This window comes from Dipodomys merriami, unplaced genomic scaffold, assembly GCF_024711535.1.
Source record: "Dipodomys merriami isolate MVZ:Mamm:240054 unplaced genomic scaffold, mDipMer1.0.p SCAF_4, whole genome shotgun sequence".
NCBI lineage: Eukaryota > Metazoa > Chordata > Mammalia > Rodentia > Heteromyidae > Dipodomys > Dipodomys merriami.
The window spans coordinates 60,516,314-60,659,972 of record NW_027205603.1 but is presented as its reverse complement, the minus strand read 5'-3'; the positions used below and the strand labels follow the sequence as shown (position 1 = coordinate 60,659,972).

The 143,659-nt window shown below is 41.0% G+C and overlaps 4 protein-coding genes, 1 long non-coding RNA gene and 1 other non-coding gene across 14 annotated transcripts in view; 3 read left to right on the top strand and 3 right to left on the bottom strand.

Moving 5' to 3' along the window:
• LOC138806290 (uncharacterized) overlaps positions 1–21,104 on the bottom strand; it is a 36,586-nt gene extending 15,482 nt beyond the window's left edge. Inside the window, exon 1 of the long non-coding RNA XR_011365768.1 lies at positions 20,989–21,104. This is a non-coding gene — a long non-coding RNA (uncharacterized lncRNA). The remainder of the gene's footprint in view (positions 1–20,988) is intronic.
• A 7,269-nt stretch (positions 21,105–28,373) lies between these two features.
• Tp53inp1 (tumor protein p53 inducible nuclear protein 1) lies at positions 28,374–47,603 on the top strand. 4 transcript variants are annotated; one of them, XM_069991096.1, is made up of 6 exons: positions 28,374–28,618; positions 29,410–29,577; positions 36,393–36,643; positions 37,459–37,819; positions 40,574–40,611; positions 42,825–42,912. In XM_069991096.1, exons 3-5 carry the CDS (start codon positions 36,532–36,534, stop codon positions 40,593–40,595), a joined length of 495 nt encoding a protein of 164 aa, XP_069847197.1. In that variant the 5' UTR covers positions 28,374–28,618; positions 29,410–29,577; positions 36,393–36,531; the 3' UTR covers positions 40,596–40,611; positions 42,825–42,912. The 4 variants fall into 4 exon arrangements, with proteins under 4 accessions (XP_069847197.1, XP_069847196.1, XP_069847194.1 ...); XM_069991095.1 differs by lacking the exon at positions 40,574–40,611 and having other exon boundaries at positions 36,463–36,643; positions 42,825–47,603; XM_069991093.1 differs by lacking the exon at positions 40,574–40,611 and having other exon boundaries at positions 42,825–47,603.
• Positions 47,604–60,923: 13,320 nt separating this feature from the next.
• On the top strand, positions 60,924–74,455 carry Ccne2 (cyclin E2). Of its 3 annotated transcripts, none has more exons than XM_069991091.1 (12): positions 60,924–61,004; positions 61,948–61,987; positions 62,090–62,183; positions 62,272–62,328; positions 63,447–63,598; positions 66,266–66,401; positions 68,268–68,414; positions 69,887–69,982; positions 70,588–70,722; positions 72,053–72,164; positions 72,596–72,753; positions 73,139–74,455. In XM_069991091.1, the coding sequence occupies exons 2-12, from the start codon at positions 61,974–61,976 to the stop codon at positions 73,250–73,252; spliced, it is 1,215 nt and encodes a 404-aa protein (XP_069847192.1). In that variant the 5' UTR covers positions 60,924–61,004; positions 61,948–61,973; the 3' UTR covers positions 73,253–74,455. The 3 variants fall into 3 exon arrangements, with proteins under 3 accessions (XP_069847192.1, XP_069847191.1, XP_069847193.1); XM_069991090.1 differs by having other exon boundaries at positions 62,087–62,183; XM_069991092.1 differs by lacking the exon at positions 62,272–62,328 and having other exon boundaries at positions 62,087–62,183.
• Positions 74,456–74,471: 16 nt separating this feature from the next.
• Positions 74,472–135,479, bottom strand: Ints8 (integrator complex subunit 8). Of its 3 annotated transcripts, none has more exons than XM_069991087.1 (27): positions 135,204–135,479; positions 133,704–133,878; positions 131,232–131,372; positions 130,870–130,941; positions 129,881–129,932; positions 126,073–126,255; positions 120,830–120,937; positions 117,587–117,742; positions 114,537–114,637; positions 114,036–114,177; positions 110,401–110,471; positions 109,546–109,721; positions 108,218–108,351; positions 104,330–104,440; positions 102,677–102,878; positions 99,055–99,176; positions 93,033–93,217; positions 92,623–92,656; positions 89,872–89,928; positions 89,712–89,773; positions 85,892–86,010; positions 82,829–82,932; positions 79,714–79,764; positions 78,103–78,176; positions 77,963–78,027; positions 77,804–77,847; positions 74,472–74,661 (listed from the first exon to the last, which is right to left on the bottom strand). In XM_069991087.1, exons 1-27 carry the CDS (start codon positions 135,331–135,333, stop codon positions 74,545–74,547), a joined length of 2,988 nt encoding a protein of 995 aa, XP_069847188.1. In that variant the 5' UTR covers positions 135,334–135,479; the 3' UTR covers positions 74,472–74,544. The 3 variants fall into 3 exon arrangements, with proteins under 3 accessions (XP_069847188.1, XP_069847189.1, XP_069847190.1); XM_069991088.1 differs by lacking the exon at positions 135,204–135,479 and adding an exon at positions 135,004–135,024; XM_069991089.1 differs by lacking the exon at positions 135,204–135,479 and adding an exon at positions 134,433–134,446.
• LOC138806428 (U6 spliceosomal RNA) lies at positions 89,180–89,284 on the top strand. The gene has a single exon (XR_011365872.1). It is a non-coding gene; the product is annotated as a U6 spliceosomal RNA (small nuclear RNA).
• Positions 135,480–141,262: 5,783 nt separating the features above from the next.
• Dpy19l4 (dpy-19 like 4) overlaps positions 141,263–143,659 on the bottom strand; it is a 62,460-nt gene continuing 60,063 nt past the window's right edge. For both annotated transcript variants that reach the window (XM_069991085.1, XM_069991086.1), the window contains one exon: positions 141,263–143,659. This exon is cut by the window's right edge and continues 2,344 nt beyond it. The gene's annotated coding sequence lies outside the window, so the exon portion shown is untranslated.

Here is a 143,659-nt window from a genome sequence, read left to right as displayed (position 1 = left end):
CTTCATAAAGCTTTGAAAAAAAATTTAAGATTGAAAATAAAGGGAAAAACGAAGGAAGGGAAAGAGAAAGAAAGAAGGACAGATGTGGGGGCAGGGAGGGGGAGGAAATGTGTGCATACACGTGAAAGGCAACATGGCCACTTTTAATTAAGTATGGGCTTTCCTCAAGGAAGTAAGGGGATGGAAAATCACAGGATAAATGAAAGTGTCCCATGTTATGACAGTCATGTGGGACCAAGTGCAGCTAGATCACATGGATAGCCCAGGGGTGGGCAGAGGCATAGTTCAGATGACGAGAGGAATTCAGCCAGCCTCTGAAAAAGGCTGACATCATTAAAGCCAGTCAGAAATCTCTAAAGGAGGATCTTGCACCGACAAAATAGAGTTCCCAAAACAATGAAGACTTAGAAAGTAGTGACTTCAGGGATTGGGGATTTAGCTCATTGGAAAAGCACTGCGTGGTAAGTACAAGGACCTGAATTCAGTCCTCAGCTCTGACAAAAGAAAAAGCAAGTAGTGATTTCAGAGTCTCGGAGAGGACAGGGCAATTCTCTGTCTCAGTTGAGTGCTGGAATCACCTAGGAACTTAAGTAAGAAATGTTCAGCGTTAGCCGGGTGCTGGTGGCTCACGCCTGTAATCCTAGCTACTCAGGAGGCTGAGATCTGAGGATCGCGGTTCAAAGCCAGCCCGGGCAGGAGAGACCGTGAGACTCCTATCTCCAATAAACCACCAGAAAACCAGAAGTGGCGCTGTAGCTCAAGTGGTAGAGCGTTCGCCTTGAGCTGAAGAGCTGAGGGACAGCGCCCAGGCCCAGAGTTCAAGCCCCATGACCGACAAAAAAAAAAAAAAAAAAGAAATGTTCAGTGTTCTCCACGTCACTGCAGACTTCACTGATGGAGTACACTGAGGCTCTTCACCTACCACCCAGTTCTCCACATGACAAGTGGATGTCTGCAGTGCAATTACAACCTGACAACCTGGGGTCAAGCAAAGACCACTCAGTGAAGGGTCCAGGGTCACACAAGTGCCCACTTCAGATCCTAGTCATAGGGAGCGAGTCCTCAAGTTATATACACTTCTTTGCTGCTTGGCCACAAACTCAGGTTCCTATGATCTGCCTCCTCAGATTCAGCAATCTGCTACAAAGACCCCAAAATTCAGGGATACATGTTTATGCTATGAAACGGAATACAGATGAAAAGGCATAGAGCACAAGGTCCAAGGAGGTCCTGAGGGCAGCTGTTTCTGTCCCCACCGAGTTGGGGTGTGCCACCATGCTGGCACACAGATGTGTTTACCAACCCAACAGCTCCCAGAACTCTTTTATAGAGGCTTTTTATAAAGGCTTCATCACATACATATGGTAGATTATTAACTCCAGCTCCTTTCTCCTTCATGGAAGATGGAGGGCCTGAGAGTTCCAAACTTCTAGGAGTCCCCCAAGAGTTACTTAATTGGAGTGAAAGAAGCTCCTATCACCTAGTAAATTCCAAGGGATTAGAAGCTCTGTGACAGCAACTCAAAGACCAAATAAAATTTACAAATATAGAAGTCCTCTCACTTCTATTACTTAGGAGATTATAAGCAGTATAGGAGTTCTTAAGGAGCTGGGAAGGAAAACCAAATATATATTTTCTTATTATGTTAAAATAGGACAGGTCTTTTAAGAGTGTCTTGCTTACTACCCAGACAAGACTGAAGTGCTCCCCAGAGTTTATAATTAAGTCAGAAATTCTTGGAATGATGCCCAAGAAAGAATAGTAAGTATTATTTATTCATTACTGTAGTTAAAAAAAAGAACATAACATAAACTTGACTATCTTAACTGTTTTTTAAACTGTACAGCTTAGTAATGTGACACATATTACACTGTTGTGAAGGAAGTCTGTAGAAATTCTCCACTTCAAATCTGAAACTATAGTGTGTGTGTGTGTGTGTATGCAAGTATGTATGTATGAGATTGAGCCCAGGACCACACAGCTACCCTTGCTTTTTTTTTTTTTTTTTAGTTTGTCCCTGCACTTGCCTTTTCATTCAAGGATAGTGCTTACCACTTTGAGCCACAGTGCCACTTCTGGTTTTCTAGTGGTTCACTGGAGATAAGAGTCTCACAGAGGGGCTGGGAAGGTAGCTCAGTGGTAGAGTGCTTGCCTTGCATGCATGAGGCCCTGGGTTCGATTCCTTAGCACCACATAAGCAAAAAAAGCCAGAAGTGGCACTGTGGCTAATGTGGTAGAGCACTAGCCTTAAGCTGAAGAGCTGAGGGACAGTGCCCAGGCCCAGAGTTCAGGCCCCATGACTGGCCAAAAAAAAAAAAAAAAGAGTCTCACAGACTTTCCTGCTCCGGCTGGTATCAAACTGCAATCCTCAGATTTCAGCCTCCTGAGTAGCTAGGATTATAGGTGTGAGCCACCGGTGCCTGACTACTCTTTTTATTTTATTTTGAAATAGAGTCTAAATTGCTGAGGCTGGTCTTGAACTTGCAACCCATGCATCAGCCTCTCCAGTAGTTGGGTTACAAGTTATGCTACTATCAGGGCTTCTCTGTCCTTTAAAAATAACTTCTCTTTTCCTTCCTCCCTAGTTCCTCTCCATTTTCCAGACATCCGTATTTAAAACTCCCCAGGTAATTCTAATGTCTATGTAGCCAAGGTTGATTTCTGATGCTCAGAGAACTAAAATAGGGTCTCACATTCAGGAAATGACAACAGAGAGCTAAAAAGACAACAGCATAAACTAGGTACAGTGGCTTATGATTAAAATTCTAGCTATTCAGGAGGTAAAGATCAGAAGTATCAGGATTTAAGGTCAGCCTGTGCAAAACTTTCAGATCCAATCTCAACCAATTAAAAAAACAAACAAACAAAAACTGGCTGTGTACCCGTCATCCCAGCTATGTGGAAAGCATAAATAAGAGGACAGAGTATAGGCCAGCTGGGACATAAACAGAAGACCGTATTCAGAAAATAACAAAGTAATTCAGGCTGGGGACGTGAGGGTATGTGGTAGAGCACCTGACTAGAGTACAAGGCCCTGAATTCAATCCCCAATAACATAAACAAACAAACAGAATATGAACAGAAGAAAGAATCAGCTAATATACTCAAAGTAAAATATATGTCAATGTTGACCAAAACAATCAATAATGGTTTGAATATCAGACTGGACATGAAGTCAGTCTCTTGACACTGTTTTGGTTTTTGTTTTTGGGTCCAGTCGTGGGGCCTGAACTCTGGGCCTGGGCACTGTCCCTCAGCTCTTCAGCTCAAGGCTAGCGCTCTACCACTTGAGCCACAGCACCACTTCCGGCTTTTGTCTTTTGGCTTATGTGGTGCTGAGGAATCGAACCCAGGGCCTCAGGCATGCAAGACAAGCGCTCTACCACTGAGCCACCTTCCCAGCCCAGTCTCTTGATACTGTCCTCCCAGCATGCATTCTCTGCCTCCTACCTTCTCTTCACCTAATTCTAATTCTAGTTCCAGTGATATAGCTAAAATATTATCACAAAAATAGTGTAGCAAATGATAACCAAGTAGTTCGTGAGATGCTAGTAATTACAGGTCCCTATGTCTGCACAATGCTCTCTCTGATGGCAGGATTCAAATTCAAGGCTTGGGAGGTGTGAGGGAATATTCCGTGAGAGCACCTGTGGAAAAGGCCTTTAATGAAAGACTAATTCAGCAGACATCTCCCCATCTCTTCATCTTCCTGCACACTCTTTCCTGACAAGATACAAACCTGGTTTAAAAAAAAAAAAAGTTCAATCAGGATAGCTCTAAAAGGAAAGACAGGGGCTGGGAAGGTGGCTCAGTGGTAGAGCACTTGCCTTGCATGCATGAGGCCCTGGGTTCAATTCCTCAGCACCACATAAGCAAAAAGAAAAAAGCCGGAAGTGGTGCTGTGGCTCAAGTGGTAGAGCACTAGCCTTGAGCTCAAGAGCTGAGGGACAGTGCCCAGGCCCAGAGTTTAGACCCCACGACCAGAACCTCCAAGTAAAAGGAAAGACAGACTCCAGAAAGCCAGCTGCTGGGTATGAATGAAAGGGGATACTCCATCCATCCCAGCCACACAACTCCCTGTCTCTACTTGGCTCAGAAGTTACAGGAAAGAAAAACATGCTCTACCCTAGGGACCACACAGCATTTGGATAAGGCAGGATGAACAAACATGTGACTCAATGTGAGCTGCCTCACCTAGTCCAAAATCACAGATGCATCTGTGGTCTGGGGCACCTTGCTGCTGGACCACGACAGGCATGGGAAGATAGGTATTATCTTCCCCAGCACCCACATGGTCATTCCCTTGAGGAGATGCCACTCACTGGGGCCTTGTGCAGATCCCCCACCCTCTAGACTAGAGGCTCCAGCTCCCTTTCCTTCTCTGGGAGACTCTCTACTTCTGCCTCTCTTGTATCTGTAGGCCTCACCCATCTCTACCTTTCCTGGGACACCTCAGTGGGCTGAGGCTTTCAGAAAACACTGGAAGAGCCACTGGTTCTCGGCATCTTCTATTCCCATGAGCTTCTTGCCTCAGAAGCATCTCTCAGTCCCTCAGGCCACAGGCACAAGGAAGCACAGCCACTTTCACCCAAAGAAAGACACCAAGAAGGAGAACACTGCATCTTATTATCACAGACAATTTACATGGTGGGTTTTGTTGTTTTATTAACAAACAGTAGCAAGAAAAGCCAGGCGCTGGTGGCTCACGCCTGTAATCCTAGCTACTCAGGAGGCTGAGATCTGAGGATCACGGTTCAAAGCCAGCCCGGGCAGGAGAGACTGTGAAACTCCTATCTCCAATAAACCACCAGAAAACCGGAAGTGGCGCTGTAGCTAAGTGGCAGAGCGCTCACCTTGAGCTAAAGAGCTGAGGGACAGCACCCAGGCCCAGAGTTCAAGCCCCACGACCGACAAAAAAAAAAAAAAAAAAAAAAAACAGTAGCAAGAAAAACTTAGCCTTTAGTTTTACTTTATTAATAAACTCATTTAATAAGTCCTTCATAGCAGGAATTATGGGCCAAGTACTGTTCAGAGCTGTTTATAATTATTAAATCCGGTAGCTTTCCTAATAGCCTAGTAGCCAGTCATATCACCCCCATTTTATAGATGAAGAAAAAAACAACTGAGAAACTGAGTTTCCCATTCAAGGTCACAGGCAAGGCCAGAATGTAAGCCCAGATAGTTGGTTTTAGATATTGCAGTCCTAATTATCTGGTAGTTATTGAGGATTCCTGTTTAGAACTATACTTTCAAATTGCACTTAGTTTTACAATTAGAAACTCACTTTCCTTTATGTTAATCTCTTGGATATATTTCAAGGATCCCATGTACGTATGTATGTTTGTATGTATGTATGTATTCTTTGTGTTCTAAATCTGTCTTGCTAATCCTCTTAAAGAGGAACCTTTTAACCTTTCAGGAAGCAATTTTCTAGGTTTCTCACTGACATGATCCAAAACTGTTATTTTTCTTACTCAGAATTTGTGAGAGCTGAGATTTGACAAGTAGAGGAAGCAAAGTAGATATGACACTGCCCCAAAATAGTGCAGCTGTTGACTTATTATGCAGCCATACCATTCTTAGTTTATGAGTCAGATTTTTGTGTGTATTTGCCAGTACCAGGACTTGACCTCAGAGACTCACATTCTTACTCAGTTTTTTCGCTCATGGCTGGCACTCTGCCACTTGAGCTACACCTCAAGTCCAGCAGTTTTGTTTTTTTTTTTTTTGCTGATTAACACATCCAGTCTAGCAATTTTTTTTGCTGGTTAATTGGAGATAGAGTCTCAAGGATTTTACTGCGTGGATTCCTTTTGAACGGCAAGTCGGCCTGGTCTCAGCTTCCTAAGTAGATAGGATGACAGGTGTAAGCCATGACACCCAGCATGAGTCAGAATTTTCAGTGTAAGTCAGAATTTTTTTAAAACTCCAGGCCTGCACCATATAACAACAGAGATGTTTTATGTGTTGTGTTGTTAGGGACCTTGTCATTGTGCAAACATTACAGGGTGCAGTTCTATAAGCCTAGGTTGTAGAACATGCTGTTCAAAGCTTCTGCTGGCATAAAATGGGTAAGTAGGCATACATTGTAAAATAATGATAAATAGTATAGTAAATTTATAAATCAGTAGCATAGTTGCTTATTGTTATTATTTATTATGTAATATGCATAATTGTATCTTATGCTTTTATACAAGTGGCAGAATAGCATGCTTTTGTTTGTTTTTTGAGACAGTCTTGCTCTGTAGCCCAGGCTGGCTTCACACAAATAATACTCCTCCCTGAGCCTGCCAAAAACTGGGATTACAGGTGTGTAGCAGCTTAGCACAGCATTGTCATTCACACTAGCATCCAGGAAACACCTGATGAAGCACTGCACTACATCATCACTAGACAGTATGTTTTCAGCTCCATTATAGTCCTATGAGACCATCATATTATCTGTAGTCCATCCCTGACCAAAAAGTCCTTATGTAGCATGTGGTTGTGTAGGTAAAACACACGCAAAAGACACTGGAAATATGAAATGTGTTTTTCTGTCATTGATATCCACAAGAAGGCTAAAACCAGGGATTCCCACCAGCCTGACACTGAAACAGCCACAGCACCTCAAAGAGGTGTGAGCAGGAGTCCTCAAGATAGAAGGAGCACAGTGTCCCATAGCAGTCTCTAGTGGTTCTAAACAAAGGCCAAGCAGAGGCATAGCTGTACCAAATCCCATCTATCAGGAAGTCAACGAATAAACATTGTTTAGGAATATCAACTTCATTCTACAGTTCCATTAGACACACCTTGATTTTTGGTCCCTAAATAAAGGACAGTCTTACTCCTGAATAGGGATATCCATAAACTAAGAACTCAGCTGATGGGTACATCCATCCCATTATCCCCTGTCAGCCTTCTGACCCTGGGTTGCAGATCTTGGCAGGGATATTGATGACCCAGCTGTGGGGTCTGATGTTCACCTTGCAGCTGGGCTCATTTTTACTGTGGTATTTTTATATTCCAGTTATCTACGTCTTTTGAGAATTCACTGTTTACTCCCACAGACCAGTTTTTCAATTTTAATTAGAAACAAACTCCTAAAGGGCACAACTTTCTAAGCTGTCTTTGTAAACAAACTCCTAAAACATAAAACTTTCTGAGTGTCTTTGTCCTCCCAAAATTTAGTACAGAACTCAATAAAGGAGTGATATAAGAAAACATGGTAGGGGCTGGGAAGTTGGCTCAGTGGTAGAGTACTTGCCTTGCATGCATGAAGCCCTGGGTTCGATTCCTCAGCATCACATAAGCAGAAAAAAAAAGCCGGAAGTGGCGCTGTGGCTCAAGTGGTAGAGTGCTAGCCTTGAGCTCAAGAGCTGAGGGACAGCGCCCAGGCCCAGAGTTCAGGCCCCACGACCGGACCAAAAAAAAAAGAAAACATGGTAGTCTGACCTCCTGTTTGATTCTGAAGGGTCATCTGGGCAAGTTTCTTTTCTATAAATAATCTTCCTTTAAAAGTGAGAATATACAATATAATATTTAGCTTAGAATTGTGTTCATTTTCAATTGACATGATACAGACATTTTCTTGAACTACCAAAACTTCTTCAAGAATTTATTTTTATAGGCATATATGGTTTAATATCATATTATATGAATCTGCCATAATTGTCTAACATAGTCTCTTGATGTTAAGCATTGAAACTATTTTCTATTATTATCTATTACAAATAAAGCAGTGGCCAGTTCTTTCATTTTGAATAAGTTTCCTAGTTTCTCTGAACTGAAATTACTGGATTAAACAGAATGGGTTAATCAGCTTTTTGCTGACTGAATAGTCAAAAACACATCATCTTGTGGTTTTAATCTGTATTTCTTTCCTTGCTAATGGGGCCAGATCTCTGGGTAATGGTAATATCAATGCCAAACATTTTTCTTTATCTTTGTTTACTAGTTATAGTTCCTTCCTTGTGAACTGTCTGTCCATGTCCTTTGTCCATTTCCTACTAGGGTTTTAGATATTTTTCTTATCAATGTGCATGTTCTTTTCACTGTAAAAATTCTGAACCCCAGCATATTTACTGAAAACAATTTTCCCCTTTCTATGGTCAGGGTTGAAATGTTACAGTGTTTGTTTACTGGTATAGGAATTTTCTATTTTTCATAATTTAATATTTTTTCTTATTAGTGCTTGTAATATTTCTTTTTTTTTGTTGTCAGTTATGGGGCTTGAACTCTGGGCCTGGGCCCTATCCCTCAGCTCTTCAGCTCAAGTCTAGTGCTCTACCATTTGAGCCACAGTGCCACTTCCGGTTTTCTAAGTGGTTTTTTTGGAGATAAGAGTCTTATGGACTTTTCCTGCTCAGGCTGGCTTTGAACCGTGATCCTCAGATCTCAGCCTGAGTAGCCACGATTACAGGCGTGAGCCACCAGCGGCTGGCTGAATGCTTGCAATATTTCTAACTTTGAAATTATTATTTTTCCTTGTTAGTGATAGAGGAATGAGCCAAATACCTCATGTTTGTTAGGCACTAACTACAAAATTTTTGAGAGGTGCAGTGCCAAGTTTCTTTTGTTCACTCCACTTCCTCCAAAATCTACCATTCATCCAGGTGTTGAATTCATCCAGGTTTTGCATGCTGCTTACTCTCTCTAGTAATCATGTCTTTCTACCATCTATCAGGTCCAGTGGTCCCACCTGACCCTCAGAGGCATCTGAACAGTTGAGAGCATTTCTGCTCTCCAAGTTGGACCATGAACATTTTTCTCCTGGCAGTTGTTCATCATTTCTCATCTATGTGCCTTCATCCCCTCCCCATTGCTATTCTTATCCATTTTTTAAATTTAGTGAGTTTGTTATTCTATTATTATACATATAGATAATGTGCTTTAAGCATATTCATCCCTCCCCTTCACACTTTCATTTTCCCTCTAACCTGGAATGTTCTTCTACCTGACCCTCCATGGCTTCCTGCCTCCACTGCCTCAGATGCCCCACCAATGCCTTTACATGATAAAAGCCTTGCCTCACTGTTTTTCTCTTCTTCATCATGTTTACTACCTCCTCATATGTAGGTTTACTGCCTGTCTCCATTGATTAAAATATTTCCTGATTCAATTTTAGTGGGTAATATTTCCATAAATTTGTCCAATTACTCTAGATTTTCCAATTTATTAAATTATAGGATTTTAAAGTAATTCGTAATGATCTTCTCAATTTCACTGGTATCTTTTGAAATATCCCTGCTTTTAATTTCTAATTTTATGTATTATTGTTGTTAATCTTTTTTATTTTGGCTAGCATGCCTAAGGGTTTGTCAATTTCTTATCTTTTAAAATCAACTCTTTGATCCTTTATATTGTTTCTCTAGTCTTCATTTCGTTAATTCCTATTCTTCTCTTTATTATTTCAATTAATATTTGATTTGATTTTTTTCTTGTTTTTTTTTTTAAACCTTGAGATGCATTATTAGGTTATTTGAGATCTCTGAATATTTATTTTATTGTTTGTTTGTTTATTTATTTATTTATTTATTTATTTATTGTCAGTTGTGGGGCTTTCACTCTGGGCCTGGGTGCTCTCCCTCAGCTCTTCAGCTCAAGGCTAGCGCTCTACCACTTGAGCCACAGCACCACTTCCAGCCTTTTCTACTTATGTGGCACCGAGGAATCGAACCCAGGGCCTCATGCATGCTAGGCAAGCACTCTACCACTGAGCTGCCTTCCCAGCCTGAGATGTTTGCATATTTAATGTAGGCACTCAAAAGTATAAACTTTCGGGACTGGGAAGGTGGCTCAGTGCCTTGCATGCCTAAGGCCCTGGGTTCGATTCCTCAGCACCACATAAGCCAAAAGAAAAAAGCCGGAAGTGGCGCTGTGGCTCAAGTTGTAGAGTGCTAGCCTTGAGCTGAAGAGCTGAGGGACAGCGCCCAGGCCCAGAGTTCAGGCCCCACGACCGGACCCCCAAAAAAAAAAAAGTGTAAACTTTCTTAGAACTACCCTCAGTGTATCCCAAAGACTCTGTCAAGTGTGTTTACATTTGCATTCAATTCTAAATTTCCTGAATTCAAATTTTAAAATATCTTCCCTCGGGGCTGGGAAGGTAGCTCAGTGGTAGAGCGCTTGCTGTACATGCATGAGGCCCTGGGTTTGATTCCTCAGCACATAAGCAAAAAGAAAAAAGCCAGAAGTGGCGCTGTGGCTCAAGTGGTACAGCGCTAGCCTTGAGCTTAAGAGCTAAGGGACAGTGCCCAGGCCCAGAGTTCAGGCCCCATGACGAACCCAAAAATAAAATAAAATAAAATAATATATCTTCCCTCATTTCTTTCATGACTCACTGATCATTCAAAGTGCATTGTTGAAATGCATAAGTCACAACAAAAGATTACACAAATTACTAAACAATCAAGACAACAAACCAAATCCAAAAGCAACAACAATTCAGAAAAGGACCCTACTGAGAGTGAAGAAGAGATGGAGAACAAAAGAACCATTAAAGAAATGATGACAGAATTGGCCAATGAAAAAAAGGGGAGATGCAAAAACAATTTCAAGAGTACAAAGAAGAAATGACAAAGACGATCCAGGACTCCCCAAAAGATATGGAGATAAAAATCGAAATGCTATATAACTCATTAAAAAAACAAAAATAACCAAGAGAACTGATCTCAGGAGCATAAAATGTTCAATTTCCACATCGCAAACCATAATGGAATGCCTAGGTAACAGAATAAGTGAAATGGAAAATAGAGTATCAAGAGTTGAGGATAAAACATAAAAAGAAGGCTGGGAAGGTGACTCAGTGGTAGAGCACTTGCCTTACATGCATGAGGTCCTGGGTTCGATTCCTCAGTACCACCCAAGCAGAAAAAGTCGAAAGTGGCAGTGTGGCTCAAGTAGTAGAGCACTAGCCTTGAGCTGAAGAGCTGAGGGACAGCGTCTAGGACCAGAGTTCAAGCCCCACAACTGACAAAAAAGATAAATAAAAAGAAAAAAAATCACTAGAAGACTAATTTAGTAAGCACAGAAGAAGAAAGAAGTAAAATACAGAAAATGGCAGAAAACATAACACATCTCTATATAGTAACTCTAAACATTAACAGACTCAATTCCCCAATCAAAAGAAAAAACAGCAGATTGGATCAACAAACAAGGTCCATCCATTGTTGTCTCCAAGAAACAACATCTCACAATCAAAGATAAAAACAAACTCTGAGTGAAGGGATGGAAAAAGATCTTCCATGCAAATACAACCTGCAAGAAGGCAGGAACAGCCATATTTATATCTGACAAAATAGAATTTTCATTAAAATCAATATGAAGAGACAGGAAGGTCATTACATAGTAATAAAAGGAATGATTCACGAAGAGGAAATCACAGTGGTCAATATCTATGTACCAAATAACAGAGCACCTAAATACCTTAAACAAATACTTCTGGACTTACAGAACAGGATAGGCCCAAAAACAATAATGGGAAATTTTAATACCCTGCTCTCACCAAAGGACAGATCAACCAAACAGAAGATAAGCAAAGAAGTCTCTGAACTAAATGACACCATAACCCAAATGGACTTAACAGGCATCTACAGAGTATTCCACCTAACAACGACCCAATTCACATTCTTCTCAGCAGCCCATGGAACATTCTCCAAAATAGATCATATGATAGTACACACAAAGAACCTAAGCAAATACAAGAGGATTGGCATAATTCCTTGCATCCTATCTGATCACAGTGAAATCAAACTAGTTCTCAACAACAAAACACACAGCAGAAATCACTGAAACACATGAAAGCTGAAAAACACACTACTGAGTAATAGAGGAAGAAATTAGAAAGTTGTAATTCAATGAAAATGGAAATAGTTCACAATTCAACCTCTGGCATACAGCAAAAGCAGTATCATTCAAAGTGCACCAAAGGGAAAGTTTATAGCTCTAAGTTCGCCAAATAGAAAACAGAAACAGATCAAATCCTCATGATAAAATTAAATCTGCTAGAAAAAAAGAACAAATCAAATCTAAAACTACTAGATGAAGACAGCAAAGATTATGACAGAAATCAATGAAATAAGAAACTTAAAAACTATACATAAAATCAATGAAACAAAAAACTGGGCCTTTTTGAAAAAATTAAAAAAATTGACAGACCACTGGTGAGATTAATGAAGAGAGTTAATTCAAACCGATAAGATCAGAGATACCACAGGAAACATTACAACAAACACCTAAGAAATCCAAATGATTATAAAGGACTACTTTCGGCTGGGAAGGTGGCTCAGTGGTGGAGTGCTTGCCTTGCATGCATAAGGCTCTGGGTTTGATTCCTCCAGCACCACATAAGCAGAAAAAAGACAGAAGTGGTGCTGTAGCTCAAGTGGTAGAGCACTAGTCTTGAGCTGAAGAGCTGAGGGACAGCGCCCAGGCCCAGAGTTCAGGTCCCACAACTGGCAATAAATAAATAAATAAATAAAAATAAAAAATAAATAAATAAAGGACTACTTTAAAAACTAATACTCTCTAAAGAAGGAAAAATCTATCAGAAATGGATGAATTTTTAGAAATATACAAACTGGCTAGCCTAAACCAAGGAGATATAAATTAGATAAACAAGCCAATAACACACAACAATAGATGAAGTAATTAGAAATCTTCCAACAAGGAAAAACCCAGGCCCAGATGGATTCACTGCTGAAATCTATAAGACTTTTTTTTTTGTCAGTAGTGGGGCTTGAACTCTGGGCCTAGGCGCTATCCCTCAGCTCTTCAGCTCAAGGCAAGCACTCTACCACTTGAGCTACAGCGCCACTTCTGGTTTTCTGGTGGTTTATTGGAGATAGGAGTCTCATGGTCTTTCCTGCCTGGGCTGGCTTTGAACCGCGATGCTCAGATCTCAGCCTTCTGAGTAGCTAGGATTGCAGGCATGAGCCACCAGCACCTGGCTTATAAGACTTTTAAAGATGAACTAATACCAACACTTCTCAAGCTTTTCTATGAAATAGAAACAGAGGGAGCAATTCCAAATTCAGTTAATAAAGCCAATATCATACTTATCCCAAAACCAGATAAGGATCCAACAAAAAAAGAGAACTAGACCAATTTCTTTAATGAACACAAATGCAAAGCTCCTAAATAAAATATCAGACAACAGAATCCAGAAACAAATTTTAAAAAATCATACATTATTACCAACTAGGCTTCATCCAACAGATGTAAGGCTAGTTGAACATACGCAAATTAACAAATGTAATTCACGTCAACAGAGTCAAGGACAAGAACCACATAATCATCTTAATAGATGCAGAAAAAGCTTTCAACAAAATACAACATCCCTTCATGTTTAAAGCTTTGGAGAAATTAGGAATAGAAGGAACAGTCCTTAAAACAATAAAGTCTATATATCACAGACCAACAGTTAATATAATACTAAATGAAGAAAAACTAAAACCATTTCCCCAAAAATCAGGAACAAGGCAAGGATTCTACTCTCTCCACTTCTCTTAAATATAGTTTAGGAATTTTTAGCCAGAGCAATAAGGTAAGAAAAGGACATTTAAAGAAGTCACGTAGGTAAAAAGAAATTAAACTATCTCTATTTGCAGATGACATGATCCAAAAAATTCCACCCCAACACCTAAACTCAACTACTTTGGCAAAGGAGCAGGACACAAAATTAACCCACAAACATCAGTAGCCTTCCTGTACGCCAACAATGTATAAGCAGAAAGGGAAATCATGAAAACAACTCTATTTGTAATAGCCTCAAAAAAAAAATCTTGGAATTAACCTAACCAAAGATCTTTATGGCAAAAGCTATAAAAATCTAAAGAAAAAAATCAAAGAGGACACCAGGAAATGGAAAGACCTTCCATGTTCAGGGATATGTAGAATCAATATTGTGAAAACAGCCATACTGCCAAAAATGATATACAAATTCAATGCAATCCCCATTAAAACCCCAAAGACATTATTTACTGAGATAAAAAAAAAATCCAAAAATTCATATGAAACAACAAAAGACCTAGAATAACCAAAACAATTCTAGGCCAAAAAAAAAAAAAATCAATGCAAGCAGTATCATAAACTCTACTACAGAGCCATAATAATAAAAACAGCTTGGTATTGGCACAAAAATAGACCTGAAGTTCAATGGAACAGATTAGAAGTCCTAGAAATAAAAACACATACTTAAAGTCATCTGATATTTGACAAAGGAGCAAAAGACTTACAGTGGAAAAAACACAGCCTCTTCAACAATTGGGGTTGGGAAAACTTGGCAGCCACATGCAGGAAACTAAAAGTGGATCCCTGTTTGTCACATGCACTAACATCATTTCAAAGTGGATCAAAGATCTCAACATCAGATCCAAAACTCTGAAACTACTACAAGAGTAGGAGAGACATTAAAAGTCATAGGTACAGGAAAGAACTTCCTGAATAGAGTCCTGGAGCACAACAGATAGAAGAGACTCAACAAGTGGAACTACATTAAAATAAAAAGTTTCTGCACAGCTAAAGACAGACAAACAGTTGAGAAAAAATGTTTACCAGCAATACATCAGATAAAGGCCTAAACTCCAATATATACAAGGAGGTCAAGAAACTAGCCCCTTCCAAACTTCATACACCAATTACTAAATGAGCAAGGGGAGTAAGAAGAGATTTCTCAGAAGAGGTAAGAATGGCAAAGAAAAAAAAAAAAAAAAAAGAATGGCAAAGAAACACATGAGGAAATGCTCATCATCCCTGGCCATAAAGGAAATACAAATCAAAACAACCCTGAGATACCATCTTATCCCAGTTATTTATTTTTTTTGGTCGGTCATGGGGCTTGAACTCTGGGTTTGGGTGCTGTCCCTGTGCTCTTCAGCTCAAGGCGAGCGCTCCACCGCTTGAGCCACAGCGCCACTTCCCTTACCTCAGTTAGATTGGCCAACATTTTGAATTCTAACAACAAATGCTGGTGGGGATGTGGGGGAAAAGGAACCATACTCCAGTGCTGGTGGGAATGTAAACTAGTACAACCCCTATGGAAAGCAGTCTGGAGGTTTCTCAAAAAACTAAACAGACATACCCTATGACACAGCCATACCATTCCTTGGCATTTACCCTGAGCATCATGACATAGGATATAACAAGGACAACTGCACATCTATGTTAACTGCTGCAGTATTCACAATAGATATGGAAACAACCCAGATGCCCCACAATAGAAGAGTGGACCAAAGAAATGTGGTATCTATATACACATATTACACAACAATTAGAAAGAATAAAATAATTCCATTTGCACAGAAGTGGATGGAACTAGAACGTTTTAAGTGAGGTAAGCTAGGATCAGAGAGACAAATGCAGAAATTAGATCCAAAACACACTGGGATATGGCAAATTACACAGGATTCTAGATATTCACACACAGTAAGACCAAAAGAGGATAGTCCTAGGAGAGAATCACAAAGGTGCAATATCTAAGTGCTTCTTCATTATGTATATAAAATAATACACATACGGAAACAAACTCCAAAGATATGGAAACAAAGGACTTTTTCTTGATTTTTTTTTCCTGAGGACTCTGTGTTTTTTCTTGTTTTGTTTTGTTTTTGTCTGTTGTGGGGCTTGAACTCTGGGCCTGGGCACTGTCCCTGAGCTCTTTAGCTCAAGGCAAGTGTCCTACCACTTCAGCCACAGCACCACTTCCAGTTTTCTGGTGGTTAATTGGAGATAAGAGTCTCACAGACTTTCCTGCCTAGGCTGGCTTTGAACCTCAATCCTCAGATCTCAGGCTCTTAAGCAGCTAGGATTACAGGGGTGAGCCACCAACTTGACTCTGTATTCTTTACCTTATAGTGTATTCACATGCACATCTGTGGGAGAGTGAGGGGAGACCACAGAATCTGAGGAAAAAAAGGGTGAAAAAGTGCTGCAGTAGAACACCCACTGGACATTGATGAAAGTGAACTATGCATCTGGTGGGTGGAGACGGAGGGAGGAAATGGGAGAGAATGAGGGAACAGATGACACTATATAAAAGGAAATGTACTTATTACCTGATATATGTATATATAATTAACCCCACTGTATATCACCTCTAAAATAATAAAGTAATTTTTATTTTTTATTTTATTATATTTTTGGTTGGTCGTGGGGCCTGAACTCTGGGCCTGGGCGCTGTCCCAGAAATTATTGCCAGAAGAAATAATTTCACTTTTTCTCTTTTTAAAGACTTACTTTATGGACTAAAGTGTGATCTATTTTGGGAGAAAATTCCATGGGCTATTGAGAAGAATGTGTATTCTAACAGAATTGGCTGGAATATTCTGTAGATGTCTGATAAGAGTTATCAAATGTACTTAAGCTTTTTATTTGATTTTCTTAACGTGTTCTGAGGCTTGAACTCAGAGCCTCTCGATCTCATTCAGCTTGCTTGCTCATGGTTGGTGCTTTACCATTTGAGCCACACCATCATCAACCTGGTATTTTTCCTAGTTAATTGGAGATAGAGATTTAGGGACTTTTCTGCCCATGCTTACTTTGAACCATAATCTTCAGCTCTCAGCCTATTGAGCAGCTAGGATACAGATATGAGCCACTCTTACCCAGCTCTTACTTGATTTTTTAATTGGATGATGTACATATTGGTAAAATCACCCATTATTATATGAACCTATCTGTATCTTTATGTCCAGGAAGGACTACAGGTGAATTTCTCATAAGCCTAACAGAAAAGGGGCCAAGAGTAGAAATGAAATTGAATTGTAAGTCAATGGAACCCTTCCTCCATATAATTAATGTATGTTGGGAAAGATTGAATTTGAAGTGCTGTGGTCTGAATGTGTCCCCCAAGTTCAGTGTTAGAAACTTAATTTCTTATGTAACAAAGTTAGGCAGACATTTCAGGAGGTAAGCAGGTCAGGAGGGCTTGGCCCTCATGAATGAATTCATATGTTATCAAAGAAGGTTAGTTACCTTGAAGTGAGTTCCTGGTACAAGAAAGTGATCATCCCTCTTCATCTTTCACGTAAAAGTGCTCTCTTGCCCTTTCACCTTCCATCATGAGATGACACAGCAAGAAGGTCCTGACCAGATGTGGGCCCTTAAATTCCAGAATCGCAAGCCAGGTAAATTTCTGTTTAATGTAAGTGATCCAGTCTCAGCTATTCTGTTGTAAAAGCACAAACTGAGAGTGGAGTGTTAAATTAACTGTTGAACGTATGCACTGAGTCTTTATCTGTTTGAGAAGCAAGTGTCTATTGGTTGAGCTATTTCTCTGCCCACCAGAAATCCGTGTTGTAAACCCTTCAGGGCATTTTGATGTGGCTACAGATAAAAAATAAGTCATAATAATAGATGGTATTATGGTTGGAAGATATGTACACTATATATTACTCACTTTTTAGCATACATTCTTTTACCCTTTTTATAGATCAGAAAAAGTCAAGCACAGGCCCCATCAATCAAAAGTTATGTGACACAAGTAAGTCAAGAGATCTTTTCTGATCTATAAAATGAGAATAATAATAGCACTGTAGCCATAATTTTATTCTCTTAATTGTTTGGGAACCAATTTAAATGATGTGCATAAAACATACTGAAAAATGTAAATCAATAAATAAAAATCCTGATTTCGAGATTATAAAAGTGCTTACTGAATGAATTAAAACTTGGTGGTACTATGAAGAGAAAGGATTTGAGTAAGATAGAGACAAAAACTTGAGAGAATATGGTAGTACATTTTATGTGTCAGTGGAGAACCCTTACTAATACAAACAGGAAGTTTCTAATTGGGAAATAAGTGGTTTATATTGTTATTTTTTTCATCGTATTATAGGTCAAAATTTTAGAAAAAGGTTATTCTTTCAGCTCAGTTGCTAGTGTTTGAGAGAGTGACTGTAAGTAGTCAATATAAAGCCAAACATCCATATGCTGGCATCTTAAGTTTTGGTCTTTCATAAGACATTTTCTGGGGGCAATAATTATTGAGGAATTTCACAATGGTCTTGTCACTGGCTATGTAGCAGATGTGCTGAGCAGATTACAAATCCCTGGGAAAAGCAAAGCTACCCGTAAAAGGTATGAAAGAGACCGAAAAGTATGACAGCCAAAGATAAAAATAGAAATTGAAACCACAGACATTCAAAATACATTGCTACCCAAAATAAATGTTTGCAGCAGCACCAGGGGTGGCTGCTACAGGTGGTTTACAGGAGAGGAAGAAGGACAGACATAGGTAGTTTCAAACAAACACTTCAGAGGACAATGAAATGGAGCCTTTAATAGATTGCTAAGAAGATATGAAACAAATGCAAAGGATTTAGTGTTCTGCCATTTGGATTAAAAACACTGAGATACCATTGTCTGAGCATGAAGTAAGTCAGCATCCCTCACTGTGTTAAAACCACAGTTCCTTGTTTATTCATTCCACAACAGCTTCCCATGTAACAGACATAGAAAGGTTTTCACTACGTGAACTTACATAAGTCATTGGTAGCCAGGTAGGTACTCAGTCATATCTACATTTTCCTTCAGATACTCTGTACAGGTCTGGAAATTGCCATGATGAAACAGCAAAGCAGAGGTTGGGAGTTTGACCTATCCACTCAGGTGAACCATGGTGTCCAGGAGGAAGTGTTGACAGAGCTGTCACCTGGTAACACTGAGGCTGTACAGGAGCTAAGAGACTTTGTTTGTCTATGTGCCAGTTAAATATGCCTGGACAAAATGTGAAGCCAATGTTTATTATTGATTTATTTGTTTAACATCTGGGCTGTAACACACAAGTGCTGAGATAAGAGAGTATGTGGAAGCAAAAATCACATAGCCACATGGCACTGGCTATTGACAGAGGCTCAATCTGCATAAGGAAAGCTGATAATATAACCCTCTGAAACCTGCCATGTTCACTGCCAAGTTGGCCAAGTTCAGTTTAAATAAATAGGCCAATACCAGGTCATGGATTCAAAATATTCAACCTGGTTCTGGACTTTCCTCCTCTTACCCTTCCATGAACCCACTGACCTACTTCACCCCATCTCACAAGCCCTGAATATCTAGTGTATAGGTAGCCAGGACAGCTGTTATTTGATATGTGAATGGGTTTCCTCCTCTGTGTCTCAGGGGATTGTCCTGATTATTGCCCCTCCCAAAGATAGGATTAAAATGTACTTTGGTTGGAACTCAGGAGTCTTGGAATAAAATTTTCTGGGGTCAAGCTCAGGCCCCATCACTCAAAAGGTTATGTGACACGAGTAAGTCATTTAACACCTCTTGAGCCCATCCCTTCTCAGGTAGGCTCTGCTACTGCAATTACTCCAGGCTCTCCTGCAGCCAGTTTTAGCTTCTCTACACCATTCTCAGCAACAATACCAGCAGATGTTATTTCTCCCATCATAGAAACCCAAGATGAGATCAAAATTTCCCTGACTCCCCACTTCCATCTAGTTTTACCTGGGTCTTGTGTTCTCTTTTACAGGCAAATTTCTTTTAATAAGGAGCTAAATTGTGCACTTCCCTTCAAATTCACATTTTGGAGGCCCATCCCCTAGTGCTTCCAAATGTGACTATATCTGGAAATCAAGTCTTCAACAGGCGATTAAATTAAAATCCAGCCATTAGGCTGATGTGACTTATGCTCAGATAAGAAAAGGAGCTGAAGACACAGACAATCCAGACTGAGCATGCAAGCATCCAGGAAGAAGGCAGTCATTGGTCATCTCAGGGAAAACCAATCTTGCCAATTCCTTGATCTCAGACTTCCAGCCTCCAAACCTGTGAGAAAATAATTTCTGTTTTGAAGCCACCTAGTCTGTGGCACTTTGTTATGACAACCCCAGCAAACAAATGCAATTAGATTTTTCTATTCCCCTTTCCTCATCTCCCATCTCTACCTCTGGTGATTTTTCTTTCTCTTTTAAAACCCACTCCAGGACCCCAGCAGTCTTCAGAGCCACTGTATCACCACAGACCACCACTTCATGAGACCTAGTCTCCTTGGCTCTCAAGTATATTGAGCTTCTTGGCAGTTTGTTCCACTTTCTTATGAAGAAATATTCATAGTTTACTAGGCCATGACACTCTCCATCTTTCAGACACCCTGGGCTGCTGCTTCGCAGGCTTCTTAGGTGGATGCTGCTTCCTGTCATTTCTTCTAAACATCAGCACCCCTGCCTCTGGGTCCTCTTCTTTGCTCATAAACTCCTACTATTCAGCTCTATTGCTTTGGATACTAGTTAATAAAAACTCATAAATCACACATTTACCTCAACCTTCTCATCTCTCCTTTGAGCCCCAGATCCAAATATTCAGTTGGCCTGGACATTCCACTTGGATATCTAAAGAGCATTTCAAGCTCCACATGTCTTCTTCCCGATCCTCTTCCTGTTTCTCCCCATTCCCTTTAATAATCTCAGCATTCACCAGTAAGGTCAGAATCCCAACCATCCTCTTTGGTTCTCCTCCTCCTGCCCCTTCCTCCCTTTCTCTCTCTCTCCTTTCAGAAGCCTTTATCCTCATAGAACTTTCTGTCACTACTAGTAGTCACTGCTTAGAGCTTCTCAGAGCTCACTTGCTATTTACAAGAGCTCTTTTGTGACCCCCTTCTCACTTAGCACTTGCCCAAAGGTCAGAGAACTCCACACAAGTTACACTTAAAACATTTTAATAAGCTCTGACTACAGTACCAAGCCCTACAGCAAATGCTTAATTGAACTACCCAAAATAAATTTTTATCCATATTTTATCAAGCAAAAAACAGGCTAAGAGGGGCTGGGAAGGTGGCTCAGTGTTAGAGCACTTGCCTTGCATGCTCGAGGCCCTGGGTTCGATTCCTCAGCACCACATACGAAAAAAGCCGGAAGTGGCGCTGTGGCTCAAGTGGTAGAGCGCTAGCCTTGAGCTGAAGAGCTGAGGGACAGTGCCCAGGCCCAGAGTTCAGGCCCCATGGCCGGACCCCCCCCCCAAAAAAAAAACAACAACAGGCTAAGAGACATCAAAGGTCAAATAGCTTACATTAAGGCCTGATTCCAGAAGTAAGGTTCTTAACTTTCAGCTGCTTTGCATTTTAAATTCTCTTCTAACTTTGGGCAATATGGCTTCCAAGAGTTGACATTCCAGGAGTGATTGGTTTCCACTGCACCTGTTTGGGCAGGTAAAGTAACAAAAGTGTATATCAGTGTTAAGGAGGGGCTTATTTTCCAAACTATGGTTTTAAATATTCAAATAACAAAAATGCACATTAGACAGGAACAAATCCAAGCAGGGGTCTAGACCACATCTGTGGTCCTGCTAACAGACTCATGAAAAAGGCTATTTTATTGGTCACTCTTGGTATTTTAGGCACATACTCGCAGAAACTACTGAGCTTTAATCTTTAAACTTTTTCTTCTTTAGTTTTAAAAATCCTATTTCCAAGCCAGGTGCCGGTGGCTCACGCCTGTAATCCTAGTTACTCCGGAGGCTGAGATCTGAGGATCTCAGTTCAAAGCCAGCCTGGGCAGGAAAGTCGTGAGACTCTGATCTCCAATAAACTGGAATTAGCACTGTGGCTCAAGTGGTAGAGCGCTAGCCTTGAGCTGAAGAGCTGAGGGACAGTGCCCAGGCCCAGAATTCAAGCCCCATGACCGACCGAAAAAAAAAAAATTCCTATTTCCACATAGTGGTTAGAAAATCCTTAAAAGCAAAAAGGATCTGTATGTGTTTAGGAAACACATTTTTTTGAACATTGGTGGGTTCCAGGCACTTTTCTTGATTTTATCATATCTATGAGCTGATTTTATTTTCCTCTTTTCATTGGTGAGATCATTGAGGCATGTGGAGGGAAATAACTGCTCCTATTTCAGAGCAGGAACTCCAGACTTCTGTTCCTGCCTTTCTTACTGGAAGCAAAGGGTCTCTGACTTCCCAACATGCAACAGAATTAAATATCTGCGATGCATTTTGTGAGCCTTGTTCTCAGGGCTCTGGAATTTAGCTCTATATTACAATGATAAACACAAAGAACTAGTTCTCTAGAACTTATATGTCTTTTTGGGTAGTGTTACTAAAGCCCAAAAGACTGCAAAGGAATTTGAAGTTCTGTGATATGTCTTCTTCAGTCTGCAAACCAATGGGTCTGGTCAGGGAACTATCAAATACTAGATCCTGCCAAATACTCAGTTACTCTGTTCAGCAGAGAACCTTGCACTTTTTGAAAGCACTAAGGACCCTTCTGACTTCTGCCTCTCACCACTATTCTTGCCTTTCCTGCTGTCTGAATCACTCTGCTTCTTGTCTTTCAGTTCTTGTTCAGAGACCTAGTTTACCATCCTACCATGCCTACCACATCACAGCACCCACCATATTATGTATTTAATTATTTAATGTATCACCTCTACTAGATGGAAGGTTCTTTTTTTTTCCCTTTTCTTTTCGGTTGGTGGTGGGACTTTAACTCTGGGCCTGGGTGCTGTCCCTCAGCTCTTCAGCTCAAGGTGAGCGCTTTACCACAGCATCACTTCTGGTTTTCTGGTCATTTATTGCAAATAAGAGTCTCACAGACTTTCCTGCCCAGACTGGCTTTGAACCTCAATCCTCAAATCTCGACCTCCTGAGTAGCTAGGATTACAGGCGTGAGCCACCAGCACCCAGATGATGGAAGATTCTTGAGGGTTATGACTTAGCCATTTTTTGCTCATTGCTATATCTCTGATGCCTAGTTCATTAAATAATTGTTGGATAAATGCACACATGTACATAGGCACTTTGTATCCTGAACAAATGAGCAGATGACACTCAGCCTTTATGGAACTGTAACATTCATCTGAGCTACAAAGGACCAAAGGAATACAGCAGAAGCAACCCCAAAGGAAGAGAAACCAAAAATACTGCCTCTGATTTTGGAAATGATTAGGACTGGCAATGCCAAAGCCATGAAAAACCTGAACATTCAAGAGCATAAATTAATCTTGCAAAATGTAATGTCTTTAAGAGTTAACTCAAGAAAAAAATCCAATAAAAAAGCTTTCCTTAAGCAGGCAGTTTATTGAGGCTATTTGTAGCTTAGATGAGTAACAGTCATATTGTCTGCATCATCCTTTGGAGAAGGGCAGAAAATCACATTCTGTTCATGCTAATCCTCTGCTCACAGCAGGACAATCTGTGGTCATAGTCCCCACATTGGGTGCTTCTGGCCTGAACAGATTGTGGAGTAGTGACTTAGAAGCAGCAGTGAGAGTGAAGAGATAGCTTGGTGGCAGGAGTTATAAAAGATCTTCATTCCATACTTTCACAAACTCCTGACAACCACAAACCAGGGGAGTCTGTTCCCCATGATCAGTCCCTTCCATCTTCATGGCTCATTGGGGTAGGAAGCATGTGCAGAGGAACATGCTACAGCATAGATTTCACCATGCCCATTTAGATCATTTAGGGATGACTTCAATTTCAGCTCTTCTGTAAGGATAAACTTTAATATGATTGTTAATATTTGGCTTATCTGTGCATGTGCCTAAAAACTAAAAGTTGGGACTTTTCCATAAACTGTAGAAAGTACCATAAGACCTGCAGGGCTATCATTAGCCAATCACAACTCAGGATGGGCTCCATTGCTCTTGAAAGCTTTTCTCCCTAACACCAGCTGCTGATTGTGGTGTGGACATCTCCTAGGTCCTTTCTAGTGATTCAGGCAGCACACAGATCCTTTTTATTTTAAAGAGCTGCCATTCTTCTCCTCCCTCTTTCTTTTTTCCCTTCTTTCCCTTTCTTCATTACTTCTCTACCTCACTCCTTTCCTTTCTTACTTGACATGGTCTCAGTATGTAGACCAAGCTGGCCTCAAACTTATCTTCCTGTCTCAGTGTCCTGAATGTACTGGTTTTATTATCTTGTGAAACAGGGTTAAAAACAAACAAAAAAAAAACAAATGAGGCTCAAGGTTCAGTATGTTTGAGGCCCTGGGTTCAATCTTTAGCACACACCCCACACCCTCCCCCACAACAACAACAACAACAACAAACCACAAAACCCTGAAAACTTTGATACAGAAGTCACAAAGGTTACTTGGTCTTAAAAATCTATTATCTTTTGGCCCTAGAATAATTTCTAACTTTTCCCTGAGGTGGTAATTGGAGCCCAATAGAATTTGGCTTTTAGTTTTTATTTTAGAAAGTAGAACTTCTTGAATCTCATGCCTCCTTCTGTTCTAGACTTTTCTTCTGGTCCAGCATGTAGAGTATATTTCACCAGAATTCCACATGATCTTAAATGCTATCTAAAACCATTTTTCTGTCTCAGATTCTAGTAACAACCTAGTTCATGGTCAAAGCCAAACATACCTGGTTTCTTGATTTATAAACTGAAAATTGTTTAGGTAAAATGCAAGTACCCAGAGGAAAAAATGGAAAAAGACAAGGAAGCACCTCAGCTTCCCAACTTCCATAGAATTCACAGAAACTTGATATACCACAAGCATTTTCAGCATGTCACAAAAAGCAGAATCTCATAAGGTGGATGTTTCAGCAAGTATTTACTTTAGTAAAACAGGATAAAGTGGGGAGAAATAGGAAAAGGAAGTAGAAACATCTGCTTCACATGCATAGGAAATGAAGAAGACTCTAAATAGGGGGATTCCTGTTGAATTCCTCTCTAGACACCTGACCATATTACCTAGCAACCCTTAATCATTTTGCTTTGTCAAGAGCACAGACAGTGGGTTGGTAGATATATTTCCCCAAATACGGTAGATGGTTCTTATCATTACTTCCAGCTTTGGGCAATACACAGGGCAATAGATATAACTTTAGGGTATCCATTTGCCATATTTGTCCTCTTATTTTCTGTCTTTCCACTTATTGTACCCTTTTAACAACTAAATGGAGACGAGAAAGCTTGTTACTCAAATTTTTCAGCTTTTACTTCCTGGTTCTGTTTTAATTACTGGCTCTAGCCCTTTTGATATTATTAAAGCCTATTTTTCATTTCTCTGGTGCCTCAAGTGGACTTCGCTCAGCTTTTTCTCAGGCATGTCAAATTGTTACATTGCCTTGGGAGGTTGTCTCTATGGGGTTCATCAGCCTCTATAGACTGACAGGGTGATGGCCATAGTCTGCTTTGGTGAGCAGGAGGCAGGAGTATTAGCTGCATTGTATCTGGATTTGACTAAATATGGTCCTACCCTGTAATCCTTCAAACAAAATGTGAGGTTGAATCCCCTTTGTTCGGGTAGATAAGGGAATATATTGAGCTTCATGGAAAACAGATACTGGAACTGTGACAGATGGGGAAAAGGGTCAGCCCCACAGCAGGGGGTCAGCCTGGAACTGGGTACTATAGCAACACTCTGGGAATTATCCTATGAATTAAAGGATGGTCAGATTCATAGATCTGCCCAGCCAGGAAACTGGCTAGGTCTTTGTCAGGCAAGCGACAATAGGCTGGTTTGCACTAGTATGATTTGAAAAGTTTGGTTGTTCTTAAGACACAGCTCACTGCTGTGTATGTGGCATTTTTCCTGAGTCTCACTGCATGTATGGATGTAAACCAGTGGCTTATGTAGAAGCCAAACTGTGGGAGAAATCCATCCCAGGTGTGGGCATTAAGCAGGGAACTTTTGTTTTTGTCTGTAGAGAATTTTAAATCAATAATAAAACTGACTAAAAGTTTTCTTTATTATTACCATGTCTCAACAGTTCCAAACAATGTCAGTGATAAAATACTCCTTCCTCATAGCAGCTGACTTCTAGACTTTCCACTACCCCCTCCCCCAATCTCTTGGTACATGATGAAGATAAACAAGTACCAGGTGGTTAAGATTATACATCAGCAAGAATAAACAGAAAGAAAATGACTCCTGAGATAAGATGTATTTTGTGACAATGAGGATAGAACCCAGGTCTTCAAACATCTACCCCTGAGCTATTCCTCCAGCCTGATACTTTTTTTGTGCCATTCTGGGGCTTGAATTCAGGTCCTGGGAAGTGTCCCAGTGCTTTTTTAGCCAATGCTAGCAGGCTTTTTGATGGTAAATTGGAGGTAAGAATCTCAGGGATTTATCTGCTTGGGCTGGCTTGGAACAGAGAACCTTAGATCTCAGCCTCCTTAATAGCTAGGACTACAGGTGTGAGCCACTATCCCCTCACCCCCAAGCTACCAATTTTGTCTTTTTTTTGTATTTTTTGTCAGTCCTGGGGCTTGAACTCAGGGCTTAGGCACTGTCCCTGAGCTTCTTTTGCTCAAGGCTAGTGCTCTACCACTTGAGGTACACTGCCATTCTGGCTTTTTCTGAGTGATGTGTTAGAGATAAATCTCACAGACTTTCCTACCCAGGCTGGCTTTGAACTACAATCTTCAGATCTCAGCTTCCTGAGTAGCTAGGATTACAGGAGCAAGCCACCAACTCCTGGCTAAGCTATATATATTTGTTTTTCATAAAAACTCTTTGGAATTTAGAGATAGTTATCTAATGGGCCTTTCTATTTTTTAGCTCTGTGTTTTAGATATCTACTGCTGTTCTAAAAATTACTCCAAGGGCTGGGGATAAGCATTTGCCTAGCAGAAACAAGGCTCTGGGTGCAATCTCCAACACCACATAATAAGAAAATCCTTCAACACATAGTGCCTTGAAGCAATAATCATGTTTGTTCATGAGTCTGCCATTTTGGCAAGGCTCAGTGGGAATGGCTCATCCCTGATTACTTCACAAGGCTGGAACTGTGTGTTTGTGAGTGTGTGTGTGTGTGTGTGTGTGTGTGTGTGTGTGTGTGTGTGTGTGTGTGTGTGTGTATGCACACAGAAGAGAGAGAGAGAGTTGGGGCTTGAATTCAGGACTTGGGTACTGTCCCTGAGCGTTTTTGCTCCAGGGTATCACTTTATCACCTGAGCCACATCTCCACAGCCAGCTTTTTAGTGATAAATTGGAGATATAACTCTCATGGACTTTCCTGCCCCAGTTGGCTTTGAACCACAATCTATCTCTTGGATTTCACATACAGCCTTTTACTGTAAAAAATCTTATCAAGCTGGAACAAGGTAGGTCTTCTTGCTTTAAAAAAAACTACATCTTTATCATTGTTATTAAACTTAGTATATGAATGGGAAGATGGGTTTGTACCTGAGAGAAAATATTAGGGTAGACCTGTTCTACCAAAACTTAAAATCCAGATCAGGTTCAATTCTGTGGTACTAACCCACAAATTATAGCCTTGTAACTTGTAATGTCCAATGACCACGATATATTGATTATTATTCCTCAAAGTTAAATGTCCTCAACTTTAATTCACACTCTTTCAAACCAGTATTGTTGAAAATGGACTGACCACAGGATTGAGGGTCCTTGTGAGTTTCCAGTTACAATCTAATGTAACACCATCCTCTTCAGGAGTCGGTATATGCTTCACCTAGGCCAGAGGAGTACATCTCAATCCAAACAGGATTCATAGAACTGATGATCAACATGATTCCTCCATCTTTGCTAATTAACCCACCTATATGTGTATAGTGCTTTGGCTTGGAAATGGATTCCAAACCAGTTTCATTTTCTTCTCACTATAAATAGGTGTATGAGTACAGGCAGGCCCCTGTGAATGTCCACATTTTGCAGGCATGTAAACAAGAGTTCATAACTTTCTTGGATTATATGAGAGCTTTAGATGCAGAGTCTGGGGAAGACGCAGTGCTTAACTCTTACTTTCTTTCCGGCTGGAGCAAAGGACCTTCAAAGCTCCTGACCTCTACCTTCAGGCTAGGATAGACAGTCTCTTGGGCCTGGCTTCTGCCCGGCTCAGTCAGGATGTGAGGGGCAAGTTCAGTCAGCTCCCAGCGCCAGTTACCACAGGGGGCCAGGTTCCTTGTGTTACAAAGTTGAGTAGGGATACAGGCTCCCCTTTACCTAAGTACTTGACTTCTTCCCACGAAGAGTCAGAAGTGACCTTGGCCTCAACAGCACACCAACTGTTTACATAGGCCAAAATGGGGTAACTGGAGATTTTGCTTCCATCATCCTACAGTATCTCCATCATAAGAAAAACAAAATGTGTTCTTTGTGTCCCAAACTCCTCGTCCACCACACCTCTAAGGTCCAGTTGTCTCCTCCTCCCCGCTTCTCCCACTTCTGGCAGTCTCGAGGCCCCATTTCTCTCCCACGTCGCCCGAGCGCCCAGACCCTAGCGGACGCCCGGGCCTCTCCCGGCCCTCTCCCGGCCCTCCCGCCCGCGCGCCCCGTCTGCGCTGGCTCGGGACTCCCGTCTTTGTTGCCCGGGCTTGTCTCTGACTCAAGAGCGTCGCCGGGCCGGGAGCCAGGTCACGTGCGTTAGTGACATCCTCTCGCAGGGCGGCCCCGGGGCATCCGCGCCACCGATTGGTGGGGCCGCCCTGGCGCGGCCCCGGGGCGGGGCGGGGTGGCTGGAGGGCGGGCCGGACGACGGGCGGAGCGGCCCATCAGCTGTTCTCAGCGCCACACAACAACAAAAGGACCAGGACGGGCCGGTGGCGGCGACCGGGGACAGCGAACCGAGGGCTGGAGCCGGTCCTGCGCCCCCTGTCCCGGGACCCGAAGCGAGGCGCAGCCCGGCCTGCCGCAGCTACCTCAGGGGCCCCGCGCCGCGCCGGTCCCCGCCGCGCCGGCGACCGCTTCCTGGACGCTCGTCCCCGCCGAGGCTCGGCCCACGTAAGTGCGAGCGGGCGGGCGGCCGCCGCGCTGCGGTCCGTCCCGAGGCTGGAATCGAACCGCGTGACTGCACACCTCCCGTGCCCTCCCCTCGCCCCCGCGGCCCGGCGGCGCAGCGAGGCTGGGGCGCGGAGCGGGCCGAACCCCGTGCGGGGCGGCGGTTGGGTGTTGGGGTTCCACCTCCTGCCCGGAGCAAGGCCTGTTTTCTTGGCCACGGCGGAACGTCCCCCCTTCCCTTCCTCCTCCTCACTCCTTCCCGTCCGCACTTGGCGGTTGGATGGGGCTGTCTGTCCGGGACCTGGCGGCGGAGCGTCCGTTTCGGTAGTTGCGCCTCTCCATCCACCCCGCCACCGACAGGGACGGACGCTCAGGGCGCCGCGCTGGGACCCGTGGCCCGAGGCGCCGGCCCCCCGCCACCTGCCCTTCTGTTTACCTAGCCCTCGTAGGCCCGCGGGTGCAGACCGACCCCTGCCTAAGTGCCGCCTGCCGGCGGCCTGGCCCGTGACCCCACCTGACCTCACACCGCCCTGGGCTTGCGCTGTGGAAAGAGGGCTTCGCTTTTTACCCTCCGAATTGGTCTAATCGGGCGCTTAGAGAGCGCTTCGTATGAGCCAAACGCTTTGAGACCTGTTGGTCTTCACGACACCAACGAAGCAGGCCTATCTTATTTATAGAAAATGGAGGCATAGAGATTCATTCAAGTCCACAAAGCCAATTGAAAAATGGTGTTTACTGTTTCAAAACTGCAGGTGAATTTTACTTGCAATTCTTGGCTTTTGTTGTATTTTCAGAGTACAGTCTCCCAATTCCAGTTGAGTGTCTATTTGCAACTCTTAAGGACTTGAGCATCTTCCCTCCCTTAAATAGCCCTTCCTGAAGTAAAGTAGCTTTGAGAAAAGGGAAGTGTGACGTTTTCATTGAAGAGACAAGTACCCAAAGATCCTGAATTCGAGTGCATGGTAATTATTTAAATAAATACGATTTAAAGTTAGATGTCGGAAAACCAGTGGGAAGTTTTGTGAGTTTAAATCTCAGCCTCTATAATTCTGGCAGCCTAATATTCAAAGGTTCCAGCCTGGAACCAGGAGCTACTAATTTCTGCACCCAAGGTCTCTTTTGTTTGTCTCATCCTATCATTTTTTCTTCTCTGCTCTGCTTTCTCATATATTTCTCTGGGAAATGCCCTGCTTTCCAATTTCAAGTTTAACAAGGATGAATTACTATTTACTGCTGTCTTTGTCTACTGTCTTCAGCCTTCAGGGCAGGCAGTGGTGGATCCAGACCCTAGTCTGTAAACTAGTTGAATAGACCTCGTAGAGGTGGAACAAGCAGAGACAAGCTTCTTGGCTTGGTTTTCCAGCTATTCCAAATTTATTTTAAATTACTTGAATCATCTTTTCGAAGTAGGGGGAGAGGATGACTACAAAAATAATTTGGAGCTCTTTTTCAGTGAAGATGTCTTGTTGAGCCACCTGATGTTCTAAAACTGTCTAGGAGCACAGCTGCACTCATCTAAGTGTGGTTTTGGTTGTAATTTTAAAATGTTGCTTTTTGGAGCCGCCTACTGGCAGCCAAAACTAACTGAAAGCTCCATTCTCTGAAGTTCACAAAACCAAAGTTGAGGCTGGCCTTGAGAGATCACATGTTAAGAAAGCAAAGAACTGGAATCTGAACTCTAGTACTTGTTCCACTTGTGACTTGGTCTGGCACTTTTTTTTGGGGGGGGGGCGTAGTCCTGGGGCTTAAACTCAGGACTTGCGCACTGTCCCTGAGCTTCTTTGGCTCAAGGCTAGAGCTCCACCAACTTGAACCACAGAGCCACTTCTAGCCTTTCTGTTTATGTGGTACTCAGGAATAGAACCCAGGGCTTCATGCATGCTAGGCAAGTACTCTACCACTAAGCCACATTCCCAGCCCTGCTCTGGCACTTTTAAAGCCAAGTTAATTTCTAAGCCTCAGTTTCCTCATCACAGGACAAATAAGTACCTCAATTCCCTGTCACATAAACATTCAGCAAATTGTAGCTCTAATTATTATATAGAAATAGACAGTTATAGATAAAAGTAGCTGAATGACGTGCTCAATTTCATAACTAGTTTGGAATGAACTTGGAGTTAATATTTGCTGAAAGCCTGTTATGTACTAGGCAATATTCCAAGTGGTACACATTGGCACTAAGCACAAGGTATTATGACTGACATTCCCTTGTTAAGAATGAGAAAACTGGAACACTGTGAAGTTACTAAATATCCTGGATCCTCCCAACTTTGCAGCAGCTGAGCTAACATTTCTAACAGAGCAGGCTACCTCCAGAGCCAGGCTTTAGGTATCATACCAGGCTGCCAGGTTATCTATCTCAAAAATAAGAAAATAAGACACACTGACAACTCCAAAGTCCTCAACTAGGCTACTCATTAAGTATGAAACTGGACTACTTTCTCTGCGCACAAAAGATGTCTACTCATAAATAATATGAAAAACAATCATAAATACACAAAATTATCCATCTACTAGGCTATGATTATGATAGAAACCAGTATACTAACCAGTATACTAACAGTGACTACCACAAGGCAATGGAATTACGACACAATTTGAGTCTCACCCTTGAAGGGGAAAGCTAAAGGAAGAGCTTGAGTTCCCTGAGTTTAAGCCCCAGTACAGGTACCAAAAAAAAGTGTTGAGGTTGCCATATTTTTAAGACAAGCAAGGACTGGGATAAAGCTGCCTTTAACCCTTACTTGGATCCAGGTACTGTTTTGTTGTTTTTTTTCTCTACCTGGATCCTGCTGGCCTGAAGCTGGTTCCAGCTTCCAGGTTACTGGAAAAACAGCAGCAATGCTGCCTCTCTAGCCTTCCTTGTCTATCTCTGCTAAATTTCAGGGCTATATCTGTACATTTGTCTTCTGAGGACTCACACTTTCTCTGGAACCTTCATTTGAGTTTCATCATTGTTTTATCATTTATTCATTGTAAATTGAATTCATTTATTCATTGTAAATTGTGTGGGAAGGACAGAATTCAGAGGCTCTGCTTTGCCTAAACAAAGCAGTAGCCCTAGTCCACCCCAGGGTTAAAAGGAGCAGTTACTACAGGGACAGCCTGTGGGTCATCAGTGGAATAGGTCATTAAAATTTTAGAAATTTTTCTAGTACAGCACTGTCCAATTAGTTTATATAGTGAACTGTGTGGGTATGTTTAAAAAAAAGATGAAGTTTATGTTTTTTGTAATCTGGTATGCCCAAAACTTATTAACATGTAATTGCTATAAAAATTATGAGATTTTTACTTTTTTCACTACTGAGTCTTTCATATACACGTGTATATATTTTCCACACATAATAACAGTTTGGATCCAAAAGTCTCATCAGAAATTATCAATTTGTATTTAGATGCTGTGAAGTTAGCAGCTGAAAAAGGAGTCACAAACTGTAATTTTTCTAGACATGGTTGAAAGATTTTGACAACTTAAATGGATGAAAATTAAGATTTCAGTGTTTTGATCACAGTAATCACATTTCATATGTTCTTTCACCTAATGTGCCTAGTGGCTGCTCCACTGAACAGTTGTAGTACACAGGAGAGGGGTGTGTTCAGAAACAACTTCTTGTCCTTAGTGACACCTCCAAAAAGCAGGCTAGGAACCAACCCCACTTCTTCATTGTGCTAGAAGAGCTGGAATTGTGGCTCAAGTAGTATAGTGCCTGCCTATTAAGTGCAGGGTCCTGAATTCAAGCCCCCAGTACTTCCCTCTCTGCCCCCCCCAAAAAAATTCATTGTGCTAGAGTGGGGATTTCCGTGAGGCAGTTCTACATGTCTGCTGATTTTTCTAACAGACTGAGGTACAAAAGGGCTAAATGGTATAATTGTATGAAAACCAAGTACATTCTCCTGCTGGTACTCCCTCCTCCAGGATTCCATTCTGTGTCCTTCCCTAGGGCCCAACAGGTGTATCATGTATGAAAACCAGCAGTAACTTAGGTGAGATGAAGAATGAGATCTTTCCCCTCCTCCCTTTACTGGGGCAGCTTTTGTACAATGCCCACCTGATACACCAGAAACTTGGAGGCAGCCTCTGACTTCAAGAAACTGAAAGAGGGCTGGGAAGGTGGCTCAGTGGTAGAGCGCTTGCCTTGCATGCTTAAGGCCCTGGGTTCCATTCCTCAGCACCACATAAGCAAAAAGAAAAAAGCCGGAAGTGGCGCTGTGGCTCAAGTGGTAGAGTGCTAGCCTTGAGCTGAAGAGCTGAGGGACAGCACCCAGGCTCAGAGTTCAGGCCCACGACTGGACACCCTCCCCCCAAAAAAGAAAGAAACTGAAAGAATATTCTTGTGCTGTCCCTTACTTCTTTTAGAGAAGCCTGTCTGGTGTCAGAGCTGTAGCCCCAAGGTACAGTCTGCATTTGAGAACTCAGCAGCTGTCACTGATTTGCCGTGGGTCAGGTGCCCTCACACAGCATCACAGGTGGACAAGGTGCATGGGCAGGATGAGCAAGGGGTCCCCCCCACAGGGTGTTATCTCCTCTTTACCACTCTTAAATCTTCCACTGTCCCTAGCTGCTTAGATCTTGAGGGCTAGATTCCAGTCCTGTTTTCTAGATTGGGGCTTTTTCTCTCAATCCAGTGGATACAGAATCACATTCAGGGCTGCCATCTACCCTGCAATTTAAGAGAAATGGGAAAATATTTTGTCTTTTTCCATCCTGGCTTATATCTCAAAAGCTTTCATTTACACCAGACTTTGTGACAAAGCCTAGAGAAATGATGGCAGAATATGTCAGGTAAGCCACACATCACTTTTAACTTTTTTTTTTTTGAACTCTGGGCTGGGGCTGGGGTGCTGTCCCTCAGCTTTTCAGCTCACGGCTAGTGCTCCGCCACTTGAGTCATAATGCCACTTCTGGTTTTCTGAGTGGTTTACTGGAAGTATTAGTCTCACGGACTTCCCTGCCTGGGCTGGCTTTGAACTGCAATCCTCAGATCTCAGCCTCCTGAGGAGCTAGGATTACAGGCACAAGCCACTGGTGCAGGGCTACTTCTAACATTTTTCAGTATGAAAAAGAGCTGAATTTGAGTTCTTTACTAACAGAGTAAGGCACAGGTCTGTAGTAGGGCTCCAACCTTCATGATTTGACCATGTTACTATTATGAGTGTTCAGAAAGACTTGTTATGCAAGTGATACTTCCTGTTTACCCACTTTTAATAATTAATGACTAAAGATGATGAATTAGGACCATAGTGTCCTAATGTCATTTGAAATGTTTAACTTCTAGTAATGTGCCAAACAATTGTGGCAGTCCAGTTTACACACAAGGCATTATTTGGACATCTCAAACCACTTTTACAGCTGAAGATTATTATTTTGGAAGTGAACTGTCAAGGGAGGCACAAATGGAGAGACAGAGTGAACAAATGCAACAGTGGTACTCATTGTACACTATTTTGAAAATGAACTATACAAGTTGTGGGTGGAGATGGGAGGGAAAAACTGGGAGAGTGTGAGGGAAGGGGTGATATTGTCCAAAAAGAAATGTACTCATTACCTGACTTAGGTAACTGTAACCCCTCTATACAATCACCCTTATAATAACAATAAAAAGATGAATTGTCAAAAGCCTGAAGTTAGGGATTCAAGGCTGATGCTTCTATCACCCTCATGTGGTAACTCCCAAGTCTGTGCCCCCAAGGGCACACTCTTGAACTCCAAATACTTTGTCTCCCACTAGACATCTCCAGCCACAGATTTCCTAAGTTCATCATGCCAGCAATATCCAACCTATACTTCTGCAGAATTCCTAGTCCCCTAAATGGTCCTATCATTACCAGACCAGACCAGAAACTTACCCTAGACCACCTTTTAACCTTTAAAAAAAAATAGTCTTGCTTTGTATACCAAGCTGGTCTTTAATCACAATTCTCTTACCTCAGCTTTCCAAGTGTTGGAATTCCATGTGCCACCATGTCTGGCTTTCTCACTTTAAGTTCTGCCTTACAAGGTCCTACAGGATCGGTCCCTGCTTGGCACTAGTCTGTTCTTGTGCCTCACTGTCTGTATCTTGAGCCACATCCTCAATCTTCTGCAGGTTTCCGTAGCATAGTGTTCCATCTCCCCTTCCCCCATTCCTGATCTTTTCAGCCATTCGAGGTATACCCAGGAAGTTCTGAGTACTGCTCATTACCCTTTCTACCCTGTGTTCACTGCCCCCCAAGTAGTTTCACTTTAGAGGGATTTGTTCACTGCTTTGTCTACTGTGCTCAGCACTCCAACTGATTTCATAATCAGCGCTCAGTATTTGTAGAATGACAGTTGACCTGGACTAGGAACTCTGTGTCAATTATCTTGTGAAGCATGCAATGCTTGTTATCTCATTTACCAAGACTAGAATCAGGGATACTTGTAAGAGATGGTTTCAAGAAAGTCCCAGGAGACAACAGGCTACAGCACTTGGTGGCAGTCTGAATGAGAGGCTAAGCAAGGAGCATGGGACTAATAGGAGTGGCAAAACAGTCAGTGTAACTGCTAGGTGTTCACCTTTAACTTTGGGTTTCTGCTGCTAAATGAGAAGAGGCTAGAGGGCATTGTATATTAGTACTTTCATGGGTAAAAATTCAAAGTTCTTGGTAGGTGTTCAGTTTGAGATGCTGTCAGGTAGCCAGGCAGAAACGGATAAATCTGGCACTGTGGTAAGATCCAACAAGCAGGAGTTCCTCATTTAGAACTCACCAGAATTCCTTGAGGTAGGGACCTTTACCAGTATAAGCCAAGGTATTTCCTAAATCTTAAGTCTGTGAAGAACCAGGATTTGAACACCAGAAAACATACTGATTCCACTACTCACTACACTCTTCTGGTTGCTACCTTGGCTCAGTTTTCTAAAGGGAGATTTCTCCACATCAGTGCTAAGAATTGTTTTGAAGACCAAAGTATGCTGTGCTTATACATTTCAAATGAAATTAGTCATATACATAAGCCACAAAACAAACTAGGTTCAGTGGTTTATAACCATAATCCTAGACACTTGGGAAATATCCCAAACAAAAAGTGAGACATCATCTCAAAACCTGGGTACAGTAGTATATACCTGCCTTCCCAGCTACTCAGGAGAAGCATAAGCTAGACAATCTTGATTCAGGCCAACCTGGGGGAAAAGTGAGACCCTGGTAGAAAAATAATAAAAAACCAAATGCATGGCTCAGAGCACTTGTCTTTCAAGTGAAGAACCCCAAGTTCAAATCCTTGTTGCTCCTCTCCCCACAAAAAAAGAAGGAAAATCAAACCAGAGAAGATGGTGGTGCTAGGCACTACTACTAGGATTATGTGAAGACTTCTGGGCAGATGAACATCCTATAGCAAGACACTTAAAGTGTAGCTTTGTGACTCTACAGAAAAAGGGTACTGTAGTTTGAAATACAGCATTCAAATTAATCTCTTATAAAAGTACAGATGTAAAAAAAAACTCTTATTTACTAACACCATCATATTTGAAGTTTTATATGTATCCCAGGGTGGCCTCAAACTCACAATCCCGCTGCTTGAGCATCCTGAGATTACAGGTATACTACCACATCAAGCAAGCTTTAGGATAATTACAGGTTACATTTGAGTACTTAGTTCATGATAGTTTGTAAATAAAAGATGTTGCATGTCTTGTTGACTCCTGTAGTTAGAAAAGAAATGGAGAATGTAGATTAGAACATGTGCTTTCTGTGTGTGTGTGATATGTATGTGTAAGTACAAACCAGGTTGAAATGTTTCTTTTCTGTTTTATTTTAGGGATGACTGTTCTTGCATCTCACAGTGAATAACTACCCTGTGCACTTTAATCTCCTGTCCATGCCATCAGGTCAACTGACAGGATTTTGAAATCTCAGCTATAAAGATATCCAGCCAAAGTCTCAGTCTTGCCTTAACAATGTTCCAGAGACTGAACAAAATGTTTGTGGGTGATGTCAATACTTCTTCCAACCAAGAACCAGAATTCAGTGAGAAAGAAGATGATGAGTGGATTCTTGTTGACTTCATAGGTAAGGTATTCTAAATAGTTGATCTTCATGATAAAGATGGATACTCTTGTTCGTCATTTTTTTCTTTTCTTTTTTTTGGTCGGTCCTGGGGCCTGAACTTAGCCTGAGCACTGTCCCTCAGCTCTTCAGCTCAAGACTAGTGCCCTACCACTTGAGCCACAGTGCTACTTCCAACCTTTTTCTGCTTATGTGGTGCTGAGGAATCGAACCCAGGGCCTCATGCTTGCAAGGCAAGCACTCTACCACTGAGCCACATTCCCAGCCCCCTGTCATTTTTTCCTAAGTAAAGCAATAACTAAATATTTTAAAGTCTTAAAAATAATCAGAATTTATCATAAAAAGCACACTCAGGAAACATTTACCATCAGTCAGTGAAACTGATTGATGTCAGACTTCCCAGTTTTATCACTTGTACAACCTGATCCAATCAGAGGCACTTTAGTAGGAAACCCTTACACTAGGTCAAGCAGTATCCCTCATTGCTCATTTCATGTTTATTTAGGAGTGTAGAAATCCTAAAGCTATTCTTTCAAAGCCAACGGGATCTACTAGACATATGCATGTATGTGCGCACACATGCACTCACATGCCCTCCCCAAACACGGTGTTACTAAATTATATCATCACTGAGTGAATATACATGGTTTTATTTTTTAGCTAAATTGAGGAATGTGGTCAATGTCTAATAATATTGTCTCTCCTTTTCTGTGCTGTGAATTTGATGGGTGATTCTACCATGACCATCAATATGATTATCATCTTCCCATGGAACATTCAACAACATACATGGATGTGATATGGATGGCAATCTGTAGACACTTGCACTGACTTCTCAGCAGAGGATGAGGAGGAAGAAGACATAAGTGAAGCATCCCCTACAGAAGATCATTCTTCAGTCTTCTCCTGTTTACCTGCATCTCTGGAGTGCTTGGCTGATACGAGTGATTCCTGCTTCCTCCAGTTTGAGTCCTGTCCAATGGAAGAGAGCTGGTTTATCACCCCTCCCCCATGTTTTACTGCAGGTGGATTAACCACTATCAAGGTGGAAACGAGTCCTATGGAAAACCTTCTCATTGAACATCCCAGCATGTCTGTCTATGCTGTGCATAACTCCTGCCCTGGTCTCAGTGAGGCCAGCTGTGGGACTGATGAATTTCAGAACACAAGTAGTCCCAGGTATGTGAACAGTATTTTACTCTCTCCATAGACAATATTTAGTTAAGCATGTTTGTTTATTTCTACTACAGTTCACAACTAAAGTTTTTGAAGATGGAAAAGTAATTTTGTTAGAGATTTACAAAAGCATGTACATAGGTGATCAATAGTATAAAAAATCTGTCCAGGAGTGGGGGTAGTGGCCTATGTGTGTAATCACAGCAGCTAGGAAGCTAACTAGTTTCAACAGCAAATGGGTAGAGGACCTGGTAAATTCAGGAGAAGTTACTAGTCAGTGACTGATGTGTTCCAGTCAAACTTACATTCTGTGACCTTTAACAAGAGAATGTATCCAGGAAAAACATATGAGATTTCACCTGTCTACTAAAATTAAGTCTCAAAATCATCTTAATTAGCTTAGAAACCAGCTAGTCCACCATGCACTTAAGAGAAATGCTCTCAGTGATGTTAAAACACTACATGAGTATTGGCACTGACTCATTCCCTCTTTTAGGTCAAGGGCCTGAATGGATTGGATCCTTTGGAGCAGTTCAAATATTCCTACTGTCATTCAAAGGGTTCTTTTTAGATTGTGCAGGATCTGACTCCACTAAGTAGACCATGCACAGCTTCTATTTCCTATTTGCCAAATATACACAAAGGCCAGGCAGCTCTTTCACTCAACCAGTTTGCCATACACTCAAGTTTGAATATTGTAAGTGATCTTTTACAAAGCTAAGCATATTTTACTAAAATATGCTCATATATAGTTATCTGATACTATATATACACTGGATAAGATATGTGATAGAGAATGGCACTTTATTCAACTCCAAAATTTTGCCAAGAGCTCAAGTAGAATATTATATTTCGGAGGTGGCATTGATTTATTTTATATTTACTTTAAATAATCTTAAATCTTCCCTCCTGAATCTGAGGAATCCACTCAAGAATTTAGCATGATCAATGGTCACTTTAAGCTTAAAGGTATTTGCATATTTACAGTGTTTACATGTATAGGTGTAACTAGCTGCATTGCAAAATAATGTATTAGCATAGAAACACTTCACATACATTGCAGAAAGTGTAAATATGTAAACTTTAAAACTTTGAGATGACCTAGAGATCCTAATTATCTTCCAGATTATTTTTGTTTTCTGTATGTACACACACACACACACACACACACACACTCTAACACACTTTTGATGCAAATGGAATCATGCTGTAGGTGCTGTTTTATAACTTGCTTGCTTGGGCAGTGATCACCCACCGTTTGTTTTTTTTTTGGGTCCAGTCGCGGGGCCTGAACTCTGGGCCTGGGTGCTGTCCCTCAGCGCTTCAGCTCAAGGCGAGCGCTCTACCACTTGAACCACAGCGCCACTTCCAGCTTTTTGCTTATGTGGTGCTGAGGAATTGAACCCAGGGCCTCAGGCATGCAAGGCAAGGGCTCTACCACTGAGCCACCTTCCCAGCCCCTCACCCACCGTTTTGCTTCAACAAATATTTACTACCCAAATCATACTCAGTCCTAAGACAGTCTAGAATATTTAATCAAGCCAGCACATCCAATCTAGGACTGTGAACTTCATTTAGCTGTATTTTTTTGATGCAGTGAAAAACTATCTTGGCTGGTTGAAGATCAGGACTGTGATCAGAAGGATTGAAGTTTTACCCAAGCAAAAAGGTGGAAAGATCCTATTTCCAATAAAAAGCTGCACACGGTAGTGTGCACCTGTCATCCTAGATATGTGGAAAGTGTAAATAGGATTATGATCTGAGCTGGCCTGGACTAAAAATGATACCTTATTAGAAAAATAAAAGCAAAAAGGGCTGGAGATGTGCCTCAAGTGATAAAGCACCTACTTAGCAAGGGCCAAGCCCTGAATTCAAACTCCAGTGTGGGGATAAAGGAAGTCATATTTTGTATCCAGTTTGTTTTGCATTCATTTATTGTAAATATCACCTATATGAGAGTTAAACAATAGGTATTTTTCCATATGTAAATCATTAAAATAATACATGTAACTTTTTGAATTATTTCAGTACATAGGATAATACTAATTATTGTAGATTTATAATAGTAATCAAAGAGTTTTTTTTCAACATCTTTATTTTTGGGTTTGAAAACTCTTCTTACAAGAAAGATCCACTAGAGCTGAGTATGATGGCACTCAACTATAACCCGAGTACTGGTAAAGCTGAGACAGAAAGGTTGAAAGTTTTGAGGCCAGCATAAGCAGTATCAAGAGACTCTATCTCAAAGTAAATGGCAACTTAGCTATAACCTGTCTTAGTAAAAACAAGAAAGTGCTGAGAATATAGCTCAGTAATAGAGCCCTTGCTTAACATACATGAGACTCTGGGTTTAATCTCTAATAACATACACACATACACACACGAATCAGGTGTTACCAAATTAGGAGGCTAGTTACATAGTAAACATCTGTTTTCTGAACAAGCAATAAAACATGTCTTTCAACAGTTATATTGCTTCCATTCTATCTAACCTCAGGTATATTATAATAAGCCCTATAAAAGTAAGATGCTTCATAATTGGAATGGGCTTCATATGGCATTTATTGCATTTTAGCATTTATAAATATTTATAAATATTTGTGAGTTTATGAGCTGTCATCATCTTAAGTAACATGTGTCATTAATGACCCATAGCAAATCAGTTTTAATGAAGTTGACCCACATCCTAACAGTAAAATTAAAATAGCTTTTTAAATCTTACTAGTAATTTAATAGTTCACCGTTTAACATTTGTAGGGCCAGAAAAACCTGCTTATAAGACTCACGGGCACAGAGTAAGTATATCCACTTTGAGACTGTGTGATCTATGTTATTAGTCTGTAAAGGGAGGCTAGGAACTCAGATGGCAGGCTTTAAAAACATCTTCATACTAACTCCTTTCTATTTCTTCCTTCCTTCCTTTCTTTTTGTTGGTCGTGGGGCTTGAACTCTGGGCCTGGGCACTCAGATCAAGGCAAGTGAGTGCTCTACCACTTGAGCTACAGTGCCACTTCTGTGTTTTCTGGTGGTTAACTGAAGAGTCTGATGGACATTCCTGCCCAGTCTGGCTTTGAACCGTGATCCTCAGAGCTCAGCCTCCTGAATAGCTAGGATCGAAGGAGTGAGCCACCAGCACTCAGCTCTATTTCTTTCTTTGCTCTTTTTGTTGTTATTTTTGGAGATGGTGGAGACTGAACCAAGGGATTTGGGCATGCTAGGCATATGCTCACGGAACTGTACTCCCAGATCTCCATTAATTTCAAATAGATAGATGGATAGGATAGATTGTAAAGAATGATATAGTAGTATTTTCAAATGATTTCAGACAGAATATGAAAATACATAAACTGGGCACTGGTGGCTCACACCTATAATCATAGCTATTCTGGAGGCTGAGATCTGAGGATCAAGGTTCAAAGCCAGCCCAGGCAGCAAATTCTGTGACACTTGTGTCTTCAATTAAGCACCAGAAAAACAGAAATGGAGCTGTGGTTCAAGTGGTAGAACACTAGCCTTGAGCTAAAAAGTTTACACACATTGCCCAGGCCATCCCTGAGTTCTAGCCCTAGGACACACACACACACACACACACACACACACGCACACGCACACACGCACACACACACGCACACACACGCACGAGTTCTAGCCCTAGGACCAACACACACACACACACACACGAGTTCTAGCCCTAGGACCAACACACACACACACACACACACATTAACTGCCAGTCTAGTGTACGTAACACCTAAGTCTTAAAACTTGGGCTGTCAATGTAGATCAATGGTAGAACACCTGTCCAGCACTGAAACAAAAATCTTAGTGCTCTTTATGTTATGTGTTGATAGCTTAGATCAACCCTACTAGTTATTTAATATAGAGAACAAACAGTAATCTTGCATCTGTAGCCATGTTTTAAGATTACATGTTCCTTAAGGGTAAATTTTTTTGTACAATTGTGCAAATTGTACAAGTGCCATTCCAAAATGTGCTTTGTTGTGATATAAGTAAAAACATAAGAGTTGTCTTCTAAAATAAGCAGAGAATTTTCCTTATGTAGTATTTCTATGAAATGCAGATTTAAAACATGTTTCCTTGCCGGGCGCTGGTGGCTCACGCCTGTAATCCTAGCTACTCAGGAGGCTGAGATCTGAGGATCACGGTTCAAAGCCAGCCCGGGCAGGAGAGACCGTGAGACTCCTATCTCCAATAAACCACCAGAAAACCGGAAGTGGCGCTGTAGCTCAAGTGGTAGAGTGCTCGCCTTGAGCTGAAGAGCTGAGGGACAGCGCCCAGGCCCAGAGTTCAAGCCCCACGACCGACAAAAAAAAAAAAAAAAAAAAAAAAAAACATGTTTCCTAGAACATTTTACTTTTGGAATTCATCTGTGAAGATGTTATTGGTGCAATGCTTTGTGATCAGTAAAATTTGAAATGAAAATATTTTCCTTTTAAGATGATGAGAACGAAAATAGGTATTGCAAAACAGTTGGCAAAATACTGATATCCAATTGATGTTAGTTCCCTCCCAGAAAAGCTTTCTTAAATTCACTCTTAGGTTTAAAGCATATTATATATTAGCATATAGTCTACTTAGCCATATGTGGACTATATGACGTTTCTACTAAAAGTTGGCTTCTCAGCTGGGTGTGGTGGCGCATACCTGTAATGCCAGCACTCAGGCTAGAAAGAGGATCACCAGTTTGAGGCCAGTATGAGCTACACAGCATGACATGTTCTCTCTCTCTCTCTCTCTCTCTCTCTCTCTCTCTCTCCCTCTCTTTCCCCTCTCCCCCCCCCCCCAATCTCTCTGTCACACACACACACATACACACAAGACTGGTTTTTCCTCCGCACTGTCACAAAATATAGATTTGTCTGTCAGTCATGAGATACTAAGCTCCCATCCAACAATAAACAAATGAGCATTGCAAATGAATTGCTAAGTAACATCTAAGTTTCATAATATACTTTGTTCTTTAACACTTTGTTCTTTTCTGTTTCAGAGTAGAAACCCAAAGTGAAATGGGGCAGCACCTTCACTGCTATGTTACAGCTCTTGCTGCTCATGCAACTTTTCTAGAACAACCCAAGAGCTTTCGCCCTTCCCAGTGGATAAAAGAACATAGTGAAAGACAGTCTCTAAACAGAAATAGCCTTCGTCGCCAAAATCTTACCAGGGATTGCTACTCTCGGCAAGTCAAGCACAATGGCTGGGTGGTTCATCAGCCCTGCCCACGTCAGTACAATTACTAAGAATTTCAAGTTTTGCTAGTTGGTTTCATTTCGTTTGTGCATATATTTGTGACTGTATGTGTATGTACAATGAAAATGCTGTCTTTTAACAGCCAGTTGATGACCAATCACATAGTTTGTCAGTGTGTTATACGCTATCTTAAAAATCAGATTTCTACGCTGTGTATCACATAATGCCTTGCTCCTAACATTTACTTCTTTGTAGATTTTTTGCAGAATATTTTTGGAAACATATCAGTACAGTTGCAGTGTTTGGGGATGTCTTTAACTCTATTAAGGTGTATATGAGTTAGTCAGAATATTCAAGACATATCTTCCCCAAGTACAAGACTAGGCATCTTTCAGTTTCACTTTATTTTGTATTACTTAATCAATCTTTTGAGTAAGCAAAAATTTATTCTCAGGGTCAGCCATACACTTTATTGACCAGTACTTGATAATCTTTTCTGTATATAACGAGTACATTTTTACACACTAACATGAGCATTAACAGGTGATAGTTGCCATTGGATATAATGGAATTATGGCTGGACTTGCCTTTGAAAGAAAACTTGATATATTTTTGTATGTATAATTTTTTTCCAGATTAGTCTTAACAGTTCATTGTGTAATTCAGGTACATTTTATAGTGAATAGTGCATTCAGTAAATCTGATGTGACTCTGTGATGTGGTACTACAGGTGTATGGTTAAAAGCACTTGTCTCATGCCAAGGAAAGAAATTAGACCTGTGAAATTACATTGGGAAAAAAATCTATGTAAGTAACTCATTAGTCCAGTATTTTCTGGATTCTTTCCTGCCAGCTCCACTTACTCCCCATTTCATATCACCTGTAAATTCAGAAGTATTTATCCAGGCACTTTGGAGTGTCTTTATATTTGTCCACCCAGGAGAAAAGAGATAAAAACAGTGAAAAATACTCTGTCTTGCCAAGGGGATAAGTAAGGGTGGGAGGGGGGATTTCTGGTTATATCTATTCATTGTACCTAAGTGAAGTAACAGATTGGTTTTCTTGAGTTTTCATTTGTTTTAACTTCAGGCAAAATCTGAAGTAACATATTGATTTCCTTGAGTTTTCATTTTGTTTTAATTTCAGGCAAAATCTTTTAACCACTTTGGCCCCTGTTTCCTCCAGAACAGGGGTGTAATTACATTCACCTCCCTCCCATTTGTGAGGATTGTATACTGATTGGAAATGGCTAACCAGAACTGAACCTTGCATCATCTTCCAAAGGCCTTTCTACTGAATCTAGTTGGGGGGTGGGAGTGGGAGGAGGGGGTGGGGCAGCTTTTGTGCCCCAATTGTTCTTCAGTGTTGGTGCTAATGAGGCCAGGGTGCAGGGTTCAACTCTCATGTAGGCCAGTTAATTAGACACAGAGGGAAATCTATGCTCTTACCTCTCTAGCCACTCACTTCACTTTTTGGCAGTTGTGATGGGTTTGCTGAGCCATCCCTACTCAATATTCTTGGAACCTAACCACATTTACAGTTCAAAGTACATTCTACTGACAGAACAGTAGCAATGCCTGCATAATCATACACTTTATGTCCTCATGTCCTCTATATTCCAAACTCAATGAGCACATGTCTATGAAAAAATGTTTTCAAGAAAAAAGTAGCAGGTAGTTGTGTGAAGTATTATATTTTTCAGTACCTGCAGCAGCTTGATACAGGGAGCCCTGGCAGATTTTCAGGAATGAGCTGTGCTCTTTTCTGACTAGACTAGGGCATTTATAGAGTTGGAAGAGGTCAAGTGTGTAGTTAGATGGTGGTTGTTCTTCCACTGGCTATAATGAAGTGCCAGGATGTCCCTTTAGAACAAGTATCTAGATCCCTTTTCTTTCCTTATCCTCTGCTTCCATATAGACTTTCCCTTTTATTTATTTGTTTTCCTATTAGGGGCCAACTCTAAAGTTTTGTCAAAGTTATTGTTATTTGTGTTTACCAGAGTTGGGAGATAAGGTAGTTTTCATGAAGGTGTGTATGTTTTATACCATGCCTGTTCTAGGGCCATATGTTGGTAACTTGACAATAGACCAGTGAAATGTGGTTTAGATTAAGCCTCTGAGTACAGGGGGCCTCTTTCTTACATTACTTGCAAGTTGCTGGTAACCTTATAAGTTAGAGGTTCAGCCATGAGAATAGATTTGTATATAAAAGTTAAAATGTTTTTTCTTTATGGGTTTTTTAACTACTATTTTTCAGGTTTCTTGGTAGCTTAAACACATTTACATCTCTATCAGTTATTGACTTTTTTTTTTGCATTACCTAAGCCTAGTTTTTTTTTATGCTTTGTTTCTAGAAAACAAAAAAATTCAATCATAGGGATTTTTTTTTTAAGGAATGAGATTACCATACCACCTGTGTTGACACACTGTGGTTTCTGTGTCATTACTAACTAAAGTTTCTGTTTAAAACTGGCACATATAAGAATTGAAGAAAATGGTTACATAATTCAGTTGAAGTTTTTGATCATTAGATATTTGTTAGGAATCTACTGTAAGACCAATAATAACTAAAAAAATGCTGATCTGTTACCTGTTTCCTGGAAGATGGCCAAAATGCATTTTGTGAGTTGACTATTTTTATTATTTTAAGTATCAGTGGTTTACAATGTGCTTTGCAGTGCATATTACATAAAAATTCAACCAGTAAGAAATAAGCTCCCTTTGAAATTTAGTAGCACTCTTTTTTCCTAAAATGACATGGACTGTTACTTAGAAAAAGTCTAGAAAATATAGTGTGCATAAGCAGCACTTCATAAATGAGCTCCTAAGCTTTTGCAGTTCACCACATTGCTCAGAGTTTTAGATTTTTGTTAACAAACATTTTATAATGTATGACCCATGCTTATTACTTTTTCTTCCTCAGCTCATTGATCTTGTTCTGCACTGCAATCTGAAATTTAGCCATCCGTTATTTATCATTTGTAGCAATGCATTTGTATGGCTGGAGGAGGGGGTTACAAAAGACCCAGAATAATTTCATTTTTGACTTTCCATGCAGGGAACTTTTTCTAAAACATAAATTTCCTGTGTATTTTTCCAGTTCCCATACAAACTGTTCCTGTTTACACACCCTTTCTGTTTTCAATTCTTTATTGCTAGCCAGAAGATAGTTTACTTAAAACTTGAGAGGGCCGTTCAGCAACGCCTATTGATTTTGCTTCTGAACTCTGTACAGTACACTGGTTTGTAATCTTTGTGTTAAAATATGAATTTCTTTACTATTTTTCTTCCTTAAGTAAATATATTGCCTTTATATACTCTTAAGAAAAAAAAGGGCACGGAAGGGTATGTATCTTCATTATCCTCTTTTTCTTTGAGTTGGAAACAATACAGAAAAATGAAGGACTCCAACTAGAAGACAAGACATTTAAATTTAATACATTAGTAGGAAAAGGTTCCAACCATTAGTTTTGCTTTTGAATTAGTTAAAAGACTGCTCCTTTTACTGGGAGATACTAGTATATGTTCATAATACTCCCTGGAAGTGAGCTTTTCTCTTCTAAGATCTATAAACATGTCTCACTCTTAAAGTTGGACTTATAGATGGTTTCACTGACATCAGCCATGCAATGTATTATAAATAACATCCCTACCTACTTTTTTTAATGCTTACGTGTTTATATAAATGCTTTACTTAGAGAAGTCTATATAATAAAATGGTTTTGGCCTTGCCATGTACCGATTTCACTTGAAATTTGCCACCAGTTTACTGGTTTAGGTGGAGGAAGGCACCAGAAAGCATACAGATAAGAGTATCTTCTTTTTGCAACAGTATGCTTCATGTGGGAGAAGTTACTATTCTGAAGAAGGCAGCTTAAGTGGATAATGTTCTGTGTATCATTGAGAATTTTCTTTGTGACATTTAAAAATGTTTATAGTTGTCACCCAGTTTTGCTTGTGTTTGCCTGAAGTTTTAGTATTTGTTTTGTAGGTGGACTTGTGTAAAAACCAAACCAGTATTTGGGATGGTTAGATGTTTGTATTTTCAGGCCTCGGTGTGTCAGTGGTTTTGTTTCCTTTCTGGTTGTGTTTTCTTCCAGAGGTTTTAACTTCAATCAATAATTGTGTTAAGAAGTGGCTTTATTTTTTCCTTAAGTAAAATTGTGAACATATTTCCTTTTCAAGGGCAAGGTATATGTTATGGTAACAGAAGAGTATTGTAGATGTACTATGTGCCTTCTTAATGTGTTTCTGGACACAATTTTTCATCAACTTGAAAACTCAAAAGGGACATTTGGTTAGGTTATATACTGTACATCAATCTATGCATAAATGGCAGCTTGTTTTCTTGAGCCACTGTCTATAATTTTTTTCTGTTTTTAGAAAAAATTTTATACTTATTGGTTTAGGTAAGTTTTATACAGAGTGAACAATACAGCACTTTGCCAAAAATAAGTGTAGCATTGCTTAAACATTGTGTATCAACACCAGTTCTTTGTTATGGGGTCAGTGGTACATTTGCACTGCCTGGAGTTACAAGTTTTTAATCCTGTCAGTAAATAAAATGTCCTTTAACTTCACATATGTCCGATTCTTTTGTCTTTATAATCATTATTCTTGAAAATGGGTATAATTTATTTTAAAATATTTGCTGTTGGCTGGAATGTGACTTAGTGGTAGAGTGCTTACCTAGCATGCATGAAGCCCTGGGTTTGATTCCTCAGTACCATAAACAGAAAAAGCCAAAAGCAGTGGTGTGGCTCAAGTGGTAGAGTGCTAGTTTTCAGCAAAAGAAGCTCAAGGACAGTGCTCAGGCCCTCAATTCAAGCCCCAGGACTGGCAGGCAGGCACACACACACACTCGCTCACTCACTGTTTAGTTTTGCTAATGTGAAAGATATACTTAATAATGTACTTTAAATACTTCATTTTAAAAAGCCTGTAAAACAAGGCATGGCAGTCTACCTGTGGCCCCCAGTATTTGGGAACCTGAGTAAGGAAGATCTCCAGTTCAAGATCAGTCTGGTCTGGAGATACCTATCTCAACTACTGTTGAGAAAAAAAATAAAAAAATAAAAAAATAAAAAATAAAAATAAAAATAAAAAAAACTGTGTGAAATTAGTAAGGGTCTGGGGTTTGCCATTCTGTCTCATATAAAATGAGTAACCATTTGAAAAAAAGGAACTTAAGGGCATTTCCCTGATCAGTATCATTACCCCATCCAATCTTTTTTTTGGTGGGGGGGATGGTATACTAGAGTTTAAATTTAGGACCTCACACTTGCTAGGCAGGTGCTCTGTTACTTTAGCCAAGCTATTTTAAATGAATACAGAATTTAACAGTTTCTAAGTCTTTTTAAAGGTAGTTTGGTGAGTTCTCAATGAATTTCCTGCCATATAAATAAAGACACAATCTTTTTTTTGTCGGTTATGGGGTTTGAACTCAGGACCTGGGCACTGTCCCTGAGCTTCTTTTGCTCAAGACTAGCACTCTACCACTTGAGCCACAGCGCTACCTCCAGCTTTTTCTGTGTATGTGGTATTGAGGAATCAAACCTAGGGCTTCATGCATGCTAGGCAAGTACTCTACCACTAAGCCACATTCCTAGCCCTAAAGACACAATCTTATAACAACACTTTAGGACAATAGGCCTTCCTCAATGCCAATAATGCCTGCTATTGTGGAGATATGGTTTGAACTGGCCAATGTAGGATATTTGAACAGGAAACCTCCAGAGTAACTCTGTGGCCTATCAAACAGATTTTTTGGGGGCAGTCCTGGGGCTTGAACTCAGGGCCTGGGCACTGTCCTTGAGTTGTTGTCTACTATATGAGCCACAGCCCCATTTTACAGCTTTTTACTGCTTAATGGAGGTAAGAATCTCACAACTTTCCTGCCTGGGCTGGCAGGAAACCTCAATCCTCAAATCTCAGCCTTCTGCATAACTAGAATTACCAGGTGAGAGTTGCCAATACCCAGTACAGGGCAGATTTTTGCTATCTCTTGAGTCTGTAACCAGAAATAAAAAACACTGAGTCAGGTATAAGGAGGAGTCTTTCTTTCTTTCTTTTTTTTGGGGGGTCCAGTCGTGGGGCCTGAACTCTGGGCCTGGGTGCTGTCCCTCAGCTCTTCAGCTCAAGGCTAGCGCTCTACCACTTGAGCCCCAGCGCCACTTCCGGCTTTTTTTTTTTTTTTACTTATGTGGTGCTGAGGAATCGAACCCAGGGACTAGAGCATGTAAGGCAAGAGCTCTACCACTGATCCACCTTCTCAGCCCAAGGAGGAGTCTTTCTAATCTGCCTGCTCTGCTCACTTCCAACTTCAACTGATCTGAAGATAGGACTTGTTTCCACATTTGAACTGCCTAAGAACTGTTGGATAACACACCTGATGAGATCAAGACCTTAGGTATAGTAGATCTACAAGCCCAAGTGCCACTAGTTTTGGCAGTCCCTGAGAGCAACTCTGAACAATTCCCCTTGTCTACTCTCTTAAGACGCTTCATCCAGTATTATCAAACTTTGTTCATTGGGGGAGAGGGGGAGGCACCCAAGAGAAGAGGGAATGGGAGAGAATGATGTAAAGGATGCCTCTGATCAAGAATCACTGGAGACAAATGGACATAATTAAGTGGCAAACCTCCTCACATTTATATTTTTATATAGCTACAGATATATAACGTATCATATAACCATTTGAAGCACACATTAATATTGAGAGATGGGTATCTATTCAAATCATATGGGAGGGTCTTAAAATGCCAACTCTAATTCAGTGGGCCTGGAGATCTGCAGAACTAATAAACTCCCATGCTGCTACAGACCACACTTTCATGCAGCACACCCTAGTATGGTTGTTCTCAAAACTTGAATGTGTATCATAGCTACCTAGAAGGCTTGGACCATCACTTGGCAGTTCCTAGTTCCGTATGTCCAGGATGACACTGAGAATGTTTACTTCTAACTCGTTCCCAAGTGATGCTGCTACTACTAGTCAAGGGAACATACTGAGATCATCATCCTTAACTCACTCTGGCCTCACCTCTGCTTTGTATCTCACAAAGACAACTGAGGCTCACATTTAAGAAACCTACATTGTGGGTACCTGTGGCACTGGCGCTTTCCTTCATGCAGCAATTATCAAATTATTATCAAAGGACATAATTTACATTTGAAATTAAGAAAAATATCAAGTGAAGAAGAGATACACTGTTTTGTGGCCATTCTGTCATAGTAGCATCCCAGCTTCTAGGGATTTATCCTCATGATTTATGTTAGTTTCAGGTGGTCATAAACTATTCCTAGTTTCATTGTAAGCACGTGATTCAGACCTGACCAATCAGATTATGTGTTCCTCTTAGCCACAAGGCTAAGATAGGACTGTGTTCCAATCAAAGCTAATAACACGCATTGAGGTTCTCTAGAGCTGCTGGAAGAAAGGCTGAGACTCATTTCCACTTGATGTCAGTAAGGAACACATGAACACAGTACTACAGCAACCATTCCACAAACAGGGAGGTTGTCAGAAATAGAGCCAATGCACAAGAAAGAAAGGAGGGAGAAGAAGTAAGACTTGCTCTAGTGACAAAATTTAATACCTTGACCAAGCTCTACCTAATGGGGGGGGGGGATTTTTTCTTTTTCTTTTTGCCTAAGCTTATTTGGGTTGGAGTTTCTATGACTTAAGATGAGGCTGTTCACATATCCCCTTGGTTTTCCATAGAGTAATGAAAGTTTTTCTTCTAGCCTTGCTAACAAGGATCAAGCTAGGTGGTTTCAAAACAGAGAATGCAAGTGAGTGGTTTAAGTGTGACCATTAGACTAACGTATGACAGAGACTCGGCAATGGCAGCTTTCATTTCCACAGCAGCTCCCCCCAACTCAGTAGAATCCCAATGTGGGCTACTAAGGAATAGTCTCAAGGGTTAATCAGTATGAACAAGGCTTTATGAGTAAGTAGTAGGCGTCTCTCTAGGGATGAGTGGGAGCAAGCACACTAGGCTCTGGAGAGGCACCCTAGAGCATCTTAAAACTTGAGAACTGGTGTTTAGCAGCAGCAGTAGGTTGTAGTAACAGTGATGACGGCCACCATGGACTAAAATACCAGTCTTTCTCTTGTTTTCTTACACATACACTGAAATTCTTGTATGATTCTGGGGGAGGAATACACACTTCAGTAATTGCTGCAATAATACAGTTAGCAGTACTTGGGTTTGAACTCAATGACTTAAGCTTGCTAGACAAGTGCTCTGCCACTTGAGCCACACCCTCAGCCCAGTTAATACTTACAAGAGGCTTCAACCCAGTGTGGTGGTGAATCCACACACACTAAAGGAGGATCCTAAGTTCAAGGCCAGCCTGGCTACATAATAATACCAGTTATCAGAAAACAAAATCAATAAATAAAAATAAAAAGGCTTCCGAGAACTTCTTGGTTCTGTTTACCTCTAGCATCATGTGAGGACTCAGCAAGAGGCATCATCTTGAAAGCACAGAGCAAGACTTCACAGGTACCAAAACTATGGGTACCTTGATCTTGAATTGTGCATCCTCCAGAGCTGTGAGAAATGCTATCATTTATAAATTACCCAGGTTAAGTGTTTTGATATAGCAGTAGAAATAATTAGGTACCTGGTTAGGATCTTATAATGATCCAAGACTATATCTTGGATTTATCCAGGCCATTTTACACACACACACACACACACACCAGGCCATTTTACACACACACACACACACACACACACACACACACACACACACACACACACACACACACACACACACACACACACACACACACACACAGTTTTATCCCTACATAGCAAACCCTACAGTAGCCCATTCTAAAGTCACCATTTGGAGATCACAGCCTCTAAGAAAAATATTTTGGACACATATTGCCAGAGTAAACAGTACAAGAATTATATGTTACAAGCCAGGCACTGATGGCTCACATCTGTAATCCTAGTTGCTCAGGAGGCTGAGATCTGAGGATCATGGTTCAAAGCCAGCCCAGGCAGGAAAGTCTGTGAGACTTATCTCCAGTAAACCACCAGAAAACCAGAAGTGGCACTGTGGCTCAAGTGGTAGAGTACTAGCCTTGAAGAGCTCAGGGACAGCGCCCAGGCCCAGAGTTCAAGCCCCACTATGTGAGGGGGGCGGGGGAAGACATACAGATCTTTCCTGCATCTCTTCTATTTTAATTTAGAAACTTTGTTGCAACTGTTTTAGTTCTTATATAGACATCCTAATTTTTCACTATGAAGTTTTAGCTGCTGTTGCCATCTTAGTTGGTTTACAATCCTAACGTATATAATGTATTAACTCAAATAATCTGAAACACCTGGAATCCCGAAACTCTAGGTGGACACTGAGAATAACAGGGCTCACCTGAATGTGACAGTACAGTGCTGAAGCAGAATGCTGCCTGTGGGAAACAGGACAATACTGCTAGGTGCCACCAGGGGGTTCCAGTGAGGCCTGAGAAGAGGAAATTCCACTCCGTGAGGCTTACAGGAACCCAATGCTCCTATTGTGTTTCTTTTTTTTTTTTTTTTTTTGGTCCATCATGGGGCCTAAATTCTGGGCCTGGGCACTGTCCTTCAGCTCTTCAACTCAAGGCTAGCACTCTACCACTTGAGCCACAGAGCCAGCTTTTTCTGTTTATGTGGTGCTGAGGAATCAAACCCAGGGCCTCATGCATGCTAGGCAAGTACTCTACCACTGAGCCACCTTCCCAGCCCCACACTGTGTTTCTTTAACTGGAAAAACTTCAAAATGGTTTTAAACATAATAATCATCATGATAATAGTGACAGTGAAGAGGAAACTAAAAATACAGCTTAGGGAAAAAATCAATAGTATTGTGAAAATGTGTGCACAGTTGATGGCTTGCCTCAAGATATGCATATCTACCAGTGAAGACGTTTATTGTTTTATAATTAGAGGGCCTGCTTAGATGGAAACCCAAGCTAATGAACCATATGACATGGGGAAAAGTGCATTAAAAGGGTACCTGTTCTTGCTGGCATCAAGCACTGGGTCCCTGCTGGGGACAGGAGCTAATGCTCCTCTACTCTAGGAACAGAGGAACTAGGGGTAATCCCTGCTTACGGTTTGTGGATATAGCAACATAGCTGGCTTCCACTCTGTATATTTAAAGGTTTACAAAATGTCTTCCTTAGACCACTAGGGCTTGGAATGTAGCTTAGTGGTAGAATACTTGCCTGGCATGCATGAAGCCCTGGGTTTGATTCCTCAGTACCACATAAACAGGAAAAGCCAGAAGTAGGACTGGCTAAATAAATAAATAAATAATAACCTGTTGGGGCCATCGTACCATTGATTAGAATTCTCATTTTTATCTCTGAAAGGATTCAAGAGAAAACAGGAATTACCTCCTGACATAGACAGAGTTGTTGTTGGTTTTGTTTTTGTCTCTCCTGAAAGACAGTTGAATAGGTCAAAGCCAAATACACACTATCATTAACACGTTTTGCATGTGTTAATGTTCTGCTCCAAAGTGCAGGTGTACCAAAAAAGGCAAGCAACATTCATAAAAGATCCAGTTAAGCATGTGCTATATGATTTCCTTCCTTTAGTAAACACTGGAGATCGATATTCCTTTTACAGATGAGGATTAAGCATTTGCCAAGCTTCTCACAAGTATTTTGTAATAGAGAGTAGACTATAAATCATTTGTCTATGTTGGTCTTTCAAGATTTTCACTTTATTCTTAAAAATCACAATATATGCTGTGTAACAAGTCAAACACAGATGTGCTAGTGCTTCCTCCCCATCAAAACTCTACCCTGTTACTCCTTACAGCAGAGATGGTATCCTGCCACTTCTTTCTCAAGTAATAATACACAAATAAAGCCTTCTTCTTTTCTTCCCAAAGTCATTCCATTAATATTACTTTGAAGCTTTATCATCTATGACTGAATTACAGGCAGCTTTTCAAATCTATTAGATAATCCTCTTTTTGTAACTGAAACGTTCTTTGTTGCAGATGATCCATAATTTATTTATCATTTTGTTGAAATTCAACTTGTCTTTTTTTTTTTTTTTGCCAGTCCTGGGGCTTGAACTCAGGGCCTGGACTCTATCCCTATGCCTCTCTGTGCTCTGGGCTAGCACTCTACCAGTTGAGCCACAGTGCTACCTCTGGCTTTTCCTGAGTTTAGTGGAGATAAGAGTCTCATAGACTTCCCTGCCTGGGCTGGCTTTGAACAGCAATACTTAGATACTTAAATCTCAGCTCCTGAATAGCTAGTATGACAGGCATGAGCCACCAGCATCTTGCTTTTTTTTTTTGGTATTACAAATAAAACAGTTGTAAACTCTTACACACATATCCTTCTAATCTGGATTTCCATAAAGTGATTACCATATAAGTGAACAAATAATGCTGAATGTAACTTTTATTTTCCACAGACAGCAGGCTACATTTCCAGAGGTATAGAATTTATTCATAGATGTGATATATGAGGATTCATTTTTCTAACCCTCTTTCCTCCTGGCACAAAATAATCATCTCTTGTTAGTGGATTAGAATGATGTGGTATTGTATTTCTAATCTTTTTTTTTGGGGGGGGGGCCTGAACTCTGGGCCTGGGCGCTGTCCCTCAGCTCTTCAGCTCAAAGCTAACGCTCTACCACTTGAGCCACAGCACCACTTCCGGCTTTTTTCTTTTTGCTTATGTGGTGCTGAGGAATCGAACCCAAAGCCTCATGCATGCAAGGCAAACGCTCTACCACTGAGCCACCTTCCCAGCCCTGTATTTCTAATCTTTAAGTTTATGCTCCTTCTAATTCCCATGTTTTCAATTAAATAGTGACATGAATAGCCAACACAACAGTGACAGTATCTCTCTTCTCTACAGGCCTGGTAAAGTCAGTGATACAGAAGGCAAGATTTGCCTGAAATTCCATGAAATGCAAACTCTCAGTTAGTAGTATGAAGTCTATAGCAGGAAGCATTAAAGGAAGAAAGAAAAACTAAACCTGGTGGTTTCCAACAGTTCAAGAGCAGGACCACCTGGATCACCTCCAGGTTAAAAAAAAAAAGAGCAGGACCAAATTAAAAGAGAGAATATAAATGGAAATCTAATTTTATTTGTTACTATTTTATTAACATTGCATTATTAAGACCTACTCTTACAGGGGAGGAAGAAGGGAATCCTGACTGGTTCCTCCTCCTCCACCATCCACACAGACACACACAGACACACACAGACACACAGACACACACAGACACACACACAGACACACACAGACACACACACACACACACACACACACACACACACACATCCTGGCTAATAATTCTGCATGTTGAGTGAAACAAGGAAGTAAGAGTCACATATTGCGAGATTTCATATTATATGTGTCATGATCCATGAGCCTCAAGTAAACCATGGGGAACAGCAGAAATATACAGAAACCTAAGTGATGGCAGATCCCAGCAGTCCCCAGTGGAATTCCTATCCTAAAAAGAGAAGACTAAGCCTAGATAGGCATTGCTGGGAGCAGGACTAAGAAGAAAGGAGAACACTGAGAAAGGAAGAAACCAATCAAATGAGTGCCTAGAGGCTCATAGGGTAGCTAAGAGTAGCTCTATTTCCAACGAAGAGGAGCCCATGGCAGGATGAAACAGGATGCCTGGAGGTCAGTGGCTAGTGAAGGAGGTGGAAAGGCCTAGGCCAAATGTGGAGCCCAGGTAAGAATCCTAGTCTGAGATCTGCCTACAGAGATGCCATAGGAAAGTTCCCCCACAACAGAGAGGCCCTTAAACTGAGGATGGGGGACAATTATCTCCCCTCTCTCATCATAGGACTCTCTTACTGCCAGTTTTGAAAAATTCAATTCATCCAAAAATAAATGATGAAGATCAACAACGGAAGGGCAGCATAAGTGTGGAGGGGAGGGGAGCTTGGAAAACATTTCATCATGCATGTTCCAAGACAGCAGCTGCCAGAGCCTGGAAGCCCCTGGGCTCCAGGAAGAGGTGCAGGGCGTGAAGCCCACAGTGACTTCAGTGACTGGAGGGAAAGGAGACGAGGCCGGGGAGAAAATAAAGTGCGAACATGAGCAGGGAGCAGTGGGAGAAGGCCCTTGCCCGGGCGCAGGCGTGGGTGAGGGCGTGGGTGCAGGCTCTCTGGCAACCATGAAAGACAATGGCGGCACTGAGTAGGAGAAACCTGGGCAGCCGGAGTGGGAGGAGCCTGAAGAGGAGTTGTCCCAGGATGAGGCCCAGGGCTCTCAGCCTCCAGACACGGATCACATCACCCTATGCCGCACTGTCAGTAAGTTGCGACTGCACGAGGTAGAGCGCATTTTCCAACGCACTCAATATCCTGAAATGTTAGCTAGGGAGGATCTGTCAATACCCCCCAAGTGCCACTGACGCTGAGTGCCAGAAACCTGAAAACCAGTGATCTTCCTGGGCAGCCATCCTAAAACCTGCTTCAGGACTTCAACACTCTCTTCATATGTAGGCTTATTTGTTTTTTGTCTTTTTCATATTTGAGGAATATGTTTTGAGTGATGGTCTTTTTGCTGTGAGAAATAGTAAACCCCCAGCCTGCAGAAGTTTCTGTTACCAACAAGAACAGGACTTAATAATGAAAAAATAAAATTAAACGACCAAATAGCCTCCATTTTCTTCTATAAAATGAAAAAAAATAAAAAAATAAAAAAACAAAAATAAATGATGAAATATTGTAACTCAATATTCAGCCAAAAGTGGCATAATAAAAATGTCTATAAAAGTCCAGAAAGGAAAAAAACAGAAGACTGGAGTAGAAAATCATCCCCTAGAGAAGTGGCGCTGTAGCTCAAGTGGTAGAGCGCTCGCCTTGAGCTGAAGAGCTGAGGGACAGCGCCCAGGCCCAGAGTTCAAGCCCCACGACTGACAAAAAAAAAAAAAAAAAGAAAAGAAAATCATCCCCTAGAAAGAAATTTTAGCACAAAGACAATTTTAAGCCAGTAATTAACCATAAATCTTAGAAAAAATACTAACAAGGCAACAGCAGCTGTGCAGGAAGGTAACAAGGCAGAAATAAAAGAGCTGGCAGGAAGGGATGGTCACACAGTAGAAAATGACAGCAAGAAGCCCCAATCGGGGGACTGGAGATTTAGAAAAGAATTTTTTTAATACAAAATATTTACAGAATGAAATCAAATTACAGGGCTGGGAAGGTAGCTCAGTGGTAAAGCGCTTGCCTTAGCATGCCTGAGGTCCTGGGTTCGATTCCTCAGCACCACATAAGCAAAAAGAAAAAAGCCGGAAGTGGTGCTGTGGCTCAAGTGGTAGAGCACTAGCCTTGAGCTGAAGGACCAGGCCCAGAGTTCAGGCCCCACGACTGGACCCAAAAAAAAAAAAAAAAGAATGAAATCAAATTACAAAAGAGTCATGGGAGAAGAGATACCATTGTAGAGGCTGCTTTGAAGGAACAGAAATTATGAAAAGTGAAAAAGGCAATACAGAAATTTAAAAAAAATCTTTGCGAGGAAGTGATAGCCAAAGCGGGCAAATGAAGTTACACCAGTACGATGTTAGACTCAGTGAGGAAAAATAAAACAATGGAACAAAAAAATCATGGCTCAATTTCAAGAAAAGTTTGAAAGTAGGACTGGAGGGAGCACTTAGTCCAGAAGACAGCCCTAGATTCAGGAAGTTACAGGGAAGGAAGACATGGAGATGAGATACTAAGGACTGCTGAGCTGGGAGCAGGTCACAGGTACCTTAGTCTCAGGACCCTGCTAACCCCAAAGGAGCTGCTTCTGAAATGTGGCACCATGACGGAGATAGGACACTATAATTCTAGCTACTCAGGAGGCTGAGACCTGAGGAATGTTGGAAGCAGAATGCTATCCTTGGGCAAAAGAGCTCAGGGACAGTGCCTAGGCCCCAAGTTCAAGCCTCATAGCAGAGTAGGGGGGAGGAGAGAGAGAGAGATAGAGACAGAGACAGAGAGGCCATATTGAGAGATGATGCTTCAAGAGGTTACTCAACACAGGAGGACTGCATGAGCAAACTTCTGGAAGATAGAAATTTCTGAGTTCAGTCTTCTGTGTTATTCAGGATCTTCAAAATTACTTCTCAGGGTATAAAAGATCCAAAAGAACTAGTGCTTTCTGAGCACTACTGTGTGACAGGCACAAGAAAGAGAAAGTCTCTATGTACATGATCAAATTTCTCCTTTAAAACAACCCTTGGGAAAACCAATGCTCAGAGGAATCCAGTAATCTGAATTGGACTAGAACTAGTCCAATGGAAGTCATTACATTTAGTAGACCACACACTTGTCCACTTATCAGGTACTTCTGATTCCACATTCACTTGGTTCTTTTCCACACAGAGCTGTTTTGAGATTGTTCTAATCTCTCTTTTAATACAGTGGGCTCTGCTCACATTAATAATCAAGGTTATGGTAAAACAAATTTCAAGTAACAGGTGCCTTATTTACAATTAGTTTATAGTCTTTTACCACACAATACTCAAATGTAAATGAGACTCTAGTTTTTAGTGTGTGCATATATATGAATGACCTGGGGCTTGAACTCAGGATCTGAGCATTTTTCCCCACCCTTAAAGCTAGAACTCTACCACTTGAGCCACAGCTCCATTTCAGGTAATTTTTTTTTCTGTCGGTCGTGGGGCTTGAACTCTGGGCTTGGGTGCTGTCCCTGACCTCTTCATTCAGCTCAAGGCTAGCACTCTATCACTTGAGCCACAGCACCACTTCCAGTTTTCTGTAAGTTAATTAGAGATGAAGAGTCTCATGGAAGTTCCTGCCTGGGCTGGCTTTGAACTGTGATCCTCAGATTTCAGCCTCCTGAGTAGCTAGGATTACAGGCACGAGCCACCTTCTCCCAGCTCCGCAGCTCCCTTTCTGAAGTTAATTGTGGATAATAGTTTCACAGACTTTCTGCCCCAGCTGGCTTTGAACAAAAGTCATCAGATCTCAGCCTCCTGAGTAGTTACGGGTTACAGGCCTGACCCACCGGTGCCCTTCAGTTTGGTTTTCAGTATATTTTAAAGATCAAGACAACACAACACACTTACCCCTTAAAGCACCCCCTCTTCCCCATCAAAGATAGATCTCTAATCTTTACATGGTGACAGCCTTCTGAGTGGCTGCAAAAGAGGCGCACTCCTACCTTACACGGAGCCATAATGAGGATAAATGTATGAAGATCCTGGGGCTGATAAGATATGTTTTCTTCGGATTACATGTCATCCTAAGCAAAGCTCTTACGAATAAATTAGGAAACAAATTCTTTGGCTGGTGTCATTAGACTGTCATAAGGATGGAAACAGCAAGTGTGAAAATGGACTTTGCTCGAAAATCAGAAAAGCACTGGTTCTTTCTAGGTTCTGGGTCCTTCAGGAGCGACACAGCACAAATGGCCTGGGAGTGAAGCCGGGTGGGTCTGGCGAGCCATCCGGGATGCAACTCGCCCAGGCCGGCGCAAGCGGCTCGAGTCCCGGCCCTTCCTGACGGGCTCCCCGGGGTCTGCTGAGAGTCGCAGCTCGGCCCGCCCCCGGCCAGGCCATCCCAGGAAGCCAGGTCCGGGCTCCTCCGCCCCCGCCCCCCGCCCCGGGGGTGGGAGCTTTGTTCTGGGAGCTAACTCCCGCCACAAAACCAGTCTGCGGAGTATCCCCCGCAAGCCCCACTTGAGATGCGCGATGGCGCCCGTGGGCGCTGACGTTCGGGGAGTCAGCTAGGAGATCCCTAAACTTAAAACACCCGATACGGGCTGGCCGCTCGCCGTGAACGCTCGGAGGCGGGCGGCTCCCTCCCGCGCAGGCGGGTCGGGCGGGCTCCGCAGGGCGCGCCGGCGGCTCGCGCGGGCTCCGCAGGGCGCGCAGGCGGCGGGGCGGAGCCCCGCGAGCTCGGAATCCGCACGTGGCGGCGACAGCTTCCCCCGAGCAGCCGGGCCCTCCAAGGGCCCCGCTGCACGCGTGGGGATGGCGAATGCTGAGGAGTTTCACCCTCAGGACCCGTGCGTCGGCGGCTGCAGAGGGTCAAGGAAGGGTGCGGCGAGGCGCGAAGGTTTCCCGCGCGGGGCCTGCGGGGTGGAGGCTAGGGGGCAGGAGGAGGGAGGCGGGCCGGAGGAGTGACCCATCCGCCGAGAGGATGACGCGGCCAGCGAAGAAGCACCGGACAGAAGGACTAGGATGGGATGTTACCTGGAATGGCGGGCTGAGGAAGGCGTCCCGAGCGAGGTCCCCCGCGGGACGACGGAACCGGCTCCGACCAGTCTCCGGCGCCGGCGGTTCCGAGCGGCCGTGCGCCCGGAACGCACGAGGTCCGCTGAGAGCCCAGGCTGTGTTTACATTCCGCGCCTACTCCACGTTGTGCAGCCGTCCTCGCCTGCCATTGGTCGGCTTGTCAGCCGAAACCTCGCTCCGCCCCCAGGGGGCGGGGCCGTGTGGTCCCCGCGTCTCTGGGGAAAGACTAGGGTTCCCCAAGGCCTTGGCGGGACAGCAGAGCGCACCCCGGGGTGGCCACTTCCAGGCCACTCTTTGCCCGTCTGAGTCACTCCCGAGAGCCTGGCGCCGGGCTAAACCTCAATCTTGACACCCTCTCCGAGACTGGTGGGTTACAGTGGGAGGAGACAGGAGCGAACTGGCGGGAGATGCGGGAGCCCAGCGGCGGGGAGCCGGCCCCTGAGGTGGAGCCTCCCCGCGACCGCGCGAGCGCGCAGGCGGGCCGGCGGGCGGAGCGGAGCGCCGAGGCGGCCTGAGCGCGCGGGCTCTGCAGCGCCGCGAGGCGCGCCGGCGCACACTGAGGGCAGGGCGCGGCGCGCGGGCGGGTAGGACGGGCGCGCGGGCGGGGGAGGGGAGCGCGCTGTCGGAGGTGTCAGTCTGTGGCGCATGCGTGCGGGGCGGTCCTGGCCCGGCCTATATATTGGGTTGGCGCCGGCGCCAGCTGAGCTGAGCTGTACTGTACTGTAGCGGGTCTGGTGGTGAGTGGGAGCTGGGTTTTGGGGCGGGGGGGCAATGCGAGAGGAAAGGGAGCCCCACTGGGCCATTCCATCCACCCCATGGGCGGGAGTCTTGGGAGACAGAGGGGGGAAAAAAGGAGAAGGGAATGTGGAGAACTAGGTGATCGGGAGTAATGGGTCCCCGAGTTCCTTCCCGGGCAGGGAACCGGGAGGCGACGTGGGGGGAAATAGGGGGGCTCTCCCCAAGTGAGAAGCCACAGAAAAGCCCCTCATCCGGGGGCTTCTCCTACTCGCACTTGGGGAGCTCTGTCGTGGGGGAAAGGATGGAGTCTCTCTCCCTTTGCCGGGAGAAAAGTCCTCAGCAGCCCAGCGCCCTTTCTTGGACTCTTCTTCTTCCCTCGCCCCCAGCCCCGTCTGGAGTTGGGGGTCCCGCGCCCTGCAGCGGATGGCGGGCGGCGGCGCCCGGGGTGGCCGGGAAGGAGGGAAAGGAGCCTGGAGGACGTGACACCCGCCTGTTCCTCCGCCCCCTGCCTCCCCGCCACCGCCGCTCTCCAAATTGGCGCGGAACCGGCTTCTCTCAGCCTTTCGCCTCCGCCACCCCCCTCAGCCGCTCGTTCAGGACCCGGGGTGGGAACGTGGGGGCGCTGCCCTCGTCCCCCTCCGAGTCTGCCAGGGAGGAGAGGTGGAAGACCAGAAAAACTCGTTTAGAGGAAACCTGCTTCTCTCGGTGGGTTCAGGGTACTTTGTACATTTCTGGAGAGCCTCGCTTCCCAGGTGTCCATTTATTTGAGGAACTGCAGGCATATGAGCAAATTAATTACCATGAGATAACAGAGTGCAGAAGACATCCCAGGCCACCTTCTGAGGGGCTTTGGCTGTAACCTCTCTGAATCAGCTCTCATCTGCACTCGGAGAATATGGCTAACAAAATACTTAACTGGTCTTTTTCTTCTTTCCCATTCAGAGGCTTCAAACACCTGAAAGAAGAGAATGTCAAGACGCAGGTAACATTATTTGTCTTGTCTTGAAAAGATGTTTCAAAATTAAGTGCTGCTTTTGAAACCTGTGACTAACTAAACTTCCTTCTTAAAAATTCACCACAGTAGCCGTTTACAAGCTAAGCAGCAAGCCCAGCCCAGACAGTCTGACTCCCCCCAAGAAGCCCAGATCTTCCAGGTCAAGAAGAGAAAAACAGCACAGGTGATTTAAAAAGAAATAGGGAGGGAAGGAGAGGAGGGGGTTCCTTATTGGGACCTTAGTTTACCAAGTGGTCTTTTCTATTTTCCAGGATGTCAAAAAGAGAAAAGAGGAGCAGGTCACCAAGAAACATCAGTATGAGATTAGGGTAATGCAGATCAGGGCTGGGTGGGTTTGGGGAGAAACAATGAAGGAGAAGGTGAATAAGAGTTAGAATTGTGTCTAATGATCTGCAGTACATTGGTTACCCTGACATTCATACTTTCATTGCCCCAGAGGTCAGAAGGAAGGAGGATTTCTTTTGTTTTTTTAAAAGTGCATGAATCCTACTACAGCTGTAGGGTAAGTTTGCTACAGCAGCTAGTTCCTTTTGATAAATCCCTGCCTCTTAGAGCAGTCTGGTGTACCAGGGCCCGCCTAATCTCTCCAATATACTGCTCTTTGTTCCCTTTCAGACTATAGTAGTGGGTCCTAATAGCTGCTTTGGCATAAATAGGATGTGTGATCACTGACAGTTTGGCATCAAGCCCTTTGCTACCTTTTCTTCCTATGTGTTGTTCAGAAACCAACATTATTAAAGTAAGGGTCCTATAAGCATTGATTCCATTTTTAAAATTTGCCCTCAAACATTGGAAAAGCCTAACTTAAGAACGTCTTTCAAAAATGACCTTGTTAATATTTCTTAATACAGAGAATTGCAATTTCTTTTTCCTTTAAAGTGATTAGTATTTTATATTACAAGTTGGCATTTTATATTACAAGTGCATTTTTGTTATTCTCCTTTAATTCTTGATATCGCATATTACCAAAATTGTATTTTGTTGTCTGAACATGTATGAAGATCAGTAATGAACTATATGAGCCTAGTGCCAATGGCTCACGCCTGTAATCCTAGCTACTCAGAAGGCTGAGATCTGAGGATTGCTGTTCAAAGCCAGCCTAAGCAGGAAAGTCTATGGAGACTCTTATTTCTAGCTAACCACAAAAACTTTCAAATGGAGCTGTGGTTCAAGTGGAAAATCACCAGACTTGAGTAAAAAAAGCTAAGGGACAACATTCAGGCTCTTGAGTTCAAGTCCGAGTAACAGCACACACAAATACAAAAGCTGTATGGCTCTTAAAATGAAATGTGAATGTAAAATTAGCTAGATTGTAAGCTTCTAAGAGGTTGTTTGGAAATATTAGCTTTCATTTATGAAAAACCCAGACAAAAGGTAAAGTTTCTTATTGTACCAATATATGTCTTTTTTTTTTTTTCAATATCAGAATTGTTGGCCACCTGTATTATCTGGCGGAATCAGTCCTTGTATTATCATTGAAACACCTCATAAAGAAATAGAAACAAGTGACTTCTCCAGATTCACAAACTACAGATTTAAAAATCTTTTTATTAATCCTTCACCTTTGCCAGAATTAAGGTAAGAAAAATTTCAGCAATTAATTGGTTTAATGATGAAAATGTTGGACAACACAAAATAGTACCATGTGTTATCTTTTACCTTAGTAATAAAAATAGAGAAATTTGCAAAAACTTGCTTCCTTTATCAAATCATTTTGAGAGTAGAGCTATTTGCAAGTAATATGGTTACCTAAAACCTTGATTCTATATTTTCATTTGCTTACTGAGTACTATAGATTTAGTAAAACTCACTTCTTCAATAGCATTTAAATAATTTTTCTACAAAGACAACATGACAGTATTTTCTACTGATCTATCAGCTCTATTCCTTACCAAGTTTACTACAACATATTTTTTTTCTAGTCTATGAATATGATGGCCAGTGTTACAAGACAGGTAGTGTAGTAAATTGCCTTCGAGTTATATAAGTAGTGGAATCATCTATTTAAGTGCTTAAGCTGTACTCCCCTAAATTCTTTTTTTGCCAGTCCTGGGGTTTGAACTACGGGTCTGGGCACTGTCCCTGAACCTCTCTCTGGTCAACACTAGTGCTTTTATCACTTGAGATACAGCACCACTTCTGGCTTTTTCTGAATAGCTTATTGAAGAGTCTCATGGATTTTCTTGCCCGAGCTGGCTTTGATCCACAATCCTCAGATCTCAGCATCCTGAGTAGCTAGGATTACAGACATGAGCCACTGGCACCTAGGTCTCCCTTAATTCTTTTTTTGTTGTTGGTGGTCTTGGGGCTTGAACTCTGGGCCTGGGTGCTGTCCCTCAGCTCTTCGGCTCAAGGCAAGCACTCTACCACTGGAGCCACAGTATCACTTCTGGTTTTCTGGTGGTTTATTGGAGATGAGTCTCACGGACCTTCCTGTCTGGGCTGGCTTTGAACCATGATCCTCAGATCTCAGCCTCCTGAGTAGCTAGGATTACAGGCATGAACCACCAGCACCTGACTCTCCTAAATTCTTTTCCACTTTACTTATATTGATTCTGCTGTTGATGATCTGTTCATACTTGTCTTTATTGAGATCATATGCTTTAAATATTAAAGTTTAATGTTGTCAATGACAAAACTTTTGTACAAATTATAAAAGAGAAGCCAGGAGCCAGTGGCTCTGATTGTAATCCTAGCTTCTCAGGCTGAGATCCAGAGGATGCAGGTTCAAAGCCAGCCTGGGCAGAAAAGGTTTGGAGAGTCCATTTGTAAAATAACAAGAAGTAGCACTGTGGCTCAAAATGGTAGAGCACTAGCCTTGAGCAGAACCAGGCCTGGACTTCAAGCCCCACAACCAATGAAAAAAAAAAATCAGTAACAAAACAAAAACAAAAAAACCTGGGGCTTGGGAATGTGGCTTAGTGGTAGAGTACTTACCTAGCATGCATGAAGCCCTGGGCTTGATTCCTCAGTACCACATAAACAGAAAAAGCCAGAAGTGGCTCTGTGGCTCAAGTGGTAGAGTGTAGTATAGCCTTGAGCAAAAGCAGCTCAGGAATAGTGCCCAGGTCCTGAGTTCAAGTCCCAGGACTGGCAAAAAACAAAGCAAAAGCTGGGCTAGAGTTGTGATTCAAATGCTAGAACACCAGCCAAGCAAACAAGCCAAGCACTTGTCAGACCCTGGTATTAACAACAACAAAAAAAGCGAGATGTCAAAGCATTCTCAATTTACCAGTATAAATTATCATAGTCCAAGATGTCCAAATCCATAAGGATTTTAAGACTCACAAGTCTCAGGCTTCTGTTTTCTAAAGGGAAAAAAAATGGCTTTTAAAAATTAAGATACAGGGGCTGGGAAGGTGGCCCAGTGGTAGAGCACTTGCCTTGCATGCATGAGGCCCTGGGTTCAAATCCTCAGCACCACATAAGCAAAAAGAAAAAAAGCCGGAAAATCCTCAGCACCACATAAGCAAAAAGAAAAAAGCCAGAAGTGGCGCTGTGGCTCAAGTGGTAGCGCGCTAGCCTTGAGCTGAAGAGCTGAGGGACAGCGCCTTGGCCCAGAGTTCAGGCCCCACGACCAGACCCTCCCAAAAAAAAAAAAAAAATTAAGATAGAGCTCGCACCTGTAATCCTAGTTACTCAGGAGGCTGACATCTTGAGGATCATTGTTCAAAACCAGTCCACGCAAGAAAGTCTGTGAGACTCTTATCTCCATTAAGCATCAAAAAACCTGGAACTAGGGCTGTGGCTCAAGAGGCAGAATGCTAACCTTGAGCAATATACCTCAAGGACAGTGCCCAGGACCTGAGTTAAAGCCTCGTGACTGTCAAAAAAAATTTTTTAAGAAATCTTTTTCTGATGGTAAGATATACTGTTTTCAAGTTTTAATTGAAAGTTGGATTTTAATATCTGAAGAGTTAAGCCAGGTGCTGGTGACTCACATTGCTACTAAGGCTGAGATCTAAGAATGGTGGTAAAAAGCCAGCCAGCATAGGAAAGTCTGTGAGACACTTATCTCCAATTAACCACCAGAAAACTGGAAGTAGAGCTGTGGCTCAAAGTGGTAGAGTGCTGTCCTTGAACAAAAGAGCTCAGGGATAGCACCTAGGACCTGAGTTCAAGCTGCAGCCGTAAAACTGACAAAAAATATATATATACATATCTGAGAGAGTTATACTGTGTAAACAGCTAATGTACTGAGTAGACTACAGAAGTTAAATGACATTTTTCCCCCTTTTTCTATAGCTGGGGATGTTCAAAGGAGGTTTGGCTAAACATGTTACAAAAGGAAAGCCGGTATGTTCATGGCAAACATTTTGAAGTTTTACATTCTGACTTGGAACCACAGATGAGGTCAATTCTTCTAGACTGGCTTTTAGAGGTATGTTCCAGCAATAAGAATTTATTTTATATTATGGATAAACTCTTAGATATTTTCAGCTTTTATGCTTCCCATGTACCCTCCAGGTATTTTGTCCATTACCAGCAAGTAACTGTCAGTACTTACTGACAGTACTCCAAAAAGTGGAATATGGTGATGATCTTAAGAGTAAAATCAAAATTTGGAGGTGTAAGTAGCTCAGTGGAAGTCTGTGTACACCTAACAAGCAAGAGTCCCTGGATTCAATTCCTATCACCAAAACAAAACAGTAAAATCCTTAGGACACAGTCTATATATATATATACATATATATATATTTTTTTTCCAAACTTAGTTCCTTTATGTGTGGATATTGCTGTGTACTGGCCTTTGTTTTAGGTGATGAGGGTATTCAAAAAGAAAGGCATGTAAAGATGAATAGGTTTTGAATACTGCTGTACAAAGAAACTATGATTTGGGGCTTTCATATTTCCTCTTCTATTTTACCAAAATCAAATTATGAATCTAATTTCTATACTCTAAACCATAAGGATTTAGATACTCACAGGTCTTAAGCCATCTAGATTCTGTGTAGGTTCCTTGTATAATATATTCATTCATATTCCTTTTGGAAATACATTATACCAACTTAAGGGAATAATAGTAATCCTGAAATCCCTATAGATCTGTGTTAGCATTTTTCCTCAGGCACTGTTTCCTTTCTACGAGAAAGTTGTTGAAGACTACATAATATCCTAAAAATTATGTAATTAGATATTAGTAGTCATGAAGATGATTTAGTTTTGCCATTTTTCATTTTTGGTCCTGGAGATTAAACACAGGAACAATATAATATAATGCTGACCTGCACGCCTAGTGATTGTCCTATCCAGTGTTTTCTGTTTTTCTCTAAATATGACTGTCTATGCAAAACCATACAAAATATAATAAATTTACGTGTTAAAATCATACTTTGTCTTAATATTTTTTCAGCCTGGAAATGCAAAGATAAATGAGTATTTGAAAATATTAGTTTATTACCTTAACAGCTTGAGAAAAATGCGAATATCAGTAGATGCAAAAGATGTCTTTTTGGAATTCAACATTCATTCATTTTAAAATATGTAGTGAGCTTGGAATAGATTTAACGTAGTTTGCTGGACACCAGTGGCTCACGCCTGTATTCCTAGTTACTTGGAAGGTTGAGATCTGAGGACTGCAGTTCGAAGCCAGCCCAGGGAGAAAAGTCCCCATGAGACTCTTATCTCCAATAAACTACTCAAAAAAAAAAAAAAGCCAGAAGTGGTGCTGTGGCCTAAGTGGTCTCTTGTGCACAAAGAAGTCCAAGGACAACACCCAGGCCCTGAGTTCAAGCCCCAGGACTGGCAACAAGAAAAATTTTAAAAAGGATTTAACATAGTTTATTAGAAACTCATATTTCTGTCCTGTTTCCTCATCTTCAAAAAAGTGGATAATAGCACCAGTTTTGTGGAATTATTCTGAGAAGAGTTGTTTGCCTTCTTGGCTCTGGAGATCTTTCAGTGTAGAAAAAACATACATTACATACACTATTATTATTAATAGTGAAACATTAGGAGAATTCCCTGTAAAGTCAGAAATGAGAGACAAGATTTGTTGTCAATGTATCTTATAATCTTAGCCAATGCAGTAAAATATGAAAAGTAACTGAAGTAAAAAGGTGAAAAAATTGTAAAACAACAAGATGGCAATAGATCTATCGTTATAGTTTTTTTCCACTGTCTCATACTTTGGCATACTAAAAGGCAAAGTTCGGCTTAAATGTTTTCTAATGTCTGGTATGTGAAAGGATTTTCAAATCTGGAGAAATTCTGAGGATAACATTTAAATACTTGGATTCTTCTTTAGGTATGTGAAGTATACACACTTCATAGGGAAACATTTTATCTTGCACAAGATTTTTTTGATAGATTTATGTTGACACAAAAGGATATTAATAAGAATACACTTCAACTCATTGGAATTACCTCATTATTCATTGCTTCCAAACTTGAGGTAAGTTTTTAAATTTCATTTATAGACACATTTGTCTGAAACTGGGTTTTTATAAATCAACATAGTAATCCTAGTGGAATCTATCATTTTGTAACTTAGAAAAGGTAAATGCTTCTGTCCCTTAGTATACTTTGAGAACTTTATGGTTTAGAGCCTGGTGCTGGTGGGTCATGCCTTTAATCCTTGCTACTCAGGAGATTCAGAGCTTGAAGCAAGCCTGGGCAGGGAAGTCTATAAGACTCTTATCTCCAGTTAACCACCAAAAGCCAGAGTGAGGCTGTGGCTCCAGTGGGATAATGCTAGCATTGAGCAAAAAAGCCCAGGGACAGCACCCATGCCCTGAGTTCAAGCCCCAGAACTAGCACCAAAAAAAAAAAAAAAAAGAAAGAAAGAAAGAAAAGAAAATCTTGGGTTTATTTAAGTTCTAGAATTGGTATCTAGGTAAAATGTTCATTCTATGGTATATTCTGCCAAACAAAAGCTATCAATTGCTGGGCAGTAGTAGCTCATGTCTGTAACCCTACCTACTTAGGAAGCTGCAAAATCTCCAATTAATCTCCAGAAAATGCAGTGGCACTGTGGTAGAGTTATAGTAGAGCACTAGCCTTGAGCAAAAAGAGTTCAGGAATTAGCGCCTAGGTCCAGAGTTCAAACCCCATGACTGGCCAAAAAAAAAAAGCTAACAGTACTGTCTGTACACATAATTATAGCTCTTGGGTTCAAAAGAACAGTTTCTAAAAAACAAACAATCAAATGTAATTAAAGTGCTCTGTTGGGTTAGAATAATGGTCTGTCCAACTTAATGTCTATCTAATGGTGTCATCTGCCTAATGGCAACTCTTCTCTGGCCTAAGACTTTCCTTCCTGATAACCATCTTCTACTTTGCTTTAACAATACATTATGAATAGCAATAGTACTTTTTGCAGCTGGCATCATTTTGAGGGTGGGAGAAGGATTGTATTAATAGTCTGAAGTGTTTTTTTTCCTTCCAAATATGTTTTGAGATTTATCTTTAGCCTGTTATATGTGGCAGTTCTCTCTTCTAATCCTTTGACCATTCTAGTTACTTTATGAACTGCCCAGACATAAGTCTCATCAGCCAACATATACAAAGAATTTTTGTTGTTGTTGTGGTACTTAGAATTTAAAGCTATGGTCTTGCCCATGCTTGGCAACACTCTACTCCTGAGCCTCTTACTAGGCAATATTAAACCAAGTTTGTTTTCTAACTGAAAGAAATGGTTAAGATACTGTATGTTTGTTAACAACTAAGATTCAAAATCAGTAATAGGAAAATGAGGCTTGGTAATACATACAGTTGCCAGTTTAGATACAAGGAATGAAAAATAACTTTTCTGCTACAGAAGTATTTTACTGGGCTTTCTTATCTTGTGAAGCTATCTTTAAGACTCCGATACCTTTCTATGGTTTGTATCACAACTGTGCTTAATTTTAAAATTGCAATTTAAAGGAAATCTACGCTCCAAAACTCCAAGAGTTTGCTTATGTCACTGATGGTGCTTGCAGTGAAGATGATATCTTAAGGATGGAACTCACTATTTTGAAGGTAGTTATTGTGTACTTACTTCTACTTGCAACTTAGTAGTTATGTACTTAATAAGTAGTTAGGGTTGAACCTCAAATACTATATACATTACAGTCAAATCTAAGATTTTAATATATTAACACCCAATTTAAAAAAGTTTGTCAAAACAGTGACATTGGCCAGGCAAAGTGGCTCTTGTCTGTAATCCCAGATACTGAGGAGGTGGAGATCAAAAGGATCTTGGCTTAAAAGGTAGCCCTGACAAAATTATCAAGACTCCTATCTCAACCAAGTTAGGTGTGGTGGTATGTACCATAGTCCCAGATATGAGGGAGACTATGTAAAGATGGTGGTCTGAGGCTGACTTGGGGGGAAAACCCAAGACTCTGAAAATAACCAAAGCAAAAAAGAACTGGCAAAAAAAAAAAAAAAAGAACTGGCAGTAGGCTCAAATGGCAGACTGCCTACTTAGCAAATGGAAGGCCCTAAGTTCAAACCCAGTACTACCAAGAAAAAGTTATGTTAGTTATGGCTGGGAGGGAAATTTACTTAACCCTCTAACCCCTACTCTATAATGTGATATATGTGTATGTTCATTAACAGGCATTTTAAATTTTTATTAATAGGCTTTAAAGTGGGAACTTTGTCCTGTAACAGTCATCTCCTGGTTAAATCTCTTTCTACAAATTGATGCTGTTAAAGATGCTCCTAAAGTTCTTCTACCTCAGTATTCTCAGGAAACATTCATTCAAATAGCCCAGGTATTGATACTGTTCTTGAATATATGCTGATGTTAATTCAAGATGTCTAGTGTATAGTTTCAAACTATACTACATAACAAAATGGTATTCTGACTACATGAAAACTTTATTTCTTTTTTGTGCCAATACTGGGGCCTTAAATCAAGGCCTGTGCTGGCTCTACTTCTTTTTTTTGGGGGGGGGGGTCGTGTCGTGGAGCCTGAACTCTGGGCCTGGGCGCTGTCCCTCAGCTCTTCAGCTCAAGGCTAATACTCTACCACTTGGAGCCACAGCGCCACTTCCAGCTTTTTTCTTTTTGCTTATGCAGTGCTGGGGAATCGAACCCAGGGCCTCATGCATTGCAAGGCAAGCACTCTACCACTGAGCCACCTTCCCAGCCCCTGCTTTGGTTATTTTAAATGTCCAGGTCAGTGTGGAGCACAAACCTATTTGTACTTCTTTTTTGCCTAGGCTGGCCTGAAACCATGATCCCCTAAACTCTTTGTCTCTTATTTAGCTGGGGTCACAGGTATATAACATTTAGTGGTTGAGATGGGGTCTTGTAAGCTTCTTTCCTGGGCTGGCCTTGAACCAAAATCTTCCTGATTTCTACTTCCAAAGAAGCCAGGATCATATATGTGAGCCACTGGCATTAAGCCAGAATTCTGTGTTTTATCTTGTGTCTCATTATGTGTATGCAAATATTCAAAAAAAAGTGGGGAGCAAGGGTGACACTTCTGGCTTTTTGGTGGTTAACTGGAGATGAGTTTCAGAGGCTTTCCTGCCCAGGCTGGCTCTGAACACAATTCTCAGATCTCAGCCTTCTGAGCGGTGAGGATTGTAGGTGTGAGCCACCAGCACCTGGCATGCATTCTTGCTCCAGAATACAAGATTTCACTTGCAACTTACTGTTTCTTCTCCATTCTGAACCAGTCCCTACTGATCGAGTCCCAACTTCTAATTGGACTATAATCTATGGAATTTAAATATTAAGTTTTGTATCACTAGGAAGGTATCAACCCAAACTTTACAAATCTTATCCCTTTTGTACCATTTTACTGCTACTTGTTCAGTTGTTTACTACTTAACCAGTCTCATTTATGCAAAGACTGTTCCATTCTGGTTTGTGCTCCACTCTAGTCTAAAGTGTATTTCTTGAAATCTAGACTTCTTAGATTTAAAATCTTTTAGTTGTTTGAATAATCAGCCTATAAAGTAGTGTGTATCCTAAAAGCCCTTTATGACTTCATCTGGCCATCTCTAGCTGCCTCTGGATAAAGAATGAAGGAAAGCTAGGGCTTGTAGTGCTTATCCTCCTGAATTACTTATATTTTGCTTTTCCTTTCATTAGCTTTTAGATCTGTGTATTCTATCCATTGACTCATTAGAGTTCCAGTACAGTATATTGGCTGCTGCTGCCTTATGCCATTTTACCTCCATTGAAGTGGTTAAGAAAGCCTCAGGTAAGGCTTATCTGTTCACAACTTCTAATACGATTATACACTAAAGCTTGCCAAATATGAATTTAACCATTTTAGAGATTAGTGATCACCTTCCTTTCTGTTAGATATACTTTATAATGCTTAATGTATCATCATAAACAAATTAGGCCAAGTGGTATGTAAATGCACCTGGAATGAAGCCACACAATTATAGTTCTGCTTTACAAATTAAGATTAAATCATTTCCATTTTAGTTGTTGAATACCAGTTAGTGAAGTTCTTTTGCCCTTTAAGATGGTCATGTATTACTTAAGAGTAAATCTGTTGTGATTGACTAAATGTATTGATTTTTATGTCTCTTAAAATTTGGGAGCAGAAACCAAGAACATTAGGCATTATGTAAGAGAAGTTTCTGATGTACAACCTTTCTATTTCCCTAACTTAAAATCTAGGTTTGGAATGGGACAGCATCTCAGAATGTGTAGACTGGATGGTGCCTTTTGTCAGTGTGGTAAAAAGTACAAGTACAGTGAAACTGAAGACTTTTAAGAAGATACCTATGGAAGACAGACATAATATCCAAACGCATACAAACTATTTAGCTCTGCTGGTATGTTTTTGTAGGGTTTTCTTGGTTTTGGCCTTGCTATCAAGTCCTGAGACAGTGAATGTACTTACTATACAATAGTATACTATGATGAGAAAGGGAAAGGATGGGCACACTGATTTCAAAATGTGAATAAAATTGCTTTCATGTTAAATCAAGACTCAGGAGATCCAATGTCATAGAAGTTAAAATACACAACATACAATGTTCTAGGCAGTTCAAACTATTGAACCTTTAGAATATGGCTGTTATCCATAGTTGCAAAAACAGAGACCATTGCATTGGGCCTGACTAGTCCCAAGTAACTACCAAGTCTGGCTTGACTATTTTACTTTGTCCTTACATCATCTTAGCTACTAATTGCTGCATTATTTTTATACATATATAGGAGGAAGCAAATTATGTAAACACCTTCAGAAAAGGAGGACAGTTGTCACCAGTGTGCAATGGAGGCATTATGACACCACCGAAGAGCACCGAAAAACCAACAGGAAAACACTAAAGTTGTTAACAAAGCCAACAAGTTGGAACTGACCAAGTACTGGGCAGAATTTCATACATCTGAACTAAAGAATTATAGGAAACTAGTGCTGTGATTGCCAATTTAAAAGTTATACCGCTATTACTTTGATTTTAAAATGGGCACGAAAGAAATTTACTTTCTGAATGAGCTGTTAAAACAGCAGGACTTGTTTACAAAAGACTTCATTCACAAGGTTACTGAATTGAAGCCTGCCACAATTTATGCCATGTCAATTGTGGGTTTTTGTTTGGGAATCCAGTGTTACTACATTTATCTTGATAAACTAGGAATTTTATCATTGGAGTTTTGGACTAGACATCTGCTACCTTACAAGGGTAGGTAAGTAATACAATACTTTGAACCTCGCTTTTAAGATTCTCAGAATTCCTATCTTCTTGACTAGTGCAATCTGCTTACTGAAAATAAAATTTAAACGTGTTTACAAAGATTTATTTTGTAATAAGGTGACTAATTTATCAGAAGTGCTGTAACAAGCTATGATAAAACTTGAATTTACACAAATGGTGAGATTTAATCTGTTTGTAAGCTACTTTATTTACCTTGCAGTAACATTTTTTAATCAGTATGGCTTTGGATGAACCTGATGTTTAAACTGCTCTAAATAGGGGAAGAACCAAAGAAAATTAAAAAATGCTTTGGCTCCTATTGGGGCTTTGGCAGATAGGTTGCTTTATAATAATATTCTTTTGAGCATCATAATTTGGGTAAAAAACAAGTAATTTTTCAAACTATATGAGAATGTCACTTTATCACTCTTAAGACATCCCTAAGAATTATTTGGCTATGGTTGTTTGCAAAACTGTTAAGATCCATTTTAAATTCCTGCATTATGAGACAAAACTAGTTTAACACTCAACCTAAAGTTATTTTTCTTAAGGCAGTAAAATATCCCACAGAAATTTATTTATTTAAACTTGCTGTATATACATTAGCTACTTATTCATACATGTTCTAGATTAACCATTTTTAAAGAAATTTTAGCCACATAAACTAGATTTAATTAGGAAAAATAGTATACTAGATTGCTAGTGTTATTAGACATGTGACTCGACTCTTTTGAAGAAATTGTAAATTTAAGCTATTGTTATGGTATGAAATCTTCTGTATAGTTTTTGTTTTTAAACTAGTATGTTTCAGTATTTTGTCTGAAAAAAAACCACCACTGTGTACATATGTATTATATAAACTTAATCTTTTAATACTGCTTCCACTGTTTAAAAAATAAAAGTTAAAATTTTTTAATGAAATGCTTAAAAGTAAAGTTTTGCCATTGCTTGGAGGAACTTCTTTTTCCTTCTCTGTGCTGCCAGCTGTAATACCTCTTCTGGGTTGCTTGCATTCAATTCTGTCTGGCCGATGGCTTTAATCTTATCAAAAGAGAAAAGTGATATTATTAGAGGTCTGGTCAAAATGTAAATCTTGTATAATGTAATGTAAAGCTGCTTCAAGTTAAATGATAAAATGAATTTAACTGTAAAACTCAAGAACATTAACTTCAGCGCAGGGAAGGTGGCTCAGTGGTAGAGCGCTTGCCTTGTATGCCTGAGGCTCTGGGTTCGATTCCTCAGCACCATATAAGCAAAAAGAAAAAAAGCCGGAAGTGGCACTGTGGCTCAAGTGGTAGAGCGCTAGCCTTGAGCTGAAGAGCTGAGGGACAGCGCCCAGGCCCAGAGTTCAGGCCCCACGACCGAACCTGCCCCCCCCAAAAGAATATTAACTTCAACTGCTTTTAAGGAAAAGATTGAACCACAGTTTACCATACATCACCAATTAGATTTTATTACATTAAGTAAATTCATCTACATTTAAATGCCTAAAAATATAAATAAGAAAGCTCTCTGGTAATCAGTCAAGTTTTATCATTAAAGCTACAAAATAGGGCTGGGAAGGTGGCTCAGTGGTAGAGCACTTGCCTTGCAAGCCTGAGGCCCTGGGTTCGATTCCTCAGCACCACATAAGCAAAAAGAAAAAAGCCGGAAGTGGCGCTGTGGCTCAAATGGTAGTAGAGCACTAGCCTTGAGCTGAAGAGCTGAGGGACAGCGCCCAGGCCCAGAGTTCAGGCCCCACGACCAGACCAAAAAACAAAAAAATAAATAAATAAATAAATAAAGCTACAAAATAGTGTGAAAATCACAATTCTTATCACAGGATTTCATATTCTTTTTTTTGGTTGGTCGTGGGGCTTGAACTCTGGGCCTGGGCACTGTCCCTCAGCTCTTCAGCTCAAGGCGAGCGCTCTACCACTTGAGCTACAGCGCCACTTCTGGTTTTCTAGTGGTTTATTGGAGATAGGAGTCTCACGGTCTTTCTTGCCCGGGCTGGCTTTGAACCGCGATCCTCAGATCTCAGCCTCCTGAGTAGCTAGGATTACAGGCGTGAGCCACCAGCGCCCAGCTATGGATTTCATATTCTTAATGTGCAAAAGGAATGAGCTGCTCAGCACATTAACATGAGAATTGCTTGAGCTAGCATGGCTCAACTCTTCACGATTTAGAAACACTTAAGTTTTCTACTATGGAGTATTTAATGAGAACATCTACTTTTAAAAAGCTACTGAACACAATATAGAGAGATTGATTACTAAGCAGTAGCCAGAAAAACAAAGGAGATGGCTAACATTAGAGACTGGTTTAGTAGTTGTATATATGTAAGTGTAGGTCTTTTTCCTGCAAGATTCAGTGGCAGACTTCCAGTAGAGGTAGAGGACAAAAAAAAAAAAAATACTGAAAATCAAGTAAGAATCAAAGAACTGTTTTGACAAGCATAGCTGGAGTTCCTAAACCTGGTTTATCATCAGACTACTTGAAATGCGTTAAAGCTGAATTACACAGCTCCTTGAATCAGTAATGATGCGCATGCACAGACTGGCATTTGCTGTTCTCTAGGAAAGGAAGAAAGGGAACATGGAATAAAAATGGTCACAAACGCTGGTTACTCACACCTATAATCCTAGCTATTCAGGAGGCTGAGAGCTGAGGATCACAGTTGAAAGCCAGCCTGGGCAGGAAAGTCTGTGACATTTTTTTTTTGGTGGGGCATGGACTCTGGGCCTGGGCCCTGTCCCTCAGCTCTTCAGCTCAAGGCTAGCGCTCTACCACTTGAGCCACAGCACCACTTCCGGCTTTTTTCTTTTTGCTTATGTGGTGCTGAGGAATTGAACCCAAGGCCTCATGCATGCAAGGCAAGCGCTCTACCATTGAGCCACCTTCCCAGCCCTGTGAGATTCTTATTGCTAATAAACCACCAGAAAACCAGAAGTGGTGCTATGGCTCCAGTGGTAGAGCATTAGCTTTGAGCTGAAGAGCTCAGGGACAGTGCCCAGAGTTCAAGCCCCACAACCAACAAACAAACAAACAAAAAGGCAAAGAAATAATGACAACATTTTAAATGTCTGCCATACAGTCAAATAATACTGGACACCTATAATACACCAAGCGCCATTCCAGATAACTAAGCAAACCAAGTCTTTATTAAGGGAAAATAAGAGGGAGTAAATATATGTGAAATGTTGGTAAGTGTTACAGAGAAAAAGATTAAAATGGAAAATGAAGAATGGGGAGACACATTATCTAATAGGATGGTAAGAGAAGGCTAATCACTAACAGGACAACTGAGAACGTATCTGAATGTTCCTGAAAGAAAATTTTAAAGGTTCTTAGAGACTGAATGATCCCAAAATGCTTTGAGGACAGCAGGGATATATTAGTGTGAAGTTAACTAGTTGTACTGAGGAGAATGACAAATTGGGCAAACGAGAGGTAGTCACATGTGGCTGACTTTGTATGTGATGAGAATCTATTTGAAAATTCAGAGCAGAGAAATATTTATGAACACTTCAAAATCAAGCTGATATGGGATGGTTTATATTACAAAAATAAAAAGCTAGGGGCTGGGAAGGTGGCTCAGTGGTAGAATGCTTGCCTTGCATGCATGAAGCCCTGGGCTCGATTCCTCAGCACCACATAAGCAGAAAAAGCCAGAAGTGGCTCAAGTGGTAGAGTGCTAGCCTTGAGCTGAAGAATGCAGGGACAGCACCCAGGCCAAGAGTTCAGGCCTCACAACTGACCTAAATAAATAAATAAAAATAAAAAACTAAAAGTATATTGATAACTACCAGGCACTAGTAGCTCCTACCTAAAATCCTAGCTACTCCAGAGTCAGATCTGAAGATCACTGTTTGAAGCCAAGCTAGGCAGAAAGGTCTGCAAGATTCTTCTCTTCAATTAACCAGCAAAAGGCCAGAAAGTAGAGATGTGGCTGAAGTGATAAGGCAAAAAAGTCTTCAGCAAAAAAAGGCAAGAAAGAACAAAGGCCCTGAGGCTCAAACCCTGCTACTAGCACACAGTAGTGCATGTGTGTGTGCAAGCGCGCACATGCACACACACAAGGTGGGGGAGGAATTCTGGCAACAACTAAGTACACAAAATCCTTTTTCCACTGACACAAATTGTAGCAATCATTTAATATTCAGGAAACTACATCACTGAAGAAAAGGATAAGGTAACTTACAGCAATTTGTCTTTTGTCTGTTTCTCCTCTTTTATGATGAAGATCTAATGAATCAGTTAAGAATAATAAATCTGATAGCATTATATATCATAATAGAATTCCACTGTTTGTTTTGACAAATGCGCCATTATAACAGTGCATGTGTGGATGGAAGGATACAAGTCAAGTATTCCAAGATGGTGACATCCCAAATGTAGTCATAGTAGGAATCCATAGCATCATGACTGAAAAACAAATCAGTTAGCTTCTTCGAAAGCAGAAACATCTCAACCTCATTTTATTTTTTTAAAAACTCTTACCTGTTTTGTTCCTGCAAAGATTTAAAGGCTGTTTTGTAGTCGATTTCTCTGAGGAACTGACATAGAATTGCCACCTACATAAACAAAAATTTGAACTTTGTTTCACGAAATAGTACTTTTGGTTTCAGAGAGTATTCTCATATGAAGAATATATTCTTTATTATTCCTTCCTGACAATCACATTGAAAGGGTCAGGTTCAACCTATTTTATGTCTGACTAGTATTTTCTTCAGCAGTAATATAAATCACAATGTTTTTTAGGGTTTTGTTCACCTGAATGGGAAGCTGGGGGAAAAAAAAAACAAACAGCTCAAAATTGAACTGACAGATACAAAACTGGCAAGTGTCATGATACTCTAAGACATACACATGAATGTCTCACAACTGTCAAGTATAGAAGCACATTTGGGCAAAACTGAGTCTGCCAGTCTGGCTAAATACAAAGCATCTACTTCAATCAGATATGTTAGATAATGTTCACCTCTTTTAAAAAAAAATATGGAGGAGGGCTGGGAAGGTGGCTCAGTGGTAGAGCGCTTGTCTTGCATGCATGAGGCCCTGGGTTCAATTCCTCAGCACCACATAAGCAAAAAGAAAAAAGCCGGCACTGTGGCTCAAGTGGTAGAGTGCTAGCCTTGAGCTGAAGAGCTGAGGGACAGCGCCCAGGCCCAGAGTTCAGGCCCCACGACCGGACCCCACCAAAAAAAGGGAGGAGCTGGTCTCTGATGCTCATGCCTATCATCAGGAGGCTGAGATCTGAGGAAAGTCTGTAAGACTCTCTCTCTGGTTCTCCAATTAACCACCAGAAAATCAGAAGTGGAGTTGTGGCGCAAAGTGGTAGAACACTAGCCTTGAGTGAGAAAGCTCAGGGACAATGTCATGGTCCTGAGTTTAAGAGGGGGTTGGAGACATGACTCAGTGGTATAGTGCCTCCCTAGCATTCAAGGAGGATCTGAATTCAATCCACAGCACAACAAAAAGATTTCACATTATAAACACATTAAAAATTTACCTTAAAGTACACAAATCAGTGTTTAATTATAAAATTATACAACCACTAATATCTAGTTCTAAAATGTTTAGTATTCAGCTGACCCATACCCATTAGCAGTAGCTCTCCATTCCCTCTTCTCTCAAGGCTCTGATAACCATTAATCCACTTTCTATCTCGATATATTTGCCTGTTTTGAAATTTCGTATGAATAGAATCAAATATATGTGGACTTTTGTGTCTGTCTTAATTTGGGATAGTCTCTAAAGGTTTATCTATCTGTAATCCTTTTTTTATGTTTGAAATGCATTTCACTGGATAAACCACACTTTAGCCATTCACCACTTGAGAGACAATGAAGATTTTTTTTGGGGGGGGGGAGGGGGGCTGTTCCTGAGCTTTTTTGTTCAAGGCTCTACCCTGGTTTTCTGATGGTTAGTTGGAGAGTCTCATGGACCTTCCTGCCCCAGCAGGCTTTGAACCATGATCCTCAGACCTCAGCCTTCAGAGTAGCTAGGATTACAGGCATGAGCCATCAGCACCCGGCCATAGTCCAATACTTTTTATATAAACGCTAACATGATACATGAAAATAAGTCAGTACTGTAGTACAAACTAACCTGTGTGTGGCAATTCAGCAAAGAACAGCACTTTATCATTCTTTTTATTACCTACAAAAACAAAATTATGGTTATTTACAAAAATAAATTAACATGGACTATAAATGTACCACTCTGGTATAGGATATTAACAGAAGGCAGCTCCCGGGGTGAAGCAGAACAGAGAGCATATAGGAACTCTATATTCTGTTTGATTGTGCTCTGAAACTAAGCTGGTGGGAATGTAAACTAACACAACCATTCTGGAGGTTCCTCAAAAAGCTAAACATATGACCCAACCATATCACTCCTAAGCATCTACCCTGAGCAACAGGAACCAGAATACAAGGACATCTATACTTGCATGTTCATTACTGCAGTGTTCAAAATAGCCACGGTATGGAAACAACCCAGATGCCCAGCTACAGGTGAATGGATCCAAAAAAATGTAGTACCTATATATTCAATGGAATTTTGCCCAGCCATTAGTTAGATAAAATAACGGCATTTGGGGGCTGGGAAGGTGGCTGGCTCAGTGGTAGAGTGCTAGCCTTAAGCTGAAGAGAGCTGAAGGACAGAGCCCAGGCCAAGAGTTCAGGCCCTACAACCAACCCAAAAAAAACAAACAAAAAAAAGCATTCACAGGGAATAGATGGAGCTAGAACAAATCATATTGGCAAGATAAGCCAAGATGAGAAACACAAACAGCACAAGGTCTCCCTGATATGTAGATGCTGGATTCAAAACACCAAGATAAGATAAAGTAAACAAGATACCCATATACAGTGAAACCAAAAGAGGTCAGTCTTGAAAGAATAACACCCTATTGTAATACCCAAGTACCTCTTCATATGTGCTAAAATAATATACAGACTGAAAAGAATCCCAAAGACAGGAAACGAGGGACCTCTTCTTAATGTGTTGCATCATTTTTAGATGACTATATTCTTTATCTCATATATGAAATATACACATGTGAGGGAAGCTGGGAAGAGGGCGCAGAATCAGAGGAAAGCAGGTGAAAAATACAGCAGAGGGGCCTGTCATCTGCACTGGAAACTGATGAATGTGAACTAATCAACTTGAGCTGGTGATGGAAGGGAGGAACTGAGAGAGAAAGAGGAACAGCTGACACTAAGCAAAAGGAAAGAAATGTACATATCACCCAATCTAGTAGAAATAGTTCTATTGTTAAAGTCTGTAGGGTTCATAAGCTTTATAGATTAAGATAATGATGATTATTGTGAAGGTGAAAAGAAGTTTGTAACTTTAGCTAAGTATAACTATGCCACAGTACTGTGAAACTTATGTAATCACAATCTCAATAGAGAAATATTTGAGGGGGGAAAAAAAGCAGGGTATTGGTGGCTCACTCCTGAAATCCTAGCAACTCATCAGGAGGCTGAGATCTGGAAGATCATGGTTCGAGATCAACTAGGATTAAAAATAAAAAATTATGGGGGAGGGGGAGATGGGAGGACAGGGAGGGGAAACAAAGGAGGAGGCAACAATGCTTGATAAGAAATGTACTCATTTCCTTGCTCATGTAATTGTAACCCCTCTGTATGGTATTTTCACAATAAAAAAAAACTTACTAATAAACAAAAAATCACTGCAGTCCATCTCTTAAAAGCAGGACTAGATGTGCGACTCAAATGGGAAAGTGCTAACTTAGGCAAGCAGAAGGACCTGAGTTCAAACTGTGCCAGTACATTAGATTCTTATCTGCAATTAACCACCAAAATTCGGAAATGGATGTGTAGCTCAAGTGGTAGAGCACCAGCTTTGACTGAAAAGGCCAAGTGAGAGCTTGAGGCCCTGAGTTCAAGCCCCTGTACTGACACAAACAAAGGGGAAATGCTAACATTTATGTCAAAGTTTATTTACTGTAAGTATTGAAAATATTCATTTAAGTTACACTAGTGGCCTCAGAGAAAATAGAATGCATATTAAGAGAAAACAAAGCTAAGTGCTAGTGGCTCATGCCTGTAATTCTAGCTATGTAAGTGGCTGAGATTTGAGGATTGCAGTTCAAAGCCAGCCTGGGCAGAAAAGTCTGTGTGAAACTCTTATCTCCAATTAACCACTGAAAAACCAGAAGTAGAACTGTGGCTCACAGCAGTAAAACACCAGTTCTGAGCAAAAGAGCTCAAGGACTTGAGTTCAAGCCCCACAACCAGAAAAAATACTGAGAACATGAACAAAAACTGATATCAAAGATGGAAATGGAGAATAGATCAACAGGCACAAATTTGTTATTAGGGAAAATGAGTCCAGAGACTTAGAATTCAACATAACATAGTTAATAATACTATAATAATACTAGGTAGCTCAGTGGGAGAGCAGTTGCCTAGTATGGATAAGTCTAGGTTTGATACACAGAATCATAAAATGGTAATACTATACTATATACTAAAAATTTACTAGTAGAATTTAGGTGTTTATCCCACACACATAAAAAGTTAACTATGGAAAGTAATGAAACTAGTTTGTAGTAATCATTTGTCTATGCATATCAAAATACACACAATAAGGAAAAACTTAGGAATTCAGGAGATAGAAATAATAGAGAAAAAAAGTTGAGTTGATATCCATTGCCGGCAAGATATCAGTTGTCTGCAGGATCAAGAGCGTTAAATGTGATGTTCAAGATTTTGGCTTGGATAATTTAAATGGATTAAAATATTTACTATTTTGGAGATTTTTAGGAAAGCCAGGTCAATTTGTTATGAGGGGAGTATAGAAAAGACACAAGTCAGTTATGGACAGGTTGAGTTTGAAGTGGTTTGGGAAAATCAAAGTGAATTTGTGAATCATTTGTGAATATGGGCATTAAAAATATGGATAGCAACATGATCTAGACCAATAATCACATGTCAACTAACGGCTAAGTTCAGTCAAAAAGCTGCTAAGGAAGAAAAACATGTAAAAAGTAAGCAAGAAGAAAGCAAATCTAGGGGGAAGAGTTAGGGAGGTAGAGCAGGAAAGGATAGAGGGGAAAAACAAAGGAGGGAGTGACAATGCTCGATAGGAAATGGACTCATTATCTTATTCATGTAACTGTAACCCCTCTATACAGTATCTTTATAAAAAAAAAAAAAGACAAAAAAAAGCAAGCAAATCTACAAAGACTCACCTGATCTGTATAAACATCAGGGGGTACAGCCTTATTAAAGAAATCAGAACACACAGCTCCTGCCTGGAGATAATAGTGAAGTGCTGCTGAATACTGGTTTGTTGCTGAAGCAGGAAAAGAAAAGAATTCCTTGTCATGAATAAGAAATGGAAGAAATAGCATCTTTTGTAAAAATTAGGTTTAACTACAGAAATTAGCTAAAGCTGATGTAACCCATAGATAAAGAATAAAACTTTATATAGATTCAGGATATTACTAAGAAAAAAAAAGTCTTTAAAAAAAGTTTTGTCTCCGCCGGGCGCTGGTGGCTCACGCCTGTAATCCTAGCTACTCAGGAGGCTGAGATCTGAGGATCGCGGTTCAAAGCCAGCCCGGGCAGGAAAGACCATGAGACTCCTATCTCCAATAAACCACCAGAAAACTGGAAGTGGCGCTGTAGCTCAAGTGGTAGAGCGCTCGCCTTGAGCTGAAGAGCTAAAGGACAGTGCTCAGGCCCAGAGTTCAAGCCCCACAACCGACAAAAAAAAAAAAAAAAAAAAAAAAGGTTTTGTCTCCTAAAACTTGTTAGCCAAAAATTTAAGTTGTATTTCTCACTAAATTTAGTTGTAAAGTACAAATCTATGAGCCTAAACTCCAATACCACCAGAAAAAAAGAAAATGATAATAGAACAAAACACAGTACAGAATTTTACTGTATGGAAATATTTATTTCCCGTGTCTAAATTTTGAATCTGTATATCAGAGTCTGCATATAAAGTTCAAAATCTGTCAGATATTAAGGTCTTGATGATAACATCTTTTGGGGATGGGGAAAAAAACTAAAAATTAAAAAACAATTGCTTCAACATAATTTGGAGAGAAAACGATAAAAGTAGTACAGAAAAGACAGTTAGGTTCTATTTAAGCTAAATAACAATATGGACGTTCACTATACTTTTATTTCCACCTTTAAATGTTGTACTCTTAAAAAAAAAAATCAGGGGCTGGGAAGGTGGCTCAGTGGTAGAGTGCCTTGCATGCATGAGGCCCTGAGTTCCAATCCTCAGCATCACATACACAGAAAAGGTTGGAAGTGGCACTATGGCTCAAGTGGTAGAGCGCTAGCCTTGAGCTGAAAAGTTGAGGGACAGTGCCCAGGCCTAGAGTTGAAGTCCCATGAACAACCTCCCCCCCCCCCCCCCGAAAAAAAAAATCAACTCATGCTAGGTGCCAGTGGCTTATACCTGTAATCCCAGCTACTCAGGAGGCTGAGATCTGAGGATCATGGTTCAAAGCCAGCCCAAGCAGAAAAGTCCATAAGACTCTTACCTCCAATTAACCCTTCAAAAACTGGAAGTGAAGCTCTAGTTCAAGTGGTAGAGTGCTAGGCTTAAGCACAAAAAAAAACTCAGAACAGTGCCCAGGCCCTGAATTCTAGCTCAAGGACCAGCAAGTACATACACCAACTCCTAAAACACTGATCCTGAAATGACAACAGTCAGAAACTGTCTGTACAGTAAAAAGATATTGTAGAACTGTCATATACGTATGAAAATTCTGCTACATGTAATTGATATGTATTTTAGGAGTCATGGGCAGAGGGATGATGAGGGAGTGGAATTCCATTTCCAAGGATACAAATTATAGCCAAGAACATCCAGAGAAATGTTGAAATTTTACAAATAAAACTTCTTACAAATAAGCAACTTCTTGGATAATCCTTAAGGATGTTTAAGTAACTTCTTGGATTAAAAAAAAAAAAATCCAGGGTCTGGGAAGGTGGCTCAGTGGTAGAGCACTTGCATGGCATGCATGAGACCCTGGGTTCCATTCCTCAGCACCACATAAGCAAAAACAAAAAAAGCCTGAAGTGGCACTGTGACTCAAGTGGTAGAGGGCTAGCCTTGAGCCAGGCACCAGGGGCCCATGCCTGTAATCCTCACTATTGAGGAGTCTGAGATCTGAGGGTCATGGTTTGAGGCCAGATGGCACAGGAAAGTCCATTAGACTCTTATCTCTAATAAACTACTAAGAAAAAGCTGGAAGTGCCGGGCGCCAGTGGCTCACGCCTGTAATCCTAACTACTCAGGAGGCTGAGATCTGAGGATCACAGTTCAAAGCCAGCCCGGGCAGGAAAGTCTGTGAGACTCTTATCCTCAATAAACCACTAGAAAACTGGAAATGGCGCTGTGGCTCAAGCAGTAGAGTGCTCACCTGGAGCTGAAGAGCACAGGGACAGTGCCCAGGCCCAGAGTTCAAGCCCCACGACCGACCAAAAAAAAAAAAAAAGCTGGAAGTAGCACTGTGGCTCAAGTGGTGGAATGCTAGTCTTGAGAACAAAGAGGCTCAGGGACACTACCCAGGTCCTGAGTTCAAGCCCCAGGACCAATAGAAAAAAAGAAAAAGAACTAATCAATACTTACAAAAAAATAGTCAATATAAAAAATAAGTTGTCAATATAAAATTAAAAGCATCTAAAGCAAAGGATCTATACTTAAAAATGCCTATGTTAGTGACACACCTATAACACTACCTATTCTAGAAGCAAAATTGGTAGATCATGGTTCAAGACAAACCTAGACAGAAAGTTCAGAAGATCTCTTTCTCAACTGATAGCTGGACATAGTAGCATAAACCTGTCATCGTAGCTACAAGAGAAGCTGAGATTGGGCAGATCAAGGTTCCAGATAAAGCGTGGGGCAGAAAAATCCTGCAACTATCTCAAGAGAATAAAGCAAGAAATGGTTGTCCTACAATCCAAGCCAGGCTTTAAAAAAGGCTTAAAAAAGGTAGATTACAATGCAGTTAATATGCCAGGGAGGAAGTAAGACCTATTAAAACATAATCAGTGCTTACAGAGAATGAAGAAATAGCTCTGTGGTACAGTATCTGCCTACTACCAAGTGAAAGGCCCTGAATTTAAACCCCATTATTGCTCATACACACACACACAAAAGAAATAATTCAGTTTTATTCACTCTTTACCAAGAAAAAAATCAGTAATTCTTAAAAACAAATGCATAATATATTGACTTTTCCTTTTAAGAGCTTTTAACAAAATATGACAATCAATATCTCACTTACCAAAATAAATGTCTGCTTGAATAATTAACCAGGAATGGTTGTTTGGATTTATACTAAGTGCATATCGAACTAGCTCCTTCACCGTGATTGCTACAGCTTCAAAGTCTACAGACTGAAGGCTAAAGGGAAGACATTCAATATTAATTTTTACTTTAAAAGCTAATTTCACATCTATAAATGTATATATATAAAAAAACTCAGTATGTCAGTGGGCATAAATATAATAAAAGCCTTTCCTCTACTATTAGCATAACTTACAATCAATAAAAGAGAGACCCATCATTTCTTCAAATACTTTTTAAGTAATGTTACCTAAAACCCATCAAACACTAACAATATTACCGTGTGACCTAAAATCTACCTAAAGTTTCTTCCAAAGATAAATAACCCTTGGATTAGATGTTCAGTACCCCAAAGGTAGTCAGGGGTTAGATGTGGCGAATGTATTACTTAGTGTTTATTACAGCAACAGACTCAAGAAAAGGGCAAGGAGCAGAGCCAGCTGCTCTGAGCCTGAGCAACATAGAACTCTGAAGGCAGGGAATCAGAATATAGAACTATAGGATAAAGACAAAACCCAGGCCAGTACCCAAGAAACATAGCTGTTGCCTCTTCCCTCCAGGAAGCAGTAAAGCTCAGACCATAGATTCAGAAACACTTGAGGTTCAAGTCATGGCCCTATCATTACAAGATGAATTTGAGCAAAGTACTTCTGTTGACCTGAGGGGTCATCTGTCTTAGAAAACATATTAACTAAATTAGCACTCACAATTCTGCAGTAAATGCTACTTGTATCCATTGTAAAGATGGAGAATTGACACAAAAACAAGCTATCAAAGGTCATACCCCTAGTTGAGTGGGGGTTTTGATATCATTCAATTAATTACTCCTTTGATGCATTTATAAAAAACTGGAAATCAATCATTACAGTCTAAGCTTAAACTAAAGAAGTGAAAAACATAAGCATCGATGCCACCAGTTAATAAAGCAAAAATTGGAGGTTGTGAATGCAGCTCAGTGGTAGTAACTACCTACCATACTTAAGGCCATGAAGCTTAATCCTCAGACTGTCATGGAATATAACAAATTTATGTGAAAACTAGAAACACAACAGTAGGAAATCTTAAAGTCATGGTGTTATGAAACATCTATATTTCAATCATCAAAGAACGGTACTGCTTTGGAGCTGGGCGCCGGTGGCTCACGCCTGTAATCCTAGCTACTCAGGAGGCTGAGATCTGAGGATCGAGGTTCAAAGCCAACCCGGGCAGGAAAGTCCATGAAACTCTTATCTCCAATAAACCAACAGAAAACCAGAATTGGGGCTGTAGCTCAAGTGGTAGAGTGCTAGCCTTGAGCTGAAGAGCTGAGAGACAGCGCCCAGGCCGAGTTCAAGTCCCACAACCGGGGGAAAAAAAAAAAAAGAATGGTACTGGTTTGGGAAACAAGTCTTAGTAAGTAGAGGGCAGAGTTACCCATTCACTCTGACTCTCCAGTCTCTCTCTTTTTGGTACCAATACTGGGGCTTGAATTCAGGTCCTAATGCTATCACTCAAGGCTGATGCTCTACCACTCAAGCCACAGACCTCACTTCCAAAACTCTCTAATCTCTACAATAAAAATGGAAGAAAGTCATGTTCTTGCTGTATTGCCTGCTTATTCATGCATGCTTAGCATGCATGAGGCCCTGGGTTAGATTCCTCAGCACCACATAAGCAAAAAGAAAAAAAAGCCGGAAGTGGTGCTGTGGCTCAAGTGGTAGAGCGCTAGCCTTGAGCTGAAGAGCTGAGGGACAGCACCCAGGCCCAGAGTTCAGGCCCCAGGACCGGACTCAAAAAAAATAAAATAAAATAAAATAAAATTCTCAAGTGAGGCCGGGCACCGGTGGCTCATGCCTATAATCCTAGCTACTCAGGAGGCTGAGATCTGAGGATCCCGGTTCAAAGCCAGCCCAGGCAGGAAAGTCCGTGAGATTCTTATCTCCAATAAACCACTAGAAAACCAGAAGTGGCGCTGTGGCTCAAGTGGTAGAGTGCTCACCTTGAGCTGAAGAGCGCAGGGACAGCGCCCAAGCTCAGAGTTCAAGCCCCACGACCGACCAAAAAAAAAAAAAAACTCATGTGAGGGAAGTGAGAGAGGATTTCTTAAGCAAATAAGTTTCTATAGCAAGTAAGAGAGACACTGATAATCACAGTATTAGAACAAGGAATTATGAAACGTCATTTTCAAATGGGTAGTTGATTTTCCAATTCTACACATAGATAATCAGAGCCACTTAGACCTTCTTTTCTATCTGGAGGTCAAATACTTTACGTCCATCCACCTTTAGAACTATGCTAGGCTGGAGAATTGGCTCAACTGGTAGACTATTACCCAAGCAGGCATGAGGCCTTAAGTTTTAACTCTCATCCCAGGGAGTGATTAAAAAGAAGTTGGGCTGGGCACTAGTAGTTCATGCCTGCATCCTAGCTATTCAGGAGGCTAAGATCTGAGAGTCACAGTTCAAATCCAGTCTGGACAAGAAAGTCTGCGAGACTCTAATCTCTCTTAACCACTAGACAACCAGAAGTGGAGCTGTGGCTCAAAGTAGTGTACTGCTAGTCCTGAGCAAAAAAAGCTCAGAGACAGTGCCCAGGCCTGAGTTCAAGTCCCAGGACTGACAAAAGAAGTTGGTGTTGGAGGCATGGCTCAGATGGTAAAGCACCACTCAGTAAACAAAAGTGTCAGATACTGTGTACAAGTTCCAATCTCAGACAAAAAAAAAAAAAAAATTAAAAGGGGTTGGGAAGGTGCTTGCCTTGCATGCATGAGGTCCTGGATTCCATTCCTCAGCACCACATAGGCAGAAAAGGCTGAAGTGGTGCTGTGGCTTGAGTGGTAAAGCACTAGCCTTGAGCTGAAGAGCTAAGGGGCAGTGCCCAGACCCAGAGTTCAGGCACCATGACTGGCAAATAAATAAATAAATAAATAAATAAAAGGGGATGTTTTACCTGTAATTCTTTTTTGTTGTTTTCAGAGTTTTGCTGTGTACCTCAGACAGGCCTTAAACTTGCCCAGCTGAACCTGAAGCTGCAATCTTCCTGATCACAGCCCCCCAAGAGCCAGGATTACGTGCCTGCACCACCTACCATGCCTGGCTTATTTTTAGGAAGACAATTAAAATAACAGAGAAACAGAGTTGTTTGTAAAATCCTGAGATGTGTGGTCTTTTAACTACATTATCTAAAGATATCTACCATCAATAAGGATTTCTACATTACAAAAAACACATTTACTAAAAGCCATACAGTGCTCGCTTCGGGAGCACATGTACTAAAATTGGAATGATACAGAAGATTAGCATGACCCCTGTGCAAGAATGACACGCAAATTCGTGAAGCGTTTCATATTTTTTATACAACTTCGGGGAAGACTGGAGGAGATGGGGGAAGGAGTGGGAGAAAAAGGGAAGGGATAACAAGTTTTCAAGAAATGTACTTTTTTTTTTTTTGGTCAGTCATGGGGCTTGAACTTTGGGCCTGGGCATTGTCCCTCTGCAATTTAGGTCAAGGTGAGAGCTCTACCATATGAGCCACAGGGCCACTTCCGGTTTTCTGGTGGTTTATTGGAGGTAAGAGTCTCACAGACTTAACTTGACTAAGCTGGCTTTGAACCACAATCCTCAGATCTCAGCCTCATGAGAAGCTAGCTAGGATTACAGGCATGAGCCACTAGCACCCAGCTTGTACTTATTACATTACTTATGTAACTGTAACCCCTCTGTACATCACTTTGAGAATAAAAAAAATGAAATTTAAAAAAAAAGTCATAAATTACTTACTTGGGAATGGAAGATGGCCAAATAGAAATGTGCTCAGCTGTGATATCATTCACAATGTCTTCCTTTAAAAAAGAAAAAGAAAACAGGCTATTTTTCAACTGTGAGATTTACAAAGGAAGTTTTTTCAAATATTTCTTAAATGAGATTATAAAATACTGACCCGGACATTGTGAAGTTTCACAAAGAGTGACAAAATAATAGTCAAAACCAATGGTTCCTATGAGAAAGAAAACAGACTGCTTTAGTGTGTATGGGCATTACATGGCTCAAATAATAGCATGCTGCCAAAGAAGCACAAAGACCAGAGTTCAAACCTTATGCGACTTCATCAAGATACATACATACATATATACATATATATATATATACACATATATATGTAACTTATTTATTATTTACTTATTTATTTATCCTGACAATGTCAAAGACACCATGTATTTTCCTAAAAAAAATAACAAAATACACGCCTATAATCCTAGCTACTCAGGAGGCTGAGATCTGAGGATCATGGCTCAAAGCCAGCCTAGAAAAGGAAAGTCTGTGAGACTCTCATCTCTAATTAACCACTAGAAAATGGGAAGTGGCCCTGTGGCTCAAGCAGCAGAGCACTTACCTTGAGCTGAAGAGCTCAGAACAGTTCCCAGGCTCAGAGTTCAAGCCCCACAACCCACAAAAAAAACAAACAAAAACACCCTTCTGAAAACTTAATATCTTTTTTGGTTTAAATTAAGTAAGGTGACAATGGCGTACACCTATAATTCTAGTTACTCAAGGGATGAGATCTGAAGATCAAGATTCAAAGCCAGCACAAACAGAAAAGTCCATGAGACAATTATTCCAATTAACTGACCATAAAACCAAAAGCAGAGCTGTGGCTGAAGGGTAGATTGCTATCCTTGAGCAAAAGAAAATTAAAAGCTCAGAGATAGCATCTAGGCCCTGAGATCAAATGCCAGAACTGGCACAAAATAAATAATTATAAATACATTTTAATTTTAAACTTTAATTAAAAATACGGTGTATATACATGCACATCGCAGGAAAGCTGGGAGGAGGGCACAGAATCAGAGGAAAGCAGGTGAAAGAATACAGCAGTCGGGCCAATCAGCTGCACTGGACATTGATGAAAGTGAACTAAGCAACTAACTCAAGGGTGGTGATGGGAGGGAGGGAATGAGAGACAAAGAGGAGCAACTGACACTGAACAAAAGGAAAGAAATGTACATATCACCTGATTTAGTACAAATAATACTATTGTTAAAGTTTGTAGAATTCATAAACTTTGTAGATTAAGAGAATATTATTGTGAAGATGAAAAGGAGTTTGTGATTTTAGCTAAGTATAATGATGCCACAGTATTGTAAAATTTATGTAATCACTTAATCTCAAAGAAATATTTGGAGAAAAAAACTTAAAAAAAAAAAACCCACAGCACACAATTTGCACTAAAATGACCATTTAGCTGTCTGTATACCTTATGGTACTACCTCCAGGCTCAACTCATCATAGCACCTTTTTCTGAAGAAAAAGGCAGCATGGCTAGTAAATACTCCACTAGCTACCGCCCCACCCCACCCCCAGCCATCCTCTTAAGATTTTTTTTATCACTTTAAACTAGTATTTCTAGCTATCTCCAAAAGAGGTCATCTTTTCTTCCTTAAAAAAAGATTAAAGGATGAAACCTAGGCTATGACCATTGTATTAAAATGACATGAATCCTATCATTCAGAAAATAGAGATAGATTTTACACATTCAGCTGTATTCTGGAGACATCTTTACAATTTCAAAAATACCTGTTATGCTACCAGACCCTAGTGGCTCACGTCTGTAATCCTAGATACTCAGGAGGCTAAGATCAGAGGATCATGGTTCAAAGCCAGCCCAGGTAGGAAGGTCTATAAGACCCTTATCTGCAATTAACCACTAGAAAAAGTGGAGTTGTGGCTCAATGTGGTAGAGCATTAGCCCTGAGTGAAAGAGCTCAGACAGTGCCCAGACCTTGAGTTCAAGCCCCATGAGCAACAAAAAAAGTACTGTTCTATTGATTACAACATGATGATAAATGTAAAATAAAATTTTGCATTCGTATTTTTTCATTTTCTGTAAGGTAAATTATATGTATGCATATCAAGGGGTGATATGTGTGTGGGCAAGCAGTACTAAAATTTCAACTCAGGGACTAGGCAGGAGCTTTACCAGGTGAGTCATGTCTCCAGTTGTTATTGCTTTATTAATAGGGTCACATCTTTATGCCTGGGACAGATGGACCATAATTCTCCTATTTATACTTCCTGCATAGCTAGGGTGACAAGCACTTACTACCATGTCTAGCATTTATCAGTTGAGATCAATCTCAAAAACTTCACCTAGGCTAGTCTTGATCCTTCCAATTTCTGTCTCTGAAATAGCTAGAATTACAGGTGTGGGTCACCTTGCCTCAAGTAACAAGTCACTTAAGAATAACTAGCGGAAGTGGTACTGTGGCTCAAGTGGTAGAGCGCTCGCCTTGAGCTGAAGAGCTGAGGGACAGCGTTCAGGCCTAGAGTTCAAGCCCCATGACTGACAAAAAAAATAAAAATAAATAAATAAATAAATTTTGGGCTGGGAAGGTGGCTCAGTGGTAGAGTGCTTGCCTTGCATGCCTGAGGCCCTGGGTTCGATTCCTCAGCACCACATAAGCAAAAAGAAAAAAGCCGGAAGTGGCGCTGTGGCTCAAGTGGTAGAGTGCTAGCCTTGAGCTGAAGAGCTGAGGGATAGCGCCCAGACCCAGAGTTCAGTCCCCACGACCGGACAAAAAAAATATTAAAAAAAAAAAAAAAAAAAAAAAAAGAATCTAACTAGCCCTTGAAACACTCACTATTTTAAAGTCATTCTACAATGCAGAATAGTAATTAGACCAATAAGACTTACCCGTAATTTTTTGATAAAAGAAAGCAGTTCACTCCTACAAAATAAAATTTTATATATATTCAATATCACATATTGAAAAGAGAACAATAATAAAAATTATAGAGGAAGATTTACTAACTCTAGTTTGCACATATGAATTAGTTATTATGATTGTTATAATAAACCAAGGAAACATTTCCTCCGCTTTAATCACATGAGAATTCCTCATACTATCCAACCATTCTGATTTCATGTTGATTAAATTATTGATAGAAGAAATTTCCAAAAGTGTCCATGAAGGACCACTGTAGAAGTCTTAGAATTATATATCTTTCATGATATACAGAATAACTGTAGATGTTCTTAAAACAGTTACAAGTGTATAATGAAAGCTCAAAAACTGCGATTGATAAAAATAAATCAATACATACCGATACATTATGCCTAATGTAGATTCTCTCTGCTTTATTAAACTAACTCTGCCATCATTTCCTCTTTTGTGCTGATTAGACACACTACAGATTTGAACAACAACTTCCCAAAGATCTTTAGCTGTCCGTCTACTTTCTTTAGGGCCTGGAAGTTCTTTGCATGTGGCTGCCAAAAGGTGTCCAAGCTACAATACAAAAATCAAAAAACACACAAAAAGTAATTTATTAATTTATATAACAGTCCTATTCTTATGGCACACTGGAGACAGGTAACTTGCCAAACACAAGAAGCAGTTATGTATTCAATACAAGCTCCACCCCAGTGTGGAGCTTGAACTCTGGGCCTGGGCGCTGTCCCTCAGCTCTTTAGCTCAAGGCTAGCGCTCTACCACTGGAGCCACAGCACCACTTCCAGCTTTTTCTGTTTATGTGGTGCTGAGGAATTGAACCCAAGGCCTCATGCATGCAAAGCAAGCACTCTACCACTAAGCCATCTTCCCAGCCCCACGCCCTGAAGAATTTTAAGGGGTCATTGCCTACTGACAGATCTGAATCTGCTTGAGGAAAAGTGTATTTCAGTTCTGTCAAATAAACATTATTGTTTGTGAATACTTATAATTAAAAAAAAATAAGAATGTAGCTAGGTGTGGTACTGCATGCCTGTAATTACAGCATTTGGGAAGTTGAGACCAGATCATGATAAATTGGAAACCATCCTGGACTACCCAGGAAGACCCTGTCTAAGAACTAAACACCAAATAACATGTACAAAAGCATATACATACACATGCACACACACATGCATACATGTGTGCACGCACAAGCGCACGCACGCACACACACACACACACACACACACACATACATACACACACACACAAAACAAGTAAAAATGTCAAGCTGAAAACTGGTAGATCTGCCGGGCGCTGGTGGCTCACGCCTGTAATCCTAGCTACTCAGGAGGCTGAGATCTGAGAATCGCGGTTCAAAGCCAGCCCGGGCAGGAAAGACCGTGAGACTCCTATCTCCAATAAACCACTAGAAAACCGGAAGTGGCGCTGTAGCTCAAGTGGTAGAGTGCTCGCCTTGAGCTGAAGAGCTGAGGGACAGCGCCCAAGCCCAGAGTTCAAGCCCCATGACCCAAAAAAAAACAAAAAACAAAAAACAAAAAACTGGTAGATCTGTTCAAAGCAAGCCTGGGAAGAAAAGTCCACAAACTCTATCTCCAAACTAACCAGCAAAAAGCAGGGTTGGCTCAAGTGGCAGAGCATCAGCTGTAAGCAAGCAAGCCATGAGATCCTGAGTTCAAACCCTAGCAGCACTAACCACCTCCCCCAACCAAAGGGGGGGAAAAATATTGAAGTTGTACCTTCAACAATAGAGCTCCTACTTGGCAAGTACAAAATAACTTTTTTAAAAAGGTATTTGGTATAAACAGTATAATCTCACTTTTAAAAAATAATGTGTAAACTAGGTACCAGTGGCTCACATCTGTAATCCTAGCTACTCAAGAGGCTGAGACCTGAGGATTACGGTTTAAAGCTAGCCTGGGCAGGAAAGTCTGGGAGATTCATCTCCAATTAACCATCAGAAAACCGTAAGTGGAGCTGTGGCTTAAGGGGTAGAGCACTTGCTTTGAGCTGAAAAGCTCAGGGACAGTGCCCAGGCCCAGAGTTCAAGCCCCACAACTGACCGAAAAGAAAAGTGTAAGCTGGATGCCATTGGCTTATACCTATAATTCTAACTACTCAGGAGGCTTTAATCTGCCCAGGCAGGAAAGGCTATGAGATCCTTATCTCTAATAAACCACTCCACCCAACAAAACATAAAGTCAAAATAAAGTCAAAAGTTGTCGCTTAAGTAATAGAGTGCTCATCTTGATTTAAAAAAAAAAAAAGCTGAGCACCAGTGGCTCACACCTGTAAGCCTAGCTACTTAAGTGGCTGAGATCTGAAGATCATGGTTCAAATCCAGCCCAGGCAAGAAAGTCCGTGAGACTCATTTCCAATTAACCACCAGAAAACTGTAAGTGGCACTGTGGCTCAAGTGGTAGAGCACTAGCCTTGAGCTCAAGAGCTGAGGGACAGCGCCCAGGCCCAGAGTTCAGGACCCACGACTGACAAAAACAAACAAAATCACCTCAGGGACAGGGCTCAGGCCCTGAGTTCAAGCCCCAGAATGGCAGCAATTAAAAAAAAAAAAGAAGAAGAAGTGGCACTGCGGCTCAAGTGGTAGGGCGCTCACCTTGAGCTCTTGAAGAGTGCAGGGACAGCGACCAAGCCCAGAGTTCAAGCCCCACGACCGACCAAAAAAAAAAAAAAAAAATCATCAACAACAACAAAAGTAGCAAAAGACATAGAACACAATGTAAACTGGGATGATTCAAACAATGTGTAGATACATACACACAGCCTTCAATCATGTTTGAAATAAAGAAAGCTAGGAAACTGAAGTTGACAGAACAAGGAAACAAGATTCACAGCAACTTTCTGCTGAAAGGAATCAAACTGAGGGCCTCTACCACTAACCTGAACGCTCAGCAACTTTTTCTTTAAGGAAAATAAATGGGAGCAAGTGAAGATAAAGGTAGCAAGTAAAGATGGAGCTATTAAGCATTTAAAAAATGGAGAAATACAGATACATTTTATAAATATGAAATAAGCATACATATATATACACATACATACAGACATATTCTAGAAAGTGATGTACTCACTTAGAAAGAAAAGAAACCTTCTAAGAAACCACACAGACAAGCAAACATGGGGAAAAACATCCCAGCTAAAGGAACATGAGAAGAGAGCACATGTGAACCATAAAGAGTAAGGAATTATCATCTGAGCTCTGTGATGCTGCAGCAGAGCTGGCATGACACAGTGCGGGGAGATACCGTTAAACATACCTTGGAAGTCAAACTAAAAACATGAATTGTCAATCTATGCTACCACTGCTATCATACTAATCACTCTCACTCCTCACTTTCCTTCAGTTTTGAACTTTGAATTCAGCACCTCAACTCACTCTGCCTGCTTGCTGATGGCTGGCCTACTACTTGAGCTACACCTCCAGCCCAGCCTTTCACTGGTCATTTTAGTGATTGAGTTTCAAGAATTAATTTGCCTAGCTGGCTTTAAAATCATGACCTTTCTGCTGGCCTGTTATATGCATGTTTTCTTATTTATTGAAATACAGGTATATAGTCACCAAAAGGAAAGGGAAAGCATGTGTCCAGACTATACTCTTGAAATAATATAAAACTATTTAGTCTGCCCTTTGGATCAGAATGTAAAGTTTGGTAGCATAATAGAAAGGTCACAACACTTACAGGTATTTGGATTATGAAAGTGCAGTTAAAAGCCAGGCACCCATAGCTCATGCTATAACGCTAGCTACGTTTGTCTTCTGGACTTTCCCAAAATAATGTTTAAATAAGTTCCATTCCATATCAAACTCAAAGTTTGCTCCAAACTACATTATTTACTCTTTCTTCCCTTTTAGTTCTGCTGCTCCATCATCATCGTTTGTTGTTGTTGATGTTGTAGTACCCAGGCCCTCAGAGCAAGTGCTCTACCACTGGAGCTACTACTTTCAAAGTACAAACTTTTTGGTTCTATCAAAAGATTAAGGAGTCAATTACAGAAGGCAGCACACAAAGCTCAAGCCATTAGGTGATTGGATGTCTCAGGGACTATCCTTCAACAGGGTCACCACACATCCCTCTCTTTCTGGGACAGATCAAGGGACCGCAACAAGCAGTGAGATAACCTGGTCCAAAGTTGGGCAACCTAGAACAGTTTCCACTGTGTTCTTACACATCACAAGGCCTCAAGTGTATAGTACACAAACATGTTCCTATCTGTCCTGGTACAAAGCTCTGCAAAATTAACTGCTAGGAGAAACAAATAGAGGAGCTCCTGTACTGTGTCAATACTGAATGGTACACTACAATTCTGAGTGTAAATGACAACAACCTTAGAACAAACAAAGTTCACTACTGCCTAAGAAGAGATTTGTTGGGCACAAATACTCTAGATGTTAGTACTTTATATTCCAAAAAGTTTGCTGGAGAAAATAGCTATGTTTACTCCTGTAATAACTGGATGCTGTGGTGCATGCCTGTCATCCCAGGTATGTGATCAGAAGGATCATGATTCCAGGCCAGCCTATGTAAAAAGTCTGCAAGGCCTTACCTTAACAAATAAAAAGCTTGGCAGTGTAGCAAATGCTGATCGTCTCAGCTACAGCAGAAAATATAAACAGGACAACTGAGGTCAAGGCTACCATGGGTAAAAAAGCAAGATTCTGTATCTCAAAGATAAGCAGTATACAAAGGCTGGAGGAGTGACTACCAAACATAAATCCCTGAGTTCAAACCCCTGTACAGAGAGAGAGAGAGAGAGAGAGAGAGAGACAGACAGACAGACAGACAGACAGACAGACAGACAGACAGACAGACAGGAAAGGGAGATTAAAAGTTGAATATTGTATAACAAATTTTATGAACTGTAAATAAGAAAAAAAATCAATAATTCTTTAAAGGGTTAAGAGCAAATGAGCTGAGTTTTTAAAAGGACACACATGATATATGGAAAAAGAAACTAACCAACACACACACACACACACACACACACACACACACACACACACACACACACACACACACACACACACACACACACACACACACACACACACACACACACACACACACACACACACACACACACACACACACACACACGTTTTTTGTGTGTGTTTTAGGTTGGTTGTGGGGCTTAAACTCTAGGCCTGGACGCTGTCCCTGAGCTCTTCAGCTCAAGGCTAGCACTCTACCATGTGAGCCACAGTGCCACTTCCGGCCTTTTCTGTTTATGTGGTATTGAGGAATCAAGCCCAGGGCCTCATGCATGCAAGGCAAGCACTCTACTGCTGAGCCACCTTCCCAGCCCCAACAATACAATTTTAATTACAAGTGTTCCCAAGATTTTTAAAAAATCAACAACTGCCAGGCACTTGTTGCTCATACCTATAAATCCTAGCTCAGGAGGTTGAGAGCTCAGGATCACAGCTCAAAGCCAGCCCAGGTAGGAAAGTCTATAAGACTCTTTACCTCCAATTAACCAGCAAAAAGCCTGAAGTCGAACTGTGGCTCAGAACAAAAAAAGAAGGAAAAAATAAAAATCCAACAATCATAGATCTTTACTTTTGATGTTTTCTCTTTCCTTTCTTTCCTTCTTTGTGTGTGTGTGTGCCAGTACTGGGGCTTGAACTCAGGGTCTTGCGCTGTAGCCACATTGCTTTTTCATTCAAGACTTGAGCCACATCTTCACTTCCAGCTTTTTGCTGGTTAACTGAAGATTAAGTCTCATAGACTTATCTACCTGGGCTGGCTTTGAACCTCAACCCTATGATCTCAGCCTCCTAAGAATGAGGATTACAGGTATGAGCTACCAGCACCTGGCAGTTTTGATGTTTTGTGTACTCAGAAGTATTCTAGGTTGCACAAAACAGGTGATACCACAAATAGAAACTATATAAATTTACCAACTCACCAAATGAATTTTCACAAAGTGATATAATTACATATTTCTTCATTAACAAACATGTTATCAATTCCAACATACCAAGCTTAGAGAGGTAAATACATTCTAAAAGAAGAGTAAAGTCTTCCAATGAAAAATGAACTGGTTTTCATCAGTTCTAGAGTTTGATTATAGCATTCAACATTAGTTAACCTCTTGCTACCTGATGAGTATACCAATATGTTAATACTTCATGATTTATATGACATTGGGAAACAGTACTAATAAACCTAAGTTACATTACTCTATCATCAAAAACTTGCTTTTATGCAACGCTGGAAATCAGTTAGGAAACTGCTCTAACATTAATATCCTCATCTAAAAACTATGCTGACAAGCACTTGCTGGATCTTATCTTACTTCATAGCAGACCAACAATTCCAAAGTAATATAATAATAGTACAATAATACCACTCTAATAATCACTTTATTCAGATTACCTTTACATATGGGTTACTCTGAAGCAAAAATGCAGGAACTTGCAGTGTGAGATACTCATTTTCTCTCCAGTTTAACATAAAAGCAACACACTCCTCAGCTACAACTTGACGAAGAGGAATATCTAAATTAGAAGGAAACAGTTGGAATTACCATCATAACATTAAGAATAAAATGAACATCTACTCAGGTTTCATTTTAGTAAAAAAAGAAATCTACTGCTAAAAATTAGAATATTACTATTTTATTTATTTCCCTAAAAATTTTAACATTTCCTAATGATAGATAGCTATAACCTCCACTATTTTCTTTTTTTTTTTTTTTCTTTTTGGTTGTAGGCTTGAACTCTAGGCCTGGGCGCTGTCCCTCAGCTCTTCAGCTTAAGGCAAGTGCTCTACCACTTGAGCCACAGGACCACTTCCAGTTTTCTGAGTGGTTTATTGGAGATCAGAGTCTCAGGACCTTTTCTGCCCTGGCTGGCTTTGCACCGTGATCCTCAGATCTCAGCCTCCTGAGTAGCTAGGATTACAGGCCACCGACGCCCAGCATCCTCCACTATTTTCATTAAAATTATTAATGTTCTAATGTGGAAGTCTAAGGGTTCAGAAATGTCTTTATATTTGAAATGAGCTAACAATAATCAAACAAAATGGTATGTTATAAACTTGCAGCACATTCACAACAAAAAAGGTAAACTACATAAAATTGCAAAAAAATCTGTTAATATTTTATCCTTTCTAATAGTGTTCTAATTCAAGCATATCACTTATAAGTCTTTTACTCACTTAAAAAATTTACTATAAATAAAATATAAAAAATAAAAATAAAAAAAATTTACTATAAGAGAATTAAATTTTAAAGTTTTTCCTGCTTGTCTAAAATATTATTTCCTTTGAACTAAATAGACCTTCTATACTGTGAATTGTTACAGGTCAAAATATATAGGAAAAAGAAACCAGACTACCCAGAGCTTGACCTATACCATTTTCCTACAATACTTGTAACTCAGTCTTTCAGTATTTATTGGACAATATTTTTAAAAAGGATTAGTGACAGTAAAACAAAATAAAGTACATATTTGTACTTGTGCATGTTACTGTGTTCTATACAATATATCAAAGGAATACTCTGACTCCAAGGTGCTGCTTACTTCTGCTTACTTCCCCATAGGAGACTAGGCTCTCCCCAGTAGGGATGATGCTTAAAGTAGAATCTAGGAGTAGGGTTCAGATATAGCCTGAGAGGCAGTAATTTCAAGATAATTTCACCTGAAACATTAGCAATGGCTATTAATTCCAAGCAAGGCTCAATTCAAATTGTAGTACAGCCAAAAAAGTTAAAATTAAAAAGTGCATTAAGGTAGAGTAGTCCTAATATTCAATTTACCTGAAAATGACAAATCTAACAAGGACATGTATCTGAATAGAAAACTATCTCACTTAGATACAAAGGTATTCAGAGTTGAGGGATAGTTGGATGCCAGTAGTTGATGGCTGTAATCCTAGCAACCTGGGAGGCAGAGACCAGGATAATCATTGTTCAAATTCAGCTGGGGAAGACTAAAGACTTCATCTCCAATGAGTCAACAAAATGCCAGACTGGAGGCATAGCTCAAGTGGTAAAGTACCAGTCATGAACAAAAGAACTGGAGCAAGAGCATGAAGCCCTGAGTTTAAAACCTGGTATGGGAAAAAAAAAAAATTAGGAGTCTCTCCTAATATAATTTGTCTATTGCAACTAAAGGGTTCAATTCTGAGCCAGGTGCTGGTGGCTCACATCTGTAACCCTAGCTACTCAGGAGACTGAGATCTGAGGATCACTGTTCAAGAAAGTCTGTGAGACTCTTAATCTCCAATTAATCACCAGAAACCCAGAAGTGGAGCTGTGGCTCAAAGTGGCAAGAGCACTAGCCTTAAGATAAATAGCTCAGGGACAGCATCCAGGTCCTGAGTTCAAGCACAACCACCAGAGGGAAGAAAAAAAGGGGGGATTCAATCTGTTGTCTGTTAAGATCACTCCATAGTCATGGTAACAAAGCTAAATCAACACCCATAGAATTCTTATCTTTCTATGTTCTATAGAGAGCAAAGCATACGTCTGTCAAACTTGTGCAAATTTGCCCATGCACCAGAAATAGGAAACTTTTTTTTTTCTTTCCTTCTTTCTTTCTTGGCAATAATAGAGTTTGAACTAAGAGCTTACACGTAACACAATGTAACTGGTACTCTACACTTGTGCCATGCCTCTAGCTTCTCAGAAGCTGTCTTCTGTCTTAAAAAAAAGATACTTTCCTCTCATCCATCTTGACGCTAAGACTAATGTATTAAAACACAGAAGTATTCTACCTATAGCGCTAAAATAGCAATTTAGGATTTTATGTTTTTGTTGGAAACTAGACTATAGTAACTAAGTCCTAACAATCAGTCAGCAATGTTACTGTTTGGGCTATTTATAACACCTTTCTCTACAACTCAATGCTATTGTTCACTATTGTTCACTATATACAAATATGCATATACATACACACAAGTGTGTGCATATATAAATATATATACATATGTATGTCTTAATTCTTATATATTCCAAACCTATGAAACTAAAAAATATCAAAAAATATTCATATATTATTTAGATGACAGTTTATAAGATACAGATATTTTCTCTTTTTGGTAGTACTGAGTTTTAAACTTAAAGCCTCATAAATGGTAAGCAGGACCTCTACCACATAAGCTAGTCTGACAAGCCTTTCTGCTTACTTTTCATTCAAACCCAAGGCACTCTACCGCTTGAACTACAGCGCCACTTTCAGTTTTCTAGTGGTTTATTGGAGATAAGAGGCTCCTGGACTTTCCTGCCTGGGCTGGCTTTGAACTGTGATCCTCAGATCTCAGCCTCCTGAGTAGCTAGGATTACAGACGTGAGCCACGGGCGCCCGGCATAGTCCTGGGTCTTAAACTCAGAGCCTGGGCACTGTTCATGATCTCCTTTTGCTCAAGGCTAGTGCTCTACCACTTGAGCCACAGTGCCACTTCAGCTTTTTCTGTTGATGTGGTACTGAGGAATGGAACCCGGGGCTTCACTCACACTAGGTAAACACTACCATTAAGCCACATTCCAAGCCCTGTCCCTTGGCTTTTTCACTCAAGGATGACCCTCTACCACTTGTACCACAGCGCTATTTCCACTTTTTTTTCTGGTTATTGGAGGTAAGTATGTCTTTTAGATTTATCTTTCTCAATTAGCTCTGAACAGTTATCCTTAGATTTCAGTCGCCAGAGTAGCAAAGATTACAGGCATGACCTGCCGGCTCCATTTTATCAATGATTTACCAAAAAAAAAATAAATAAATAAAGTAAAACTTTTTTTTTTTTTTTTTGGTCTGGTGGTGGGGCCTGAACTCTGGGCCTGGGCGCTGTCCCTCAGCTCTTCAGCTCAAGGCTAGCGCTCTACCACTTGAGCCACAGCGCCACTTCTGGCTTTTTTCTTTTTGCTTATGTGGTGCTGAGGGCCTCAGGCATGCAAGGCAAGTGCTCTAACCACTGAGCCACCTTCCTAGTCCCTGTTGTTTTTATCTTTCTCCCCACCATCACTTGAATTTCTGCATGTAAGTTGTGAAAGTCTTACCTGGAAGCCTCATTTCCACATATCCTCGTACTCTACTAACGAGATCAGAAGGAGGTCTCTCTCCTGACTGTCCTGTTCCAGCTTCATGTGTATGAATATCCAAAAGCAACATCTCATTCAGCATAACCTGACGAAGTTTTGGTGAAAACTCTGTTACCAACTCCAAACAAGCAGCAAACAGTTGTTTAGCATGGGAAAAGTCCTATGCAAGAAATAACAGAACAGTCTGCATTAACTTTCCTTTGGAATCAAAGTATGTGTTTTCCCAAGTAGAGAGCAAAGAGATTAAAAATACTTACCACTCCTTACCTCAGAGAGTAAGGTTAGATTGTCTTTTTTTTTTTTTTTTGGGTCCGGTCATGGGGCCTGAACTCTGGGCCTGGGTGCTGTCCCTCAGCAATTCAGCTCAAGGCTAGCGCTCTACCACTTGAGCCACAGCACCACTTCCGGCTTTTTTCTTTTTGCTTATGTGGTACTGAGGAGTTGAACCCAGGGCTTCATGCATGCAAGGCAAACGCTCTACCACTGAGCTACCTTCCCAGCCCTAGATTGTCTTTTTATTGCTTAGTCCTAAGAGGATTTAGTACTTTTGTAAGAAAGAAAAAAAAAAAATACAGCCAGGACCCCAGAGCTTACCCCTCTAATCCTAGCTACTCAGGAAGCTCAGATCTGAGGATCATGGTTAGAAGCCAGCCTGAGCAAGAAAATTTATGAGACTCTTATGTCTGTCTAATAAACTACCAAAAAAGCTAGAAGTGGACCTGTGATTCAAGTAGTAGAGTGCTAACCTTAAGCAAAAGAAGCTCAGGAACAGTGCCCAGGCTTTGAATTCAAGCCCTGGGACCACCACAAAAATTAATAAGAAGTAACAGGTAATGAAAACCAGCCACCAGTGGCTCATGCACAGGCATGGGCGCACAGATGCAAAACTTACCTTGTCTACATTCTGGATTATTTTTGTGTGAGTCAGCTGGGAGACTCAAGAGTCTACAAACACCAATCTCTTCAACAAAGCTCACAGAAGTCTTTACTCTCTGGATCTTGATTTCTCGTCTACTTTTTCAACTGCCTCACTTAATATAACCCACTAATTTTAACTATTTCCTTTACAACCTTTCTTTTCTTTATGGTATCAACCTCTTTGGATTCACCCTCTATCTCTCTCCTTCATTAATCCTTTCTCACCTTTTTTTCCCCCTGATTTAGTGACGTTGTGGCTCATGTGGTAAAGCGCTAGCCTTGAGCTGAAAAGCTGAGGGACAGCACCCAGGCCAGAGTTCAGGCCCCAGGACCCACAAAAATAAAAACAAACAAACAAAACAGAAAAAAAAAACAAAGCCAGCCCGGCAGAAAACTCATCAGACTCTTATCTCCAATAAACCATTAGAAAACCAAAAGTGGTGCTGTGGCTCAAGCAGAGAGTGCTTGCCTTGAGCTGATGAACGCAGGGAAAGCACCCAGGCCCAGAGTTCAAGCCCCACGACCAACAAAAAAAAAAAAAGAAAGAAAACAAAAACAAAAACAAAAACAAACCTGGAAGTGGAAGTGGAGCTGAGGGACAGCATCCAGGCCCAGAGTTCAAGCCCCATGACCAACCCCAAAATAAGGATACAAAAATGTTCTTAACCAGTGCTGCATTCAACTTTCACTCACCTTAACAACACTGCAGTGTAAACCTTTGGCCATGAGAATATACACCAAATCTCTTGTTAAATTGTCCTTAATTCCCAGAATAACACCACTATATACAGAGGGTATTTCCCACTAGAAAAAATATAAATATATTAACACACACAGAGAAAGGAAAATCTAGGCAAGTCTTTCAATAATCATCAATCACAAAAAAGAAAATCAAACTGAGTACTGGTGGCTCACGTCTGTAATCCTAGCTACTCAGGAGGCTGAGATCTAAGGATCATGGTTCAAAGGCAGCAGGTCAAAAACTCCGTGAGACTCTTACCTCCAATTAATGCCCTAAAAAACAGAAATGGTGCTGTGGCTCAAAATGGTAGACTGCTAGCCCTGAATTCAAGCTCCAGGACCAACAAAACAAAATCAGAAAAGAAAGCCAGATTTTCCAAAAAGAACAGAAAATGCTAATCCAAATGAAACTTTTCACTTTACTATAAAGAGCAGTGATAATTAAATGAATGGAATCTTGTGAAGAATGATGATACATTGGAAAAAAATACACAAGGGGGGGAGGGGACATAGCTCAATAGCGACCCCCTGAACTAGCATGTAGCCAGGCACTGTATTCAGAGAATCAAGAGAAGTGGCAATAAGAAAAATAAACTTAAAAGCTAGGAGCTTTATATAACTCATGTGATCCTACTAACAATACAATGAAGTAGGTACTGTTATCTTTATTTTACAAGAAAACTGAGAGACATAGAAGCATCTTAAGATTATGAAATTAATAAGTATGAAGATGGGATCCAAACTAATTCAGTCTCTTTTAAACATTACACCATATGCCTCTCACTATTATTATTTTTTTTTTTTAGTTTTTATTTTTTTACCCTTCACCTCCCTTCCCCGCCTCCCCCCTCCCCCCGCCTCTCACTATTATTCTACTCATTTTTCCCTTAAAAAATAAACACTAAGAGCCAGATACTGGTGGCTTATGTTTATAATCCTAGCTACTCGGGAGGGTCAGATCTGAGAATCACAGCCCAATCAAGAAAGTCCATGAAACTATTTTTTATTTCTATTTTTTGTGCCAGTACTGGAGTTTGAACTCAGGGCCTAGGCACTGTCTCAAAGCTTTTTTGCAAAAGGCTAGCAATCTATCACTTGAGCGACATACAGCTCTACTTGCAGCTTTTCTGATATTTAATTGGAGATAAGGGTCTCACAGACTTTCTTCCCTGGGCTGACTTCAAACCACAATCCTCAAATCTCAGCCTCCTGAGTAGCTAGGATTATAGGCATGAGCCACCAATGCCTGGATCCATGAGACTCCTATCTCCAATTAGCTACTAAAAAAACCAGTGGAGCCATGGCTCAAGTGGTAGAGTACTATCCTTAAGCAGACAAGGCCCAGGGCCTGAGTTCATGACCCAGAGCATAAATAAGTAAATAAGTAACTACATAAATAAGTAAATAAATACACTAATAAATAGCATCAACACAAAGGGAATCTAAACTAAAATTCAACATCATTTTTCATTTCACTGCATTTGGATATTTAAGCCCTACAGAATCCAAATGAATTTTCACTTTTTCACTACAGTTTTAGAAAGCAAGGAAGGCCATGCCATGTTGGCCTCAAATTCATAATCTTCCTATTTCAACTTCCCAAGTGCTGGAATTATAGGCATGTCCAGCTTAAACTGGGGCTGGGAAGTTGGCTCAGTGGTAGAGTGCTTGCCTCACATGCATGAGGCCCTGGATTCCTCAGCACCACATAAGCAGAAAAAAGCCGGAAGTGGCACTGTGGCTCAAGTGGTAGACCGCTAGCCTTGAGCTTAAGAGTTGAGGGACAGCACCCAGGGTGAGAGTTCACTCCCATGACCGACAAAACAACAACAACAGAATGTTATTTACTGCTGGGCAATAGTGGTACAATCAACAAAGTCCATGAGACTCTTAGCTCTTATTAAGCAACAAAAAGCTGGAATTGGAATTGTGGCTCAAGTGGTACAGCTAGCCTTGAGCAAAAATGCTCAGAGATAGTGTCTAATCCCTTTGTTCATTCAATCCCCAGGACTGGCAAAAAAAAAAAAAAAAAAGGAGGGGGCGAGGGGGGGAGAAAAGTAAAGAGAAATGGTGCTTATTAAAAGCTATTTTCATTTGCGCTTTCCACACAGAGAATATTTATGTGTGTGTATGGATGTATCTGAGCTGACACTCAGGGTATCTCAATCACTCAGAATGCTGTCTCACAGACAGTGCTCTACCACCAGAGCCATAGCTCTAGCCCACAGGAAACTTGTAACTTCAGCAATAGGTCACTCACTTAGGTGGGAGATGTTTTGTTTTTTTTTTTAATTCTGAACAAAAATGTTCTATAAGTAACGTTTTAGCTGGTACATGGACTGCATCTGTCATCAAAGGAGACCAAATTGGGAGCATAGTAATTCCAGGCCAGCACTGGAAAAAAATTGTTTTAGAGTTCACAAGACCCTATCTCAATAGAAAAAAAAAAAAAGGATCTTGTGGAACCAGCCTGTAGTCACACCTATAGTGGGAAACAGAAATAGGACTCTCTGTTTCAAAATCATCCAGAGCAAGGTTTGAGAGTATATAGTTCAAGTCATAGATAAGAGGTCCTGAATTCAAACGTCACTAACAGAACAAAATGTTTAATAAATTGGTTCCAAGATGAAAACCATAAATTACAAGACAATGCTAAAAAGGAAAGACATGAGCTAGAAATGTAGCTCAGTGATGTTATTTGCTAGCATAAACAAGATCTTTTCTTTTGAGTCCGGTCGTGGAGTCTGAACTCTGGGCCTGGGCGCTGTCCCTCAGCTCTTCAGCTCAAGGCTAGCGCTCTACCACTTGAGCCACAGCGCCACTTCCGGCTTTTTTCTTTTTGCTTATGTGGTGCTGAGAAATTGAACCCAGGGCCTCAGGCATGCAAGGCAAGCACTCTACCACTGAACCACTGATCTTGAGTTTGATCCCCAGCATCACCAAAAGAAAATTGATTCAGTACTAAGTATTAGTTAAAGATTGTATACGGAATATATATTTAGTTTTATAGCCAGATGCCGATGGCTCATACCTGTAACCCTAGCTACTCAGGAGGCTGAGATCAATTAACTACCCTGTGTACCCCCCTCAGGGACAGTGTACAGTGTGTAGGCCAAATTCAAGCCCCAGAACCAGTATAAACAAATAAATGAATTTAGACACTCTGAAAACAAATTTAATACAACTCATTTTGAGCTGTTACTTTTTTCTAAACATTTTTTCTTTTTTTGTCGGTCATGGGGCTTGAACTCTGCCTCTCAGCTCTTTAGCTCAAGGCCAGTGCTCCACCACTTGAGCCACAGCACCACTTCCGGATTTCTGAGCGGTTTATTGGAGATAAAGAGTCTCACAGACTTTTCTTGCCAGGGCTGGCATTAAACCGTGATCCTCAGATCTCAGCCTCCTGAGTAGGATTACAGGCGTGATCCACCAGTGCCCAGCAACATTTTCTATTTTTTTACTTCAATGTATGTTAAAAGTACAATCATGGTCATGCAACAGTCTTAAAATTGTTAACAAAAAGGGGTCCTTATTCTCAAAAGGTTCCAAAACTGGCTCTTAAATTAGATTACACTAAAAAACCAAAGTAATTTGCACTTACTTTTTTTGTTTTTTTTTTTGCCAGTCCTGGGGGCTTGAACTCAGGGCCTGGGCACTGTCCCTGAGATTCTTTTGCTCAAGGCCAGCACTCTACCACTTGAGCCATGGCACCACTTCCAGCTTTTTCTGTTTATGTGGTACTGAGGAAACAAACCTAGGGCTTCATGCATGCTCAGCAAGCACTCTAGCACTAAGCCACATTCCCAGCCCTGTACTTATTTGTAACAGGGGCTTCCTTACCTTATTAGATACTGTCCAAAATTGGCGCTCTGAAGTCATACCGTGTAATTCAATTAAAATCTGTCGAATCCTCCAGGGATCCACGGACAATATAAGCTGATGTTCCAGTTGACCAATGTTAACACTAGCTGAGGCTAAGGAAGAGTTCTATTTCAGAAATGATTTACTTCAAACATACGTGCAATATTATAAATACGAGAATGACAATTCAGAGAATAGGAGATGACTTAAGTATTATGTTGAAAGGTTAGCTCTTACTTGAGAACTAAGTCATTCAATATAAGGCTAAGTTATAGCTGGGTACCAGTGGCTCATGCCTATAATCCTAGCTACTCAGGAGGCTGAGATCTGAGGATCACGGTTCAAAGCTAGCTCGGGCAGTAAAGTCCTTGGGCTTCTTATCTCCAATAAACACTAGAAAACTGGAAGTGGCGCTGTGGCTCAAACAGTAGAGTGCTCTCTTTGAGCTGAAATGCTGAAGGACACTGCCCAGGCCCAGAGTTCAAGCCCCACAGACCAACCAAAAAAAAAAAAAGGCTAAGATATATAACTTTATGGCACGGGCTGGGAAGGTGGCTCAGTGGTAGAGCGCTTGCCTTGCATACCCGAGGCCCTGGGTTCAATACCTCAGCACCATATAAGCAAAAAGAAAAAAAGTCGGAAGTGGCACTGTGGCTCAAGAGGTAGAGTGCCAGCCTTGAGCTGAAGAGCTGAGGGACAGCGCCCAGGCCGAGTTCAGGCCCTATAACCAGAGCCCCTCCTCCCCCCCCCAAAAAAAAACTTTATGGCATACAGAAAACCTATAACAGTTTGAAGTATATCTATACATAGTAAGCAATCACATTAAAAGCTAGACAAAAATATAAACAAAATTAAAGAACTTCATGGATATTTGTGGGTTTTATGGGAGGAATAAAGTAATCAGATTACTATTTTGAATATACCGTGTTAAAGAAAGGATGCATAATATGTAAAATTTTAGTGACAAACATTAAAGATACATGTTTTATGAAAAGGGGAAGAGAAAGAAAGCATTCTCTTCCCATACATGATTGATAAAATCATTCCCCAATGATTGTTAAAATAACTAATTTTAGCTAACAAATAGTCTTAAATAATGTATTTCTGGTGTTTGTAGTAGTTTTCTTTCCTTAGTAAGTGAATACATAGTTTAAATATAGTGAAACACAAAGTAGTTCAGCTTTTACTTCTGTTAAACCGATTTCTCTACCTTTACACTGTTTTAAAGCTTATGATTCTTATTAATAAACAATCTTGAATAAAGGGGCAAAGGGTTAATACTTTAGCTGGTAGTCTAGCGAGCTAACCTGGGATATCATAAAATGAAGTTACAGGTTTAATGCACAGATTTACTCTAGGGGCTCTCTTCCTCATTTGGTCAACCAGTAGCTTTCGTTCTTCATCTTTCAACAATGTAATAAAAAGCTCATGTGAAGAAATCATAAACACATACTGCAGATCTTCTAATCCCAGACACACATTCCTAGATTAGTAAGAAATATAAAACAAAGAATACAATTTAGTTGAGAAAAATAATCATATCACCAATTTTAATAAGCCATTTCAATAAGCCATCATTTCATAAATTATATAACAATATTTTAAATTTTTTCACATTTTCCATTTAAAAGAGAATGTTATGTATTTAATTTTTTTTGCTTGGTTGTGGGACATGAACTCAGGGCCTAGGCGCTGTCCCTGAGCATTTTAGTTCAAGGCCACAACTTCACTTTTGGTTTTTTGGTAGTTAAATGGAGATCAGAGACTCAGACTTTCCCGCCTAGGATGGCTTGAAAAGTGATCCTCAGATCTCAGCCTTCTGAGTAGCTGCAGGCATGAGCCACTGGTGCCCAGCACATATTTAAATTTTTATCCATGTTTAAAATTATAGTATCAATGTTACAAAACTAAAGTATCTATATAGCTTTCAAGTTTCAAATGACTACATAAATTTGAACTAGTTTTACAAGCATAAACTACTACATAGTTATAAACTTTTCAGCCAGGCATAGTGGCTTGTGCCTATAATCCTAATAACAGGATACAGGCTTTATCAGGACTGAGTTTGAGGCCACCTGTGATAGATTATCAAACACTTTCTCAAAACAAAAAAACTTTTTTCTCACACGACTTAAATTTAAAAAGAAAAGAAAGGTACTTACTTCAGAAAGGCAGCCATGTTTCCTTTCAAAGACTCTGAAGCTTTTTCTAAATGTATTGATCTTGAGCATACCTAGAAATTTGAACGTGGCTATTTTTTAAAATGTAGAGAACAGTTTTAAAATGTTTAAATGTAAAAACAATGAGGCCAGGCACCAATGGTCCATGTCTGTACTTCTAGCTACTCAACAATTTGAAGCCGGGCACCAATGGTTCACGCCTGTAATCCTAGCTACACAGGAGGCTGACATCTGAGGATCACAGTTCAAAAGCCAGCCCAGGCAGGAAACTCTGTGAGACTCTTATCTCCAATAAACCACTAGAAAACCTGACGTGGTGTTATGGCACAAGCGGTAGAGCTCTCGCCTTGAGCTAAAGAGCGGACAGCGCTTAAGCCCAGAGTTCAAGCCCCACCACTGACCAAAAAAAAAAAAAAAAAAAAAAGAATTTAAGAGCTGGGAAGTTGGCTCAGTGGTAGAGTGCTTGCCTCCCATTCATGAGGGCCCTGGGTTCGATTCCTCAGCATCACATAAGCAGAAAAAAGCCAGAAGTGGCGCTGTGGCTCATTTGGTAGGGTGCTAGCCATGAGCTGAAGAGCTGAGGGACAGCGCCTAGGCCCAGAGTTCAGCCCCCATGACCAGTACTAAAAAAAAAAAAAAAAAAAAAGAATTTGAGATCTGAGGATAGCTAGTTGAAGTCAGCCCAGAGAGAAAAGTCATTGACAATCTTATCTCTAACCATGAAAAAAAAGCCAGAAGGGAAGCTATGCTTCAAATGATAAGAGTGCCAGTACACAAATACATAAATAATTGCAGAGATACTGTTTGGCACACTATAGTATTTCTGAGAACTTTTTTTTTGGGTCCGGTCGTGGGGCCTGAACTCTGGGCCTGGGCGCTGTCCCTCAGCTCTTCAGCTCAAGGCTAGCGCTCTACCACTTGAGCCACAGCGCCATTTCCGGCTTTTTTCTTTTTGCTTATGGGGTGCTGAGGAATCGAACCCAGGGCCTCAGGCTTGCAAGGCAAGCGCTCTACCACTGAGCCACCTTCCCAACCCCTCTGAGAACTTATAAATTGCCAAATTTTGTGAAGAAGCATTTTTTAGGAATCAGTAGTCCTGTCAAAAGTTAAAAAAAAAAAAAATGAGCCAGAACTAGTCAATAGGTATTGAACGGTACTGCCTGTATTAGGGCAAGGAAATTTAGAGCCTCTCCCTCTTTCTAGACTTTTCTTGCTCATGGCTGGTCCTGGTAGAGGACCAACCTCTTACTGGTTTGTTGGAGATAAAGAGTCTTTCAAATATATTTGCCCAGGTTGGTTCCAAATCTCGATTCTCAGATCTAGCCTCCTGAGTAACAAGGATTGTAGATAGGCATTAGCACTGGCTCCCAACCAAATATTGAGTTTATTTTCCATTTTGACCCAACATTTCTTGTCCTTTTGCAACATGTCATTTTTTTGGTTTAGAAACTGCTTGTGAGGGCTGGGAAGGTGGCTCAATGGTAGAGCACTTGCCTTGCATGCCTGAGGCCCTGGGTTCGATTCCTCAGCACCACATAAGCAAAAAGGAAAAAAAGCGGGAAGTGGCGCTGTGACTCAAGTGGTAGCGCTCTAGCCTTGAGCTGAAGAGCTGAGGGACAGCGCCCAGGCCCAGAGTTCAGGCCCCACGACTGGACCCAAAAAAACAAAAAAAAAAACAAACTAATTGTGATTAGTTTTCCAACAGTAACTCAAAATCATGTAAAATAAAATCAACCTACTCTCTATATAAACACCCAGATGGGTTTATATTATTCTAAATGTATATACTAAATGAGAATTTCTCAGACATATGCTGAGAATTTCTTCCCATATGTACAGGATTTCTTTCCATATATGAACTACAAGATATCAAAATCAAAATAGAGCATCATTAGCGTGAAAGTCTCTGAAAAAGCTGCCAAATCTTTTCTATGCACACAAATGTTTTTCATAGCATCATTCTAAGAGCCAAAAACTGATCAATTGATTTAAAAAAATGTGATAATATCCATTCAATGCAATTTTACTGTCATAAAGAGAAACAAAGCTGGGCACTGGTGACTCACACCTGTAATCCTAGGTATTCAGGAGGCTGAGATATGAGGGTCACTGTTCGAAGCTAGCAGGCAGACAAGTACTGGTGAGAGTCTTATCTCCCATCTCCCTTCAATCACTTATAAACAGGAAGTGGAGCACTAGCCTTGAGCAAAAAAGAGATCAAGGAGAGCACCTAGGCCCTAAATTTAAGCCCCATGACTGACAAAAGAAAAAGAGAGAGAAAAGTATTCATACATGCTGCAACACAAATTTTAAGAAAATTATGTCAATTTAAAGAAGCCAGTTATAAAAGACCATCTAGGTCTGGGAATGTGGCTTAGTGGTAGAATGCTTGCCTTGCATGAATGAAGCCCTGGGTACATATATAAAAACAGAAAAGGCTGGAAGTGGCGCTGTGGCTCAAGTGGTAGAGTGCTAGTCTTGAACAAAAGCAGCTCAGGGACAGTGCCAGGCCCTGAGTTCAAGTGCCAATTTTGGCAAAAATAAAAAATAAAATATCAACTATCACGAGATTAAATTTACACACAATGTCCAGAACAGGAAAATCTAGATAGAATAGTAGTTGGTCAACATTAGGAGTACTTAGGGAAAATAAATAGAGACTAATCATTGTTAAGTAATTTTATTTTGGGTGAAAAAGAGGGGATGATTCCACAAATCTAGAAAGCAACTAAAAAATAAATTATACACTTTAAAAAGGTTAATTATGGGCTGGGAAGGTGGTTTGGTGGTAGAATGCTTGCCTGGCATACATTAAGCCCTGGGTTCCATTCCTCAGCACCACATAAGCAGAAAAAGCCAGAAGTGGTGCTGTGGCTCAAGTGGTAGAGTGCTAGCCTTGAACTGAGAGGGACAGTGCCTAGGCCCAGAGTTCAAGCCCATGACCGACAAATAAATAAATAAATAAAAATAATTCTAAAAAAAAAAGATTAATTGTATGGTTTGTGAGTTATACATGATTAAGCTATTTAAGGGGGGGGGGGGGAAGCTAGGTACCAGTGGCTCACACCTGTAATCCTTGAGGATCATGGTTCAAAGCCAGTCCGGACAAGAAACTCCATTTTTTTTTCCTGGTCATGGGACCTGAACTCTGGGCGTGGGCACTGTCCCTCAGCTCTTCAGCTCAAGGCTAGCACTCTTAACATTTGAGCCACAGCGCCACTTCCAGCTTTTTCTGCTTATGTGGTGCTAAGGAATAGAACCCAGGGCCTCATGCATGCAAGGCAAGCACTCTACCACCGAGCCACCTTCCTAGCCCCTCCATAACATTCTTATCTCCAATTAGCCACCAGAAAACTAGAAGTGAAGCTGTGGCTCAAGTGGCAGTACATTATCCTTGAGCAAAAAAGCTCAGGTACAGTGTTGGTTGATGGAGTCTGCCAAAATCCTAGCTAAATAATAAATAAAAAGAATGTAAGACAAAACAGAAGAGTACAGCCTATTATTAGTGTGATACCCACAGAAAAATGGAAGTGAGATGAAGGCAGAAAAGATCACAATAGATTTGGTCACTGGTGAACATAAATCAAAACTACAGATCGAAGGGGAAAACAGCTTACCTCAAGAAGAAAATCAATCTTTTCTTTGTTTGGTCTAAGAAATAATTGGTTAAATTGAACACTAATTGTTCTACCTTCCAACATATCACGGACTGTGTTGCAAGCACAGACTTTAAAACAGATTTCATCTAGAGCTTCATTTCTATAAAAGACAAAAGCAGATCCAAGAATGTTATTCTTGTCTTTTGTTTTTTAGGAGTCAAGATTTTATGGTTTTTAAGCATACTAATAAATAGATACCAACTCAGAGAAAAAAATAAGAACCAATTTTAAATTTATAAGGGTTGAGTAAGTTACAAATTAGGCAACAGAATGGAATTTTTCTCCAAAAAACTTTTCCAAGCATTTAACCAACTTAAAATGTATCCAGTGACTACATAAATTTCCTTACATGAACAAAATCAAAGTAATGTCAAAGATTTTTAGGTAATTAGCATATGCTTTTCATAAAGCACTTGCTCTTTTATTCAAACATCAAAATGTAGTTTTCAAATTACTTACCCTTGTTGAGCTCTCTGAAAAAGTTCTCTTAGTACTGACTGCCGGAACTGGACAGGTAAACTGAAGGTTAAATTATCATCAATGAAGATCTGTATTACCTCCTAGAATACATATTACAAGTTGCAACCAGTTAAAAATCACTGAAAATGATTGGAAAATCCAAGTTAAAGAAAACCAAAAGAACATCTTTTCAAAGTAGCCAGGCACTGGTGGCTCATGTCTGTAATTCTAGTAACCAAGAGACTGAGATCTGAGTATCAACATTGAAAGCCAGCCTAGGTAAAATAGTCCATGAGACTCCTTGCTTTTTTTTTTTTTGGATCGGTCGTGGGGCTTGGGTGCTGTCCCTGTGCTCTTCAGCTCAAGGCAAGCGCTCTACCGCTTGAGCCACAGCGCCACTTCTGGTTTTCTAGTGGTTTTATTGGAGGTAAGAGTCTCATGGACTTTCCTGCCAGGGCTGGCTTTGAACCTCGATCCTCAGATCTCAGCCTCCTGAGTACCTAGGATTACAGGTGTGAGCCACCGATGCCCGGCTCCTTGCTTTAAAAACAAACAAACAAAAAAAAAAACTAAAAATAGCCTGTAATCCTAGCTACTGAGGAAGCTAAGATCTGAGGATAATAGCTCAAAGCTAGCCTGGACAGGAAAGTCTATGAGACGCTTAGCTCCAATAAATTACTCAGAAAAAGATGGAAGTGGTGCTGTGACTAAAGTGGTAGGGCACTAGCCTTGAACACAGAGAGGCTCAGGGACAGTGCCCAGGCCCTGAGTTCAAACCCCAGAACCAGCAAAAAAAGAAAAGGAAAAGGAAAAGAAAGGAAGAAAGGAAGGAAGGAAGGAAGGAAGGAAGGAAGGAAGGAAGGAAGGAAGGAAGGAAGGAAGGAAGGAAGGAAGGAAGGAAGAAAGAGAGAGAGAGAGAGAGAGAGAAAGAAAGAAAGAAAGAAAGAAAGAAAGAAAGAAAGAAAGAAAGAAAGAAAGAAAGAAAAGTTCTAAAAACAGAGGGTTTATAGTTATATGTCAGTCAAAGAGTACATTTCCTTTTGGACAGTGTTACCCCTTCCCTCACTCTCTCCCAATTTTTCCCTCCTATTCACCCACCAGTTGTTTGCCTTGCATGCATCAGGCCCTGGGTTCAATTCCTCAGCACCACATAAGCAGAAAAAGCCGGAAGTGGCACTGTGGCTCAAGTGGTAGAGCGCTAGCCTTGAGCTGAAGAGCTGAGGGACAGCGCCCAGGCCCAGAGTTCAGGCCCCACGACCGACAAAAAAAATAATAATAATTAAGTAGGACTAGAGGTGGACTGGAGGTTCAAGTGGTAAAATGCTAGCCATGAGCAAAAAAGCTAAGTCAAAGTGAGAGGTCCAGGCATTAATGCCTTATATCTGTAATCCTAGCTACACAGAAGGCAGAGGAAAATGATTCAAAGCAAGCCAGGCAGAAAAGTCAAAGATAACCCATCTCTAAAATAACCAGCAAAGAGCAGGCAGGGTTAGAGGAATGGCTTAAGTGCCAGCTGAGCACCTGAGTTTAGTGAGCATGAGGCCCTGTGCCCAAACCACAATATTAGCAAAGAAAATAAAACTGGGATCCAGTAGCTTATTACGATAACCCTAGCTACTCAGGAAACTGAAATCTAAAGAGGAAGATTGGAAGCCACCTTACAAAGCCATAGCTATGAGAATCTTTTTTTTTTTTTTTTTTTGTCCGGTTGGGGCCTGAACTCTGGGCCTGGGTGCTGTCCCTCAGCTCTTCAGCTCAAGGCTAGCGCTCTACCACTTGAGCCACAGCGCCACTTGAAGCTTTTTTCTTTTTGCTTATGTGGTGCTGAAGAATCGAACCCAGGGCCTTAGGCATGCAAGGCAAGTGCTCTACCACTGAGCCACCTTCCCAGCCCCAGCTATGAGAATCTTATCTCCAATTAACCAGCAAAAAGCCAGAAGTGTGGGTCAAACAGGTAACAGAGCCTTGAGCAATAATGCCAAGTGAGAGCATGACAATCTGAGTTCCCCCAGTACCAGCAGGAAAAAAAAAGTTACACTTAAAGCCTTTCTTAAAGAATAACGTAAGATGGGGCTGGGAAGGTGGCTCAGTGGTAGAGCGCTTGCCTTGCATGCATGAGGCCCTGGGTTCAATTCCTCAGCACCACATAAGCAAAAAGAAAAAAGCCAGAAGTGGCGCTGTGGCTCAAGTGGTAGAGCGCTTGAGCTGAAGAGCTGAGTGACAACGCCCAGGCCCAGAGTTCAGGCCCCATTACCGGACCCAAAAAAAAAAAAAGTAACGTAAGATGGAAAAACTATGTTCACTCAAAAAATAATAATATCAAGGCTAGCACTCTACCATTTGAGCAAAGTCTCATGGGCTTTACTTCTCCAGCTGGATTTGAACCACAATCCCCAGATCTCAGCCTCCTAAGTAGTTAGGATTACAGGCCTCAACCACCAGAGTGTGGCAATCCTTCAAAAGTTTGTTAGCGAGACCTAGTATACAGGAAGGGGAAACTACTAACTGAAGTAGAACAGACTAGCTGAACACATGGCAAGAAACTTTTAGAATCTCTATTAGCATCTTGCTCAATAGTGAGCATCTAGCACAAAGAAAGGAAAGAAAAACAACTTTCCTCTAGCAGAGACAACTCCCTGACATTTGCTATGCCACAGTTAATTGTCAACCACTAAGAATTTAGGATTCTAAGATAGCTACTGTGTTGACTAATTTTTTTAAGCTTATAATTACATTGCCGATTGCTCTTGAAACTGTACTCATGTTTTTATTTTCTAGTAACACCTTGGTGTAAACACAAAACAAAACCAAGTAAACTCAGGGAAAAAAAACACCAATAATAAGGGAAATTTGTATAATTAAGCAGAATTTCTCACTAATTTTTTTTCATTAAGTTCTACTGAAACAGAATTACTATCATTATTTTTTAAGCAATCTGAAAGTACATGACTTGCCTCAAATCACACAATAGATAAATATATGAGAATTTAAGTCAGTTTGGCTTCTAAAATTTTTCAACTATACCACTGCAATCCCATGATACATCTTACCTGATAGTTGCCAGATCTCAAACAAATATGAACTTGACTATATGGAGTCAACTGTTGAGAGGTGCTATCAGAAGAAGGTACAAGAACATCACATGCTTGACAATAGCCAGCTAACCGCTTCTCATCTATGGTACAATGAAGAGATAATGAACCTATCTGCAAAGTAAGAGTTATACACCATTATCCATTAATGAAATAGAAACAATAGGCTACCCACTTAGTGTATTTTAACAGAATAAGAAAATGATAATAAAAAATTCAAAACTGGAGGAACTATAAAAAATGAAAAGGTTAAATGTTTAGAGAAAACTGTTGTTCAGAGGTAAGATTCTTAAAATTGTAAACAAGAGTATCTAACAGAAAATGAACATGACCCACAAAATCTAAACTATATAATCTGTCTGATCATTTCCAAAAAAGGTCTGCCAACCCAAAACTACTGATCATTTCCAAAGACTTACACCAACCCCTAGTTCAGAGTTTTAAGACCAACATAAACAAATGAACATCATTCTAAGTATGACAATAACCAAGAACTAGCCTACACATTTCAAAAAAACATGAATTAGAGATCTAAAGTAGAACAAAACTTCTGCATCATCCTTACTAAGTAAAAATATAAATGTTACCATGAAATCAAGATTTTTGTTTTTTGGGTTTTTTTGTTGTTGGTTGTTTTTGTTTTGTTTTGTTTTAAATAGGTCATTTAGCTGAGTGCTGGTGGCTCACACCTGTAATCCTAGCTACTGACAAGGCTAAGCCCTGAGGATCATGGTTCAAAGCCAGCCAGGGCAGGAAAAGTCTGTGAGACTCTTATCTCCAATAAATCACCAGAAAACCCAAAGTGGCATTGTGGCTCAAGTGGCAGAGTTCTAGCCTTGAGCTGAAGAGCTGAGGGACAGTGCCCAGGCTCAGAGTTCAAGTCCCACAACAGACAAAAAAAAAAGTCATTAAAAAAATTTAGTTTTAAGCTGGGTGCTAGTAGCTCACACCTATAATCCTAGCTACTCAAGAGGCTGAGATCTGAGGCTCTAGGTTCAAAGCCAGTCAGGGCAGAAAAGACTGAGACTCTTATTTCCAATAAGCACCAAAAAATGTGAAACTATACCTGTGACTTGGAAGGTAGATACTATCCTTGAACAAAAATGCTCAGAGACAGTGCACAAGACCTGAGGTTCATACACCAGGACCAGCAACAACAACAACAACAAATAGCTTTAGCCAGGCACTGATAGTTACACCTATAAATCTTATTCAGGTGGCTGAGTTATTAAGGATGCTGGCTGGAAGTCAGCCCAGGGAGACAAATCCCTAAGACTTATCTCTAACCAGCAGAAAACTGGAAATGGCTGGGTGCTGGTGGCTCACACTTTTAATCCTAGCTACTCAGGAGGTTAAGACATGGAGAATCAGCATTCTACCCAAGCCAGGTGTTAGTGGATAACAACTATTATCCCAGTTACTCAGGAGGCTGATATATATCTGAGGATTGTAGTTTCAAGCCAGCCTAGGCAGTAAAGTCCTTGAGACTCATCTCCAATCAACCACCAAAAAAGCCAGAAGAAGAACGTAGCTCAAGTGGCAGACTAAAAGCTTTGAGCAAAAAGCTCAGGAACAGGGTTCAGGCCTGGAGTTTAAGTTCCAGGCAGAACTGGTACTCCTTACCCTATTATCCCCCCTCCCCCCAAAAAAAATTCCATTCCAGCTCAGTCAGAAAAGTCTATGAGATGTCACCTTTTAAAATAAGAGACAAGCCAGGTACCAGTGGCTCACACTTGTATTCCTAGCTACTCAGAAGACTGAGATCTGAGGTTCTCAGTTAAAAGCCAAACTGGTCAGGAAAGTCCATGAGACTCTTATCTCCAATTAACCATCAAAAAGGCGGAAACAGAGCTTTAGTTCAAATGGTAGAGCATTAGCCTTGTTCACAAGCACCTCAGGGACAGCACCCAGGCCCCGAGTTCAAGCCCCAGGACTGACACAATAATAAAAATGTAAACAAATAAATACAAAAGGCAAAAAGCCAAGCGAGAAGCATGGCTCAAGTCTTAAGAGATTACAAAAAGTTCTCAATAACCCCATCTTCAACTAATAATAGGTGAGTTTAGTCCAGGCTGGGGGGTTATGTGACATCCTAGCTTCATAGTTAGCATAAACAGGACCATACATGGTCCAGACCAGCCTGGGCATAAGCACAAGACTCTATTACAAATAAATAAGTAAATAAGTAAATAAATAACCAGGGCTGGGAATATGGCTTAGTGGCAGAGTGCTTGCCTAGAGGCATGAAGCCCTAGGTTCAATTCCTCAGCACCACATAAACAGAAAAAGCCAGAAGTGACGCTGTGGCTCAAGCAGTAGAACACTAGCTTTGAGCACAGAGAGGGCTCAGGGACAGTACCCAGGCCTTGAGTTCAAGCCTCAGAAATGGCCAAAAAAAAAGCTGAAAGTAGAGTTACAGCTCAAGTAGTTGAGTGCTTGTCTTGAAAGAAAAAGGTAAGGGAAACTGTAATGTATTCACCCCCCCCCGCCCCCCAACATCACCTTTACAATGAAATTTAAAAAAAAAAAAAAAAGGAGCCAGGTGCCAGTGGCTCACCCCTGTAATCCTAGCTACTCAGGAGGCTGAGCTCTAAGTCAGCCCAGGCAGAAAGTCTATAAGACTCTTATCTCCAATTAACCATCAGAAAACCATGGCTCAAAATGGTAGAGCAATAGCCTTAAGCAAAAGAGCTCAGGGACAGTGCCCAGGCCCTGAGTTCTAGCCCCATCACCAACATACCGCCACTCTCCCCCCCCCCCCCCCCAATAATCAATTTTCAGTACTTTGTTTTAGCTTTAGGTTTTTGGTGCTAGGAACTGAACCCAGGGCCCTATACATGCTACTTTTTTTTTTTTTTTTTAATCAAGGAGCTTCCCACTCAACCCCGGTTTTGTTTTGTTTTTTGTCAATCATGGTGCCTGAACTCTGGGCCTGGGCGTTATCCCTCAGCTTTTCAGCTCAAGGCTAGTGCTCTACCACTTGAGCCACAGTGCCATATCTGGCTTTTTCTGCTTATGTGGTGCTAATGAATCGAACCCAGGGCCTCATGCATGCAAGGCAAGCACTCTACCACTGAGCCACCTTCCCAGCCCCCACATTGGTTTTTATCTTCAGAAAAATTAAAGCCAAAAACAAAACAAAACAAAAAAAACCCTCATGTTTTAGGGGACCAAATATTATATACCTATGTAGCTATTTACCTCTGCAATTAGTTCTTTGGTTCTAAAAAATTTTTCTCTGGCATTTTCATAGACAGCTGAATTTGTGGAGCCTTGCTGAAAGTATGCTGCACCCAAATCATAACACACCTGTAATGGTAATAATAACTTATTTAATCACATTTTATGAGCTGACAAAAACTTAGAATTATTTCTATAAAAAGAAAACATAAGGGAAAATAAAGGTGAAAAAAACAACAACAACATTTCACTAAGCAATGCAATAGAAACCACTATAATTTAAGAAAAACAAAAACTGGCTTTGGTGGGATTTCATGTAGCCACAGAATTATTGGGAAAGCCAAAGAATTAGGTGAGGAAAACAAAAGAGGGAAAAGGAGCAATGACAAGAAACAAAACTTGCCCAGGGAAGGTGCCACTGCAGACAGTGTCAACACTGCCAACAGCTTATGTTGACTGAGGCCACCAGCACTAGTCACTACAAGCAGCAGCTTCATTGTACAAGTGCTGCCCCAAGAAACTGTACTTAAACGTTCACTACTGCTGCAACCCCCCACAACAGATATTGTACCACTTGGACTTACAGGCTTCTGATTCAGTTGAGAGTGTATCTGTCTGTGGCGTACTGCCCTCAAATTGTATAAGGCTGGAGAATGCCAGCTCTGGAGCTTTCAATTTCTTTTGTGAGAAGCAGGTTCAACTTCCCACTAAGTTTCAACAGGTAGGAAATTCTTCTAACATAGAAATACAGATGCTGGGAGCCCCCATCAAAGTAGGAGGGGAACAAATTTCTAGTATAACAAAACTTTTAAATTAATACCTACAAAACTATAGTATTTTCTAGTTGCCTTTATTGGTTGTAAGATTTGAATATTTTTCCAAGAATGTTTTCTTAGATTAATGCCCAGATTTACTGAATGTAAACCTCAAAGATGACTGAGATTACTCAAGTTGGTCATTTGGAGATTACTAAAGTACAGAACATAACAAAAAAAAGTACAAAATGAATTAGGAGGTGGTTTGAACCCACGTCTCTATGGACTCCTCATTCGAACCTATATTTGAACCTAGATCCCTAGACTTCCTAAATAGTCTTGTCTTTTCTCCGCATGGCTAAAACATCAGTTGTAGGTTGTTTGTCTTGGTGTAGGAGACAGTCTATCACTGAGGTACCTACACTCTCAGTCTTATTGAACTGATTAGCTAAAGTACTTCCAATTATTCCCCCAATAAGAGAACAAAGTAGAAATTTCTTGGCCTGAGATCTCTAAATCTGGCCTATTTTATCTCCAAACTTCTCTATTTTTGTATTCCAGACCTGGGGCTTGAACACAGGGCCTGGGCAATGTACCTGAGCTTCTTTTGTTCAAGGTAGCACTCTACCACTTGAGTTGCAGTGCCACTTGCAGCTTTTTCTGTGTATGTGGTACTGAGAAATTGAACCCAGGGCTTCATGCATGCAAAGCAAGCACTCTACCACTAAGCCACATTCCTAGCCCTTGTCCTCTATTTTAATCCTACCAGTCTTCTCCACTTCCCATTCACATATCCTAAAAAGCAGCTTCATTGCACACACATTATTTCCACTTATACCAAACCAGCCTTAGCCAATGGATACTTACATTCAAAATTCCTAATCTGGGGCTGGGAAGGTGGCATGTCTTGCATGCATGAGACCCTGGGTTTGATTCCTCAGCACCACATAAGCAGAAAAAGCGGAAGTGCTGTTATGGCTCAAGTAGTAGAGTGCTAGCCTTGAGCTGAAGAGCTGAGGGACAGCACCCAGACACCACGACCGGCAAAAACAAAAACAACAACAACAACAAAATTCCTAATCTAGTATACCACTTAAAGAACCACTCTACTGCTAAATTTTCTGGATACAGCCCTGTCCTATTCAGCAAATCAAGGTTAATTCTCGTCAGCACATACAAGAGTGCTTTGCACTATTTAGCCCACATTGTTTGGCAGGTTTTCATTCTAGAAAGCTTCTTTGCATCAGTACTGAAGGCATACTAAAGGAACAATAAATATGTACAACACACACAAACACACATATTACAGTTAAATATAATTCCTCTTTCCAGGCAAAGGCAGAGAACAAACATATCAAAAAGTTCTTCTCTTGCAGTAAATAACTAGTCATTAAAAGAGTTAACATTCTATAAAGAGGTAGTCAAGGTGGATGGGAATGTGGCTTAGTGGTAGAGTGCTTGCCTTGTATACATGAAGCCCTGGGTTCGACTCCTCAGTACCACATAAGCAGAAAAAGCTGGAAGTGGCACTTTGGCTCAAGTGGTAGAGTGCTAGCCTTGAACAAAATAAGTTCAGGACAGTGTCCAGGCTCTGAGTTCAAACACCAGAACTGGCAAAAAAAAAAAAAAGGGGGGGGGGGAGGGGGAAGAGTAGTCAAACAGATCAAAAAACCAAAGTATGACAATGAAGCTTACTGCCCTAAAGAACAGAAATACTTGATTTTATGGGAAAAGATTGAAATATTTTTCTTTTAGTCTTAAGTAAATTTTAGTAATGTAAAGAATATACTTAAATATTATCATGCCAAGAAATGAGTATAAGCAATAATTTGCCTCTTAAAAAAAATAGGAATTGTAACTTGGTTGTATAATTAAGAATATCTGCTGCTGGGTGGTGGTGGCTCACACCTGTAATCTTAGCTTCTCAAAAGGCTTGGAGCTGGAGATCATGGTTTGTTTTTTGGGTTTTTTTTAAATGTTTATTTATTTATTTTGGTCTCAGAGCTTGAACTCTGGGCCTGAGCGCCATCCCTCAGCTATTCAGCTCAAGGCTAGCGCTCTACCACTTGAGCCACAGCACCACTTCCAGCTTTCTCTGTTTATGTGGTGCTGAGGAATCAAACCCAGGGCCTCATGCATGCAAAGCAAGCACTCTACCACTGAGCCACCTTCCCAGCCTAAGGATCATGGTTTGAAGCCAGTTCAGGGATTAAAGTCCCTAAGATTCTTATCTCCAATTATCCACTAAAAAAGCTGAAAGTGGAGCTGCTGCTCTTGTGGTAAGCATGCTAGTCTTGAGTAAAAGCTTCAGGGACAATACCAAGGCCCTAAGTTCAAGCCCCAGAACTAGTGGATATACCTGTACCCCCCTTCCCCCCAAAATGCTTGCCTAGGACATCTAGATGTTTTTTAAATTTTGTCAACTATCATATTGTGAAAGCTAGAAGTGTTACATTAATTTCCTTTAAGCAGATTCTGAAAGACTACAAGATATTATAGTAGCTATATGCAAGCTTCATCAAAAGTTACCTAGTATCAACACCTCATTAGTCTTGGCTCCAGAGCCAACTAAGTTCAAAAATTATATTCTGGGGGCTGGGAGGTGGCTTAGTGGTAGAGCACTTGCCTTGCAAGCCTAAGGCCCTGGGTTCAATTCCTCAGCACCACATAAGCAAAAAGAAAAAAGCCGAAGTGGCGCTGTGGCTCAAGTGGTAGAGTGCTAGCCTTGAGCTGAAAAGCTGAGGGACAGCACCCAGGCCCAGAGTTCAGGCCCCACAACCAGACCCCCCCCCAAAAAAAAATTACATTCTGAACACTGTCTTACTATTTCCGGCCTTTCCAGAATGGGAAATAGTGATGAAAGAAGCTATGAAAATTTACAAAATTAAGGAAAAGAATAGCATTTAAAATTGTAATCTAGGGCTGGGAAGGTGGCTCAGTGGTAGAGCACTTGCCTTGCATGCCTGAGGCCCTGGGTTCAATTTCTCAGCACCACATAAGCAAAAAGAAAAAAACCAGAAGTGGCGCTGTGGCTCAAGTGGTAGAGCGCTAGCCTTGAGCTGAAGAGCTGAGGGACAGCGCCCAGGCCCAGAGTTCAGGCCCCACGACCGGACCCAAATAAATAAATAAATAAATACATAAATAAATACATAAATACATAAATAAATAAAATTGTGATCTAATGGCCCTCTTTAAATGATCAATAACATTTAAAACCTTCTAAGATACTCAAGGTTCTATGCTAGGAAGCAAGCTGCAGAAAATAAAAAACAGACTTCAGTCTATAGTCTATTAAGGAAAAAGACAGCATGAACATGAAATAGTATCTGGCAATATACATCAAGGAACTAGAACCCAAAGTTAGAGAAGGCAGACAAATAAGATCCTTAAAAAACTGGATACTTTACCTAAGGGCCTATATAACAGTTTTGAGGGGATTGTTTTTGCTCTAATTAAGTTTACAATTATATGAATAAACTGCAAATGAGCTATAAATTTACTTAAATTTAATATTTAAATCCTTGTCTCCTAAATAGAACTGGAAGCTATTTCAAAGGCAGTTAAATCAAGGTGGGCACTGGTGGCTCGTGCCTTTAATCCTTGCTACTCAGGAGGCTGGAGACCTGAATATCAAGGTTAAAAGCCGGGCCAAGGCAGAAAGTCCATGAGACACTTATCTCCAACTAACCCGCAAATACAGGAAGGGGACCTATGGCTTAAGTGGTATAGTGCCAACAGAGATAAGGGATAGCGCCCAGGTCCTGAGTTCAATGACCAGAACTGCCATGGACGGACACACACACACACACACACACACACACACACACACACACACACACACACACACACACACACACACACACACACACACACACACACACACACACACACACACACACACACACACACACACACACACACACACACACACACACACACCCTCCCTCTCTCCTTCTCTCTCTCTCTCTCGAAACACACACACACACACACACACACACACACACACACACACACACCCTCCCTCCCTCTCTCCTTCTCTCTCTCTCTCTCTCTCTCTCTCTCTCTCTCTCTCTCTCGAAATTTTCCCTGCACTGGCTTTACAAAAACCTGAAGAGAAGTTTTATAAAAATTATACACTAGAGCTGGGCGCTGGTGGCTCACGCCTGTAATCCTAGCTACTCAGGAGGCTGAGATCTGAGGATCGTGGTTCAAAGCCAGCCCAGGCAGGAGAGACCGTGAGACTCCTATCTCCAATAAACCACCAGAAAACCGGAAGTGGTGCTGTTGCTCAAGTGGTAGAGTGCTCGCTTTGAGCTGAAGAGCTGAGGGACAGCACCCAGGCCCAGAGTTCAAGCCCCACGATCAACAAAAAAAAAATTATACACTAGAATTGCAAAGTATGAGTTAGAATGATAGCCAAAGCAGAAATAAATGCTAATTCAATAATAGGATAATCATGAAAGACTTTCAGGAAACTTTTCCACGAATTTGCCATACAGAAATACATACCTGGCACTGCATTTCCTCAGTTTTGATTTTCAATCCAGCAGTAGAGCTCTCGGTTTCTCCATTTACCATGCCTGGTTCCATAGACAATAAATCTAGAGTTCTCATCGTGTGAACATAAAGATCCTTGTTTAATTTTAGAGCTGCCTCTAGTACCAAAATAGAATCAGCAGCTTGTTCTTTTAGCTGTAAAAATTCAATAAACAAAATACAAGTATAGTAACTGATTATACTAATCCAAAAATTACATACAGTATTTTCAGTAGCTTAGTGTAATGAGCTAGTTATTTTTAAAAAGTCTACCAAGTGCCAGGAACCAGTGGCTCACCCCTGTAATACTAACTACTTAGACAGTTCGAAGTCAGCCAAGGCAGAAAAGTCCCTGTGAGACTCATCTCCGAAACTCAAAAACCAGAAGTGCTCTTGTGGCTCAAGTGGTAGAGCGCTAGCATTGAGCACAAAGAGGCTCAAACAACGCCCAAGCCCTGAGTTCAAGCCCCACAACCAAAACAAAACAAAAACATCAAACAGAACAAAAGTAAATATATCTTTTAAGTTTTCAAAACAGAGTAAGTTGGGGCTGGGAATGTGCCTTAGTGGTACAGTGCTTACCTAGCATGCATGAAGCCCTGGGTTTGATTCCTCAGTACCACATAAACAGGAAAAGCAGGAAGTGGCGCTGTGGTTCAAGTGGTAGAGTGCTAGCATTGAGCACAGAAAGGCTCAGGGACAGTACCCAGGCCCTGAGTTCAAGCCCCAGGATTGGCAAAAAAAAACAAGAGTAAGTTCTACCAGGCACCAGTATAGCTGGAACATTAGCTATACTATACTCAGGAGGCTGAGATCAGAGTATCACAATTCCAAGCTAGCCCAGGCAGAAAAGTCTATGAAACTTACCTCTAACCAGCTAAAAGCCAGAAATAGAGGCCCCAAAAAAATAACCAAAAAGGGCTAGGAAGGTGGCTCAGTGGTAGAGCGCTTGCCTTGCATGCTTGAGGCCCTGGGTTCGATTCTTCAGCACCACATAAGCAAAAAAGAAAAAAAGCCAGAAGTGGCGCTGTGGCTCAAGTGGTAGAGTGCTAGCCTTGAGCTGAATTGCTGAGGGTCAGCACCCAGGCCCAAAGTTCAGGCCCCACGACCGGACCCAAAAAAACAAAACAAAAAAAAAGGGGGGTGGGCTGGGAAGGTAGCTCAGTGGTAGAGCACTTGCCTTGCATGCATGAGGACCTGGGTTCAATTCTCCAGCACCACATAAGAAGGAAAAAGCTGGAAATGGCGCTATGGCTCATGTGGTAGAGTGCTAGCCTTGAGCTGAAGAGCTGAGGGACAGCGCCCAGGCCCAGAGTTCAAGCCCCACGACCAGACCAAAAAAACAAACAAAAAAAAAAAAACCTAAGTTCCTACTGCAAAATCAGAAAACAGTAAATGTGGGAAAAAATGGTTTTTCAAAAACAGAATAATGAAAAATAATTTAAGGTAGGTGCTGGTGGCTCACGCCTATAATCCTAGCAATTCAGGAGGCTGGGATCTGAGGATCGCAGATCAAAGCCAGCCTGGGCAGGAACATCTGTGAGACTCTTATCTCCAATAAACCACCAGAAAACCAGAAGTGGAGCTGTGGTTCAAGTGGTAGAGCGCTAGCCTTGAGCTCAAGAGCTGAGGGACAGTGCCCAGGCCCAGAGTTCAAGCCCCACGACAGGGGAAAAAAAAGAAAAGAAAAGAAAAAGAATTTTAAGAGATCACTCACTATGTAGCTCAAGCTGGCCTCAAACTTGAGACACTCCTATTTTAGCCTACTGAGAGGATTACAAATATGTAAGATCACACTTTCTGAGGGTTAATTGGAGACTCTTTATTTCCAATTAACCATCAAAACACCAGATATGTGGCTGTGGCTCAAGTGGTAGAGTGCTATCCTTGAGCAAAAAAACTCAAGGAAGCCAGGTACTGGTGGCTCACACCTGTAATCCTAGCTATTCAGGAGGCTGAGATCTGAGGATGTTGGTTCAAGCCAGCCCAGGCAGGAAAGGAAAGGCTTTGAGTGTCTTATCTCTAATTAGTCACTTTAAGAAAAAAAGCTTAAGTGGAGTTGTGGCTCAAGTGGTAGAGCACTAGCCTTGAGTGAAAAAGCTCAGGGACAGCCCCCAGGCCCAAAGTTCAAGCCACAGGACTGCTCACACCCTAGGACAAGCACAGTAAGAAAAAAGGAAAACTGGGCTGGGAAGGTGGCTCAGTGGTAGAGCACTTGCCTTGCATGCATGAGGCCCTGGGTTCGATTCCCCAGCACCACATAAGCAAAAAGGAAAAAAGCTGGAAGTGGCACTGTGGCTCAAGTGGTAGAGCACTAGCCTTGAGCTGAAGAGCTGAGGGACAGCGCCCAGGCCCAGAGTTCAGGCCCACAACCAGACCCCCCAAAAAAAAAAGGAAAACTATGAGAAAACAAGGGAAGAGGTTGACACACTGCTCAAAAAGAAATATACTCAGTACCTGACTTAACTATAACCCCTCTGTACAACACCTTTACAGTAACAATAACATTTTTAAAAAGAAAGAAAAAAGATGATGATGAGCTGAGCATTGGTACCTCACACCTTTAAACCTAACTATTCAGAAGGCTGAGATCTAAGGATTGTGGTTCAAAGCCAGCCCAGGAAGGAAATCAACAAAAAGCCAGAAGTAGAGGTTTTGAGCAAAAAAAAGCTAAGGGAAAGCCCTCAGTCCCTGAATTTAAAAAAAAAAACAACAACAACAAAACACAACACAACCATTAGCTGTATGAGTTTCAGTGAAACATTCCCACACATGTATACAATATATATCCTGACCAACTTCACTTCCTCTATCACTCTTCCACATACATAGCTATTTCTGAGATAGCTTGTGTTGTATATCTAAGTCAGTCTGAGCTGTGATCCTTCTGTTTGTGCTGCCCCACGAGGCTGCAGGTGATAGGCACGAATCCAGTCATTGTGCTTCCCCTGCAACACAAAGGTTGATTTGGAATCTCATCAACTTTTTGTCTAGGCTAGCCTAAAACCAATTTCACTCAATCTCTGCCTCCCAAGTAGCTACAGACTTGAGATACTATGTCCAGCTGAAAAATATAACATATAAAACATTTATTACAGAAGTTTTAGGAAATCCAAAAGAATATAATCACCTGAAGTTCAATTCTTATCTATGTTAAAATTTCATGAAATACTGGTAATAAAGCAATCTATCATTATAGTTGAAAACTTGTAAAATTTGAATATGGCATTAGCTCTAGTCTACAACTAAAAATGAGGAAGTCAGAGCACTGGTAGCTCACACCTATAATCCTAGCTATTCAGGATGCTGAAATGAAGAAAAATGGGGTTGCAGGCCAATCCTCAGGCAGAAAGGTCTTGTGCCCCAACTCAACTGAAAAAAAGAGAAGACGGGAAAGAGAAAAGAAGGGAGAAAAGGAGGGAAGGATGGAGGAGAAAGAGGAAAAGAAGGAAAAGAGAGGGAAGAGGGGGGCAGAAGTTGGGTGTGATGGCATAGACCTGTCATCACAGCTACTGGGGAAGTATACACAGGAAGATCAAGGTTCCAGCTGGCCTGGGCAAAAGAACAAGACCTTTATCTCAAAAATAATCAGAGCAAAACAAGTAGAAATGTGGCTGAAGTATAAAGCCCCAAGTTTAAGTCCCAGTACTACTCCCACAAAAAAAAAAACAAAAAAAAAACTGACAATGCACCAAGACCTTGATAACTCTCACATACCTTATAAGATGAGAAGGTGCATTGATACATGTTAAAAATGTGTCCCTGAAATGTCAATACTTACCACTTTTAAAATGTTTTCTGTCAGTTCTTTTTCTTGTTGCACCTGATTCATACTATAAGAGAAATGATTAAAATTATTGAAATGCTGTCCTCAAAACAAAAATTCTAAATTTAGAGCATAAAAGTGAGTTATTGTTTTTTGTTGTTGTGGGCCTAGGCAATGTCCCTGAGCTTCTTGGGCTCAAGGCTAGTCCTCTACTACTTGAGCCATAGTGCCACTTCCTGCCTTTTCTGAGTACTTTATTGAAGGTAAGAGTCTCACAGACTTTCCTGACTGGGTTGGCTTCCGTATGCAACCCTCAGATCTCAACCTCCTGAATAGCTAGGATTACAAGCCTGAGCCACTGGTGTCTGGCTATTGTTTTTAGTAGCATATATTATTCATAGGTGGGGATTTCACTGTGACATTTCCACTCTTGTGTGAGAGTATTATATTGTGATACTCATTAATTTATGGTAGTTTCTCATTTACACTGCATTGAAAAAAAAATCCTTAGTATAATATACTACTCAGAAGGCTGAGATTTGGGGCTGGGAAGATGGCTCAGTGGTAGAGCACTTGCCTTGCATGCCTGAGGCCCTAGGTTCGATTCCTCACCACCACATAAGCAAAATGAAAAAAGCCGGAAGTGGCTCTGTGGCTCAAGTGGTAGAGCACTAGCCTGGAGCTGAAGAGCTGAGGGACAGCGCCCAGACCCAGAGTTCAGACCCCACGACAGGACCCAAAAAAAAAAAAAAAAAAGGCTGAGATTTGAGGGTCATGGTTCAAAGCCAGAAGGGGAAAGAAAGTTTACGAGACTGTTATCTCCAGTTAACCACCATAAAAATGCTGTGGCTCAAAGTGGTTGAGCACTAACTAGCCTTGAGCAAAAAAGCTTAGAAACAGCACCCAGGCCCTGAGTTCAAGCCCCAGGACAGACAAAATTAAAAACTTGCAAAATTTAAAATTCTGATGAAATACCAAATAAAGGTCATTATCAGCCAACTTACACACTTAACTGAGGAGGTCCAGGTTTTGCTTGTTTGACAGGAAAACTACTTTGAACAATTGTCCTAATTGCCCTGAATAAAAGATAGGGAAAAAAATTAATAGAACCATCACTTCAATTATTTTTCAAGTACTACTCAGAAGTATTAGAAAGGATCTGGAGCTTTGACATGTAACCATTATGCCAGCCACATTCTCAGAGGCATGCTTTTCACAAATTTATCCACTGACAGTGTCAGTGTCCCAAAATCCTCTGAAAGATGCCTGAGACAGGGGACCCGTACAAGTATACTCTTAAAAGCCAAGAACAGTGCCATTAAGCAGGAGTTACCCAACATAATTCTGAGTTTATGAAACAATTTACCATCGGTTGTAGAGAAGAATAGCCATGGCAGTGGTTGGAGGTAAAGTAGCAAGATCCATGTCTATATGCTTTGTCCCAGGAGGAACTTTACTGATGCACAGCAACTCATTTAGTAGCATGTTCAATACTGGAACAGATAAACTTAATAAAAGATAACATGTTTGCATGTTAGCTAAGAACAAAAACTTCAAAAGATTATAAAAAAAATTTAAACACTAAAGCAGGTAATATACTGAGCTGGGCATGGTGGCACCAGCTTATAATGCCAGCACTTTGGGAAGCTGAGAAGACAAGGCTAGCCTAGGCTATAAAGACCCTATCCTAAATAAAAAAAAGAAAAAGAAAAAACTAGATAAATTCTATTAGCAACTATTAGCAACTGATAACTAATCTTATTTCTAACTTCTACTCTTCTGAAATTTTAAATATTTCATATTGCATCTCCTTCCCCCCCCCCAAAAAAAGCATAACTGTGTATAAAATATGAGGACTGGGTTGTGGCTTAGCAGTAGAATACTTGCCTAGAATGAGTGAAGCCTTGGGTTTAACCCAGCCCTGCAAAAAATAACAAAAGCATAGGAAGAAAAAAACAAGGTTAAAAGTTACTGTTCTAGCCGGGCGCTGGTGGCTCACGCCTGTAATCCTAGCTACTCAGGAGGCTGAGATCTGAGGATCGTGGTTCAAAGCCAGCCCGGGCAGGAGAGACTGTGAGACTCCTATCTCCAATAAAACCACCAGAAAGCCGGAAGTGGCGCTGTAGCTTAAGTGGTAGAGCGCTTGCCTTGAGCTGAAGAGCTGAGGGACAGCGCCCAGGCCCAGAGTTCAAGCCCCATGACCGACAAAAAAAAAAAAACAGTTACTGTTCTAGCCGGGCGCTGGTGGCTCACACCTGTAATCCTAGCTACTCAGGAGGCTGAGATCTCAGGATTACGGTTCAAAGCCAGGCAGGAAAATTTGTAAGACTCTTATCTCCAATTAATCACCAGAAAACTGGAAGTGGCACTGTGGTTTAAGTGTTAGAATGCTAGGCTTGAGCTGAAGAGCTCAGAGACAGGGCCCAGGCCCAGAGTTTGAGCCCCATGACTACACCCTCCTCCCCAACCCCCCAGCCAAAAAAAAAAAAAAAAAAATTAATGTTTTTCCAAATTACTTCCATTTTCAAAATTTTTATGTATTTTCTATAAAGCATTTTTTTAATTGTGAGAAAAAGGAAATTAAAGCGAATCATTTTCTAATCATAGCCCTGAAGTTTTTGTTTTAAAGCAAAGAAACACTAATTTGAATCAGTTTTTATTGTTGTTGGTCAGTCATGGGGCTTGAACTCTGGGCCTGGGTGCTGTCCCTCAGCTCTTCAGCTCAAGGTTAGCACTCTACCACTTGAGCTACAGCGCCACTTCCGGTTTTCTGTGGTCTTTTTGGAGATAAGATTTTCAGACTTTCCTGCCCGGGCTGGCTTTGAACCATGATCCTCAGATCTCAGCCTCCTGAGTAGCTAGGATGACAGGCGTGAGCCACCAGCACTGGCTTTTGAATCAGTTTTTTTTTTTTTCTTTCTTTCTTTTTTTTTTGTCAGTCATGGGCCTGAACTCTGGGCCTGGGCGCTGTCCCTCAGCTCTTCAGCTCAAGGCTAGCGCTCCACCACTTGAGTTACAGCACCACTTCTGGCTTTTTCTGCTTATGTGGTGCTGAGGAATTGAACCCAGGGCTTCATGCATGCAAGACAAGCAGTCTACCACTGAGCCACCTTCCCAGCCCCTGAATCAGTTTTTTAATAGGTTGGGAGATACTAACATTAACTGATATATTCAACAACAAAGCATAATATCATACAACACTATTAGTATTTATTTTGTTCAGATATGTAAGTCCATTGAAACATTTTTAAATAATTTAGGTGTGGATTTTCTCTAGTTTCTATATCTAAAATAATAGTAAGTTGGTTTATTACTGCTAACATAAAGTCCATATCTTAAAGCATTCTTAAATTCATCTAACTTTCAAAGGACTGGTTTGCTTTTTAAGACTAGGTTGGGCTGGGAATGTGGCTCAGTGATAAGAGTGCTTGCCTCCAATACATGAAGCCTTGGATTCAATTCCTCAGTACCACATACTCAGAAAAAGCCAGAAGTGGCGCTGTGGCTCAAGGGTTAGAGTGCTAGCTTTGAGCAAAAGCTCAAGGAAGTGCCAAGGCCCTGAGTTCAAGCCCCAAGACTAGCACACACACAAAAAAAGTCCCTATGTTGCCCAGTCTGTCCTCTTAACTCCTGATCTTCCTGCCTCAGCCTCCTAAGCATTGGTGCTATAGGCATAACTAGTTTTAAATCCCGTTAGACTGTTTGGAAAATACAGGCATATTTTGCTAAGAACATACAGAAAAATTCTCATCCTAAGGTCCAATATCATAAAAACATACAAAATAAACCAAGATATCTAAACAGTATTCCAGATGAAATTTCACTTAAATCTTTATACCTTTTCTCTAATATATCTAGGTCCCACTTCAAATGTGCAGCAACCTTAAGAGCAAGAAGCTTTAAAATTCGATTTCTCTTGTTATCAGGTGGCGGTTGAACTTGGTTTTGTTCATTAACTGAAGGTTTGGAAGCCTGTTCCAAAAACTGAACTATAAGTTGAACTGGTGCAGGATCTAGGAGTTAAAAAAAAAAAGATAAAAGTTTTAATTATAAAATGTATTAAAAGTCAGAAAAACTACGCGCCAGAGTCAAAGTGGATGATCTGGAAGGGTAGAAAGGAGCAAGGAATAGTTAGTGCAGGCCAGGCGCCTATGTCTCAGGCCAGTAATCCTAGATTACTCTGAAGGTTGAGATCTGAGGATCAAGGTTCCAAGCAAGCCGGGACAGGAAAATCGGTGAGACTCTTATCTCCCATTAACCCCCAGAAAAAAACAAAAGTGGAGCTAGGGCTCAAAGTGGTAGACCACTTAGCCTAGAGCCAAAAAGCTCAGGGACAGCGAGTGTCCAGGTCCTGAATTTTAAGCCCTAGGGCAGACTCAAAAAAAAAAAAAAAATGCAGAACAAAGCACCTCTAGGAAAGAACGTAACAGTTACAGATTCCCAGTTCCGCAAGGGATCACGGCCAATTAGTTGAAAGAGTATTATTTCACACTTAATTAGGGGACCTCCACTGAATTGCCTCTGTGCACCTGTTCCCTCCAATGGAAAACAGAGCAATACCACCTACCTCACACATTTTGAAGACTTAATTAAGCGAGGTAAATGATGTGAACTATTAAGCAGTGACTGGCACTCTGTAATCAACTCAACGAATGTGTCCGAGGAATGAACCAAAGGACGGAGTCTCAGGTGATAAAACTGACCCCCTTAACGACTCCTCGCATCCTTGTCTCCAGGCCCGTCAATAGGCTGAACACTTGAACTCGAACTCAGCAAAAAAGTGCCGGGATGGAGTTTACCTTTCGCAGCCTTTACCTCTCTGCAGAGTTGCTGGTTTTGTGGTAATTCCTCCCTTCCCCGGCCGCACGCGATCAAGTGGGATGGTAGGCGACCGTGAAGCCTCGCTACACAAACACCACGAGGCAGTGGCACCGCAGTTTCTACTTTCAAAGATTTGCACACATAGCCCAATTTTAGATAAGCCACATAAGAAACGGCGGCGGCGGCGGCGAGCTGAGGGTCAGCACCATCTTCTGTACGGAGACGGCTCCGTTCAGCCCTCCAGATCCGAGCCTCTCCCAGACCCGATCTCCCGGGCTGAAGCCCCGGCGGGAAACAACCCCGACGGGGATGCTTACGTCTTTGTCTGGGGCTTTCCTCCCGCCCGCCGCCCAGGCGTCCCGGCCGGGCGCGGGTCGAGTCAGGGCCTCGCTCCCGCCGCGCTCTCCAGGCCGCGACAGGACCAGGGCTCGAGCCCAGCGGGCCGGGAGCGCCGCGGGCCGCGCGCGCCCCAGCCCCGGCCCGGGCTCCGCCCCGCCGCGGCCGAGCGCCGCCTCACCTGGGCACGGTTTGCGCAGATGCTTCTCCAGCAGCGACTCCTCCAGCAGGAACTCGAACCAGCAGGTCTGCGGCGGGGTGCAGGGCCGGCTGGAGGTGGCCGCCTCCCGGTCCGCCGCCTCCGCGCTCATCCTGCCCCCGCCGCCGCTGCCCCCAGAGGCGTTGCCCGACTCCAACCTGACGTTCGGATGAGGACCCCGGGCCTGCGGTCGGAAGAACCCGCCGAGCGGGTAGCGGCGTTCAGAACGTCCGCACAACTCACACTACCCAAGATGGCGGCGCCACCAGCCGGGAGGAGAAGGAGTCACCTCCCTGCGCCCCAGGACCAATCGTTGTTCGTATTGGAAAGAAGGGGCGGGACTAATCGCCAAACCACACCTCCTGCGGTTGCTAAGGGAGACGGCTGGGTTTGAAGCCGGCAACATTGTTGTTTTCTTGAAAGAGAGGTTGACGCTGGTGATATTTCCGAGATTTCCTTCCACCTATCTCCTGTCCACAGGAGTTCCCTTACTGTTTGTTACCTGGACGATAGACTCCTACAGTGATTTCCAACTTTTCGGCTACTTCTCAGGATTCACTAATACTCTCTGTGTGTTTGTGTGGGCATGCATGTGCCTGTACTGGGGCTTGGCCTCAAGGGCCTGGCATTCGCCTTCCATTCTCTGGCTCCTGGCTGTTTTAACTACTTGAGTCATGCTGCCTGCTTTTTGCTTGCTATTTTTGGAAATCGTTTCGCAGCTTTCTCTGATTGGGCTGGCATCTAAAATTGATCCCTCGGATCTCAGCCCCCCGATTAGCTAGGATTACAGGTGCAAGCCACCAGGGCTTTTTGTTTTCGTTTTGGAAATAAGCTCTTACAATGCTGACCAGGCTGTTCTCTAATTCGTGGAGTGATGTGATCCTTTCTGCCTCAGGCTTCCAAGAAGTTGTCAATGTGCAACACTATGACGCCCAGCAAGTACAAGGAAAGTTTCACAAATGAGATGGTAATCAAGTGTGTGTGTGTGTGTGTGTGTGTGTGTGTGTACGTGTGCGCGCGCACGTTGGTCCTGGGGCTTGAACTCAGGGCCTGGGCACTGTCCCTAAGCTTTTGTGCTTAAGGCTAGTGCTCCACTGCTTGAACACAGCTCCACTTCCGGATTTTTTTGGGGGGGGATTAATTGAAGACAAGAGTCTCACGGACTTTTCTGCCTGAGCTGGCTTTAAGCCTCAATTCTCACATCTCAGCCTCCTGAATAACTAAAATTACAGGAGTAAGCCAATCACACACCCAGCTCCTAGCAAACATTTTTATGACAACGATTGTGCATTTGTAGAACACTTTGCAAAGTTCATATGCTGTATATGTTTGCCAATTATTCAGGTTGTTTCTGTTTATGCTAATAGTAAACAGTAGTACCTAATTATATCCTCCTTCTTCATAATAGTTTAAAACATTTTCTCATACTTTCCTAGCTTTCTCATTATTCTACTAGGTTATGAATTCTTCCCCTCTAAAATCTGGGCCTATCCCTGTGACCCCTATTAAAGTGTAGGAAATTAGAAGACCTACAATAGCGATGGGAGGGGGCACTCTAATGTATTACTAATTTTTTTTTTTGGTTGGTCATGGGGCTTGAACTCTGGGCCTGAGCACTGTCCCTCAGCTCTTCAGCTCAAGGCTAGCATCTACTACATGAGCCACAGCGCCACTTCCAGTTTTCTGAGTGGTTTATTGGAGATAAGAGTATCACAGACTTTCCTGCCCAGGCTGGCTTTGAACCATGATCCTCAGATCTCAGCCTCCTGAGTAGCGAGGATTACAGGTATGAACCACCAGAGCCCAGCAAGATGATTATTTTCATAAAGGCCACACAAAAACAAATTGATTCATTCCATTGCTTTGAGTTATTTTTTTTTGTTTTGTTTTGTTTTGTTTTTTTTGTTTTTTGTCAGTCCTGGGCTTGAACTCTGGGTCTGGGAGCTGTCCCTCAGCTCTTAAACTTATGGCTAGCGCTCTATTACTTGAGCCACAGTGCCACTTCCAGCTTTTTCTGCTTATGTGGTGCTGAGGAATTGAACCTAGGGCCTCATGCATGCAAGGCAAGCACTCTACCACTTTACCACTGAGCCAATTTCCAAGCCCTGCTTTGAGATTTCTTTTTAAAACAAATATAATTGTTATGAATGAAAAATTTAAAAACCTCACTGAGTAAAATACTTTGGAGATGGAGGAAATCTATACTGACTGATTGCACTGCCACCTTGTGGCACTTTGGTATAACGTCCATATCTAGCACTATGCAACCAAGGTAACATCACTTCTTCCCCATACTTTCCCATTTGGATTAAAGAATGTGACCGGAGGCTGGTAGTTGGAACCAAGTTTTCCTTGTTCAAATTATTCTGTAATATCTAATTGAATCACATCTTCTTAGACTTATGAAAATAATGAGTTCTATAGCTAATATTACTTATAAGTTTCTCTAAAGCCTTCCCTGCTTATGTTTTCAAAAGATAATTATATCACTATTCTCACTTAGTAGTTACCTGGTGAACTGTTTACTTTGGTGATAACACTGATGGTATGGATATGGGGGGAGATGTGTAGTAAGCAGGGCAGTGGTTACACCAGCTACCTAGTACCTTTAGCAAGCACCCAATATTTGTCAAACAATAAATCGTTTTATTTAGTATGTAGACCTGCATTTCACAATGACTGCAAATACTTGCCTATGGAGCTGGAGCTAAAGGTTTTCACTTTCCTTTATCTGTTCCCAAGATACTTATGATATCTAGAATGGCCACAATCTGGATTTTATAACAAGCAATGAACTTAAAATCCTTGTAATGAAGTGTCCATTACTAATTTTCTATCTTTTTACTCATGTACAGTGCCTGAACAAATAACTCAATGTAAAAGGAAATACAGTAGGCATATGCTGATGGTTATGTAAAAGTTATAAACTAGCCTGGGCAGATAAATCTGACTCTTATCTGCAATTAAGCAACAAAAAAGCCAGAAATGGAGCAGTGGCTAAAGTGGTCCAGTGCCAGCAGGGAGCAAAAGCTAAACAAGAGCATGAGGTCCAAAATTCAAGCCCCATGAGGGGACAGGGAGAGACAGAATTACATGATTTTATTCATATAAAATATCCCAAAATAGGCAGATGTATTATAGTTAGATTAGTAATGGTAACCTAAACTTCGGTGGTTGGGTTTGACAAACAACATGGGCTTCTTTAGGGGATGACAAAAATGTCTTAAATTGTAGTGATACCTTGTTTGATTTATCTGTCTTTGAGAGAATAAGAGGGGGCACAGAAATAGAGGGACAAAGGATGAACAAATGCAGCAACAGTACTCATTAGACACTATGTTTAAAATGAACTATACAACTTGTGGTGGGGGGATGGGAAGTAAAAACTAGGAGAGCTAGAAAAGAGATAATTTGTTTGTTTTTGGTCAGTTGTGTGGCTTGAACTCTGGGCTTGGGCGCTATCCCTCAGCACTTCAGCTCAAGGCGAGCACTCTACCATTTGAGCCACAATACCACTTCCGGTTTTCTAGTGGTTTTTATTGGAGATAAGAGTCTCATGGACTTTCCTGCCCGGGCTGGCTTTGAACCATAATCCTCAGATCTCAGCCCTGAGTAGCTAGAATTACTGGTATGAGCCAACAGCGCCCGGCTGATGACATTATTTGAAAGGAAATATACAGTATTCATTACCTGACTTAAATAACTTTAACTCCTCTGTGTATCACTTTTATAATATTAATAATAAAAAAAGAAAATGAACTATACAACTTGTGATAGTTATGGTAGGGAAACACTTGGGAGACAGCAAGAGAAAGGCTGACACTGTCCAAAAAGAAATAACTCTTTACCTGATTTACGTAACTGTAGCCCCTCTGTATATCATTTTTATGATAATAAAACAAGAATTGTGTTGACAATTATGCAATTGTATTACTAAAACCACTGAACTGTACACTTCAAGCAGATGAGTTGCATGGTACAGGAACTGTATTTCAAGATGTACAAGTCGTTATATGGAAAAATGAACTTTACAACTTTGATGTGGGGGGGAGGATGGGAAGGGATGGGAAGGGGAAACAAAGGAGGAGGCTACAATGCTTGATAAGAAATGTACTCATTATCTTGCCCATGTAATTGTAACCCCTCTGTACAGTATTTTCACAATAAAAAAATTTTGAATTCTTCTCTATATATTTTCAAGGTAGTGAGTTGGTAGGTAGTTACTTATCTTCCAAAGGTGACTGGTTAGTATGGTTTTAGTTTTGAGACAAGGTCTCATTCTGTACTCTGGGATGGCCTTGAACCTGGTTCTCCTGCCTCAGTATCCCCAGGGCTGACATTATACAATGAGCTACCAGGTCCAGTAAGAATTTCATTCTAGAATGTTACAAAATCTGAAATGAGTTACTTTGTAACCCAACTTTTTTTTGGTTGGTCTTGGGGCTTCCTGGGGCTTGAACTCTGGGCCTGGTTTATTGGAGATAAGAGTCTTACAGACTTTCCTGCCCGGGCTGGCTTTGAACCGTGCTCCTCAGAGCTCAGCCTCCTGAGTAGCTAGGATTACAGATGTGAGCCACGGGCGCCTGGCTTGTAACCCAACTCTTTAACAAGATTTACTAAAATTAAAGTTTGGGGTTTTCTGTGCCGGTATAGTGGCTTGTACTCAGGGACTCATATGCTTGCCTAGCTTTTCACTCAAGACTGGTGCTCCTTTTATTTGAGCCACACATCTACATCTGGGTTTCTGCTATTTATTTATTATTTATTTGTCGGCCCTGGGGCCTGAACTCTGGGTCTGGGCGCTGTCCGTCGGCTCTTTAGCTTAAGGGTAGCACTCTACCACTTGAGCCACAGTGCCACTTCTGGCTTTTTCTGCTTATGTGGTGCTGAGGAACCGAACCCAGGTCCTCATGCATGTGAGGCAAGCGCTCTACCACTGAGCCACCTTCCCAGCCCTGCTATTTATTTTTAGGTGTCTTATGAACTTGGACTTTTCTGCAGAGGAAGGCTTCAAACTAGACCTTCAGATCTCAGTCTTCTGAGTAGTTAGGATTTATAGGCATGAGCCACCAGGGCCCAACCTAAATTTCCTATATTTTGCAAAACTGTAACATTGAAAGAGGAGCATATTGGGGCTGGGAAGGTGACTCAGTGGTAAAGCGCTTGCCTTGCATGCCTGAGGCCCTGGGTTCAATTCCTCAGCACCACATAAGCAAAAAGAAAAAAGCCAGAAGTGGTGCTGCAGCTCAAGTGGTAGAGAGCTAGCCTTGAGCTGAAGAGCTGAGGGACAGTGCCCAGGCCCAGAGTTCAGGCCCCATGACCGAACCCAAAAAAAAAAAAAAAAAAAAAAAAAGAGGAGCATATTTAATCAAAACATATTTAGATTGATTCAGAGGTTAAAATACTTATAAAGGCAATTGTATTAATCTGTTAAAAGCTATTAACAAAAAGCTGTTAAAATGTGAAAAGGCAGTTTGAGCTATTTCACTATAAATTTGATATGTATTTCTTTCCTTTTTTTTTTTTTTGGGTCCGGTCGTGGGGCCTGAACTCTGGGCCTGGGAGCTGTCCCTCAGCTCTTCAGCTCAAGGCTAGCGCTCTACCACTTGAGCCACAGCGCCACTTCCGGCTTCTTTCTTTTTGCTTATGTGGTGCTGAGGAATGGAACCCAGGGCCTCATACCTGCAAGGCAAGTGCTCTACCACTGAGCCACCTTCCCAGGCCGATATGTATATTTCTTTGTGATATTGCTAGTTCACTAAATATACTCAGTAGTCACAAGTTAAATGAATTTCTCATAAAACTACACATAGGATTATGCATACTGACAATAAGATGTTGCACATTCTAGAGATTTTAAACAGTGGTTATTATGCAAGGAGACCTTTATACTAAACTCAACAAATCTTGTTTCAATATGTCCTTTTTATCATGGAAACAAATAAATATAATGTTCAGAAATTTTACTTGACAGAAAATAATTTGAGTCATATTATGTATTCCTTTGCAATTTTCACATCTAATTTTATTTAAGGTATTAACTATACACACAGTAATTTCAATGAGAAATTATTTGATTTTACTTCAACTTTCAGGGATGATTTTAATACATACTGAGATCTAAAATAATTACAAATAGCAACAAGAGAGACTATACATTTTTAAAACTGGACAAATGGAAAATACATTGAAATGTAAATCAGAAAGTAGTTATTATCTGTTTTATCAAAAGGTTCTTAAATACAGAGAATAGTTTGCAACATATCCTTTAAATATTCATGCATGAAAAATAAATTTGACAAAGATCAGCCTATCCACAACCTCACCAGTTGAAGAGGCACTACTTTTATCCACACAAAACATAAAAAATGTTTTAATAGTTCAAAAATAGAAGAGGCTGAAAAAACTGATTTCTCTGAAATAAAGGAACTTAAGAAAGCTATTTAAGAAAATTTAATAATCTTGTTATTTAGTGCTGGTATCAGGGCTTGAACTCAAGGCCTTGTACTTTTGCTTGGCTTTTTCTTTTTTTTTTTTTGGGGTCCGGTTGTGGGGACTGAACTCTGGGCCTGAGCGCTGTCCCTCAGCTCTTCAGTTCAAGGCTAGCGCTCTACCACTTGAGCCACAGCGCCACTTCCGGCTTTTTCTTTTTGCTTATGTGGTGCTGAGGAATCAAACCCAGGGCCTCATACCTGCAAGGCAAGTGCTCTACCACTGAGCCACCTTCCTAGCCCCTTGCTTGGCTTTTTCTGCTCACAGCTGGTGCTCTACTATTTGAGCTATGCCTATAGTCCAGTATTTTGCTAGCTAATTGGAGATAAGAATCTCAAGGATTTTTGTGGCTAGTCTGCCTTCAAATCATGATTCCCATATCTCAGCTTTCTTAATATCTAGGATTACAGACACAAGTCATTGGTGTGGCTAAGAATCTATTTTAAGCATTTTGGCCACAAATTATAACTCACTTTTGGCTCCTATCTCTGCTATTCTTTGAATCAATGTGGACTATATGGAATGGAGTGTCAGAACATTGAGGCCATTCACGATTTGGGTTAAATGTCCTGAAAAGAAGAAAAATCTGTATGTACAGAAAGTAGTTAGAAAAAAAATGAGTGAAGTACAACACATACTCCTTAGGTTGTAAAACTATACCAATCTAACAAAAAGCACCAAGATACTGACAGATATCAAGTCAATATTACATAACTTATTAAGTATGCTTCATTTGTTGACTATTTGGCATTTGGGAAGCTAAATTAGTTTAGGAAGCTAAAAAAGATTTGTTACTGAATTGAAATTAGTAGTGACAAATAGCATAGGGAGACTTTTTTATTTTGACAGTATTGTATTGTTGAGGATCAAACCTAGGGCTTCAGATATACTAGGGAAGTAGTCTACCACTGAGCTATACTGCCAGTTCCACTCCTTGATAAACATAGAAAGATTTAACATTTCATTAGGGAAAAGAAAATGTATATTTTTGGGAAAACAGAAACTAAAGAATACAGAAATAAAGAATGTAAGGCACTTATTTCAGTGGACTTGCCTATTAAGGGCAAAGTATGTTTTATCGTTGTTTTGGGTTTTTTCCTTTTGGAGAAAGTCCTTCCACCCAAGATCCATAAACTTCGTTCCTTTAATAGATCTTTGTTGTTAAACTTAACACCTGTTAAGTTACCAAATATAATAGGTACTTGCAGATTCTTAATCATTTGTTACTCTAAAAGTAAGGAAATACATGCTTCTAACTCAAAATTGTCTAGTACTTTTAACTATAGTAACACAGAAGCAAATAAGCCCTATCTCTCATATCCAAGATCATCACTTCCAGAATAAAGCTTACTTTTCCCTTTCACTGATGAATAAAAAAATAGTTATCTTAAAAATTCAGTTAAAAAATTTACAAAACTATTTAAGAAAAAGCTGACAAAAGTAGAAGCAGCTTAGTAATATGGTAAACAAAAAACAAAACACACCAAATCACCAAAAGTAACACGTGATCTTAATATAGCAATAAAATTCAATTGTTTCATACTACATAAGAAATAGGATGGTCTACTTCTCTTTCTGAATATGCAAGCTGAGTTTTATTTAAATTGCATTGTTTTGCATGCTCTTATCACAAGTACTACCATGTGACTATTCACTGTGTACTCAGATAGCTATGGTCATAGTTTCATAAAACTCAATGCTAAGTACTGGTGGCTTATTACTAAGATGTACAGAGTCGATCTGGAAAACACTATAATTCTCTTTAATTAGACAATTATATAAAAGAGCAAAATGAGAACCAATGAAACAAATGCATCAGTTGTATGACTCTGCTATCAAACAATTAAGCTCCAAATAACCATTTAAAAATATATACATAGAAAACTGGGAGAGAACAAGGGAAGTAGTGACATTGGAAAAAAGAAATATACTCTTCACCTGACTTA

What these genes read in the sequence shown, in the direction of transcription:
- Tp53inp1 (XM_069991094.1), top strand. Translation starts at nt 36,532, where the DNA reads ATGTTCCAGAGACTGAACAAAATGTTTGTGGGTGATGTCAATACTTCT. An exon ending in GATTCTTGTTGACTTCATAG is followed by an intron (nt 36,644 to 37,458) that starts GTAAGGTATTCT and finishes GGCAATCTGTAG; the next exon opens with ACACTTGCACTGACTTCTCA. An exon ending in CAGAACACAAGTAGTCCCAG is followed by an intron (nt 37,820 to 42,824) that starts GTATGTGAACAG and finishes TTTCTGTTTCAG; the next exon opens with AGTAGAAACCCAAAGTGAAA.
- Ccne2 (XM_069991090.1), top strand. An exon ending in CATTCATTCAAATAGCCCAG is followed by an intron (nt 70,723 to 72,052) that starts GTATTGATACTG and finishes TCCTTTCATTAG; the next exon opens with CTTTTAGATCTGTGTATTCT. An exon ending in CAAACTATTTAGCTCTGCTG is followed by an intron (nt 72,754 to 73,138) that starts GTATGTTTTTGT and finishes ATACATATATAG; the next exon opens with GAGGAAGCAAATTATGTAAA.
- Ints8 (XM_069991087.1), bottom strand. Translation starts at nt 135,333, where the DNA reads ATGAGCGCGGAGGCGGCGGACCGGGAGGCGGCCACCTCCAGCCGGCCC. An exon ending in AGATTGATTTTCTTCTTGAG is followed by an intron (nt 110,472 to 114,035) that starts GTAAGCTGTTTT and finishes TCAAATTTCTAG; the next exon opens with GTATGCTCAAGATCAATACA. An exon ending in TACACTGCAGTGTTGTTAAG is followed by an intron (nt 102,879 to 104,329) that starts GTGAGTGAAAGT and finishes TTTCTTGCATAG; the next exon opens with GACTTTTCCCATGCTAAACA.